This window comes from Harpegnathos saltator, unplaced genomic scaffold (assembly GCF_003227715.2).
Source record: "Harpegnathos saltator strain DR-91 unplaced genomic scaffold, Hsal_v8.6 scaffold649, whole genome shotgun sequence".
Classification (NCBI taxonomy): domain Eukaryota; kingdom Metazoa; phylum Arthropoda; class Insecta; order Hymenoptera; family Formicidae; genus Harpegnathos; species Harpegnathos saltator.
In genome coordinates, this window is record NW_020230481.1 from 1 (window position 1) to 116,392 (window position 116,392).

At 37.4% G+C, this 116,392-nt stretch overlaps 8 protein-coding genes and 2 long non-coding RNA genes across 26 annotated transcripts; 3 read left to right on the top strand and 7 right to left on the bottom strand.

The window, feature by feature from the left end:
- Positions 1–10,010: 10,010 nt before the first annotated feature.
- On the bottom strand, positions 10,011–10,799 carry LOC112589888 (uncharacterized). The gene is made up of 2 exons (XM_025304771.1): positions 10,655–10,799; positions 10,011–10,449 (listed from the first exon to the last, which is right to left on the bottom strand). Exons 1-2 carry the CDS (start codon positions 10,768–10,770, stop codon positions 10,062–10,064), a joined length of 504 nt encoding a protein of 167 aa, XP_025160556.1. The 5' UTR covers positions 10,771–10,799; the 3' UTR covers positions 10,011–10,061.
- Positions 10,800–11,409: 610 nt separating this feature from the next.
- Positions 11,410–12,857, bottom strand: LOC112589889 (uncharacterized). Its single transcript, XM_025304772.1, has 2 exons — positions 12,137–12,857; positions 11,410–11,977 (listed from the first exon to the last, which is right to left on the bottom strand). Exons 1-2 carry the CDS (start codon positions 12,441–12,443, stop codon positions 11,943–11,945), a joined length of 342 nt encoding a protein of 113 aa, XP_025160557.1. The 5' UTR covers positions 12,444–12,857; the 3' UTR covers positions 11,410–11,942.
- Positions 12,858–16,059: 3,202 nt separating this feature from the next.
- LOC112589890 (uncharacterized) lies at positions 16,060–18,607 on the bottom strand. Of its 3 annotated transcripts, none has more exons than XR_003113839.1 (3): positions 17,227–17,386; positions 16,710–17,136; positions 16,060–16,200 (listed from the first exon to the last, which is right to left on the bottom strand). XR_003113839.1 is itself a non-coding variant. In XM_025304774.1 (3 exons), the coding sequence occupies exons 2-3, from the start codon at positions 17,353–17,355 to the stop codon at positions 16,954–16,956; spliced, it is 312 nt and encodes a 103-aa protein (XP_025160559.1). In that variant the 5' UTR covers positions 17,356–17,361; positions 18,420–18,607; the 3' UTR covers positions 16,622–16,953. The 3 variants fall into 3 exon arrangements, 2 of the variants coding, with proteins under 2 accessions (XP_025160559.1, XP_025160558.1); XM_025304774.1 differs by lacking the exon at positions 16,060–16,200 and adding an exon at positions 18,420–18,607 and having other exon boundaries at positions 16,622–17,136; positions 17,227–17,361; XM_025304773.1 differs by lacking the exon at positions 16,060–16,200 and adding an exon at positions 18,420–18,606 and having other exon boundaries at positions 16,623–17,136; positions 17,227–17,388.
- A 1,555-nt stretch (positions 18,608–20,162) lies between these two features.
- Positions 20,163–61,945, top strand: Rexo5 (RNA exonuclease 5). 5 transcript variants are annotated; one of them, XM_025304762.1, is made up of 10 exons: positions 20,163–20,313; positions 21,721–21,882; positions 21,973–22,151; positions 32,434–32,677; positions 32,774–32,972; positions 33,077–33,299; positions 40,180–40,324; positions 40,401–40,651; positions 42,009–42,408; positions 61,310–61,945. In XM_025304762.1, exons 2-10 carry the CDS (start codon positions 21,754–21,756, stop codon positions 61,595–61,597), a joined length of 2,058 nt encoding a protein of 685 aa, XP_025160547.1. In that variant the 5' UTR covers positions 20,163–20,313; positions 21,721–21,753; the 3' UTR covers positions 61,598–61,945. The 5 variants fall into 5 exon arrangements, with proteins under 5 accessions (XP_025160547.1, XP_025160551.1, XP_025160550.1 ...); XM_025304765.1 differs by having other exon boundaries at positions 20,166–20,313; positions 21,748–21,882; XM_025304764.1 differs by lacking the exon at positions 20,163–20,313 and adding an exon at positions 20,343–20,424.
- A 367-nt stretch (positions 61,946–62,312) lies between these two features.
- LOC105190694 (protein PFC0760c) lies at positions 62,313–71,079 on the bottom strand. 6 transcript variants are annotated; one of them, XM_025304760.1, is made up of 7 exons: positions 71,020–71,079; positions 68,541–68,886; positions 68,122–68,384; positions 67,926–68,030; positions 67,685–67,792; positions 66,431–67,490; positions 62,313–66,352 (listed from the first exon to the last, which is right to left on the bottom strand). In XM_025304760.1, the coding sequence occupies exons 2-7, from the start codon at positions 68,852–68,854 to the stop codon at positions 62,566–62,568; spliced, it is 5,637 nt and encodes a 1,878-aa protein (XP_025160545.1). In that variant the 5' UTR covers positions 68,855–68,886; positions 71,020–71,079; the 3' UTR covers positions 62,313–62,565. The 6 variants fall into 6 exon arrangements, with proteins under 6 accessions (XP_025160545.1, XP_025160546.1, XP_025160542.1 ...); XM_025304761.1 differs by lacking the exon at positions 71,020–71,079 and adding an exon at positions 69,467–69,772 and having other exon boundaries at positions 68,541–68,784; XM_025304757.1 differs by lacking the exon at positions 71,020–71,079 and adding an exon at positions 69,467–69,772.
- A 47-nt stretch (positions 71,080–71,126) lies between these two features.
- LOC112589885 (uncharacterized) lies at positions 71,127–76,009 on the top strand. 5 transcript variants are annotated; one of them, XR_003113836.1, is made up of 9 exons: positions 71,151–71,215; positions 71,460–71,542; positions 71,788–71,920; positions 72,117–72,275; positions 72,774–72,984; positions 73,169–73,321; positions 73,443–73,623; positions 74,946–75,277; positions 75,764–76,009. XR_003113836.1 is itself a non-coding variant. In XM_025304769.1 (8 exons), the coding sequence occupies exons 4-8, from the start codon at positions 72,122–72,124 to the stop codon at positions 75,069–75,071; spliced, it is 825 nt and encodes a 274-aa protein (XP_025160554.1). In that variant the 5' UTR covers positions 71,127–71,192; positions 71,460–71,542; positions 71,788–71,920; positions 72,117–72,121; the 3' UTR covers positions 75,072–75,625. The 5 variants fall into 5 exon arrangements, 4 of the variants coding, with proteins under 4 accessions (XP_025160554.1, XP_025160555.1, XP_025160553.1 ...); XM_025304769.1 differs by lacking the exon at positions 75,764–76,009 and having other exon boundaries at positions 71,127–71,192; positions 74,946–75,625; XM_025304770.1 differs by lacking the exon at positions 75,764–76,009 and having other exon boundaries at positions 71,788–71,933; positions 74,946–75,625.
- LOC112589886 (uncharacterized) lies at positions 71,520–71,752 on the bottom strand. The gene is made up of 2 exons (XR_003113837.1): positions 71,705–71,752; positions 71,520–71,614 (listed from the first exon to the last, which is right to left on the bottom strand). It is a non-coding gene; the product is annotated as an uncharacterized LOC112589886 (long non-coding RNA).
- A 2,156-nt stretch (positions 76,010–78,165) lies between the features above and the next one.
- Positions 78,166–81,485, bottom strand: LOC105181420 (poly(ADP-ribose) glycohydrolase ARH3). 2 transcript variants are annotated; one of them, XM_011138173.3, is made up of 7 exons: positions 81,373–81,485; positions 80,111–80,347; positions 79,748–79,905; positions 79,282–79,500; positions 79,076–79,194; positions 78,774–78,999; positions 78,166–78,653 (listed from the first exon to the last, which is right to left on the bottom strand). In XM_011138173.3, exons 2-7 carry the CDS (start codon positions 80,280–80,282, stop codon positions 78,486–78,488), a joined length of 1,062 nt encoding a protein of 353 aa, XP_011136475.1. In that variant the 5' UTR covers positions 80,283–80,347; positions 81,373–81,485; the 3' UTR covers positions 78,166–78,485. The 2 variants fall into 2 exon arrangements, with proteins under 2 accessions (XP_011136475.1, XP_019696127.1); XM_019840568.2 differs by lacking the exon at positions 81,373–81,485 and having other exon boundaries at positions 80,095–80,290.
- A 2,331-nt stretch (positions 81,486–83,816) lies between these two features.
- On the top strand, positions 83,817–86,398 carry LOC112589887 (uncharacterized). Its single transcript, XR_003113838.1, has 2 exons — positions 83,817–84,304; positions 85,963–86,398. It is a non-coding gene; the product is annotated as an uncharacterized LOC112589887 (long non-coding RNA).
- A 3,473-nt stretch (positions 86,399–89,871) lies between these two features.
- LOC105181421 (heparan sulfate 2-O-sulfotransferase pipe) lies at positions 89,872–105,636 on the bottom strand. Its single transcript, XM_025304756.1, has 5 exons — positions 105,418–105,636; positions 103,427–103,506; positions 103,067–103,348; positions 102,060–102,214; positions 89,872–92,223 (listed from the first exon to the last, which is right to left on the bottom strand). Exons 1-5 carry the CDS (start codon positions 105,634–105,636, stop codon positions 92,027–92,029), a joined length of 933 nt encoding a protein of 310 aa, XP_025160541.1. The 3' UTR covers positions 89,872–92,026.
- Positions 105,637–116,392: the final 10,756 nt, after the last annotated feature.

Sequence of the window (116,392 nt, forward strand, 5' to 3'; positions counted from 1 at the left end):
GGGCCGAGGACTCTCGACGGAGAAGGCGTACGCACCTTCCCTTTTCCTTACGCGGAGGAAAGCGACCAAGTGCTGCAGACACTCAGCGGAGACGGCGGACGCACCGTCCTGGGTCCTTGGTAGCTAGACGGATCGCCCAGAGGCTGAGTACGCTCAGCGGAGTTCGCCGACGGACGAACCCCTGACTCAGGGCGGCGGTTAAAGGCTAGAGATTGTCGAGTACGCTCGACTGAACACGCGCACGCACGAGCCCAGGAAGACGGGAGACGGCCAAGTATCGAGCACGCTCGAGACTGCGGACGCACAATCCCGTTTGCTTAGTCACCGGTCGGATAGTCGGAAAGCGGAAGGCAGAGCGAAACGGTCCGAAGGTTCTTTCCTTCAGCATACAGCGTCTGGATCGAACGGCGGTACGGATTGGTCTGGTCCTCAGGAGCTCGATCTCCCCCCGTTTATAGTCGTCTTCGTTACGCTTGATACGGCGGCGATCGAGCGGCGCGCCTATCAGCGCGAGGTACGGCGACGGCGCGTAATCGCGGCCGCGCGCGCTAGCGGCGGCGCGAGATAACGGCGGCGCGCGATATTTCGCTCGATTAAGGTGGCGCAAAGCGTCGTTCTTCGACCAACAGGTGGTCGGTCGGGCCGGTAGTAACGAGATGCATTTGCGCCTCGTTACAATGTCCTAGAAATAAAATATAAGGTATTAACTATTTCACAAAAAAGTTTATATGAGTATCATGCATATAATTTTGTCAATAAGTATTACATATATATTTTTTGTAATAAAGTATATATATTGAAATAAAATATATTTTTGAAACAACATTTCCTTTTCTCTATCCATTGTAGTTCTTAAATATGTACTAATATAACAAATGTTGCTTATAAATGTAATAACTTTATATTACAAATAATCAAGTCTTTCTTTGTAGTTCTTAAATTTGTACTAATAATAAATGTTATAAATATGATAACATCATAAATAGTTAAGTCTTTTTATTTCTTCTTTTTATGTAAACATTCTCTTAAAATAAATACTATATAAGATGATTTTTTTTTGATCACGCAGGGGAAATCCTCATGGATACCCCGCCCTTTTGGGGAGGGCGGGGGTTATGCCGGACTCTTATCGGCTAAAACTCTGCGGAGTGCCTACCGCTCGGACCGAAGTGGGGGCAGTCAGGGGAACTACGCCTATATTCCCTCTCCGATACCCCGGCCCCAGGGCTCTAATGGAGCCCCCAAGTACCGCGCCCCTCCCTTTGGAGTAATGGGCCGGGTGCCCCGGCCGGTTACCCGACCGGGTTGGCTTTCCGGTTTAATATAGGAGGAGCGGCCACCCGCCCCCACCTCTCCCCATCTTGCCCCTACCCTGGTATGTAGGGGGAAGGGCAGGGGAGTGAGGCCTGGCCCCAACCTAGTCTCACTCCCCTTCTCCCTTTCTCCTCCGACGCGCCCAGTGCAGTGGAGGTGGGCGAGAGGATTACCCCCTCTCACCCACTTCCACTGCCCCATCGAAGGCGGGCCCGAGGCGTCCGAGGAGGAGGCCTCCCGGCGAGCCGGTGGCCTCATCTCCTCCTCGGCCGGCGCCACATCGGGCCCGCTTTCCCCTCCTGAGGAACGCCACCTCCTCCGTTGCTCCCTGCGACGGGGTGGGCGGCGCTCCCACTCAGCAACCTCCATGTCCTTCCGGGATATGACGATCCGACAGAAGAAGGCCGCTGCTCCCATACCTCCTCGCTCCCGCAAATTGCCTTGAGCAAGTGCGGGAACGAGAGGGGTTACCCCTGGCATCCCACTGCCCGGGCGAGGACACGGCGTTGTTCAGCACACGCCTGGCACTCAGCCAGGTGTGCTCCACCGTTTCCTCTCGCACCAGGCAGTGGTGACACCTCACGGTGGGCTCCCTTCTAATTCGGTGCAGGTACCGACCGAGCAACCGTGCCCGGTCAGCACCTGCATCATAGGGAAGGTTAGCCCGCGTCCCCGTCTGCTCGCCACTTCTGGCAGGCAAGGGCGGACGACCTCGGCCGTTCGAGGCCCGAATTCCCGGGGGTCGGCCAATATGGCAGACCACCACTCCAGGACTCGGGCCTCGGCCTGGAATTTCAGGGCCCTTAAGTTCCTGACCGTTAAACCCTCCCCCGCCGCGCGGAGCTCCTTCACCCTCCAGTAGAGGATATACCGCTGTTCGGCGAGGAGCTCTACGGGGGGGGAGAGCCGGCCAGGGCCGTCGCCGCCCTGTACGAATCGCCTTTGTGATCACCGAGCGCATTGCCTGGGCGCAAAAAGCGCCTTGCTGCGCTCGGAGGCCACTAGTCGGGTGCCCATATGGGCAACCCGTAGAGGGCGATCGAGAGCACCACCCCGACGTACAGACGGCGAGCGTGCCATCCGGGACCCCCCTAGGTCTTCATAAGGCCGGCCAACGCCAGGCCTGCTTTCGGATACGGGGGGGCTAGGCCTGTGGCGGAAGAGCGGCTCCCGCCATCTGCCGCAGGGAGCACGGACCCGCTGTTTGCCGAGGAGGCAGCGGAAGCAGTCGCTCGTGCCGCGGGAATGTTTCAGTGCGAGTGTGTCGTGTCCCCCGAGCGGCCGAGAGTTTTGAATCCGGTGAGATGTTTTCTTCTGCAAGAGACGCGTGCGTGTGACGGACCTTCGCGGGCTTCTCGTCGGTCGGAACGAGCCGCTGGTCAGTTTTGCGAGCTATAGCGTCTGAGTGCGGTGCGCCTTGCCTTCCATTCGCAGCGCGAGTTCGGTCCCCGCGCGCCGCGTCCAGTGTCACGCGTCGCGGTCGCGCGCGGACACCTCTCGTGTCGAAAAGCCGTCCGCTCCGGTGATTTCGAGCGCGCCTTCGGGCAAGCGGCCCTTGCGATCTCGCGGTCGCCCTCGCGCGGCCCAGTCGTCGGCTTTTGCGTCTGTCGCGATCACGTGTTCGGCCGTGGGTTCCACGTGTGCTGCCGCGTTTGTGCGTGTTGCTTTCAGCGCGACCGCTGCGAGGTCGCGCAGCAGTGCGTGCGTCACATGCGTTCCGCGTGCTACACAGTGGCCGTTGTTGGCGTGTTCTTTTGTTTCCGTCGCTCTTTCATTTTCCAAACACGTGGAACCTCGGCGCAACCGCTGCGAGCTCCCGCCGTTGGTGAGTATCACGTGCGTTCCGCGTGCCTGCGTGGTACGCTGGCGAGCGTGCGTGCGTTCCTTTTTCGATGTCTTCAGTCTATTGTTCGCGAGCGTGTGCGCCCCGCGCGAGGGGCCGAGTGTAAGAAATAAAAGGTTTTTTTCTTTCTGTACTATCCTTCGAGTCGGTTCACTGGGGGCCCTTGAGGTCTGTCCTCAAGCGCCGCGAGGGAACACTTCAACCAGGGTATGGGTGCCGTACCCCTGCAATTTGTACATCTATTCCGCTGACCTTTGCTGTGCGGGGTTGATTCTGGTCGAGTCGAGCGGGAGTCCACTCGACCCCCACAGCATATCAAAATAGATAGCTGGTGACCCCGTCAAGCCTCGTTTTCGAAGTGCGCCGTCTCGATTGTGAAGTGCTTTTCATTCGCGAGTTGTCTGTGCGATTTCGAGTGAGTGTTGCGACCTTGTGTGCGCCGCGTAACCAAGTTTTTATACAGTTTTTCGGCGACAATGTTGCATTCGCCGCTAGCGTCGCATCGCGACGAAGATCCTCAGGAGCCGCAACAGCGCGCAGCGGCGCGACCCATGGGCGAGCCTCTGCTTACTCTCGACGCACCAACTTCAGGCAACCATCCAGGATGTGGCGAGTCGGTCGACGCGGTGCAAAGCTGTCGCCTTCCGCCTTTCTGGAAATCCAACCCCGAGCTGTGGTTTCTCCAGGTCGAAGCGGTGTTTCAAGCGTTGCGAGTACGCAACGACGAAACCAAGTACAGCCTCGCCGTATCCTTGCTCGACCCGAAATCGTTGCAGGAGCTTTCAGACATCATTCGGTTACCGCCGCCAGACAGGAAGTACGAGCTGCTGAAAGCCACCATCCTGAGCCGTTTTTCGGATTCGGCGGACCGACAATTGCTGCGTCTCCTCACTCAGCTTGAGCTGGGGACCGCAAACCTTCGCAGCTGCTGCGCCAGATGCGCACGCTAGCTGGAACCAGAGTTCCGGAGGACGTCATCCGGGTTCGTTGGCTGGACCTGCTACCTATCAGCATCCAGCAAATCCTCAAGGTGCTCAAAACTCACAACCTGGAGGAGCTAGCCGCAGCTGCCGACGAGCTGTTGGGAAGCGGGCAAGGCTACCCGGTAGCCGCCGTCCAGCCACCTGCAAGTACCTGCGCCGTGTGCGCGGCTTCGGGCGGTCAGCTGACATCCCGCCAACCTGACCTTGCCGCGGTGCTGACTGACATCAGAGCTTCGCTACTGCGGATGGAGGCCTCCCAGCGGGACATACTCTCTTTCCTGCGCCGCCAACCTCCTGGTGAGAGTCGTCGCTCCTCTTCGCAGCCGCGCGCCAGGTCGCGCGCGAGGTTGCCCGCGGACATCCGAGACAACTGGTGCCACTACCATCGACGCTGGGAAGCGGACGCGCGGAGGTGCCTAACGCCGTGCGCGTTCCCCGGGGCATCTTCTGCAGCGGCACCGGGAAACTAATCGTGCCCGCGCCGGTGCAGTCGCCGGCCGCGGGAACATTTATTCCAGAAAACCGGCTGCACGTCTTTGAACGCAGAACCGGCTTAAAATTTTTAGTAGACTCCGGTCCGTCATCTCGTTGCTGCCCAGGTCGCAAACGCGAGACAAGCTTCCAACGCAGAGGCTCACGCTCCTCGCTGCCAACGCCTCACCTATAGCAACGTACGGAATGCGCACGCTGGTTCTCAATCTGGCGCTCCGGAGGGACTTCGAATGGCGTTTCATTGTGGCGGACGTGCAGACTGCCATCCTAGGAGCCGACTTTCTCGCACATTTCGGACTCCTGGTGGACGTCGCTGGCCGTCGTCTCCTCGACTCGCTCACCTCTCTACAGGTACAAGGCGTCATGTGCCGAGCCAGTGTACACAGCATAGCAGTGAGGCAGGAGGCCAACGTTCCGGAAGGCCAGCTGGGCGTATGTTATACTCGAGTCTTGGCGGATTTCGCCAGCGGGGCTAAGGACAATCGTGCCTCTTCAGGCCCGAGCAGCACAGGAGTGCGCCATCATATTCTGACTACTGGGCCACCATGTTTCGAGCGTCCTCGAAGACTGTCCGGGGAGAGGCTCGCAGCGGCTAAAGCAGAATTCGACTCGCTGCGAGCCCAAAACATTGTACGCCCTTCCTCGAGTCAATGGGCCAGTCCTATTCATCTGGTCAAGAAGAAGACAGGAGGATGGCGAGCCACTGGCGATTACCGCCGGCTTAATGCCAGCACCGTTCCTGATTGGTATCCCCTACCGAATATTGAAGACCTCCTCCAGGACTGCCACGGATGCACGGTATTCTCCGTCGTCGATCTCGAACGGGCGTACTACCAGTTGCCCGTCGCGGAGGAGGACGTGCTCAAGACAGCCGTGACGACTCCTTTCGATTTGTTTGAATTTGTTGGCATGCCTCTAGGACTCCGCAACGCCTCTCAAACATTCCAACGACACATGGATTTGGTGCTGCGCAATCTTCGATTCGTGAGGTGCTACCTGAACGATCTGCTGGTGCTCTCCAAATCGCACGAGCAGCACATCGAGCACCTCCAGCTATTGTTTGCCGCTTTAAGCCAAGCTCAGCTCTCCATCAACCTGGATAAATGTGTGTTCGGGCGAAATCAGGTGACTTATCTAGGCTTCTTAGTATCGCAACAAGGCTACCAGCCGCCCCCGCAGCACGTGCAAGCAATACGAGACTTTCCGCTGCCGAAGACAGTAGCCGATCTCCGAAGGTTCCTCGGCATGCTAAACTTTTATCGTCGCTGCATTCCGAAGGCGGCTGAACTACAAGCGCCTCTACACAACTTCCTCAAAGGGGCCAAGAAGAGAGACCGTTCCGAGGTACAGTGAACAGACGAGACCAGGAAGGCTTTCAAGGCGTGTCGAGAGAGCATCGCTTCAGCCATCGCGCCTGCGTATCTCCACCATTCAGCGCCACTCGCGCTCACCACCGATGCCTCAAGCACTGCCATCGGCGCCGCTCTGAAGCAGTTCGAAGATGGTTCTTGGCGACCGATCGGATTCTTCTCACGCAAACTCAGCGACGCAGAGCAACGCTATAGCACATACGATCGCGAGCTGTTGGCCATTTTCGCAAGCATTAAGTACTTTCAGAGGATCCTGGAAGGACGTCAGTTCCGGGTACGTACCGACCACTGGCCCATCATCTTCGCGCCACACCAGCGAGCGGACAAAGCTTCACCGCGCCAGCAACGGCAACTGGACTTCATCCTGTAATTCCAGCTCACTTTGGAGCACGTAAAAGGGCAGGACAATGTCGTGGCGGATACGCTTTCGAGAGCCTGCGCTATCGACATGCCGACCATCTTGGACGCTGCTACAATCGCTAATGCACAGGATGACGACGACGAGCTTCCGCATCTGCGAGACAATGCTGCAACGCCTCTACAGCGCCTTACTATCGAGGGCTACGACGTCTACTGCAGCATCGCCGGAATTCGGGTGAGGCCCTACCTGCCAGTTTCGCTCCGGCGACGAGCCTTTGACGTCGTGCACGGACTCGCACACCCGAGCGGTCGGGCTTCAGTAAGAGAAGCCACGCAGCGGTTCTTTTGGCCGGGCATTAAGAAGGACGTCGCGCGCTGGGCCCGAGAGTGTCAACCCTGTCAACGGGCAAAGGTCCACCGGCATAACCACTCAGCCCTCGGTCGATTCAACATACCCGACAACCGTTTTGACCACGTCCACGTGGATATAGTCAAGCTGCCGCTAGTTGCAGGGCGGCAATACTGTCTGATAGCCATCGACAGATTCTCCAGGTGGCCGATCGCCGTGCCGCTGCAGGATATGCAAGCAGGGACTATAGCAGCAGCCTTCTTCGAGCATTGGATCTGCCACTATGGGACCCCATTAACGATCACCTCCGACCAGGGAGCGCAGTTCGAATCAGCACTGTTCACGGCGCTGGCGCAGCTCATCGGGGCCAAGCGGATACGGACAGCACCGTATCACCCGCAATCCAACGGTATAATCCAGCGATTTCATAGGTCGCTCAAGGCAGCGCTGATGTGCAACCCTCAAACGCCTTGGATGGACCTTTTGCCAGCGGTGATACTGGGCCTTCGCACCTGTTTCAAGCAGGACCTACAAGCCTCTGCGGCAGAGATGCTGTACGGCACGGCGTTAAGGATTCCGGGTGAGTTCTTCGTTACGCAGAATCAACCGGCTTGCCCACAGGTCTTTCTGTCAAAATTTCGAAGCCTCATCAGAGACATCAAGCCGGTACCGACTTCACATCACATCTCACCCAGGACTTTCCGCCTCAAAAACATTGACTGCTCTCACGTATACAAAAGACTGAGTTTATCAGGAAGCCGTTGGAACCACCTTATACAGGGCGGCATGAGGTGATCAAGCGGCTAAACGAACTTCTTTCATCATTCAAATCAACGGCGTGGAGAAGACGGTTTCAGCCGACAGCCTCAAACCGGCATTCGTGGAAGCGGCGGACGAGCGGGTAGAGCCCGCGGCGGCTGCCGCCCCTGAACCAGGACCGTCCAGACCCTGACGAATTTCGTTCCTTGCTCCCCCGCAAGGAACTAAGGAGGGAGTAGTTGTGGCGGAAGAGCGGCTCCCGCCATCTGCCGCAGGGAGCGCGGACCCGCTGCCGCCGAGGAGGCAGCGGAAGCAGTCGCTCGTGCCGCGGGAGTGTTTCAGTGCGAGTGTGTCGTGTCCCCCGAGCGGTCGAGAGTTTTGAATCCGGTGAGACGTTTTCCTCTGGCAAGAGGCGCGTGCGTGTGACGGGCCTTCGCGGGCTTCTCGTCGGTCGAAACGAGCCGCCGGTCGGTGTTGTGAGCTATCGCGTCTGAGTGCAGTGTGCCTTGCCTTCCATTCGCAGCGCGAATTCGGTCCCCGCGCGCCGCGTCCAGTGTCACGCGTCGCGGTTGCGCGCGGACGCCTCTCGTGTCGAAGAGCCGTCCGCTCCGGTGATTTCGAGCGCGCCTTCGGGCAAGCGGCCCTTGCGATCTCGCGGTCGCCCTCGCGCGGCCCAGTCGTCGGCTTTTGCGTCTGTCGCGATCACGTGTTCGGCCGTGGGTTCCACGTGTGCTGCCGCGTGTTGTGCGTGTTGCCTTCAGCGCGACCGCTGCGAGGTCGCGTAGCGGAGCGTGCGTCACGTGCGTTCCGCGTGGCTACACGGTGGCCGTTGTTGGCGTGTTCTTTTGTTTCCGTCGCTCTTTCATTTTCCAAACACGTGGAACCTCGGCGCGACCGCTGCGAGCTCCCGCCGTTGGTGAGTATCACATGCGTTCCGCGTGCCTGCGTGGTACGCCGGCGAGCATGCGTGCGTTCCTTTTTCACTGTCTTCAGTCTCTTGTTCACGAGCGTGTGCGCCCCGTGCGAGGGGCCGAGTGTAAGAAATAAAAGGTTTTTTTCTTTCTGTACTATCCTTCGAGTCGGTTCACTGGGGGCCCTTGAGGTCTGTCCTCAAGCGCCGCGAGGGAACACTTCAACCAGGGTACGGGTGCCGTGCCCCTGCAATTTGTACATCTATTCCGCTGACCTTTGCTGTGCGGGGTTGATTCTGGTCGAGTCGAGCGGGAGTCCACTCGAACCCCACAGGCCCTTGAAATGAGCCCCGAAATCCTACCGGCCGTCCAACGTCAGGCCTTGATCGTGGGCCCGACGCGGACGCGGACTCCATCCACCCGGATCTGGGTCTTCGGCGGTGCCCCACGGCAGCCGTCATGAAAATAGACGGCCTCCGTTTTCCGGGGCGCAACATTGAATCCCATATCCATGATGGTGACCACCACGTAGTGCAATGCTGCCTCTGCTCGGAGGTGGGCTTCCCCCCAGTTCCTCCCTCCGGCTACCACTAACATGTCAGCCGCGTAGCAGATGACGTGGCAGCCAGGGGAAGGGGAGAGCGCAGTACCCGGTCAAACGTGATTTCCCATAGCAGGGGGCCGAAGACCGACCCCTGCGGGACACCACGCCATGGCGCGCCGACCTTGGACCTCGCCTCTCCCCGAGTAAGTGATCTCCCAATCTTCGGCCAGGGCAGTGTGTTGAAGGCATTGGTGATGTCGAGCGATACCGCCAACAACAACTCGCCCTCCCTCTCCACGAGCACTCTGGCCAGGTCCCGGCGACGCTGGCATCGCATCCAGCGTGGATCTTCCGGGCTTAGACCCGTATTGGTGATCGTGAAGGTTCTGTCCCTCCAGGGATAGATGCCGGACGAGGCGGTCGGCAATGATACGTTCCAGCATCTTGCTCGCCTCGTCCAGCAGGCATATCGGCCTGAAGATCGGCGCGCTACCGGGCACCTTGCTATCCTTCGGGAGGAGGACCAGTTTGGCCCTCCTCCACTCTGGGAGATATATGAGATGATTTAATTTTTAAATGTAATCACTATTTTGAAGAAATGAACTATTACTTTTTTTGATCTACTTATATAAAAATAAAAGCTTATATATAAAATAAAATAAAAATATAAAAATAAAAAAAAAATTTATATATAAAAACAGAAATCTGTTATCAAATCTATATCCAGACAGCACACAGATGTCCATTGGACGTCTGTTATATGTCCATATTTTTTACAAAGGACGTCCATAGGATGTACGTTTGTCACAACTTCGGACATAGGATGTCCGATGGACGTACATCGGATGTCCTACAGGTCCGATGTCCAATAAGGAAATCCTTGTTACGTCCAATTTATGTCCACAGACGCAAATCGGTCATACGGATATAAATTGGACGTGAAACGTACATCCATTGGATGTCCGGTGCTGTCTGGGTATAAAAACAAACTCATTAAATTGTTAAAATATGAACATAATAATACTTCATCATATTATGTATAAACGAAAAAAACATTAAAATTACGAATGACTAAGAAACATAAAATATTTACATACAACACAACGCAGTTTTAGAATGCAGAGTAATTTTGTATATTACCAATTACTCAGTAAAAGTAACACATTATAACCTTCATACTTTGTTTCGTAATTGGTCTCTTTTTTTTCAAAAGTTAATTGTAATAATTTTAATGCATAAGAAAATCCTTCGTTATTTGGAAATTCGCGTAATAGATTTCCTATTACGGTAATTATATTAGTTTTATTATCTTCTGATTGTATATGTTCAGGTATTGTACGTACTATTTCTTCTGTTTGTAACGATGATGTTTCTATTTTTATTGGTTCCCTCATAATACTTGATGACGTCTCTAACATGTCGCTATTATTCGATCTCTTTTGTCGCTTTTGCATGGAAACTTCGTCAAGTTCTGATATTTTACTTGATGCACAGTCGCTCTTACTCGGAATGTTAGTAGTAGTACTGAAACATAAAACAAAATTTATATACAAAAATATAATAATTCATTATGTATATTACTAATTTATTATATACCGTTCCGTCTCATAAGAAAGTAATTAATAAAAATTAATATAAGAAAACAAAAAAACTTTCGGTAAATCATATTTTACATTATTTTTAAAATAATGCCAATAACATATTTCAAATAATATTTGAATATACTAACTTATGAGAATCCTGTATATCATGTAGAAATCTCATATATTCATACCACTTCCATTTTACAGGTTTATTTGCGGTTGAACCACTCCTTTTCCTTAATATATCATTACGGATGCGCATATACAGGGTTCTCAAAAAGTCTTCGAACGATAAAATATCTCGAAAACAATCAGTTTTTGGAAAAAATGTTTCAGACAAAAGTTGTAAGGCTTAAAATGATCTATTTACTGATCTTATCAGTTTGACCTTGGCTAGCGCAACAAGGTCAGGGCAAAGTCATCTTGAACTTTCCAAACGGAACGCCCTACTCTTTTTGGCATATTCTTATAACGTATTTCAAGAGCTTTCCAAAATGCTACAGCAAAGTATTTTTTTGTTAAGTACATCTCGAGTTATGAAGCTTCAAAGTTACAGTCGGCATTAGCATTACCCAAGGTGTACCGCGTAGAGGTTGCACGATCGGATTTACACCTCTTGTGTGTGTGTGTGTATGTGTGCGTGCATGTGCCTGTGCGTGCGCGTGTGCGTGTGTGTGTGTGTATGTGTGTGTGTGTGTGTGTGTGTGTGTGTGTACGCGTGTATGTGTGCATGTATTTGTGTGTGCGTCTGCGTATTATGTAACAGAAACAAGGACCCCACGGTTCGTCACTCCCGTAGTATTTTGACTCCAAACCCTTTGTGTTGTGTAAAGTGACTTTATCTCATCTTTTAAGATCTGCAACATTTTTCAATTAATTAAATGTTCAAATTGTCTTCCTTCTACCATTTCACAATGAGCTAAATGTTCATAGAAATGACTGAACACATCGTTTATTTGTTCTAAAATGATGAGAGATGCTTCCCGCATTATTCGATTGCTAAGGTCTTCCAAATTACGTGGTTTTGTCGCATAAACCTTGTTTTTGAGATATCTCCAAAGAAAAAAATTTAGAGGAGACAAATCAGGTGATCTAGCAGGTCACTCAATAGCACCCCTCCTACCTATCCATCGACCAAGAAAAGAACGATTCAGAAATTCTCGACTTCTTATTGCGTAATGAGGCGGTGCTCTATCTTGCTGGAACCAAACATGTTGCATGTCTGCGTCAAATTTATTTCGTATGTCGGCTATAATATGATCTCGTAATAAATTTTCATACTTTTCCGCATTCAAATTACCGTCTGTCAAAAATGGACGAATAATACCGCGACTGCAAATTCCTGCCCAGACATTCAATTTTTGTGGATACTGTGTGCGAAGATCACTCATTCAATGTGGATTTTCATCACTCCAGTATCTGCAATTGTGACGATTAACAGAACCGTTTATTTGGGAACATAGCTTCATCTGAAAAAACAATAAAATTCAAAAAGTTATCATCAATTCGATTCATCATTTCTTCACAAAATTGAATTCTTCTATCAAAATCATCTTCCATAAGTTCTTGAGTGATAACAATTTTGTAAGGATGATATTTATGCTTTTCTAAAATGTTAAGAATGCTACCTTGACTGATATCATGGGCTTGCGCTGTTCTTGGCACAGATGTATGAGGATTTTCTTGAAATGACAGCAAAACATCCAAACTCATATCATCATTTTTTGCGGATTTTGGTCTTCCGCTACGAGGTCGGTCTTGAACTATTCCAGTTTCCAAAAAACATGTCACTGTGTACTGAACAGTAGACTTAGAAATAGGGTTGCGATCAGGATGTGTAGCATTGAAGAGATCAGCTACTTCCTGATATGATCTAACACGGTCTCCAAACCCTCGATACATAAGCAGCAAAATCCTTTCTTTTTCGATCAACATTTTTCAGATAGAAATTTGAAGTTGTAGAACGAAAAAAGAACAAAATAGATAAAGATCGAGACGCAAGCGAATACGATTAGTTTGTAGAATACACGGAGCAAGAAGCGTTTTCGAAAACCACCAGTATGCACGAGTTTTAGCTGTAAGTCCTCGTGGTGTCCGATGTTCACTAATGATCGCCTTTGATGTTAGTAGATCAATTTGCCAAAGTAACCTCCTTGTAAACTAAATTCTTAATAAGCTTTGTAGTTTACTCCTAGGTCGTTAAAGTAGATTTTCTTAAGAGTTCCCTTAAGAAAATAAAATATTAAGAATTACTGAAAAATTTACAGTGATTAATCACTGGCCAAATTATTACTGAAATACTGCTATCCCTATGAACGTTTAGCTCATTGTTAAATGGTAGAAGGAAGACAATTTGAATATTTAATTAATTGAAAAATGTTGCACATCTTAAAAGAGGAATTAAAGTTTACACAACAGAAAGGGTTTGGAGTCATGAAATACTATGGGAGTGACGAATCGTGGGGTCCTTGTTTCTGTTACATAACACGCAGACGCACACACACACACACACGCACACACAAACGTGCGCGCGCACGCGCACACACACACACACGCACGCACACGCACGTACACGCACACACACACACACAAGAGGTGTAAATCCGATCGTGCAACCTCTACGCGGTACACCTTAGGTAATGCTAATGCCGACGGTACTGTAACTTTGAAGCTTCATAACTCGGGATGTACTTAACAAAAAAATACTTTGTTGTAGTGTTTTGGAAAGCTCTTGAAATACGTTATAAGAATATGTCAAAGAAAGTAGGGCATTTTATTTGAAAAGTTCAAGGTGACTTTGCCCTGACCTTGTTGACGCTAGCCAAGGTCAAACCGATAAGATCATTAAATATATCATTTTAAACCTTATAACTTTTGCCTAAAACATTTTTTCCAAAAACTGATTGTTTTCGAGATATTTTATCGTTCGAAGTCTTTTTGAGAACCCTGTATGAATCTTTAAGGTATCGCCATTTTTTGCAAGCAGCATCAGGCGTTACAATTCCTATGGCCAGGAAGAGGCTTGGGGCCAGGGACAAAGCGCTCGGCCCCGACGGCATTCCTGGTCGCGCCTGGGCTTTCGCCCTCGGCGAGAGGAACCTGTCCGCAGCCACGCGGGACATGCTGAATAGGTGCCTCAAGAAGGGGTATGCCCCCCAGAGTGGAGGAGGGCCAAACTGGTCCTCTTCCCGTAGGATAGCAAGGTGCCTGGTAGCACGCCGACCTTCAGGCCGATATGCCTGCTGGACGAGGCGAGCAAGATGTTGGAACGTATCATTGCCGACCGCCTCGTCCAGCATCTGTCCTTGGAGGGGCTGAATCTCCACGATCACCAATACGGGTTCAGGCCCAGAAGATCCACGCTGGATGCGATCCAGCGTTTCCGGAACCTGGCCCGGGTAGTCGTGGAGAGGGAGGGCGGGTTGTTGTTGGCGGTATCGCTCGACATCACCAATGCCTTCAACACTCTGCCCTAGCCGGAGATTGGGTGGGCGCTCGAATATCAGTGGGCGCCCGCCTATCTCCGGCGCATCTTGTCGGCCTACTTCGGAGGCAAGGACCTCGCCTACTTGGGGAGAGGTGAAGTCCAAGGTCGGCGCGCCATGGATCGTGGTGTCCCGCAGGGGTCGGTCCTTGGCCCCCTGCTATGAGACATCACGTTTGACCGGGTACTGCGCTTTCCCTTTCCCCCTGGCTGCTACGTCATCTGCTACGTGGATGACACGTTAGTGGTAGCCGGGGAAAGGAACTGGGGCGAAACCCACCTCCGAGCAGAGGCTGCATTGCACTCCGTGGTGGGCACCATCACGGATCTGGGACTCAAGGTAGCGCCCCGGAAAACGGAGGCCATCTATTTTCACGATGGCCACCGTGGGGCGCCGCCGAAGACCCAGATCCGGGTGGATGAAGTCCGCGTCCACGTCGGGCCCACGATCAAGTATCTGGGCCTGACGTTGGACGGCCGGTGGGATTTCAGAGCCCATTTCAAGGGCCTGGCCCCCCGGGTCCGAAAGACGGGTCTGACGTTGGCCGGCCTTAATGAAGACCCAGGGCAGCCCCGGATGGCACGCTCGCCGCCTGTACGTCGGGGTGGTGCTCTCGATCGCCCTCTACGGGGCGCTCATATGGGCGCCCAGACTAATGGCCTCCGAGCGCAGCAAGGCGCTTTTGCGCCAGGCAATGCGCTCGATGGTCATGAAGGCGATTCGGGAGTACCGCACCGTATCGTACAGGGCGGCGATGGCCTTGGCCGGCTCTCCCCCCCCCGTAAAGCTCCTCGCCGAACAGCGGTATACCCTCTACTGGAGGGTGAAGGAGCTCCACGCGGCGGGGGAGGGTTTAACGGTCAGGGACTTGAGGGTCCTGAAATCCCAGGCCGAGGCCCGAGTCCTGGAGCGGTGGTCTGCCATATTGGCCGACCCCCGGGGATTCGGGCATCGAACGGCCAAGGCCGTCCGCCCTTGCTCGCCAAAAATGGCGGGCAGGCGGGGACGCAGGCTAACCTTCCATATGGTGCAGGTGCTGACCGGGCACAGTTACTCCGGTCGGTACCTGCACCGAATTAGAAGGGAGCCCACCGCGGGGTGTCACCACTGCCCGATGCGAGAGGACACGGTAGAGCACATCCTGGTGTGCTTCAGCACACCTGGTGGTTCAGCACACGCTGAGTGCCAGGCGTGTTCTGAACAACGCCGTGTCCTCGCCCGGGCAGTGGGATGCCAGGGGTAAGACCTTTCGATCCCGCACTTGCTCAAGGCAATGTGCGGGAGCGAAGAGGTATGGGGAACAGCGGCCTCCTTCTGTCGGGACGTCATGTCCCGGAAGGAGGTTGTCGAGTGGGAGAGCCACCCACCCCATCGCAGGGGGTGACGGAGGAGGTGGCGCTCCCCAGGGGGGGAAGCAGGCCCGAGGTGGCGCTGGCCGAGGAGGAGGTGAGGCCACCGGCTTGGCGGAAGCCTCCTCCTCGGCCGCCTCGGGCCCGCCTTCGACAGGGCAGCGGAGGTGGGTGAGAGGTGGTAATACTCTCGTCCACAGGGCACGTCGGAGAAGAAGGGGAGAAGGGGAGTGAGGCTAGGTTGGAGCCAGGCCTCACTCTCCTGCCCTTCCCCTTACATACCCAGTAGGGTAGGGGGAAGATGGGGTGAGGAGAGGGGCAGGTGGCCGCCCCTCCTATATTAAACCGGTAGGCCAACCCGGTTGGGTAACCGGCCGGAGCACCGCGGCCATGACTCCCAAAGGGAGGGGCGCGGTACTTGGGCGTGGGGCTCCATGAGAGTCCTGGGGCCGAGGTGTCGGGGTGGGAATACAGGCGTAGTTCCCCTGACTCCTCCCACTTCGGTCCGAGCAGTAGGCACCCCGCAGTGGTTTTAGCCGGTAAGAGTCCGGCATAATCCCCGCCCTCCCGAAAAGGGCGGGGTATCCATGAGAATTTCCCCTGCGTGACCAAAGAAAAGAGGCGTTACAATTCCTAAAGTTAAATTTCTTAAGTTAAAATTACATTTTGACAAAAGAAATGAATAATAATTAAAAGATAATACGTAGCTATTTGTATTAAACTTAACATTTAATTCTTTTGAAATTTCTTGCCAGTGAGTTGCTATTATATCACGAGATCTGTTCGCAAGTGGCAATGTATGATCCCATAATTCTCTTCTTTTTTTCACGTTTGTTATTAGAAGTTCCTCAATGTCTTCTGCAACACAGATATTTCTATAACTCTAACCAATGGCAGGATTATGTCCAAAAACGTGTTAATGACATATTATTGACATTAGATGTTAAAATGTTATTCCGTTATATCAAATGCTACAATTATTAAAATATATTATCATTGTTATATTTTACATGTATTGTACAATATCAAATAATAAATAAGAATAAAATAAATTAAAAATTGCAAATCTTAATTGCATATATTTATAGTATACTATAATTTATTATAGATACTGTTATAGATACAAATTATTTCATGAATTTATAAAAAAATTATACCTGCGTATATACCAGGTATGTAGATATGAAACCGGAATTTTTGTATAGAAAATACACGTTTATTCTGTGAAAATGATAAAAAATATTTTATTCGAAGTATTGCCCATCGCTAGCTATACATTTTTCCCACTTGTCTGACAATTTGTGGATGCCACGCCAAAAAAACTGTAGCTGTTTTGAGGCAAACCAGTCATCGAGTCATTTTCATACATTTTCGTAAGAAGTGAAGCATTGCTCAGCAAGTGTGTGTTCCATCGATGCAAATAAGTAGAAATCAGATGGAGCCAAGTCTGGTGAGTAAGCCACATGCGTAAGTATTTTCCAACTAAACGTCTCAATCGTTTCCTTGACCAATTTTGCTGTGTGTGATGGTGCATTATCATGAAGCAAAATCACTTTGTGTTGCCTTTTTTGATATTCTGGTCGTCTTTCACGCTTGATTCAAATCGATCATTTATTGTCGGTAGCGTTCAGTATGAATGGTTTCGCCAGGTTTTAGCAGCCTTAATGTAATTTCCTTAATGTAATCCAACCTGTTTATATCATCTGTATCCATGTCACGGGATCGTTTATTAGAATCTTCTCCAGTCATATCAATATTATTCTGTTTACTTAATATATCATCAACAATTGATGTCTGAAACAATTTTATAATGGTAATCTTACAATGATAAGTAATGGTTCAAATCTTATTTTAAGTTTTTTAATTTTTTTAATTTTTATCAACCTCTTCTTGAGACTGCAATTTTATTTCTTTATCTCTGTCATTGAGTTTCGCAATTTCTAAAAATGCTGCCACTTTTTTCTTCTTTTTTTCCAACCTTTGTAATTGTTTTGTTGTGTATCCGTTCATCATCTATTACTTCACATATATGAGATAATTTACAACTTGTTAACATTATATTAAATCTAAAATTTATATTATACATATTATACTTCTGAACATAATATAAAATAGTTATATATAATTATACGTAGTAACTTTTTTATTTCAACAAACAACATTTAGTTGAAACAGTTCTTCATTGACATAATATATATCTTTCCCTCAGTTGAAGAGATTTTGTAATCTCAAGGTTTCATAAAAAAAGTAAAATTTATGAACTATTATTGTATGTTTCACAAAATCATAATTTTATTACTTTCTTCTTAGCTACTTGATTATTGTCCATTAAAATATTGTGCCATTTTCTATTCAGATAGTCATATATTTTATTCATAAAATCGTAATGAGGGTGACTAATAATTTAGTTACTCTTATCATATTGGTTTGTTTTTGTGTATTATATATCATTAAACAGAAATCTTGCTAGCAATTTTCCACGCGCAACGAGGACGAGGAGGGTACGGGAGGGGGCCGAAGGCCCCCTTTACACCCCCGCGTGTGTATGTGTGTATACATATGTTTGGTAGTGTATGTATACATATGTTTGAGACATTTTCATATATTAAACATATGAATTTTTAGTTCATGTATCAGTGGTTATTTTTGTTATATAATAACCACTGATACATGAGCTAAAAATTCATATGTTTAATATATGAAAATGCTTTGGGGAGAGGGCTTCGCCCCTCCCCAACATGTACTATTTTACATTTTTCGACTGAAAAGAACAGACCATAAGTCTCTGTATTACCGACATGACAGATTTCCTAACCTCGCATGTGTCACTTTTTAACTATTTATTTCTCGCAAACTAAAGCCATGCGACGATTTTTATTTGCAGATTCGGCTTCTACACGTCAAAATATACAAGATAGGTGAGTTTGAGCGAAATCCAAGGTGAGGCTTGTCTTCTAAATAATTACCCAAAATATAACTACAGACACCAAACACATAATAAATATTGTAACACATAATTACACAACTACATTCAAATAATATAAACCAGTATATTCAGATTGCGTTTCGATACTTACTGCCAGTATTATGGAGGATTCACATTAAGCAAAACACCATGGACATAGTTTATATAGACTCTGCGTCTTTGACTATATAACTCAAAGTTCGGCAAAATGTGCACGCGACGGCAGTAATGCCAGTTTCAGGACCCAAACAGCACAGCTACAGTGCGTGCAGCGGCGCGCACACAAGCAAACTACCGTGTACACTCGTGAATTAAAAGGTATGTGCACCGATTTTTTGTTGACTTCGGAACGCGCTCCAACTTGAGGAGAAAGACAACCACTGCTTCATACGTCAGCGTTGTCACTTATTACGAGAGCAGAAGGATGGCATATACGAGTGTCAAATAAGTAGTGATTGTGGCGTAGACACAAATGTCTTGGAGACTTTGAGTTATAATTGAAGAAATGAAGAAAACAAATAGTGATTGTGAAGAAAAGTGGCAAAAGGCTTCATAAAATTTGTAAAACAGCATATTAAAGGAGAGTATTAATTGTCTAATAATATTTCAAGCGAAAAATATTTTTAAATCTGAGTGTAAGTTAAAAAAGTTATAAACCATAATTTCTTTAATGTTAATAAATTTGTCATCGACATTGAATGAATATATATATAATGCTATAATATATATATAATGAATGAATATATATATAATGCTATTATTATATAGGTGAGGAATTATATTATTGTGTTCAGTAGAAGTAAGCAGCAGACCAAATTGAGTGATATGAGCATCTTGTTAAAAAAATATCACTCGACTTGGTCTGCTGCTAATTTTTTATGAGCGCAATAACATAATTTTCCACCTATATAAATGATAGCATTACATACATATTCATTTAACGTCGATGGCAAATTTATAGCTATAAAATTATTAACATTAAAGAAATTATGGTTTATAACTTTTTTAACTTATACTTAAATTTAAAAATATTTTTCACTTAAAATATTATTAGACAATTAATACTCTCCTTTAATATGGTTTTACAAATTTTATGAAGCCTTTTGCCACTTTTCTTCACAATCACTATTTGTTTTCTTCATTTCTTCAATTATAACTCAAAGTCTCCAAGACATTTGTGTCTATGCCACGTGTGCCTGCCCGTCACGAACTATAGCACTCGGCGTTTCGGCTAAAGCCAGCGGCACACGGTGCTTGTTTTCGTGTTGGATTGCTTGCTGGATGAAAATACTGCGTTCTGATTGGTGTATCCATCCATCTTCGGAAATATACGAATCACAACGCAATATTTTCATCCAGCAAGCAATCCAGCACGAAAACAAGCACCGTGTGCCGCTGGCTTTAGTTCGAGCGGTGGAAGAGTGCAGACGACGCTGCTCTCTTTCTCTCACGATCTATTAGCTATAGCTAACGCGCTAGCCGTGAAAATGATGCCTAGGCGTCTTTAATGTATTTCGCCGGTCGCGTGTCCTTTCTCGCGCGTGCGTTCTCTTCCTACCCAATTAATTGTCCTAATTAATTGTCGCATTAAATAGAAAGTTTTTTACATATAAAGGATATAAAAAATGAAGAAATGGAAAACAGAAAGAATGTAAAAAATAAAGAATAGAAATCCACTCTTGGCCAATATGTACGCATTTTCCTTAAAAAAGCATGGTTATTAATTTGTATGAAGCAGTGGTTGTCTTTCTCTTTAAGTTGGAGCGCGTTCCGAAGTCAACAAAAAATCGGTGCACATACCTTTTAATTCACGAGTGTACACGGTAGTTTGCTTGTGTGCGCGCCGCTGCATGCACTGTAGCTGTGCTGTTTGGGTCCTGAAACTGGCATTACTGCCGTCGCGTGCACATTTTGCCGAACTTTGAGTTATATAGTCAAAGACGCAGAGTCTATATAAACTATGTCCATGGTGTTTTGCTTAATGTGAATCCTCCATAATACTGGCAGTAAGTATCGAAACGCAATCTGAATATACTGGTTTATATTATTTGAATGTAGTTGTGTAATTATGTGTTACAATATTTATTATGTGTTTGGTGTCTGTAGTTATATTTTGGGTAATTATTTAGAAGACAAGCCTAACCTTGGATTTCGCTCAAACTCACCTATCTTGTGTATTTTGACGTGTAGAAGCCGAATCTGCAAATAAAAATCGTCGCATGGCTTTAGTTTGCGAGAAATAAATTGTTAAAAAATTATACATGCGAGGTTAGGAAATCTTGCTAGCAATTTTCCACGCGCAACGAGGACGAGGAGGGTACGGGAGGGGGCCGAAGGCCCCCCTTACACCCCCGCGTGTGTGTGTGTGTATACATATGTTTGGTAGTGTATGTATACATATGTTTGAGACATTTTCATATATTAAACATATGAATTTTTAGTTCATGTATCAGTGGTTATTTTTGTTATATAATAACCACTGATACATGAGCTAAAAATTCATATGTTTAATATATGAAAATGCTTTGGGGAGAGGGCTTCGCCCCTCCCCAACATGTACTATTTTACATTTTTCGACTGAAAAGAACAGACCATAAGTCTCTGTATTACCGACATGACAGATTTCCTAACCTCGCATGTGTCACTTTTTAACTATTTATTTCTCGCAAACTAGAGCCGAGCGACCATTTTTACTTGCAGATTCGGCTTCTACACGTCAAAATACATAAGATAGGTGAGTTTGAGCGAAATCCAAGGTGAGATCCGTCTTCTAAATAATTACCCAGAAAACAGATGTTGCAAGTAATGTAATTAGAGAAATTCATATTGTGTATGGGAAACGTAACCTCCTTATATACATTGGTGATATCACGTGGATATGTTGCTTTTTCATGTTTGCTATATAACGATAATATAATATTGTATTTGTCAAAATTCAATGGACAATTTGCTGTAGTTTTAATGAATATATATTTTTTATTTGCTATTCTGGTATATAATTCTGTTTAATGATATATAATACACAAAAACAAACCAATATGATAAGAGTAACTAAATTATTAGTCACCCTCATTACGATTTTATGAATAAAATATATGACTATCTGAATAGAAAATGGCACAATATTTTAATGGACAATAATCAAGTAGCTAAGAAGAAAGTAATAAAATTATGATTTTGTGAAACATACAGTAATAGTTCATAAATTTTACTTTTTTTATGAAACCTTGAGATTACAAAATCTCTTCAACTGAGGGAAAGATATATATTATGTCAATGAAGAACTGTTTCAACTAAATGTTGTTTGTTGAAATAAAAAAGTTACTACGTATAATTATATATAACTATTTTATATTATGTTCAGAAGTATAATATGTATAATATAAATTTTAGATTTAATATAATGTTAACAGGTTGTAAATTATCTCATATATGTGAAGTAATAGATGATGAACGGATACACAACAAAACAATTACAAAGGTTGGAAAAAAAGAAGAAAAAAGTGGCAGCATTTTTAGAAATTGCGAAACTCAATGACAGAGATAAAGAAATAAAATTGCAGTCTCAAGAAGAGGTTGATAAAAATTAAAAAAATTAAAAAACTTAAAATAAGATTTGAACCATTACTTATCATTGTAAGATTACCATTATAAAATTGTTTCAGACATCAATTGTTGATGATATATTAAGTAAACAGAATAATATTGATATGACTGGAGAAGATTCTAATAAACGATCCCGTGACATGGATACAGATGATATAAACAGGTTGGATTACATTAAGGACAAAGGAAATTCTAATGCAACAGATGAAATAGAATTACAGGCAAATAAAAAACCTAGGTAATTTTCATTTATTCATATAGAGCTTACTTTTGTGTTACAAACATAATAATTTGTGTTACAAAACATAATAAACTAGTATATACGTAATACATAATATAATGTAAATTAATCATATAATATAGTAATTGTGAAGAATACGGGCCTCACCAATTTTGCTGAAACTTTGCACATTTATATATTTTGATGCATAGAACATAATTTTGAAAGAAAAGAGTGTTGCTCTCAAATGGATCGAAAGTTATAAAATGATAAAAATGACATACAAAGTTAGGAAATCTGTCATGCCGATAATGCAGAGACTGATGGTCTGTTCTTTTTAGTCGCACAATTGAACTCAGTTCAATAGTGCAGCTGAAAGGGACAAACAGAGAAGCATGCGCAGTGTGTCAAAGTGTAAAATTAATTTGAATGAAGTTATTATTTTGTAAATAATATTTCATGAAGCATAGTATTGTTAGAGACACGTACTGTTAATAAATAAAGCAAATGTTTATTGGCAAGTTATAAACAAAAAAAGTTTTATGAGTACAATGCTTTAATGTTTTTCTATAATACATATATTCTTAAATATTATATCCTTAAATATTAGAAATAACATGAAATAATGTGAAAGCGAATAGTTCAAAATATAAATGATTCAATAGATATATAAAGCTCATTAACTGAAAAGAAACATGAATGCGTTGATCATATTATTGGTTTCTTGAAATTGATAAATCTACCATATATTAAAATTATAGATTCTGAAAAGATTAGCAAAGGCTCCAACGTAAGGTCTGGCAATTCAATTTTTCACCTTACAAAATTAATGAGTCTACGATATACTAAAACAACAGATTCTGAAAAGATTAACAAAGGCCCCTATGCAAGGTTTGGCAATTAAATCTTTTGTCTTACTAAATCAGTCGAGTTTACGATATACTAAACAGATTCTGAAAAGATTAGCAAAGGCCTCTACGCAAAGTTTGGTAATTAAATCTTTCTCCTTACTATATTAATGAGTCTATGATATATTAAAATTACATTCTGCAAAGATTAATAAAGGCTTCTATATAAGCGTATTTATCGACTGTTTTAGTTGTTTTAGTATATCGTAGACTCATTAATTTAGTAAGGCAAAAGATTTAATTGCCAGGCCTTGCGTTAGAGCCTTTGCTAATTTTTCAGAATCTATAATTTTAATATATGGTAGATTATCAATTCCAAGAAACGAGTAATACGATCAATGCATTCATGTTTCTTTTCAGCTAATGAGCTTTATGTATCCATTGGATCATTTATATTTTAAACTATTTGCTTTCACATTATTTCATGTTATTTCTAATATCTAAGAATATACGTATTATAGAAAAACGTTAAAGCATTGTACTTATAAAACTTCTTTTGTTTATAACTTGCCAATAAATATTTGCTTTGTTTATTAACAGTACGTATCTCTAACAATGCTATGCTTCTTCATAAAATATTATTTACAAAATAACAGCTTCATTCAAATTAATTTTACACTTTGACGCACCGCGCATGCTTCTCCGTCGTCTGTCCCTTTCAGTTTCAATGCACTATTGAACTGACAAGGAGGGACATGTCACAACTGTCCGGAACCGATTTGATTCTCCTTCAAATATGTTGTTAAATACACAAATCTAAAAGACACGTATTTTTTTATATGTGCGAATATTGAGTTTTAAAGGGTGAAACACCCCTTTAAAGAAAAACAGTATTTTTTTTTAGAATCGAATCTGCTAAACTATAAGCGATAGAAAAAAAAATGTAATGAAAATTTAATCGCTTGAAGAATACTTTAAAGTTATATGAACAAAAATTTTTTTATTTTTATTTTTTTTAAGAACCCCCACCACTTAATTTTTTTGCAAAAAAAATTTTTTTTTTTTTTTTTAATAAAATGTTTATTACAATCTCAAACAGTAGCTCAAATAAGTAATAATTTTTACAAATGTTGATTTAACATGTATTGAGTCTTAGATCATTATCCAAGCTCTTAAATATCTACATTGCAGTCCGTATATACCGATACAATATGCACGGCCATATTTCCCCCTCTTTTTCATTTCACCAGATCCATTGGCTTTCTACGCTTTAGCCGTCTTATATCCCCCTCAGTATCTAGGAGTTGGAGAGCTTCTACGTTAATATGTTCATGCAGTCTTCTTTCATGCCTTAAAACGTGTTCCTTAATTATTTCATTTACATTTTTCAGGTTCAGATCCTTATGAAGATCTTCATTTTTTTGAAACCATCTCGCATTAGTAATTTGTCATATGATTATATTCTGTGAACGTTGTATAATCATTCGGTTGGTATCCGGTGCACATCCCCAGATTTGGATGCCATATTGATGTCACATATGTCCATATTGATCTTATGATCATTACGTACAATAATCTTTTTTGATACAGGTCCAACTTAGACTTTCTTCCAATTAACCAATACATTTGTCGAATTTTAAATCGTATTTGTTCTGCTTTTTTTCTTAAATGATGCTTCCAAGTCAAGCGTGTGTCCAATGAATACCCAAATACTTGTGTCACTGCATGGTATTTTTTGGCCTTCAATGTACACAGAGTGTTTCGTCTCAGTTCGTCTCAGAGTGAACGTAATATGAGTCGATTTTTGCTGATTGAGTTTGATCTTCCAATCCTGCATCCATTTTGCTATTTTATCTATAGCATTTTGAAGATTATTCGTTGCTTCTTCTTGCGAGTTTTTAACCGTCATGACCACTGTGTCATCAGCATAAGTGGCAAGTGTAGTATTACTGACTGTAGATATATCCGCGGTGTATAACAAATACAGGGTAGGTCCGAGGACACTACCCTGTGGCACACCTGCCTTTATTTGATAGAATTCCGATAGCACCATAGAATTTCCTTAGCACCATTTTGTAACACTCTAAATCTGCGTTCAGATAAGTACGATTCCAGTAGTCTACACAAATTTCTTGGTAATGATTTGCTTAACTTACATACAAGTCCCTCGTGCCAAACCTTGTCAAAGGCCTGCGCTACGTCCAAGAATACAGCAGAGCAGTATTTCTTTTCCTCATGCACCTTCTCAATGACAGAGGTTACTCTATGTATTTGATCGACTGTAGAATGTTTATTACGAAAGCCAAATTGATGATTAGGTATGTTCAACATAGGTTTTAGACGTTTAATGATTATTTTTTCAAGCAATTTGGATATCACAGGTAACAGAGATATTGGTCTATAGAATGCTGTTTCTTCTTCAGGCTTATCTGGTTTTTTGATCATGATGATCTGAGCTATTTTTAAACATTCTGGTACATACTCGAGTCGTATGCACGCATTAAACAAGTATGTTAACATAACTATCCCCTTTCTTGATAGTTCTTTAAGTATATTTGGTGTGATTTCATCAATGCCTGGTGTTTTTCTTGGATTTATGTTATTATCTATTACCTGGGCAATCTCTTTAGGTGTAACATATTCAATTTAAATATCATCATTGTACGTTTTGGTAAGCACAATTTTGGACTGTATGTCATTAGTTTTGAATACTTTAGATAGGTGACGTGCAAACATCTCTGCTTTTTCCTCATCTCTACGAGTCCACTTGCCATTTTCATCTTTAATTGGAGAGATTCTGGTTATAGGTCTCTTGAATCTTCTAATAGCTCTCCACAAAGAGTAATCAGAATCTTTGTCCGCAAAAAGGTTTCCCAAGTATCTTTCAAAATTTTTATTGTTTAAGTCTTTTATTAATCTATTTAGTTGATTACTGGTACGGTTGAACACATTCTTGTGCCCCGGATTTCTTGACTGTTGCCAAATTCTTCTTGCTCTTCTTTTTTTAATCAGTTCTCTTATCTCAGTTGGGTAGCATAAATCTTGGACCAGGGTGTTTTTAGGAGTCAGAGTCGATCTTTGCGCCGCTATGCGTATTGCTTCCACAAAGTTTTTCGTCTGTAGATTCAGGTCTTGAATTCAGGTTTTTAAGCCTCATTTTTAGATTAATAGTCTTGTCCACCTCCTCTCTAAATTTTTCCCAGTCAGTATGCTTGTTGGTAAGTGTATACTTCTTTTCTCTACGTATAACCATGCTACTTATTGTCATTAATACAGGTACATGATCAGATGAGAGATCTTCTATATTACCTACCTTCAAATAGTTATTTGAAATTCCTTTGGTAATATAGAAGTCTAAAAGATCAGGTGTCTTTTCTACATCTGTTGGCCAATATGTTGGTTTACCCGATGAGATGTAGTCACATTTGCAAGCATTTGTTGCTTTGAGTAGCTCTCTACCTTTCGATGTAGTTAGTCGCGATCCCCATTCTTTGTGTTTTGAGTTAAAGTCACCTCCGATTATGAATCGCGACCCTAGTTTAAGAAGAATTTTCTCGAACTGGTCTTTTTTAATGTTATGCCGAGGAGGACAATATGCGGCTGCTATATTAAGTTTTCTATTGTTCTGCTTGATAGTAATTATTGTCGCCTGTATGTAGTCTCTTCTGGTTTCCTCTTGTTGAAAGTGTTCTATATTATTTTTGATAATAATCGCTGTTCCCACGTGTGCTCGTCTACTGGGATGTATAGTATAATATACCGTGTAACCATAGATCTTCAGATAACTTTTGTCGGTAAAATGCGTTTCGGATATTAATGCTATATCTAAATTACTCATTCTAAGAAACACATCAAGTTCTCTACCGCGTTGCGCCAATCCATTTACGTTCCACGCTATGATACGAAGTGATGTATCCGTCATTTTTCCTTCTTTTTTTTTCTTCTTATTAGCGGTGTTGTAAGACTTGTGCATTATGGTTTCCTCCAGAAGATCGAGCCTACTTCTAGTGTCCATGATCATTTGTTGTACATTATTAAATAGATTCCATATGTCTTGTGTAGTAGGCTCTTTAACTTCAGCTGGCAATATAATTTGCTCAGCTGATGATTGCTCTAAATTTCTTTTGGCTGCTTCGATATATGTTTTAGGTGTAGTGGGAAATTCCGTCTTACTATGAGTCCCAATTTTTTGTTGAATGCGTTTCGTAGCCGTTGTTCTTGTCTTTTGTATTGCCGTCGCTTTGGTTTTATAAACTTCACACCCTTTCCAATTGGCTGTATGGGGTCCTCTACAATTGGCACATTTGCATGCTTCATTCCTTGGTTTCTTACATTCCAACGAATAATGACTTCCTCCGCATTTTACACATTTGGCTTGCCTCTGACAATAGTTTTGAGTATGTCCAAAACCTTGGCATCTTTTGCATTGCGGTATGTCTTTCTTTATCCTAGGCGGTTCTATTTTAATTTTGCAATAAAGCATATCAGTTAAATTATAGACTTCTTTGTTGTTTATTTTTGTAGTCAGGTCAACGTAGAATAGGGGTAGAGCGACCTTACTTTGCTCACCATTAGTTTTCTTTTTGATAACAATATTAGTTACTCGTATAACTTCGTGTCCAAGTTTTGTTAGTTCTTCCTCTATATCACTTGTTTTAGTTGTTGGATGTAGTCTTCTTATAACTATTTTATATGGTTTAGCTTGCTTGCACTGGTATGTATGGTAGTCCATGTTATGTAGGCTATGATCTTTTTGCATCTTTATTGTTTTTAGTAGATTTATAATGGCTCTATAATTATCACTATCTCCTACATTAACTTTGACTTCTCCATTTGCAAGCATTTTGAAGCTTGTACCGGTCTCTGCTTTTTGCAAAATTGCTTCTTTAAGTATATCAAAATTATTAACACCGCTAATAAATATTGGCGGAGGCAGATTTCCATTCTCATTACTGCTCCTGCTCTTCGCTTGCATTTGTTGTAGTTTATATTGTTCTGGCGATACTTCCGGTGACGAGTTTGCTTTTCGTTTTTTTTTTCCCTTTAACTTCTCTCCAAGAATCGCCTCCTGTTTCCCTGTCTAGCTCCTCCTCATCAGTTTCATATACTACTTTTTTTTTTATTTTTTCATCTTGTTGCATTAATTGTATCTTTTTTCCAGTTTACTAATTTCTTCTTCTGCTAGTTTCCATGCATTCCATAGGAATGTTTCATTTTGCGTTTGTGGTTTATATTCGTAAACCTTAGTATTTGGTCCATGCAGTAAATGGCCCTCTCCAGAATCCTTAGGGCCAGCCTCAATTGAGGGTGGATTGTCCAGCTTTTTGCCTGGTATACCACCTGGGGTAATATTTCCATTTGTTTTGTTCATTGCATTTTCCTTCTTGTTGGTCCACGGGAGGTATTTTATTTCCCTTCTACCCTTCGGCCTACGCCAACGAACATTCCTCAATCCGCCACCTGGGGACGCGCCCGATGGGGGTTTCAAGTTTCCCACATGGGTTTTGCAAAATAAAAAAAATTTTTTTTACCTAATTTGAAGCTTATTTTTTTCCAAATTCAACCATATATGATAAAGTTATGTTACGAGATATCATTCTCGAAAATTAATTATAAACGCTTCCATATATACGCTTATCCGTACTATGTGTGTAAGTCATTATCGCCGAAACAATAAGATATATGAAAAATGTTTATGTAAAATTTTTACCTATGTTTTCTATGTATTTATAACTGCATATTGTGTATATTTAGAATTGTAAAAAAATTTTTAAATAATTTAAAAAATTTAAATTAATAAGAATTTTTTAAATATATCCCCAGCTCTCTTATTATTTCTTTAACATTTAATTTCTTCTATAAAAATTAAAAATTTTATTCTAAAATTATCTATTTACTATAATACTTATAATAAAATTATTTTACAATTGAATCTTGAAAATATATATGTCGCAATAGTTGGCATAAACAATTTATATCTTACGTTAAAAAATTAAGATAAGATTATGTGTACGTGTTCCAGATATGTTAACAGTATAAATTTTTTCATGTAGCGATCTAATACTCAGTCAGCACACACTGTCTTTTCGTTATATAATCAAATCTGTTATTCATCTTTACACATTATATTTTTGAATAACGTTTTATAATTTTTTCTCTTACAATTATTTTTGTTCTTACATCTTACATTTTGTTTATTTGTTATTTACACAATGAATTTATTTACATTTTATATTATTTACTCATTATACACATTACAATAATGATATTCGACAAAAAAATGTTTTAAGCATAATGATTTCTTGCACCAAGAACATCTTACTACAGCTATATTATTGCAACCTTCAATATCACATTTTGTTGATGTTTCGTCAAAACTAAATTTTACTGGATTTTCAAATTCTTCTGGTCTTTCGTATAACCACTTTTAAACCACGAATATTTAATAAATTAAATAAGTTTTGATATCGTGGGGATGATAATTGATTATGTATCAAAGATTGCAATTTTATTATATTATTTCGTTCATGTAAATTTATATTACTTTCCAATAATAAAACCGTATCTGAAAATCTTTTAGCAAAATTTTTCCAAATTCTGAATCCATAAACATCTAATGATTGTATTTTCCCTGTAGTTCCTTTCGGTATTATCATAGTAGTAATATGTGTTCCTGGAGGGGTTAAATCCGAAATAGTATTGGGGCAATGTCCAGTCCATGAATCGATAAGAAGAACGCTATTAGGACCAATATTTGCAAAATAAGCTTCTTCTAACCACATTTTAAAATAATCTGTAAAAAATATAAACGATATAATAGTTTTTAAAACTCTTATTAAATTATAAAGTGAAATAAGTTTATTAAAGAAAATAGTTAGAAAAGAAAATACTTGATGTCATTTTACCAGATTTCGATGCTTTTACAATGACATTTTCTGGTTTAAATAAATTTTCTTCTACTCTTGGTCCAAATTTACCTACACTAGCTTCTTTTAATACAATAAATAAAGGTATATAAACAACAAATTGCCATTACAGAATATTATTGGTTGTATCGTATATGAATGGGTTGTTGATGATATAGATTGCATGACACGTTCTACTTTCTTTTTTCCTGGTTAGACAATGATCTTCTAGAATGAATTTCCAATTGGAAACCACTTTGATCTGAATTGTAAATATTTTCAGATCCAAATTGTTCAATAAGAGGTTTTACTGTTTCCAGAAAATCATCAGCTGATTTTTGCAAATCAACAGAATCTTCTAATGTTCTTCTAGTGATAAACTTCGTAACTTTTCTTGAAACAATTCGGTGAGACTTCTTGAATCTTGCTATCCAACTGTGAAATGCTTTAAATATAGGATTTAAATTTCCTATTTCTTCTTGAGCTTGTAAAGCCCATCTTTTTAGCTTAATATCATGAACCATGAATCCTGATTTAACAGCTACAGTAAATTTATCGTGTGTAAATTTGGATATGTAAGATAATTTTTCTATACGACTTCCACCTGAATTTATTTGTTCTTCCCATCGCCTTAACTGACGTTCTGAACTCTCTGACTGAGATGAAACTCTTCTAAATTTACTTTGCACTACTTTTAAAGGACGATTTCTTTTTTGTCATTACTGTTTTTATTAATATCTCGATGTCGCCAAAACTCAACAGCTCGTCTTTTATAAAAACTGTCAAAATTTGTATCATCATTTGAACAATGAGGATGAGAATTTAAATTATCTTCATTCCATGCTTCTTCATCTTCAGTTATTTTAGAACTATGTAATTTATAATGTTCTTCATAATCGAGATATATTTCTTCCGTTACTTCCATAATGAAAAACACCATCCAGCAATAATTTTTGTATCTTTTCCTTTAATTCCTTTTCTGCTTCAGTTACTGGCGTTTCTGTTAGATATATTGAATTTATTGACATCAATAAAAGTCTAACAACGTTAAGCAGATTGATAATCATTTCCAAAGATGTTAAATTTTGCTTTCTGTTGCAATATAAAAACAGTTTACATAGATATGATTACAATGAGAAGACTACACTGACTGTGGGAATTATGCTGCTATTGTACATGAAACAATATATATTATCAACTTATCTAGAACACATACACATAATCTTATCTTTTAAAGTAAGATATAAATTGTTTACGCCAAATATTGCGATATGTATTTTTTCGCAAAGATTTAATTGTAAAATAATTTAATTAGAACTTATTTGGAACATGTACACATAATCTTATCTTAATTTTTTAACGTAAGATATAAATTGTTTATGCCAATTATTGCGACATGTATATTTTCAAGATTCAATTGTAAAATAATTTTATTATAAGTAGGTAATTTTAGAATAAAGTTTTTAATTTTTATAGAAAAAATTAAATGTTAAAGAAATAATAAGAGAGCTGGGGATATATTTAAAAAATTCTTATTAATTTAAATTTTTTAAAATTATTAAAAAATCTTTTTACAATTCTAAATATACACAATATGTAGTTATAAATACATAGAAAACAGATAAAAATTTTACATAAACATTTTTCATATATCTTATTGTTCCGGCGATGATGACTTACATACATAGTACGGATAAGTGTATATATGGAAGCGTTTATAATTAATTTTCGAGAATGATATCTCGTAACATAACTTTATCATATATGGTTGAATTTGGAAAAAAATAAGCTTTAAATTAGGTAAAAAAATTTTTTTTTATTTTGCAAAAAAAATTAAGTGGTGGGGGTTCTTAAAAAAATAAAAATAAAAAATTTTTGTTCATATAACTTTAAAGTATTCTTCAAGCGATTAAATTTTCATTACATGTTTTTTTTTCTATCACTTATAGTTTAGCAGATATTCGATTCTAAAGAAAAATACCGTTTTTCTTTAAAGGGGTGTTTCACCCTTTAAAACTCAATATTCGCACATATAAAAAAATACGTGTCTTTTAGATTTGTGTATTTAACAACATATTTGAAGGAGAATCAAATCGGTTCCGGACAGTTGTGACATGTCCCTTGTGAGTTCAGTATCAGTTGTGCGACTAATGCCCGTTTCTACCATCTGTGGTGAACTTAACCAGCTGGTTATTCCATTGCAATTAACCAATCGTACTTGTTAAATCCTGACACAACGACAGATGTAATTGGTCAGTCCCGCTATAACAACCAATCGATCAAGTTAATCAAGGTTGGTAGAAACTGGCATATAAAGAACAGATCAGTCTGCATTACTGGCATGACAGATTTCCTAACCTCGTATGTGTTATTTTTTATCACTTTATAACTTTCGATCCGTTTGAGAGCGACACTTTTTTCTTTCAAATTCGCGTTCTACGCACCAAAATACACAATTGTACAAAGTTTCAGCGAAACTGGTGAGGAGGCCCGTATTCTTCACAATTACCTATAATATAAATCAATTATAATGTTAATGTTACCCAGATTAAATGGTGAAGAATATGCAATCTTGAAACAAGAACTGAGAGAACGTAAAAAGAGGCTTACAACAATTCCAAGGCTTACTCTTAAAGCAGGTGGTGAAAATGCTACTTTAGAAGCAAGTAAAGTGGGAAAGAGGATACCTATATTTCTCAGTGATGTGCAACATCTTCTGCTATACTCATTACTCGGGAATTATTCTCCCTATCTACCATCACGATGGTGTCAATTGGAGAAACACAATAAAGTAACAATATCTATCATACTATTGTGTGATTCTAGATATTCTTTTAGAGAACATTTAAATTATGTTTGATAAATCGTAGTACCTTTCTTCTCACAGGTATCCCACACTGTAGTTTTTGTGATTGAAGGATTATCTTTGTATCATTTTGTGGCGCACGAGAGCATGTTTCCACACATAACAAACAACTTAAAATACCAGTTGGAGGTAGTAACACCTGCTATCTACGGAGCATCTATAATAGAAGAACTTGCAGCTGTTCCTTTAACAGGAACACAGAGTTCTAAATTAATCAAACGTTCGTATATATCTGCTCCTATCATTGCATTTATGTATGCATAACACTGTGTATACGTATATGTGCATGCATGTGTGTACTCCTGACATTTCTATAATTTTCAGAATATGGTTCTTTGGAAACTGCTTTACAAACTACTGGAAATGTTATAAGATTATTAAAAACTATATTCCCAGTATGTCCTATAAATGATAATAAAATGGAAATGGAAGCTTGCAAAAATTTACCACAATCCGACAAATTCTGCAGAACAAAACTGCTCTTGTCACTGTGGCAAATGGTGGAAGAAAATTACCCTGTACCTTTGAAAGGAATTTTAGCAGAAAAGTAAGTACATAGATTACATTATCAAGAGGCACGGTAGTGCCTTGCGCCAAGTTCAAGCACAACGAATTTGCACCCGAACGGCGCGAGGCACACCGTGCCTATATTACGCGAAACTGCGAGTTGAAACGAGGTGAGATATTCATATCTTACCAATGGCTGAACCGATCGAGGGTTTTTAGTCTCAATCGATTCGGCCTTAAAAAATAGGAAGAAAAGTGTTCTTATGCTTTTTGTGTACGTTATCTCTAAGTAGAGGCATTTTAAGATAAAGACTGAATTACGGAAAATTTCGATTCAGTAAGAAAGAAACGTCGGACGCAGAGGAATGGGGATATGCGTGCACATTGCTTTCCCGACACTAGGGGCGCTACGAGAGCGCTGAAGAAGCAGACAGCAGAGAATGCGAGCGAATAAGCGAGAAATATGTTAGAATATAGTATAAGAGAAAACGTGCGAGAGAGAGAGAGAGAGAGAGAGAGAGAGAGAGAGAGAGGAGTGAGAGAAAGTGAGAGGGAGAGAAAAAGAAGTGAGAGAAATAAGAGTGATAGAGCAAGGAGTAGCAGAGAGAGAGAGAGAGAGAGAGAGGGGGAAGTGAGGGAGAGAGGAGAGAGAGAGAGGAATCAGAGAAAGGAGTGAGAGAGAGGAGGGAGAGGGAAGGATGAGGGAGAGAGAAAGAGGGGGAGGGAGAGAGGGAGAAAGAGACAGAGTGGGAGGGAAGGGAGAAAGGGCAGAAGGTGAGGGAGGAGAGTGAGAGAGGGAATGTTTAAAAATAATAATGTGAAAATTATTAAGCACGGTATGTTTGTCGCCCGTCATGTTTGATTGCCGGTCAGCTGATGCTGAGCAAACGATATGATGGACCGTGCTGTCAAAAAATCAATAAAAAAGATATCTTTTTAAAGGTTACTATTATTCAAGAAAAACTTAATAACAAAAAATGTACGTAACATAAGTTTTTACATGTAAAATTTATAAAACTTACGTTTTTAAACAAAAAGGTAAAAAAAGACGCCAAGTACAAGCGTAACACATATTGTGTTATTTTTAGAAATTTCAAATTCAAATTATTTTTTTAAGGTATATATGTGTACATAACATAAGTTTTTACAAGTAAAACTTATAATAAAACTATAATAAAACTCTACAACACTATTCTATTGTACAAAAGAAGTGATATATTAAAATAATATCGCCAACTGAGAAACCGAACATATATACAGGGTGTCTTATAACAAATCTGGCAGAGCTCGTGAAGACATAGAGCGGGTTAAGACAAATATAAAAGTCCCATACCGTTTTGTGAAATTCGCAATAATTATCAAGTTATTAATGACAAAAATCTGAGGAATGAGCGCGCACCGAGACGTTATGGGAGGAGCATTTAGCCGCTCAGGCTAGAGAGCGTTGTCTAGTCGACAAAGGAACTGTTGCCGGCGCGCGGCGAGACGAAGGACAACGCACCAATGTTCATGTCCTTACCTCGCCGCTCCTACATCCCGCCGCACCGCGTCTAAGCTCGCGCCGATATGGCCGCCGAATATTCGCGTTTACAATTACGAGATTATTTTATGAGGTACCACAGATAGCTCATATTGAATTGTAAATTGTAAAGTTTAAGGTTCAAAAGTTCTTTGATCAAGGAAAACATCGAAAAGAAAAAAGCGATAGAGAGCGATGAGATCTACAGAGATTCTCATTGTTTTCTATCGCAATCTATCATTTTGCTGCATCGGATCCGAAAGAAATGATATCGCGTAAAAATAAAGTACGATGAACACTTTTCATCGTATTCTATTGTACTCTATCGTTAGGAGAATATTTAATTGTCAGAGTATGATAGAATTCGCGTAAAGACTCATCGTGTCCTATTGTACCTAGGAATCAATATTATGCCGAGTATCGTTGGTACACCATTGACAACGATGGTCCTCTTTTCGCAATTGTACGATATAGAACTTTCAGTTTCTTCTGTCGTTAATATACCACTGATAAGAATTACGATATAAGACAACAATTTATGCGTGATACATGGTAAAAATGTTTGGTCCATATGATACAACTTGCAAATGAAATATGAACGATACAGAGAAATATTAACTGAAAATATTAACACTCAATCTAATTTATCAAGGTTTATGGTTAACTTAAACAAAATTGTGCTATTCTCAATCAAAATTTCTTAATCGTTCTCTCTTTCTCTCTCTCATTTCGTCAGAAAATTGGTTCATTCAACCAAACATATTTTCCATGTAGACTTGAATAAAACGATAGGACACGATGAGTCTCTACGCGAATTCTATCATACTCTGACAATTAAATATTCTCCTAACGATAGAGTACAATAGAATACGATGAAAAGTGTTCATCGTACTTTATTTTTACGCGATATCATTTCTTTCGGATCCGATGCAGCAAAATGATAGATTGCGATAGAAAACAATGAGAATCTCTGTAGATCTCATCGCTCTCTATCGCTTTTTTCTTTTCGATGTTTTCCTTGATCAAAGAACTTTTGAACCTTAAACTTTACAATTTACAATTCAATATGAGCTATCTGTGGTACCTCATAAAATAATCTCGTAATTGTAAACGCGAATATTCGGCGGCCATATCGGCGCGAGCTTAGACGCGGTGCGGCGGGATGTAGGAGCGGCGAGGTAAGGACATGAACATTGGTGCGTTGTCCTTCGTCTCGCCGCGCGCCGGCAACAGTTCCTTTGTCGACTGGGCCAGCTGAGGTCCCTAATATGCATCACTGCTGGGCAGTGCTCTCTAACCTGAGCGGCTAGATGCTCCTCCCATAACGTTTTGGCGCACGCTCATCCCTCAGATTTCTGTCATTAATAACTCGATAATTATTGCGAATCTCACAAAACGGTATGGGACTTTTATATTCGTCTTAACCCGCTCTATGTCTCCACGAGCTCTGCCAAATTTGTTATAAGACACCCTGTATATGATTATTGTATACTTAATATTTTTAGAAATCTCAAATTCAAATTATTTTCTTTTTTTAAGATATATATTATGTACATAACATAAGTTTTTACAAGTAAAACTTATCAAATTATTTTTCTTTTAAAACATATATGTACATAACATAAGTTTTTACAAGTAAAAATTATATCGTTACAAGTAAAAATTATATCGTGTTATAAAAATTTAACACGTTTATTAATAGTTTATTAATAGTGACAATATTAAAAAGAAATATTAGGTGCGCAACTAAATTTCCGGGTTTTTTTGATCAATGAAAAATGGAAAATTTCAAGAGAAATACAAAAAATAGTTTGTTCAAAATATTGTCCCTCGCTAGCTACACATTTTTGCCATCTCTCTGGCAATACATGAATACCGCGACGATAAAACGACGCGTCTTTGGACCGAAACCATTCATCCAACCAATTTTGCATTTCTTCGAAATTGGCCAAGTGTTGTCCAGCCAAGCCATGCGCCATCGACCGGAACAAATGATAATCGGAAGGGGCCAAGTCTGGCGAATATGGCGGGTGCGGTAGCAGATCCCATTTCAGCGTTTTGATAGTGTCCTGGATCATGGAAGTGCGATGGCACGGAGCGTTGTCATGCTGCAATATCACTCGTTCGTGTCTCGTGTCCCATTCTGGCCGTCTTTCGAGCAATGCATGGTTCAAATTGATCAGTTGTTGTCGGTAGCAATGCCCATTGACAGTTTTGCCCGGTTTCAGCAGCTCATAGTACACGATTCCTTTCTGGTCCCACCAAACGCAGAGCATTGTCTTCTTTCCGAAGCGATTTGGCCGTGCCGTCGATGTTAATGCTTCGCCAGGTGAAAGCCACGATTTTTTGCGTTTGGGATTCTCGAAATATATCCACTTCTCATCGCCAGTAACAATTCGATGCAGGAAACTCTTTCTTTCATGCCGCAAAAGCAAAATTTCGGAAGTGGCTCTTCGATTTTCCATCTGTCTCTCAGTCAACTCATGCGGCACCCATTTTCCTTCCTTTTGAATTTTTCCCATGGCATGTAAACGTTTGGAAATACCTTAGCGAGTCATGTTTAATGCCTCCGCAAGTTGATCTTGTGTTTGCGTATCATCTTCATCCAATAACGCTTGCAGATCGGCGTTCTCAATTCGCAGATCCTGTTTTTGATCTTCCGGAGCGCTCCTTGTCCTCAGTGTCGAAATCGCCACTTCTGAAGCGTTTAAACCAATCTTCGCAGGTAGTTTTCGATGGTGCATGTTCGCCGTAGGCCTCCTCAAGCAAACGACGTGCTTCAGCTGCACTTTTTTTCAAGTTAAAGCAGAAAAGCAAAGCTTCCCGCAAATGCTGTTTATTTGGCACAAAACTCGACATCTTCGTTGTTAGAAAAAATATTTTTGCGTTGCGATATGTGTTGGTATTACGACTGGTTATTGTTAAAAGATGTCCAAGCTATAAAAAAACACAACTTCAGACATGTATGTCGACTACGATGTGTCGTTAGCGCCATCCATGTGTGAAACCCGGAAACTTAGTTGCGCACCTAATATCTATTTAAGGGTTATTATTATTCAAGGACCTAATTACAAAAGATGTCCATAACGTAAATTTTTACATATAAAATTTATAATTATTTATTAGAACACTGAGTTATATGGTTATTTTACTTGTTATTATAACAAATTATTTATTATAACAATGCAATAAAAAATATTTAATACAAAAAATCTTAGCGCGGCTGCACCAAAAACTGTATCGAACTAAAACTTGTTTAATACGTATATGACAGCATTTTTATTAGAATAAAATGTACTTGTAAATTCTCTCTATACATTTACGGTGTAATGTTTTATTTAAGTTTATATAGAATAATTATGTAATTTGACTTTTATGTACATACATCTTCGATATAGTTTTTGGTGCAGCCGTGCCAAGATTTTTTGTATTAAATATTATTTATTGCATTGTTATAATAAATAATTTGTTATAATAACAAGTAAAATAATAAATAATGATAAATTTTACATGTAAAATTTATGTTATGGACATTTTTTGTAGTTAGATTCTTGAATAATAATAACCTTTAAATAGATACTTTTTTTTAAATATTGGCACTATTAATAAACTATTAATAAACGTGTTAAATTTTTATAACACGATATAATTTTTACTTGTAAAAACTTATGTACATATATATTTTAAAAGAAAAATAATTTGATAAGTTTTACTTGTAAAAACTTGTTATGTATTGGGTGAGTGCAAAAGTTCTGCGGAGTTTGTGAGTAAAAGTCACACAGTGATTAGGCAAACAAAAATCTTTATTCAATCAATGATATATTCCCCATCGTTTTCTATAATCTTTTCCCAACGTTCTGGCAGCATACGGATGCCTCGATCATAAAAACTGCGCGGTTTAGATTCGAAGAACGAAGAGACGCCGCTTTTTAAGGCCTCCAAAGAGTCAAAGTTTTTTCCATTTAAATAATTTTGCAATGACCGGAACAAGTGATAGTCAGATGGTGCGATATCAGGAGAATACGGTGGATGTGTTAAGACATCCCATTTCAGGCTCTTCAGTTTACGCAGCGTCTTTTTCGAAACGTGTGGTCTGGCGTTGTCGTGATGAAAGACGACTCCCTTGCGATTTGACAAAATCGGACGTTTCTCTTTTATTTCTCGATTCAGATTGGTTAATTGGCGACAGTACTTGTCCGAATCAATCGTTTCGCCAGCGGGGAGAAGCTCGAAATAAATTATGCCCTTGCAATCCCACCAAACAGAGAGCATCACCTTCATCGGGTGCAAACTGGCCTTTGGCATTGCGTCACCATGCTCACCTGATTGTTTTCATGTCCGTTTGCGCTGAACATTGTTGTAGAGGACCCATTTCTCATCGCCCGTCACTAGTCGATCCAAAAACGACTCGTTATTGAGCCGCCCGAGTAAAGAAACGGCTGCAGAAATTCGCTTGATTTTGTTCTTCTCGGTCAGCAAATGGGGCACTCATATATCGAGCTTCAAATCGAATCCCATCTTTTTTAAACGCCGAAAAGCGGTTGATCGGTCAACGTAGTGCTGTAGCAACTTCTTCTGTTGAAATTCGCGGATTATTGAGCACTAAAGTACGCAAAACATCGTCATCAATGTCAGAAGGTCGACCAGAGCGTGGCTCGTCTTCAAGGTTAAATTCTCCGCGCCGAAATTTAGCAAACCATTTTTCCACACTTCGTTTAGCTGGTGCTTCATCCTGATAAACATCCTGAATGTTTTTTACGGCTGCGGCAACGTTTATTCCCTTCCGAAACTCGTAAAGCATAACATACCGTAAATGCACCTTATCGATACTCATTTTTAAAGTGATATTTCTCGAAGCAGTTTGTATGAAAACAAATGATTTTTTTTTTAATAACAGCTGAAGACGTCACCTTTCCAACGTTATATAATATGTAGATGGAAGTATTAATGACAACACTTTACGACGCTTATAACTCCATCTATTGAAACTCCGCACGAACTTTTGCACTCACCCAATACATAATATATATCTTAAAAAAAGGAAATAATTTCAATTTGAGATTTCTAAAAATATCAAGTATACAATAATCATATATATATGTTCGGTTCTTCAGTTGGCGCTACTGTTTTAATATATCACTTCTTTTGTACAATAGAATAGTGTTGTAGAGTTTTATTATAGTTTTATTATAAGTTTTACTTATAAAAACTTATGTTATGTACACATATATACCTTAAAAAAATAATTTGAATTTGAAATTTCTAAAAATAACACAATACGTGTTACGCTTGTACTTGGCGCCTTTTTTTAAAAAGGCGCCTTTTTTGTTTAAAAAGGTAAGTTTTATAAATATGAATTACATCGTCATAGTATAAACTCGTAATTATGTATGTATTCCAGATACAATTCATATGTATTGACAAAGGACCATTACAAAGAAGCTATAGCAACGTCTCCGATGTTCGCTTTAGATTGCGAAATGTGCAGGACAACCATAGGTGATCTGGAACTTACGAGAATTAGTATTGTGGATGAGAAACTAAATGTAAGTATAACATTTTAGGTATTTGCGCGTTGTGAAAAAATTTATACACATAAATATGTTTTAACTTTTATCATAGATTATTTATGACAGCCTAGTGAAACCAGATAATGAGATAACGAATTATCTGACTTGCTACAGCGGTATTACCAAAGAAATGTTGGAAGACGTTACGGTTAGATTAAGTGACGTTCAGTCTGTATTAAGAACTATACTTCCTCCGGATGCGATTCTCGTGGGACAAAGTTTGAACTCTGATCTCCACACATTGCAAATGATGCATCCTTATATCATTGACACTTCAGTGATATTCAACGTAACTGGTGATAGGTAATATCACAAACTATAAATATTACATATACCATTATGCATAATATATAATACAAAACAATTATGATTTGAGTAGATTCATAAACAGCTTTCATTTCTCTTCAGTTTTTTATATAATATTAATTTATATAATAATTTCTTATGCAATATTTTTTACAACAAAACAATATATATTCTGATATTTTAGATTTTAACAGTTTAGACATGTTTGACTTAGTTTCTGAGTTTGTATTGCGTCTATTGTGGATTTGTTTATAATATTTCGTAGATATTTCAATTCATTTCAGGGAGGGGAACAACCTGAAATTGTTGATCTTCCTGTGGGCTTCTCTTTTATATGTGTATGTTTGAGAATATGTATGTTTATATATGTGATGTTTGAGAATTTTCATATTTTCTTTTTAAGATTTTATCAATTATTTTTGTAACTTTTTATATGTGTGAAGAGAAGAAAGTTGTTCTCATTTAGACATTCTAACAAAACCAATACATAGCAAAATAGACAATTCAAAAATACCAACCATCATTCTTCCATACATACAAGGAGTCAGACAAGATCAGCAGAATCTTAAAAAACATAACATAAGCTATGTACAAACTTCCAATAAAAATCGAACAATTTCTCAATAACCTAAAGAACAAAATATTATTAAATGTATTAGAAATTAATAAAATTCCTTGCACATGGTAAAATTTGCATAGAAGGAAAAGTGAGATGGTTAATACACGTAAAGGATCAGCAATCTGCAGTCAGGCTGAAATATTTAACACAACTTGCATTATCAGAATATCGTGTAATAACATATGATACAATCTTATTTGATCAATTTTCAATTTTAACTAACAATTAAAACTAATGTCTACTTCTCTCGCAAATACAGGGAATTTATAAACAACCCGGTAACCTAAACAAAGAGCCACCTAAAATCAGTCTAGTGTGTGACTCCAGATTTTTAAAGAATCCATTACCATTCTGTTTTCTTACCTTTCCTCTCTCTTTAATAAACTAGTCCTTTTCTATCAACTAATCAATCAATATGTATTTAATTATTCTCAAAAATGCTCATATAAGAGAAAATCAACAATTTAACAGTTTCAAATTGTTCTTGAAAAAATGAATCGGGGTATTCATGAAACATCGAAAGAAATGGATGGCGGTATATATCCGGAAAACAAATCAAACTTAATATATATTTATCGATATTATAATTATTTATTTAAACGGTAACTTATTGATTTTTTTTCTACACGTGTTCAGAGAAAGAAATATTTGACGTTTTACTTAAGTAGAATATAATTTTAAATTTATAATAGTTTCTTATAATATCTTATAATAGTTTCACTGACATTTAACTAGGTATAGGAAAACAAAGCTGCGAATTTTGGCGCAGGAATTTCTCGGGGAAAGTATTCAAATGAATCCAACAGGACACTGTTCAGCAGAGGATTCAAAGGCTTCTATGAAATTGGTCCAGTTAAAATTAGCAAATAGCGTAAATTATGGGGATGCAGTATTGCTCGGTGATTGCAACATGGAAGTGTTAAAAATGAAAGTCAATACAGAGACGATATCACAAAGAATGTTGCAGAAGTTGGAAGCTAAAAAATATGCTATGTCGATATTTAGTCATTTAACAAAGGACAAAACCACTGCCGCCATCGTGGGCAAGGAGGAAGTATTATCGGAATATGCCAAATATTTAGAGAGTTCCTCCTTGAATGTTATGAATGATGAAAATTTTACTAAAGACGATAAAGTAAGTATGCACTTCTGAACACAATAAATATTGCTTTTGACGGATTAACAAGATATTAACACATGTTAAGATTATTAGCTTGAACATTCGAAAAATTTTAGCCATTGCATATTGTTATTAAAAAATTATTAACGAACGCAGACTGAAAAACGTAATAATTAACTTTATTTATTTATAATATAAATAGTAATATAATCTGTTCTAATTGCATGACTCTATATATTGTTTTTACCTACAGGAAATTCCGCTAATGCATTCTTATTACTTAAACATAGTGGTATCGAAAATTTCTAACCAGACATATTATGTCTGAATATTCCTGCTTCATGACTGTTCAGTAAATCGGCAACAATGCTCTAAACTGCTTGTCACCATTTGACGACTTTACATCTAATGTTTGTACAACGCAAAGTTGCAGACAATGTTGATACTTAAAATGTTTATTAGATATTTTTAATAAGAGAAAATATACGTAGAATAATAATCTGCCGGGAATTTAAAAAGTCATGTAAAAATAAATTTAATATAAAAATAGATTAAGATGGATATAAGTAATGACAGGCTAATATAAAATTAAACTTTAAAATGAAGACATAGATATATCGATTATTAACTTGCCATTATTTATCTTTTAACCTTCTTATTTTACATTAAATTTATTTTTACATGGCAATTTTCAGATAGATAGATCGTTTGATAGATTGTTCTGAGTATTGCTTCTTTTTATTGGAAATATGTAATACATATTTGAAGCAATTTATCGACAACACCTGTATCTTTCATATTATACAAGTTAAACATAAAGCCATTAAACTAATACATGTGATAACAGATTGGCAGCTTTGGAACACCGATTTACATTGCCAATTTATCGAGTATAATTATAAAGCATGAATATTTAAATATGATACCCGTGATTTGGTTGGAAATTTTTGATATCATATATCTATATCATATATCATATCTATATTCAGGTGAAAAAAAATATATATGTATATATATATATATATCTCAAGAGACACGGTAGTGTCTCGCGCCAAGTGCTCGCGAGAGCGAAGCGATACGCACGGGCCGTGAGACCGGCCGTGTCTCTACGCGAAGCACTTAGTTGATCCGAGGTAAGATTATCGTACCGCTCAAATGACTAATCTGATCGAGTTCTAAGTGAGCTCAATCGATTCCTTAGGGTCGATTTACATAATAAAACTGTCTTTATTTTTTTCCTACGTGCACTATAAGTCGAGAATTTTTAATATTAAAGTCAGAATCGCTAACTTTTCACGATTAAGAAACGTCGTCCAAAAAATGTCCAGTCGCATACCTTTCTCTATTAAATGGCGCTACAGGCAGTGATGCCAGACAGATAGCAATGCGGCTTTGCAAGCAGCTGTTTATATGATAAATGATGACATATACAGGTTAAGTTCCCCTTGGACGCTTTCGTATTGATTCGTATTGACAAAATATTTGTCTATCATTATTATTTATTCAAGAGACACGATAGTGTCCCAAGTGCACACAGGAGCGAAGCGGTTTTATATGTGAGATACTCAGATCCATTTTTTGACTTAGATACGCATTAATTAATACTTATCATCTGAAACTTGTCTCATTATAAAATACTGAGATGATTATTTAAAATTTGATTTAAATAAATGTAAATATCACATTATGGCTGCGTTCCGATATTCACTGTCAGCACTAAAAATCTATAGTATACGTGACGCAAACTATGTATTTTCAGTACTGGCAGTGAATATCGGAACGCAGCCTATGTATCATTTAACTGAAACATTTGAATCAAACTTTGAATAATCATCTGAATATTTTATAATGAGACAAGTTTCAGATGACAAATATTAATTAATGCATACCTAAGTCAAATGAGATCTAAGTATCTTACACTTGATGTAGGTAACAAATATAACTGAATTCTTTATGTTAAACTTAAGAATATATGTAGAATATATGTGCATGAGATACGTATCATCCAACTGACAAGAAAAAGATCTTTAAAACTTGATGAAAATGTTAGCAATTCAGTACTTTTTATAATAATTAATTACTGCTTTAATTACCAGAGTGGTATCAAATAGTTTTTGAGTACTGTTCAGTTACTGTTACAGTTGCACTTAAAGTGATTAATATCCATAGTAAATATTTGCTGAAAAAAGAAAGCTTTTATCCTTCTAATGTAACAGTACTACGCAGTGTGTATTCATTGTTTATTGAAAAACTTGCTATCACTATTATTAATTCTACAAAAACTTCTACAAAAAAAATTCTACAAAAAAATAGTATAATATAATTAAAACTTTTATAGTTATAAATGCATGTAGAATACAAATATTTGAGGTAAGCGATATCAACCTGTCAAGAATAAGATCTTCAAAACTTGCTATCACCACTCACCACTATTAATTCTGCAAGAACTACTTGTCACCACTCTGATAATTTGAGGAGTATTATAGGAAGTATTGATATCGATGAGATTTTTATCAAGTTTTGAAGATCCTATTCTTGATAGGTTAATGTCGCTTACTTTGTACATGTGTATTCTATGTGCATTTACAAGGTAATCATAAGTTTTAATTATATTATACTATTAATAAAAAATGTGGTTTACTTGTAAAACATGTAGAATACATGTGCAAGAGGTAAGCGACATTGAATTATCAAGAAAAGGATCTTCAAAACTTGGGTTAAACGTTACCAACTCAGTACTATTTTAATAATTTAAATAATGTAAAAACCACATGTTACCACTCTGGTAATTTAAGCAATAATGAATCTACAGGAGGTTGTCAATTAATGTCGCAAAAAAATTGTTATGGTCAAAACAAAAAAGGAAAGAAAGCACAACTTAACATAGGGGATCTGTAACATAGGGGATTAAAATAACGCTGTAACATAGACAACTAAAATTTATTGCAGTCTTATATCGTCTCTTAAATGCAATATCACAAGACAGAGTGTCTACAGGAAGTTGTCAACGCCGCAAAAAAAATTTATATTATTCGATTGATTAAATCCTATTTTAAATACCATCGAAAGTATGATTACCACCTAAGCAAAATACAATTTTTTTTCTTTCATGTTCCGTTTTCTGTCGAAGCTTAATAATCATTGTATTTTCGATGGTGTTTAAAGTAAGATCTATATATACAATAGGAAACCTATACATACAACAGAAAACGGAACATAAAAGAAAAAAAATTATATTTTTTTAAGTGGTAATCATATTTTCGATCAGTGTTCCGATATACAGGGTGCACGATTTATCTGAGGACATTGAAATATCTCGAGAACTATGCATTGGATAAAAAAAAGTGGTTAATGAAAGTTGTTAGTCTCGAAGGGGGACATCCAATGATACCAAACTCGACCTCCCACCCCACCTCCTGGGGGTAGGGGTTGGGGGCAACTTTGAAATCTTAAATGGAAACCCCCATTTTTTATTGCAGATACGGATTCTACGCCACAAAATACGTAAATTTTGTCCGAAACTTTTTTTTTATTCGTGATAGATGGCGCTGTAATCGCAAAAAATTATATTTTCCGCAATTCTCCAGAAATGATCATTGAATTGAGAAATAAAAAATACCTGTTCAATATTTTTAAAGAACAAAAGTTATTCCCCCCCCATCCTCTCGGGGTAGGGTGGGTGATAACGTTCAAATCTCAAATGGGGACCCACATTTTTCATTGCAGAATTAGATTGTACGTGAAATTTTTATTAAAACAATTTTTTTCATTCGTGATAGCGTTGAATTTTTCCGAGAAACTACTTTTAGCGTTACACAGGAACAACGACGAGGACGTAGTAGTTTTATGTTCCCTTCGGGTTCTTTTTTAATGTGAGTCCCCTTGCCTCTCACAGATCGGGGTGCTTTTTTAATGTGAGTCCCCTTGCCTCTCACTGTTCAATTAATTAGAGTAAGTGTTCGAAATTTTTACCTTCAACTTCAATACACTTATTGATCCTTTTTTCAAATGACTGTACACAGGATAGAAGCATATCGTATGGTAGAACGTATATCAGCGCAAGCGTTTCTTATGCGTTCTACCATGTTTTCACGAGTTGTTGGCACTTGTTGATAAATTTTATCTTTTGGGTAACCCCACAGAAAGAAATCCGGCGTTCTTTAAAATGTTCTTTAAAAATGTTCTTTATGTATGTTCTTTAAAAATATTGAACATCTCTATGTTCTTTAAAAATATTGAACAGGTATTTTTTATTTCTCAATCCAATGATCATTTCTGGAGAATTGCGGAAAATATAATTTTTTGCGATTACAGCGCCATCTATCACGAATAAAAAAAAAGTTTCGGACAAAATTTACGTATTTTGTGGCGTAGAATCCGTATCTGCAATAAAAAATGGGGGTTTCCATTTAAGATTTCAAAGTTGCCCCCAACCCCCACCCCCAGGGGGTGGAGTGGGAGGTCGAATTTGGTATCATTGAATGTCCCCCTTCGAGACTAACAACTTTCATTAACCACTTTTTTTTATCCAATGCATAGTTCTCGAGATATTTCAATGTCTTTAGATAAATCGTGCACCTTGTATTAGTAGAAAGGCTGCACGCGTATGCGCGATAAATCTCTATTCGAAAGAGAGAGACAGAGAGTCTCTGTCTCTTTCTTTCGAATAGAGATTGTCGCGCATGCGCGTGCAGCCTCTCCAACATCGGAACACTGTTTTCAATGGCTGCGTTCAGCAGAACAAAGTGATCAGTGAGCGCTTAGTAATTCTCGCTCCTGATTGATAAATACTTCTGGGTCTATGAAGAATCTAAAAGAATGTTCCAATCACAGACAATAATCACTAAGCGCTCACTGATCATTTTGTTCTACTGAACGCAGCCAATGATTAATTGACAACCTCATGTAGACATTTTGACTTGTGATGTTTGAAATTGAATATTTGAATTCACTTGTTTATACTTTCTTGTTATATATGTGAGTCCTATTCTAAACACCATCTAAAGTATAATGATTATTGAGTCTTGACAGTTTGTCTGTCATCAATTACAATTACAAAAAAACACGCGCTAAATACATATGAGAGCGAAACGATTTTATATGTGAGATACTTAGATCCATTTTTTTTACTTAGGTACGCATCAGTTAATATTTGTCAACTGAAACGTGTCCAATTATTTATAAAATACTCAGATAATTATTTAAAGTTTGATTTAAATGTTTGAGTTAAATGATACATATGTGACATCCATATATTTGTAACAGCGCTTTGATTGAAGAACCGAGTTAACCAATCAAATCGTTCCACTGGGACAAGTGCGTTGTGCATTGTGCGTTGTGTCGTCCCAATGGACTATATTCATAGCCCGGTCTTATATTTAAGGTCGTCTTAAGTTCACGTTCATTCATTACTCAAAAACTACTTGTTACCACTCTGGTAATTTAAGTAATAATGAATTATTATAAAAAGTACTGAATTGGTAACGTTTTCATCAAGTTTTGAAGATTCTTTTCTTGACAGTTCGATGATGCGTATTTCATGCATATGTATTCTTAAGTTCAACACAAAAGGTTCAGTTATATTTATTATTATTATTATCCAAGAAATATAACTCTGTTATTGTTATCGTTGTATTAAAGTGATTAATATCTGTATTAAAAAATTACAGACAAAAATTACTTTTAACCTTCTTGTATGTATTGAATGTATTGAATATAACAGCGCTACAAAATGGTCACTCATTGTTTATTGAAAAACTTGCTATCGCCATTACTAATTCTATAAAAACTACTCGTTATCACTCGTTATCACTCGTTATCATGATAATTTAAAGAATAATGAATTATTATAGAAAATACTGAGTTGGTATTGTTTTTATCAAGTTTTGAAGATCATTATCTTGACAGATCCATGTCAACTCAGTGTTTTCTATAATAATTCATTACTCTTTAAATTGTCAAAGTCATAACGAGTAGTTTTTGTAAAATTAGTAATGGTGATAGCAAATTTTTCAATGAACAATGAGTGACCACTGCGTAGTTAGTGCTGTTTATGTTAGAAGATAAATAATTTTTTGTCTGTAATTTTTTAGTACAGATGTTAATCACTTTAAATGCAACGATAACAGTAACAGAGTTATATTTCTTGATTAAAAGTAACAAATATAACTGAACCTTTTGTGTTGAACTTGAGAACTCTATTATATACTCTAATATATAGAATACATGTGCATAAGATAAGTGACATTGAACTGTCAAGAAAAGGATCTTCAATATTTGATGAAAATGTTACCAATTCAGTACTATTTATAATAATTCAAATGTGTGTAAAAAAAGATGTAAAATCCAAGCAAAATTACTTTAAAAAAAAAAAGAAAAAAAGCGCCAAGTACACGCGTTCCAGCGTTTGTTACGCAAATATAGATTTTAAAAAATGTTATAAAAAAATAAGGACCAAGAAAATAATATGGGATGTTATATTTTAACTTCCCAAAAATTATTTCATTGCATGGAAAAAAATATTCAGGAGAAATTATTAATGCAAGTTTGTACGAAAATGTTACTTTTTAATCTTTTAAAAAAAAAAGTAATGAAATCATAAAGTTACGCCAACTGATAATGCGAAAATATGTTGTACAAGACATGAAAAACGAAACAACGAAAGCAAATGAAACAATAAAACAAAATAATAAAACAATGAAAAATAAAATTAAGATTTAGACAAAAACACTTGGTGTACCCAGGATGCATTAAAACAAAAGTTGTAATAGATTATACATTTCAATCTTCTAATAATTGCGTTGGTACATTTTATAATTATATAAGATAATTGTAATTTTATAATTATAAGATAATAATTTTTATTATATCATCTTTTTCTACCAATTAATTTGAACAACTTTTGTATGAAACCTTTTTTATTTGCCTAATATTTTTGGAAATATTTAAGGAAATCTTGGTGACTTTTTCAACATTTAATTTATATCTTGCTGTTTGTCGAAAGAAAAAGTGATATTAGACATTTTTATTCTATTTGGTCTCAAGAATATATTACATATATATATGATTATTGTATACTTAATTAATACATAACATAAGTTTTTACAAGTAAAATTTATATAAAACTTACCTCTTTAAACAAAAAGGTAAAAAATGGTGCCAAGTACAAGCGCAACATATATTGTGTTATTTTTATAAATTTCAAACTCAAATTATTTTTTTAAGATATATATGTACATAACATAAGTTTTTACAAGTAAAACTTATAACTATAATAAAACTCTACAACACTATTCTACTGTACAAAAGAAGTGATATGTTAGAACAATAGCACCAACTGAAAAACCTAACATATACAGGGTGGGGAGTTATAAGTTTACAACCCGAAATGTGAAAGTAAATTGGGTTAAGATAAACATAAAAGTCCCATATCGTTTTGCGAGATTCGCAATAATTATCGAGTTATTAATGACAGAAATCTGAGGAATGGGAGCGCGCCGATAAAGATGATTGGAGAAGCGTTGCAGCTATTCAGGCTACAGCGCGGCCCACTCGACCTAGCAACTGTTGGCGGCGTGCGGCGAGACGTAGGTCCGGCAAGATAAAACAACGAATAGCAGCGCATTGTCTTTCCCCTCGCCGCGCACCGGCAACAGTTGTTGGATCAACTGGGCCGCGCTGCGGCCTAAGCAGCTGCAATGCTTCTCCAATCATCTATGCCAGCGCGCTCCCACTCCTCAGATTTCTATCATTAATAACTCGATAATTATTGCGAATCTCGCAAAACGGTATGGAACTTTTATGTTTGTCTTAATCCAATCTACCTTCACACTTCTGGTTGTAATCTTATAACCCTTCACCCTGTATATATGATTACTGTATACTTAATATTTTTAGAAATCTGAAATTCAAATTATTTCCTTCTTTAAGATATAAATTATGTACATAACATAAGTTTTTACAAGTAAAACTTATCAAATTATTTTTCTTTTAAGATATATATGTACATAATCTTTTAAAAGTAAAAATTATATCGTGTTATAAAAATTTAACACGTTTATTAATAGTGTCCAATATTTAAAAAAAAATTTTTAAAGGTTATTATTCAAGAAAAACCTAGCTACAAAAAATGTCCATAACATAAATTTTTACAAGTAAAATTTATCATTATTATTTATCATTATTTTATTATTATTATTATTTATCATTATTAGAACACTGAGTTATATGGTTATTTTACTTGCTATTATAACAAATTAATTAACATAATGCAATAAAAAATATTTAATACAAAAAATCTTGGCGCGGCTGCACCAAAAACTATATTGAATTAAAACTTGTTTAATGCATACATGACAACATTTTTATTATAATAAAATGTACTTGTAAATTCTCTCTATACATATACGGTGTAATGTTTTATTTAAGTTTATATAGTATTATAATAAATTATAAACCTTCACTATAGATTATACATATCGAATGTGTATATATTCTACATATTTTGATACTTTTTTATTCAAAGATGTTATTCTTATTATAATTGACGAAATGTTAATGATATCTAATTTGACTTTTATGTACATATATCTTCGATATAGTTTTTGGTGCAGCTGCGCCAAGATTTTTTGTATTAAATATTTTTTATTGCATTGTTATGTTAATTAATTTGTTATAATAACTAGTAAAATAACCATATAACTCAGTGTTCTAATAAATAATGATAAATTTTACTTGTAAAAATTTATGTTATGGACATTTTTTTGTAGCTAGGTTTTTCTTGAATAACAATAACCTTTAAAAAGATATTTTTTTTAAATATTGGACATTATTAATAAACGTGTTAAACTTTTATAACACGATATAATTTTTACTTTTAAAAGATTATGTACATATATATCTTAAAAGAAAAATAATTTGATAAGTTTTACTTGTAAAAACTTATGTTATGTACATAATATATATCTTAAAGAAGGAAATAATTTGAATTTCAGGTTTCTAAAAATATTAAATATACAATAATCATATATATGTTAGGTTTCTCAGTTGGTGCTACTGTTCTAATATATCACTTCTTTTGTACAGTATTTCTTTTGTACAGTAGAATAGTGTTGTAGAGTTTTATTATAGTTATAAGTTTTTTTTGTAAAAACTTATGTTATGTACACGTATATACCTTAAAAAAATAATTTGAGTTTGAAATTTATAAAAATAACAATATATGTTGCGCTTGTACTTGGCGCCTTTTTTTTACCTTTTTGTTTAAAGAGATAAGTTTTATATAAATTTTACTTGTAAAAACTTTTGTATTAATTAAGTATACAATAATCATATATATATGTTCGGTTTCTCAGTTGGCGCTATTGTTTTAATATATCACTTTTGTACAATAGAATAGTATTGTAGAGTTTTATTATAGTTTTATTATAAGTTTTACTTGTAAAAACTTCTGTTATGTACACATATATACCTTAAAAAAATAATTTGAATTTGAAATTTATAAAAATGACACAATACGTGTTGCGCTTGTACTTGGCACCTTTTTTTACCTTTTTGTTTAAAAAGGTAAGTTTTACATAAATTTTACTTATAAAAACTTATGTTATAAGTTTTACTTGTAAAAACTTATGTACACATATATACCTTAAAAAAATAATTTGAATTTCAAATTTCTAAAAATAACATAATACGTATTGCGCTGATACTTGGCGCCTTTTTTTACCTTTTTGTTTAAAAAGCTAAGTTTTGAAAAATTTTATATGTAAAACTTATGTTACGTACATTTTTTGTCGTTAGGTTTTTCTTGAATAATAATAACGTTTAAAAAGATATCTTTTTATTGATTTTTCGATGTCGCGGCCCATCATATGGTCTGCTCAGCATCAGCTGACCGGCAATCAAATGACGGGCGACATAATATACATACCGTGCTTAACAATATTCTCACATTATTATCTTTAGACATTCCCTCTCTTACTTTCCCCCGTCACTCTCTCATCTTCTCCTCTCTCTCTCTCTGTCTCTCTTCCCTCCTAATAATAACCTTTACAAAGATATTTTTTTAAATATTGGATACTATTAATAAACATGTTAAATTTTTGCCATGAAAAGAATACAAACATTTGTAGCACCTGTGGGCCAGTGTTTTTTTTACTTATTCGCATATCATCAGTTTCAACCCAATCAGATTTACCTTCTCTATATATACTTGTGTAATGACCGCTTACAATGCACGATCCATGATGAAATATGGCATTCATTACTTTATACAATTGTCCTGCTACTGATACTTTAGTTGTTGGGACAGCACGCAGAGTAAATTTATTTATTTTCATAACTTTACCATATTCTGGTGAAAATAATGGGAAATGAATGATAAGTATTTGTCTTGCCATTGTTACTTCACTTTTAAATAACATGTCGTTTCCTGTTTTTTATATGATTCCTTATACAAGTCACACCAGTGCAGAAAATTAATCTTTAATAAATCGTTAAGATCATAACTCTTTTTTTGTAAATTAACGATAGGAATTGATATAAAAATATTACTCGATGTAACTATATTTGTATCACAACTTTTGCATCTTGTAGTGGAAGTTACTTGATGCTCGACTAAACTCTTTATATATTCACATTTGTCACACAGAGCTTGAAGAAATTCCGATGCATCATATTTTACAGTATTCAAAAAGTTCTGTCCTATATATTGTCGTATTCCATACGTATTTAAGTCATGCATTCCATTTTCATATCGATATAGTAATACAGTTAAAACATTAATTTTATCACAATTAAATATTTTTTTTCTACAGATACTGAAATGCAAAAGACATTGCTATACTGAATTTGCGTAGGATGAAACTTTATCTGTATTTTGGAAACCTCGTATAACCCAAGCGATATTTTTACGAACATTTACATGAGATTCTTGCATGAAAGCAATTACTTTTGATAACGTCCATGGGCTATCATTTACTTTACGAATTTTTTGTTTTGAAACAGAAATCATTTCAGCCTCGGGCTTATATATTTGTTTTAACCTGTTATATTCAATAATAGCTTTTTCACTAGCTTTTACACGTGAAGGATCGTAATTAATTAAATGCAGTCCTTTTAATGATGTTAGTCGTGACAGTGCGACGTAAATTTGACCAGGACTAAATACAGAATTACCTATATCCATAATAGCATTTTGCAAACTTAATCCCTGGCTTTTATGATTGGTGATTCCATAACTCAAACATAATGGAAATTGTTTCCTAACAACATACACTTTTTCCATTGCGTGAAATTTGACACTAACTTTCTCAATTAAAAATTCTTTATCTGACGGCAAAAGGTTTATTTTTTCTGTTTGCTCTGTTGATATATTCTTAACAACGGAAATCACTAGCTATTGTACCGTTTACGAGACCTAAGCTAGCATCAATATTACGTCTTATCATAACTTTCGCCCCAATATTAATAATAATTTTTTTCGAGAGTTCTAGAATTATCGTCTTCATGTTTTGATAGTATGTTAACAATGTTTCTTTTCTACAAAATGACTACAATCCATTTTATCCTCTACAACTAATATTATTTCTTTGGCAATCAAGTCGTTTTAGCATTGCCGCATTAAGAATATCATACATGTGACAAGTAGGCAGTAGACATACGGTATCCGATGGCAAATCAGTAATAAAATTGCATTCGTTCAATCTAGGTTTCATAGTAATATTTTCAAACTTTATTTTTTTCCTTTCAAGCATTTCACAATCAGATTGAATTACTAGATCAATACGAATTCTTGATAATATCTCACGATATAAGTTATCTTCTTGCTGTCGCATATTAATTGTCAATTCATAATCAAACAATATCCATAAGTTAGTAGCTTCTAAAGAACCAAGATATTTATTAACTTTTTCTTTTGATAATTGCATAAAAGTAGGATTATCGTTTAGTAGGAGGTAATTGTAGCAAATCTCCAAATAGAAGAATACACAGTCTGTCCCAGATCCAATGAGACTGGTCTAAAAAAAAAATACAAAGCGTTTATTATTTTGATTTTTTATTCTTGTTTATTCAAAATAGTCTCCTTCTGAGTCAATACAGCGCTGGAAACGTTCAACAAATTTTTCGAAACATTTTTTATACTCATCGGCTGGAATGGCCTTTAGTATGGCGGTCGAAGTCTTTTAGATGACCGGGATGGTATCGAAACAATTTCCTTTCATCGCCAATTTCAGTTTGGGAAATAGCCAGAAGTCGCACGGAGCCAAACCAGGTGAATACGGTGGATGATCGATAACAATGATGCCTTTTTTTGGTCAAGAATTCACGTACCATGATGGTTTTGTGCAATGGTGCATTATCGTGCAACCTTCCGTTTGCCCAAATCTTCAGTCAAAATTCGATAGACTGTGCTTTTCGGTATCCCAGTTTCCTCTTCGATGAGTCTCGCAGACACACAGCGGTCGCTTCGAAGAATTTCTTTGACTTTCTCGATGTTTTCTTCATTGCGAGTGGTTTTTGGCGGCGGTGCTCGGTCATCGTCTACAAGGTCCTCACGACCATCACGGAATCGGCTAAATCAACGGAAAACCTGTGCACGGGACATGCATTCATCCCCGTACACATTTTTTAGCGTTTCGTACGTTTCTGCACCACTTTTACCCAATTTAAAAGTTGGTTTTTCGACCGACGTACACAAAGTGACTTTACATAAAATGTCAAACCACAGTGAAATATCAACCGAATTCGCTCAAATTTTGAGATTAAGTAGATGAAGGGTAGAACATTCACCTACCATCATTCACTCATAGATGTCGCTGCGCTAAGAACTTTGATGGAACCAGTCTCATCGTATCTGGGACAGACTGTGTATGTTTTTGACCAAACCAACCGTCATTAGAATCAAGAGTGTCAAATATTTGAGACAATCGAAGACGCATGTACATAAAAATCAAATTAGATATCATTGACACTTCGTCAATTATAATAAGAAGAACATCTTTGAGTTCTGTTCGTAAAACTTGTATAATGGGATCAGATAGTGGTTTATATTTTGGAGTAAATCCATGTTCAACGAGCAATTGAAGTAGTCTATGAACTGTTAAACCGTCTATATTAAACACTGCAATACCAGTAGAAGCTGCTATAGCTGTATCTTTGTTGAAATTTTTCTTTATCCAGCATTTAATAGTTCTTGTTAAGAAACTTTTTCCAGTACCTCTTTCTTCGCTAACATACAATCGTAATGTAGATTCATCTGATCTTATAGTGTTAATGATTTTATCTAATACTCTTTTTTGATCTATATTTAATTTTGCTATCATATCAGACACATCGAGATCTTTACCTATTTCACTAAGATATTTAAAATCTTGCATTACTTCACCAGCTTCTATGTTTTGAATACCTATTAGATTTTCTGGATCATCTTGAGATATATCTTGTTTTCGTAATTCATCGTCCAAATATTTCAGAACTAATTGTTCTGCAGCTTCAAACGCTTTTTGCAATTCTTCTGTTTTATCATGATATTTTAATGCTTCTACGAGATGCAATTTTACTTTGTGGAAGGATGCTGCATAAGTATCACATCCATTTCTAAGTTCATCTAAGTTTCTCCATGGCTTAAACATGAGTAATAATGCAAAGAAATAATTTTCCGGTTGTATATTTATGATATCTGTAATGATTAATGAGATGCGCACGTTGACGCCGTTTCAAATAACCACTAGCTATTCTGTAATATTCGACAAACTTATTTTTTGGTTTAATCTTTGATTTCATACCACCGTGCAAACTCGTAAAGAGACACATTTTCTAATTCTTTCGGTCTAGATGGATAATGATTATCTATCAATGACGGATAAAACATGTCCGTAGATTCCTTTCCCAATTGTTCAATCTCTTTGCGACTTTTTAATTTTCTATCGTATTTGATTACAGTCTAACCATCTAATAGTCGTATTTCGGTCAGTTCCATATAGAGGAATACCTAATAATGTATCAGCAGCTTCGAGAGCTCCACATTCCCTATTATGCATAAATCGCAAGCCAATATTCCAAAGATAACTTGTCAATGATTGGTTTTTATTATTCTTGCTATCGATAGATTCAGATAATTCACATTTTCCAGCTTTATTTATATTAATAATGTACCACTTAATAATGTACCACGTAAGCAATATTGATTTATCACCAATAAATTGTATATCCATATTTCCTTGCCAAGCAGTAAGAAAAACAGGATTATAATCATTTATATTAACTTCATTTTCTCTCCGAGGAAGATCATACACTACTACTATGTTTTAATTGTTTTCTTCCTGCTATCGAATTTACGATATCTCTTATGGTCAATGCTTCAGTGACAGAACGAGGAAATCCAAAACGACATCTATGAACTTTTACGTCCTACCTTCTTAGACCGGAGACAATAGTCATTATGTTTGTGTGCCTGATGCGTATTGACGCGTCTATACCAGTGCTGGGAATTAAGTGAGCAGCGCGGGCCGATTTCAGAGGCAACGCATGCATTTTTCCCACTACCTCTCGAAGCGCAGCGGCCGAACCGCCGATCGCGCGTGAGACGCTCTGCCTCATGAACGATCTTATATACGATATAAGATGGGATCGCACCCTCCGTCAAACCAAAAATAAAATATTTATTTATCCTTAAAAAATAATTCTTACTCTCATTAATGATGAAATATTATGCTTTTATTTCTAATATAATAAATTCCTTTTAATAATAATATAGTGATAACAATAATTAAGAATATAATTATTAAAGTTTTGTTAATAGATTTCCACATCACTCAAGGTATTATTGTTGATGCGTTTTTTTTTTAATGGTTTCGCCAGTAGGCCTACTTCACTAAAAATTAATGAAGATGAAATACATGGCTCAGCAGGAAAGCGAAATGTTACATTGTGAGGAATATAAAAACGAAAGAGGAAAAATAAGTACAGAGCGCAAAATGGCCAATTTTTATAGAAATATTAATTGGATTTTCTTGCTCGTTTATATGTCGATTTTACTAGGGATGATATATCCACAGATTTTGGAAGAGGTAGTACGCATCAACGAAGATAGTGATGCATCTCTGAAAGATGAATGTTTGTCTGTTTTTATGATTTTCATTTTGGAAAAAGAACATTTGCATAAATATGTGGACCCAAGCATAGAAAAAATTCGAACATTGAAATTTCTAAGATGTGGATAACATGATGCGTCTAAAATTTTAAAAAATCCGATACCCTTTTCCTGCCGTGTTTTTAGCGAAAAATCATATTGCAAATTGCACAATTCTGCCTGAAGATGTAAACTTTGTTCCTCGATTTGCACAGTGAGAGGATTCTCAAAGAGTATTAAATCTTTTCTTAACACGTTGACTGCCACGGAATTTTTCACGATTCCGGTCTAAAAAGTCAATTTGATTTAAGCATGTTATATTATTAAAAACTTTAATAATAGTACATAGTAATAATCAAAAAGCTTAAAAATGTTTTTTTTTAAACATTTTTTATTCTCTTTCCTGAGGCCATCTATTCATATTTACACTGTTATGCTACGAGTTTCCTCGTAGCTGTACAAATATGGCAAGTAATAAAGGGACGAGATAACTCGTAGTTAGGCGTCCTGGGCAAGTAAACAACCTACGAGATATCTCGTAGTTGGCAGTCAACGTGTTAAAATTTCGAAATCACTGAAACGCATATCAAACTGATTTATTAAAGAGTCAATAACATTACATTGTTTAACGAAATTACAATTTGTATTGTATTTTTCAAAGAGAATCTGGCAAGAAGGAAAAAAGTTAAGAACATTATTTGGTAACTGATTTTTAAAAAGTACTAGTTTCCTGTGAAAGGAATTGACATGACTAACTACCTGCGAAATAGTTTGGTTGATCTTTTGCAGCTTTAAATTTAAAATATTTAAATAGTTTCTCTGTTTGGGTCCACATATTTATGCGAATGTTCTTTTTCCAAAATGAAAATCATAAAAACAGGCAAACGTTCATCTTTGAGAGATGCATCACTATCTTCGTTGATGCGTACTACTTCTTCCAAAATCTCTGTGGATATATCATCCCTATTAGAACCGACGATATATATGTATATATTTTATGTGAAACGAAAATAGTTTCTAATATATTGGCTGCCCCGGTCCTCTACGTCCGCGACGATGAACCCATGTAGCCCTGCTGTGGCCGGCACTTGCGCCCCTTGTGCGTACTTTATCATCTGTAATATAATAATAAATAAATAATATATTTATAATATATACATACATATACAGAGTGTCTCAGAACTTTGGGATACGGGCTCCGTAGGGATATAAAGCTAAGTGAGAGGAACAAAAAAGTCCTGTGCCATAATGTAAAAATCGTAATAGTTTTTTAATTATAACAGCGTAAAGTTTGACATTTTTCACGCCCAGCGCGGCCTATAGACGCTCCGCGGCAAGCTGTGTGCGTAGGAGTTGAGCGATAACACGGCTCGCGCTGACCGTCGCGCGGCGTCAAAGTACCAAGACGTCATCGCGACAGTCAGCGCGAGACGCGTTATCGCTCAGCCCCTATGCACACAGCTTGCCGCGGAGCGTCTATAGGCCGCGTGGAAAACGCGTAGAAAACGCCAAACTTTACGCGGTTATTACTAAAAAACTATTACGATTTTCACATTATGGTACAGGACTTTCTTGTTCTTCTCACTTAGCTCTATGTCCTTACGGAGCTCGTGTCCCAAAGTTCTGAGATACTCTGTATATATATACATTCATACATATGTATATATGTATATACGTACAAACGTACATACATAATATATTAAATATAATCGAAACTTAATGTATAAATTAATTAATTAGTACGACTACTCATTTGAAGAATCATCTGTTTTCTCCATCAACAGCTTTACTTGCTGCTCCATCTTTTCTAATTTTTCTTTCAATTCCCTTGTTCTCATTTTTTAATTGACATATTTCTGTGCCCACCACAATTTCCTCCAACTCCTCCTCATCCTGCACCATTATACTATCATTCTTTGCCATTGCTGAAATTATATATAATATACATTATATTATATTGTCTTATATTATGTAACATTATTATTTTATATATACGTCACGTACATACTCCATATCACATACATACACCATTAATGTGTAAATGTCATTAATTTTTATACTTATAAATTATTTTCACCTAATTCGCCTATTACCTGCACCACTTGCGTTATAAATTGTATGAAGCGGTCCTTATAATTGAAGGGCGATCACCCTGGACGACGAGTCAATAAACACCGGTATTGATTTTTCGATGGCATAGCTCATCACATCGTCTGCTCAGCATCAGCTGACCGGTAATCAAATGACGTACGTCATAACATACCATGACGTATACCAACAGTATTCTCACCTTTTTATGCCTCTCTCTTTCTCCTCTCTCGCCCGTTCTCTCTCTCGCCTGTTCCCTCTCTCTCTCTCTCTCTCCCTCTCCCCCCCTCTCTCTCCCGTTCTCTCTCTCTCTCTCTCTCTCTCTCTCTCTCTCTCTCTCTCTCTCTCTCTCTCTCTCTCTCTCCTCTCTCTCTCTCTCTCTCTCCTCTCTCTCGCACATTTTCTCCTATACTATATTCTAGCATATCTCTTACTTACTCACTCGCATTCGCTGCTGTCTGTTTCTTCAGCGCTCTCGTAGCGCCCCTGGTGTCGGAAAAACGAGATGCATTCATATCCCCACTCCTATGCGTCCGACGTTTCTTACTTACTTTCTTACTGAATCGAAATTTTCTGTAATTCGGACTTTATCTTAACACATTGAGCGCCGGCCCCGCGAAAATGCGGGATTCCGAGTCTGTCGCTTGAGCGCCAGCCCCGCGAAAACGCGGGATTCTGAGTCTATCGCTTGTACTTGTTCCTACATCTCGCACACCAAAATTTGATCACCCTCAGAGACTTTGGGGTAATATGAAAAAACAAAGTTACCAGAATTGTTGGATCAGGGAAAACAAACCGATATGTACGACGTCCGTGTAAAGTTTGCTTTGCTAGTAAAAAAAAAGCGAGAGTAGCTTTATGTGTGCTGAATGCTTAGTACCCTTACATCTTGGACAATGTTTCGAGAAATACCATACTTGCCTTAAATATTAATATTTTTGTTTTCTGTTTGTGTTATATATATGTAATAATCTACCATGAAATAAAAAACTATTTTTTTCTATAATTATAAATATAAAATTAATTATAAATATAAATTAAAAATTTCGATTTTGTTTCTATTTTTCATTTCCGTTAAATTGTATATGACGAATATGCAATTAAAATATACTATTTTACGAAAATGTATATTTTAAATATTTTTTTTTGGCTATTCATTGATCAGAAACAGCGAATGAGGCCGGCGTTTGGGCTTTAAGTGGCCGATACGTTGCCGGCGTTCAGGCTTTAAATGTCTCTTAGGTCGCCGGCGCTCAATGTGTTAAAATACTTTCACTTAGAGACAACGTATACAAAAATCATGAACATTTTGCTTCCTATTTTTTAAGGCCGAATCGATTGGGACTAAAAAAACCTCGATCGGTTAAGCCATCGCTGAGATATGAGTATCTCACCTCCTTTGAACTCGCAGTTTCGCGTAATATAGGCACGGTATGCCTTGCGCCGTTCGGGCGCAACTTCGTTGCGCTTGAACTTGGCGCAAGGCACTACCGTGCCTCTTGATTTAATAGCATCCTGATTTTTGTTAATTTGATTTTCAAATTTTCAAAGGTCGATAAATTAACAGAAGTTGAAAAAGGGACATACAATAAATAAAAATATTATATTTTCAGCGATTATTTGAAATACATCATACTTAAAGATTAATAATGAAATAAAGATTAATAATGAAATAATGTCGACTTTTTACATTGATTGCAGGTACGTCTCGTAATAGCGGAAAACAATAAACACGCGGTAACTAGGACCTCCGAAATAACAATGGAGCACGGTTTTACAATATGCCACCTAAGGATTAAAGAAGGGGAATTAGTAGATGAGCGAGTAGAAAAAACATTTCGTACTGTGAACAAATGGGTGGATAAAATTTGGCAGAGTATCGCAGTAAACGGCCTTGCATGTGTGTTATTCACTGGACAAAATAACGCTGGAAACGGTGCTTGTTTTTTAAATATCAAGAAGGAAACGTCGCCTGTTACTTGTGCTTAGAAAATATTGCAATATATTAACATCAGTCTTGAATAAAATTGAAATTCAACAAAAAATTCTAGCTCGATGACATATAATCTGAAAGAAATTCTTTATCAAATTAATCAAAAATTCTTGATTTTTAAATAAAACTTAATTTTGTTTACACTGATTGTCTAATATGTATTTAATCAACTAATAATTTTATATTAAATTATTTTAATGTGCATATATAACATATTTCTTCTGTAATTCATGTTAATTTCTGGTACACTGTAGTTTATATGTATCCTCGAAATTAAGATAATTCGATCAAGTTACTATTTGATATAGGTATCAAACAATATAAACAAGCATTTTTACTACTTTTTTATTCTTTTATTCTATACAAATTGTTCATTAATTAAATAATCGTCTTAATAATAATTGGGAGCATTCACATCTCAACTGTAAAAAGTGATAAATTTATTGTTGAAAAAGGCAGAAAATTGGATTAAACTTTTTAACAAATTCAATAATCTACCTGCTGCTTTGTACAGAGATATGCTAAGAATTGTACAAATAATTATATCGCTAATAAATACTTTTATAATTTTTATTTATCATGTGTTCTACTTACATATCTGAGAAGATTAGATTATTAAGACGTAACTTGTTACATATATGATTTGTTTAACCAGTGTTTTAAAAAAATGTTTCCTTTTTTACTTATCCAAAAATAAAAAACCTTAAATATAGCTTTCATGAAATACATAATATACTACATTATATGACACTGAAAAATACGTAAACTGCTTTTAATATTATTTCTGAATAACATTAAGCTAAAATTACAAATGTCTAGACCGTGTAATAACATAAAAAGATGTAGGTTAATTTTATCATTATTTTTTAGTCTTGTTATTATAAGGGAATCATCTATTATAATGTTTAGGACTTAACAAATGAGATATTAATATAAATCTAACAAAATTGAAATAATATGAACTTTAGAATGCTTTATCAGAAAATCCATCTTTTGACGCTGAACGCTGTTTTTGTAGATACATCAGGTAAGAAGAAATAGGTTCTCGTTTGTTCCTATTCAGCATCTGTTGTCTATACGACATTACTTTAGAGACCGTATCCGACGGTTCTTTTCTGGTCTTCGACAGATTTACTATAGTAAACTGTGTAGTACTGCCGTTGGAACTCAATGGAATCAAATTTTTACCCTGCATTTTCGATTCAAGGAATTCGCTGTTTTTTACTGACAATGATTTTACTTGTTCCCTATTTTGCGAAAGCTTTCGTCTTTTCGTTCGTGTTGGCATATCCGAAAGTTTCTCGATCACATTATCTGGAAGTCGTTTCAAACTGCCCGCAGATGACATTACATTTTTCTGTTTTTCTTCTTCAAAATGTTCCTTTGTTTTCTTCTTTTTAATAGGAATATTTATATCTCGTTCCTGAGTCAAACTCATAGTATTTTCTCTCTTCTTCTTTAATTCTTTATTGAGCTCAATGCGTTCTGCAGCAGACTTGATAGCTTCCAACGCTTCGCTTCGTGCTTTATTAAAGGCAATATTTTTGGATTCAACCGTTTCTGACGAGACATTTTGCACTGGTGGTTTTCCCGATCCCGTTTTTTTACTCAACTTCGATTTGGATGTCGAAGCTTCAGCTTGAGGTAATGGAATCTTTCCTTCCACTTTTATTTCTTTCTGTTTCTTTTCCTTTGCTCTGTTCTTCTTTTGTAGTGATTTTTTTGACAAAGACTCTTTATTGTCCTTTGTCTTTTGCCGTTTAATATTTTTCTTTGCAATCATACTTTCTACAGGTTCAATATTGTCACGTTCTACATTAACTACCATTTTGTCCTTTTTCTTTTTCTTCTTACTATGTTCTGCTTCATCGTGTGCTATAGATAACTTTTCTTTTTCTTTCTTAGAAGTATCATTTTGCTGTATATCATCTTTCATTGTATTTTCATCTATTTTAGTTACATTAATTTTCTTTTTCTTCTTTTTTTCATTAAGCTGGTACATATCTTGGCGATCTTCTACGGTTTCTTCTACAGTTAATATTTGACTAAGCTTGTCATTATTTTTTTTCTTCTTCTTTTGCTGCTGAAAAATTTCTAAATTTATTGTATCTTGAGATGGAACATTTTCTGCGTTTTCATTCAATGTTTCTTCCGCTTGCTTCTTGCGTTTCCACTGTTTTTTAGATTGACTAGATTCTTGTGCTTCTTGTACCTCATCGTGAAATAGTGCTACAAGATTAGACATTTCGTCAATATCATCGTCCGTTTTGTCTGTTTCCTTTAGTGCAAGATTATTTTCCTCTTTAGATGACCGTCTCTTTTGCAGCTGACTAGTTTCTTTTAATTTCAATTCTGGAGCGCTTTCATTCAACTTTTCTTTTCTCAAGCTTCTTATTGTAGGCGTTTCGGAGTGAGTAATGTTCACCGTTTTATTTAGCGCAATCGTTTTGGACCTCGGCTTCATTTTTGCTACTCTTTCCAGTAAATCAGATGGCAAGCTAGTGTGTAGTATTTCCTCTTCATCTATATGTTTAGATTCTTTGGAGCTGACGTTTGTTTTTGGTATGGAATCTTTCCTTGATCTTTTCTTACGTTGCATTGTTTCATTCATATCTGCAGCTTCCAACGCTATCGTAGCTGATTCAATATCATTTACGAATTCTTGTTTAGAAGAATTAGCCTTTGGTGTACTACATTCCATCGATGTATGCATTACTCTTGGCAACTTTTTTCTGTTTATTTCTGATTCATTTAACTGCTTCAACAAGCTCTGCTCTATTTCATTTATGTGCGATTTCTTTTTTTTCTTAATTGAAGATTTCAAGTCAGATGTAGTCGAAATAATAGTTTCTTTAAGTTTCTTCATATCGGATTTTTTTGTTTTAGTATCTTTCATTTTTAATTGACAAGGTGCAGTATATTCAGTAGATATCCTCTTCTTATTTTTGCCGATATTATCAGAAGCATTATTCTTACTAATATTTGTCTCTAATGTTTTGACAAATTTCTCATTTTCATCTTCCTCTGCATTCTCCACTTGTTCATCGTCTACATCTTTATCTTCTACTTCCTCTTGTTCTTCTTCCTCTTGAATTTCATTCTCCTCTCCTTGTTCATCATCTTCGCTGTTATCTCCTTCATTTTTTCCATCATCTTCTATCGCATCATCAGCGACTATAAAATCAGCAAGATCTGAACCGTCATCAGAATCTGAAGATTCCGATTCCGAAGTTCTACATTCATCGTAGGGAACATTATCATCTGAATGTTCTTGCTCAGCTGCATCCAGGTTATATTCTTTCTTGATATCGGAATCTATACTGCCTATACCATCATCATCATCATCGCCATTACTATCGTCACCATCGGTACCGTTATTCTTCTCGAATAAGGAACGTACACATTCATAATGTTTAATCGAATCGTCACTCGTATTGTCGCTCGATTTAGTTGAGTTATTTGAACCTGCGATCGCTATTGTAGAATAATTCACACCTATCTTACGTCTTAAGCCTTTAATCTGCGAAACTTCATCATTTTCATCTAAATCCTCTAAATTTATAAGTGCATCTTCCTTTTGCTCGCTCTCTTCGTCCAACGAATTCTTGCTTTCAGATTCGACTTCTTCAGATTCATCAATATCTGCGTCTTCAATACGTACTTTCAATTTTTTTAAACACCGCTTTTTTTTCTTTAAACTTTTTTCCGTACATGTTCTTATATTGTCTATTTCTTCCTCTGAATCATCCGCTTGAGATTTACTTAAAGATTTCTTTTTCACACCTTGAGCACTCTGCCTTAAAGACATATCTTTTGAAAATTTACTCGACGATTCTCTTCTTTCAGTTGATTTTCGCAAAGTATTTCTACGCGCTTGTGAGCTCCTATTTAATCTGTTTTTGTTATCTTTAATTTCGTCATCCAATTCACCTAGTATTTTGACAGACTGATCTGCTACCTGTCCTGATTTATTTAATCCAGAGGCAGATCGATTAGTACTTCGATTTAAACCTTTCTTCGACGTGTTTAAAAGTTCGATAGAACTCGAACTATCTTCATTTATACATATAGTTGAAGAATCATTTTTTTCTGATGCAGATTTTTCTTTAATCAATGATTTCCGTGTTTTAATTGATTTAGCTATTTCTTTTTCTTCTTGTTTTTGCTTTTCTTCATTATCATTATCATTATCGTTATCATCATCATCATCATCATCATCACCGACATTTATTAGTAATGATTCATCTATGGTAGACAATCGTTTTTTATGACTAGCTTGTGTAGTGCTCTTCATCAATACAGTATCATCGGAATCATAATCAAAAACTTCTTTATCCCTTATTGCTTTCATACTTTCAGCAGCTAACCATGCTTGTTTATCTACTAAAACTAGATCACATTCAGCTTCGCTTTCATTTTCTATTGTAAGAGGATTGGAGTCTTTTCTAATAGTATTGTTTTCATCTTCTTTCGGAATATCTTTAAACAAGCTAATAAGGTCTGCATTATACTCGTCATCATCTTCTATATTTTCTGAAACTTCTTGATCTTGTTTCAACTGCGAACTCTTTTTTCCTATGTCTGATGTACCTGATGTGTTTTCATTCTTCTGCTGTGTTGAGGTTGCAGCAGTTTTCAACAAAGTATTCATAGATTCTATCTTTTCATGTGTATTTGCTACGATTTTCTCGGAAACCTCCATAGTATTACGAGATGGCGAATTTTGAATAGTGTCATCTGCTTTTATATTGCTGGAAGAAAAATGAGTCGTTTCTAAGATAGTGCTGGAAGATTTTGATTTTAAATCCGTTGAATCATTAGATAAATACCTCTTTATTTGTTCTACAGAGTCCAATAAATTGTCTTTTGCATCATCGTGAGCTGTAGAGGTCGGTTTATCGACTGCGATAGATTTGTCGCTACAATTTTCAACATCTATTGATTCATTTGAACAATCAACATTGAGTTCTGTTATGGTTTTCATCGATTCATTCAGTGACTTGTTTTTATTTTGGGCTTCATTTGACTTTTCCAATTCTAATTTCATCTCATTATTATTATTAACAATCGAAAAGCACGAACTTTCTTGACTTGTATCAATAACTTCACTACAAATTTTAGCATCATTTTTGTCTAATTTATTAACTACTTCTGTTATATTTTTATTAGGTTTATTTACTATTTCAACGAATATCTGATCATCAGTAACATCCTCAACCAATTTTACATTGTTAACCACTGACAAAACTGATTCAACTGTATCACTTGTATTTGATTTTTTGTCTACATCGTGCACCAAGCTTTGATTCTCGGTTGTATCATCTGTCAAAGGACTACCTATATTCTTCTTACTATGGCTTATGAGATTTGAAGAGTCTTTAAAAGAATCTAGCATTTTATCAATGTTAGCAATACTTTCTTTCAACAGGGCAGCAGGTTTCATTTCAATTTCTATAGATTCTCTCGACCGACGACGTTTACTTAATTCGTTACACGCAATTTTATTTTCTTTTTCAATTAATGGTTTATTTGCAAGGACTGTAGTCAGAGATTTGGTGCTTAATGATGTTATATTAGTAATAACAGGCCCCGTGCTCTTTTCAGATGATATATCACTAATGATGTTTAGCGTTTGATTTTCCTTATTGCCAGGACTTCTCTTTTGTCCTCCAAGAGTAGTATTAAGTACATCTTCAAGCCTTATTGTTAATTCCTTTATAGGTGATTTTTTTTGTGCGTTTATTAGCGAATTCTCAATTTCTTCGTTCTCAATTTTTCTGGATTTATTTTCTTCCTTATCTTTCGGAGAATTTATATCGTCGATGAGAATTTCATCACTTATATCAACATTAGATGATGAATTTTCTATACAGCTGCTTTTTACCATATCTATAGAAAAAAAATATAAATTATAAACTTATATAACTTTATAATTTTTGTCACCTTATTTCAATTTATATAAACTTAATTATGATAAAAGAAAAGCAATTCTTCCAATTCATTTCTTAAAAAATCAAGAACATGTGATCTTTTTTTGAGTATTAAAATAGTAAAAAATTTTCTTGCTACTAAAAATTATTTACCAAGATTCTTCTCATCTGATATTGTTACAACTGTATGTTTGCTATGCATTTCATTATCTTCCAATTGTTGGAACGTTTTATCTGATGCTGAAGTTGATACCATTTCATCTAAAAATTTTAAACATATCTCAAAATATCTCAAAAATTTTAAACATATCTCAAAAGTAACTATTTTGAAAGATACTCCATATATTTTTCTTTTTATTATGTTTTCTTTATTGTACTTTATAATTTAGCTTACCATAGCTATCATCCTTCTGAATTTTATTCTTATTTGTATCATCTATTTCTTCAATCTCTTGGCTGTTTTCTGAATATGTTGCTTTTTCTAAGGAGGAATTCTTTCCTATATTTATATTATAGAGTAATTCTAATATTTGTAACTTAAATTATACATATCCGAAGTACAACCAATAATAGATGCTATAAAGTATTACCTGAACTTATAAGTTCTTTAACTTCATCTAATATAGTATCTATCTTTGTACCAGGTTCTTGTTGCTTTTCTTCCATTTCTTCCTTAACTGGAGATTGCGATGGTAACACAGATGCTCGTCTACGTGACTTGGATGATATATTTATTAAACTTTTAGTTTGATCAGACATGCTTTCTGGATCAACAGAGCTAGCTCTTGTTCTACGTGTAGTTCTAGTTGATGGTGATGATTTTGTCTCAGATCCAGCACGTATGAGGCGCTTACTATCAATTATATCAAATCATATATATAGTACATAGTAGCAAATATACTATTTATATATCATGTTACTTATACATCACAAATATAATATATAATTTGTTTCTATTATATAACAAAAACAAAGCAAAGAAAAACACATACTGATACATTAATGATACCTGGCTATTCGAGCACTGACTTTAGTAGGTGTACTAGGTGCTGTATTGGCTAAACTTCTCCTTGTAAGTCTTTTGGATGGAGTTTCTATATCAATATCTATTACTTCACTAGTTTCTGAAGAAATGGAAGGTTTTCTCAAACGTCCTCTTAATGTCTCTGTGGTGATAGAATCCATAGTAGCTGTTCGTTGTCTAGTAGTTCTAATTGCTTGACTACTGCTAACACTGGTATCACTTTCGTAATCTGGCGAAGATTTTTGCAACTTGATAGACTGTTTTATTCTGCTGCTACGGCGTATTGGAGAATCTATCATGGATGATGTAGTAAGCAGTCGTGTTCTACGGCCTATAGCAACACAATATAAAATAGAATATAAAATTAAATAAACTAGATCGACAAACAAAACTAAAAAATATTAAAGCAAAATATGTGATAATAAAGTGAACAATAATGATATAACAGCGCAATGTTTAGTTTATATGAGATTTATAACAATCTGGATTTCATATTTTTCTTTATATGTATCTCAAGTTATATCAATGACTAAAAGGAAACAAATAGAAGCAAAATGGTTATACAAACTATATATTCCTTACTTTACAAATGACATGCAATGTAAATATTAATTAAATCAATAATAAACATATAACCGTCAGGTCATCGAAAAAAACTGGGCGTTCAATCCCCCAGAAGCGTTGAACATTAAAATAGTTTAGTAACGACGATTTCAGAAGAGTGACGGAAATATTTATGAGAAATTAAAGAACGAGCAGAGATAGAATCATCTTACGATGTTCTCAAGGAATAGATAATCCGCTGTCAGCGAACGATAGACTTTCCGACGGCGAATCGACCGTTGCAATGGTCGCTCTTGATATGCGTCTCATGCGCATAACAGCAGAATTGCGAATATTGCAATACGCACCTATCTTTGGTTCTATTTCCTCATCCGAATCTCTCGTTGAGCGTGGCATTTTAATGGTTGTTTATAAAAATATGTATTAAATGTGAGATAATTAAAAATCCTAAATGAAGGACTTCATACGCAAGCAAATTGTTCTATTGATATCAAACACGTGCTTCCGCGATACAACTTTCAATTCAACAGTTACCCGACTACTAACGAAGGTTGCCGATAAGTGCCGATTAACACCGATTTTCACAGGTCTGGTGATGCCCAGCAAAGAGAATCTTGAAAGGCCGTGTTCCAAAATTCACTGCCAGCGCTCAAAAGTTATAGTTTGCGTGACACAAACTATATATTTTCAGTACTGGCAGTGAATTTTGGAACATGGCCAAAGTAGTCATAATAACGATTCTCCTGTTAAGCGTGATCTACAATGGCCGTTCCAATTTTAGTATATGTACTGCCGAAGCAAGTACATGGCCGTAAGCAGTAAGAAGAAAGCGTGAACAGTAAAGCGTGGTCTACAATGGCCACAAGCAGTAAAAAGAAAGCGTGAACAGTAAAGTGTGGTCTACAATGACAGTAAGCAGTAAGAAGAAAGCATGAACAGTAAGAAATGGACCAGCCACAGTTGATTATTTTTGTCATAATCGACTGTGATTGGTTATTTCTTACCGCTTACGCTTACTTCTTACTGCTTACTGCCATTGTAGACGACGCTTAAGAAATGGACTAACTACAGTTGATTATTTTTGTCATAATCGACTGTGATTGGTTTATTTCTTACTGCTACGCGTACTCTGAAGGTCATTCTACAATACATGTCGTAAGTTGTAAGCCGTAAGAATTGGCGAATCACAGTCGATTATTACAAAAATAATCGGCTATAATTGGTCAGTTCTTACGGCTTACAACTTACGACACGTATTGTAGAATGACCTTTACTGCTTACTGCCATTGTAGACCAAGCTTTAGGCTGCAATTCCATGGACCGATATTTCCCATGTAACACATATCGCTTAACTAATCAGAGACGTTCAGCGTTTTCTGTTATGCCTCTGATTGGTTACGCGATACGCGTTACGCAGAAAGTATCGGTCTATGGGATCGCAGCCTAAAGGACCATCTACAATAGCTGCAACAATAAGGCCCGATTTACAACAGATGAAGTAAGGAGTAGGAGTAAAAGTAACGATTTTGGTGTAAAGATGCTTACGCTAGTTCTGTCTACAATACGATGCAATAGAAAAGATAAGCCAATCAGAACGCAGGAGGAAAATTGTATCGACTGTGCGGGTGGTCCGATTGGACACATCACGATTGTGTACAGGACAGAGTAATGATTGGTTGGATCTAAAATTCATCAGATAAAGCTTTGCACCGGTTGATTGTGTCCAATCGTGTAGGCAATCGAGGTCCTCTCGAATGTGCGAGAGTCGATTAATTTTGCGGGAGTGTGAACTACGTTCATTTAGTTTATAAAGTATAACACATCGATTAATAAGTCCCGAGACTAATCAACAAATGGCGCCTCTAATAACAAATGCATACCATTCTCAGTTAGTACCAACCTTTAGAAGTTACGTGTCAAATTTTCATGACATTCCGACATTTGCTGGATTCACTATTGCTGGATTTGCTGGATTCACACTGCATCCGAGGTGCGTCGTCCGTTATCCGATGGTACGAAGCCGTGCGAAATGCTGTTCATACTGCATACGTTAACTAATACGATTTAAAGTCTGTAAGTGGCGTAAATGGTTAATGGTGACTACAGTTCCTCTAACGCCAGCGGCACACGGTGCTTGTTTTTATGCTGGATTGCTTGCTGGATGAAAATACTGCGTTCTGATTGGTGCATTTCCATCCATCTTCGGAAATGCACCAATCAGAACGCAGTATTTTCATCCAACAAGCAATCCAGCATGAAAACAAGCACCGTGTGCCGCTGGTTTAATAGTAATATGCGCATAACCTAAAAAGTTAGAATTGATATTTATTTATTCCATAGCATATATAATAGACTGCGTAAGCGACAAAAGGCGATCGCGCGCAACGAGGAGCGAGCGGAAAATTGCTTTCCGGAAAACCATGGTATGATATGTTCAACATAACCTTCAATACGGACTACTTTCCTCAGGCTGCCACGTATTGCTACATTCTTTTCTATATTTATTAGGCGTTGCATTAATTCTTCGTCATCTTCATTATCACTATCACAAACTATTTCGATAATACTATTTAAGAAATATCTACTTGCAGCAAATGCACTGAATGTTATTATGCGTCTTCTATTTACTTTTGCTGCCATAATTGTATATAATTTATTCTTTTTATAGCTGTATCAGTTCAGTAGTGTAGCTACCATGGTGTAAGAATATAAGGTGAACCATTCCCGTGGATGCGTAGTAGCCACCAATCAGAAATTTGCCCTAAACTTTAAAACACCAATATGGCGACACATTGAAACAAGTGAGGTATTTTAGTTGAGTGTATTTTTTTCGGTGTTTTTTATTGTTTGCACGCAAGATCAGTGTATATATATAATTATAAGGATAATTATAAGTTGGATATTACCGAACTGAACAAATAAAGCAAATGTTTAAAATAAAACAATTGTAAATGCTATGTCAACAGTAATCTATTGCATATTTGGTTATGTTTACAGATACAATGCCATCGTGTTGTATAAAGAATTGCAAAAGTCGTACATTTTACACCGACAAAAAAAATATAACATTCTTTAGATTTTCAAAGGAAAAAGTGATATTAGAGAAATGGATAAATGCTTGTGGAAAGAGTGAAGACAACATAAAAATTAATTCTGGTGAGTTGATATCAATGATACTTTCTATATAATATAACATAGCTAATTGATCTGTAAGGCAATATTCAATCAGTTTTTTGTCTCTTTTCTTTAACTGAACTGGCTGCACTAATGCATAAAATATACATACACATTGAAGCAAATAAAGTATACATACAAGATTTTTATATCTAAGTTTGCATAAATTTCTTGTACTAGTACAACTAATTCAGCTAACAAGAGAATAAACCACTTGAGGTTTATCCATGTTTGAGGATGTTTTAAATATAAGATCACAAACTATAAATACCAGTCATATTATATATGTCTTCTATTTAATAAATGTAATTGTGTATCAATGATTTAGCAACTTTCATTAACTAGACACAAATTGTGATAGAGTAAGAAAATGCAAAGCAACCAATAACTGCAAATAAAACTTACTTTTTGTGATATGATTTTATCATAGGTATATTATAGGACTATATAGAGTATAATAAGAATATTATATAATTATAGGAAGGATATGCAGTCTTCATTTTGAAGATAACTGTTTTGTAATGCGATGGACACAGCCAAAATCTACTAAAACATGTATGAAACAAATGAAACGACTCAAGGAGGGTTCTATTCCCACAAAAATGTTACTATTGGATAAAAGCAGGAAAAGAAGAAACAAAAAAGGAACAATGTCAGATAGTGATCATGTTTCTGTAATGACAGGAAAAATGTATGTATTTTGCCATTGTTAACAGTAGTATGTACAGTCTTTCTTTATGTCATTGTGTTATATGCATTATATACCACTTTAAGTGCTATTTATAATTTCTGAAATATTAAGATCAAATTATGAATATTGCTAAATGTAATACTTTTATTATTGTTAATTATTTAACAATGTAATTATTTGTCAGGTTAAACACCGAAACATCTAAACAGCAAATGAGCGAATTATCCACTTGTCTACAGATTGAACAATGTATCCAGGAAAATATATATAGTGAAGAAGATAATTTTGATAAACAGAACTCTCTTATATCATTGAACGACGTGCTAAGAGAAAATGAGTACGTACTTGTATTTTAAACTTGCACAATAGAATTAGTGCGTATGCTGAGTTTAGTTGTAATACTAAAGTATTATTTTGTAAAATAATGCGTGAAAATAATATATTTTTGCGTTTTGTAGAAACCAAAAAAGTGGAAACTATGATGTATCTGAGACGTTATTGCAAAAGTTACGATGTTTTGAAAATGAAAATAAGAAACTTTTACAAGAGAACAAACAACTCAAAAAGAAAAATGAGCAATTAAACACACAAGTAGAACAACTGCAGACAAGTGTTATGCAAAATGCTTCTATGATACAGGTAATGGAAATAGATAAAAGGAAAGAAGCAAATAAAATAGTCGTTAATACGTTGCGAAAGGTATTAATACCAGGATAGGTAAAAAGTATTATGTCACCGAATAATACTCGTAAAAAATGGTTATCCGAGGATATCATATCTGCAATTGCTCTAAGATCATTGAGTCCAAAAGCGTACAGATATTTAAGGAATATTAAAAAAATGCCATTGCCGTGTGAATCAACATTACAAAATTGGGTGGCATCGTTCAGTATTTCACCTGGCATTTTAAAAGACGTGTTAAGAATCATGCATGATAAAGGACATAATCTCTCTACGGTGGAAAAATTAACCATTTTGAGCTTCGACGAATTGTATGTATCTAATAAATTGGATCTAGAAAGAAAAGAACAAAAAGTGTATGGGCCTCACAAAACTTGTCAGTTTGTTATGGCTCGAGGATTATTTAACACTTGGAAACAACCCATTTATTACAATTTTGATGAACCTATGTCTCGCAACATTTTATTTACTTTAACGCAAGATCTGTATTTGGCTAGTTATGTTGTTGTAGCTATTGTATATGATATGGGACCGACGAATTTAAAATTATGGAGAGAATTTAATATTGGAATCAATACTAATAATCATCCCAACGACATAAGCAGTGAAAAGCAATATTTCGTTATACATCCCGTAGACAAGTCATCAAAAATATTCTTTTATGCTGACGTCCCTCATTTACTAAAATCAGCAAGGAACAACCTATTTAATTCTGGGTTTTGATGGAAAGATAATCTCGTGGATGCAAGGTGTTTAGAAGAATTATTAAAACTTAATACAGGCGATTTAAAAATTGTCCATAAATTAAGTAGAACACACCTTGATGCTAAAGGGACACAACGTCAAAAAGTAAAACTAGCAGTTCAAGTATTCTCCAATACAAATGCATTGGCTATTTGATGGTGTAAAGCAAATGGTCTTTTGCATTCTGATAACTGGGAACAAACCGCTTATGTATTAAAATTATTTAACGACTGGTTCGATGTATTTAATAGCACATTACAATATGGTCATCACAGTGGCTTGCACGCTTATGGTATAAATATTGAGGAACAAAATAAAATAATTAATGAAATGGATATATTTATAAAAGAAATGCGAGTTAGAAAAAAACGAGCTTTATTGCAATTCCAAAAAGGAACTGTAATATGCAATACATCCTTACGAGAAATGTTTATACATATTCAAAATAAGTATTCGTCCGAAGAGTTTGAAATCAAATATATACTCACTAGACGATTAAATCAAGACGTTCTTGAAAATTTTTTCGCATATCTGAGATCCATGGGTGCAGCATACGATCATCCGACGCCAGTCGAAATACAACATCGTTTAAAGTGGTATATCTTAGGGAAGCATTCTGGACATCTCATTTCATCATAGGAAAATACGGAAAGGGATTCTAACTCTTCAATGCTTATTGATATGGAAGACTTACATTCGTCGGATAATTATGATGCAAATTCTCTACAGCTTATGTTAGAAAATTAAAGTATGATGGAAAATGATGTATTAATAGGTTCAACATTAACATACATGACACAAAATATGAACACTAATGAACAAAGAGAAGAAAGAGAAGAAAATTCTATGGAAACAGAAAGTGGAGAAGGTATGAAATATTGAACGGTTTCCGTAATTATAATTATTATGTGTACAACTTTATTTTTAATCATGATATCGTTAGTATTCTTGAGAAATATTATTTCTTTACTGTTTATTGCAGCAACATAGCAGTCCCAGATAGCACAAAATCTTCAGAGAATATTCTTAGAATGTTCTTAGGATGTATGAATGTGCTTAGAACGTTCTTAGAACGTCCTTTGAAGATTTGTGCTGCTGGGGTACAATATATAATATGATCAACATAGAAATATTTTAATTTTTCGTGTTTCTAGTGTGTAATTTAAGTACGTATGAGCCTAACAAAGATGAAGCTAATTTATTGTATGACCTCGAACGAATAGATGCTGAAGACATGATTGAACGAAATGCCCTATTATATATTGCCGGCTATGTTGCACATAGATATAGAAATAAATTTACAGAGTTAGGGTGTTCTACAAAAACTTTTCCAAATGCACAATCCAATTTTTAGGTTTCCTTTATATCCAGGGAAAATTGTATTTATCCTTCAGAAGATTTTCAAGAAGCCTCTAATATTATGGAATGAGAATTTAAATTATTTCATAGCGATACTTTTAATAAAGAAGCATTTATTTTTGACAGATTAACGGACATTGTATGTAACAAAACCAATAACAATTTTGCAAGAGAAGTTGTTGCTTGTTTAGTGCGTACTAGGACATATATTCGTTTATGCAAAATAAATAAAGAAATTACAAACAAAAATATTCTAAGAAAAAATAGAAAATTATATAAAATATGTAATAAACAATAAATAAATGACATATTTATTAATAAAAAAAACTCGATATATATTGTAATTTTGTAATGTCTTTATACACCTTACACATCTTATCTTTCCCTACATAACTTCTCTTATGGTATTCCAATTATTACTAACAGCTACAATTTTTATATAACATGTAAAAATGCTTCTTCCTGTAACATAAAATATAATATAGTACATTTATCTTATATGTTTAAAATATATTTTGCATTTTACAACATAGCGTAATATCTATTATTATATCAATATTACTCAATATAGATAATCACTTATCATTATTTTATACTTATATTACAAGTTTCCATTAGTTATTACGTTTTTATATTATAATTTTATTACATATGTATATATAATTACATACATATATATAATTTTATATATTTCCATTTATCTATAATACTATTCAACATTTCATCAAAACTGTGTTTAAACTCAGCGCTACTTTTGGGGCAAATTTCTGATTGGTTCTTGCTACATTCAGCCGCCATTATGCGCAATGGTTCACCTTATATTCTTACACCATGGTAGCTACATACTCGTTCCAAAATAACTTCTACGGTAGAAGTACCTCAAGTAACCTATACTCCTACCACTCCTTTAACCTCCGAAGTTAACCAAGGTTGATTTTGGAACGTACCTCTGCTGGTATAAATCGGAGCCAGATATAGAACCAACCAATCAACCAATTTCTGGAATTGTGATTTTCCGGGACATTTAAATCACATCATTAAATACTTCAATACTTCAGTCATTTTTGAGAAAATATTATAAATAAATTAAAATATTTTCATAAATTAGAAACATAATACTTCAATCTCAATACTTCGAATCTCAGATATTCAAATTTTTTCCAACAAAATCAAATTTGTATACTTAGATTAATGGATATATTATTAATTTATTATCTTTCACATTGAAATTGTTAATTGTGACTTAATTACTAATTGGAATTTACCTTATCTTACTATTTGCATTTTTATACTTTTTGGGATTATGCATATTATCTTTCATGCATATTCACCAAAAAATCACGTAAAATTTATGTCAATTTATAAACATATATGTTATCATAGTATTTTCGTTATGTTCATAATTGCTGGTCAGAGTATATGACATTTATATTGTTTGTAATAATAAGTAGTACATAAAATTTTATGGTTAGTCTGTGTGAAAATGCATAAAAAAGACATTTAGAAGTATAAAATAAAGCCCTAAACACAATGTCAGGCAACAGGCAATAAGAATAAAAATAGACCAATCACAATCGACTATTACAAGAATAATCTATTGTGATTGGTCTATTTTTATTCTTACTGCCTGTTGCCTGACATTGTGTTTAGGGCTTTATACTACATTATGAGAAAAGGATCAAGAGGTGCCAAACCTTTGTCTATTTTGGTATCTTCACACAAATTTATGAAGAAATATATATTTATATAGTAGAATGTCGGATCCTTCCAATGCCTTTTTGGCTCATCAGATTTATATGATTAACATATCTGTAAACTTTGTTTATCGCAAGTCCTCACGTTTTTTAATATTAAGATATCTATTTATCTGAATAAATAAGGACATGAAACTTTAAATATATTAAACCGGAACAAAGTTTCAAAAAATATTGTTAAATATATGCTAAAAATATAAAATTCTTAAAAAGAACAATTGTTTTATTTTAACAAACTTTATGTACATTTTTATATAACTTTATGTAAAATATTACTTTATGATACGCATATCATTGTTATTTACGATCAACGTCTTGTTAGTCATCATTATAGTATACATAATGAATTTTGTACTTTTAGCTTACGCTTTATTTATAATAAAGTTATAGATTGATTATGTGACCATGCTTATATTTAAAACTTCTGTGATCGCGAGTTAAAGATAAAGAATAAAAATCGACTAGAATTCAAACGATTTCAACTGCATTTCTATTTACATTCTTGACTATGTAAGTTACATATGTTGATATTATTTTATAACTTGTATCATGAGCTTATAATAGCCATATAAGTAAATTAATGTCGATTCAAGACTTATATAGAAAATGAATGGTAGAAAAATTGTTACCACTAGTTATAGACTTGTTTCTAAACAGCTCAGAGAGTTACCACTTTTAATTCATTATTAATTATAAAAATATACTTGGCACCACATTCAGGAAATATAAAGTATATATCGTGAAAAGCAGATAATCTCCCGTGTCATAGTTATAATTTAATATTTAATTATAAATGTGTCGCTTAAATAGAAAATTGTTGTCCATAGTTCAAGTGATGTAAATAAAGTGCATACAAATAACTATACAGTATAGTTATCTATATCAAAAAAATTATCATACATTAATGAAATGCTAACATTATGTATATCTCACAGTAATTACAAATACGACGAATTTAAACAATTATTCCTGTGTAGCTACGTCCAGTAATTTGTCGGCCAATTCACGGAACTGTTCCGACACTTCACAGTGTTCCAATAATAATGGGCTGAACTTCTCTTCGCCGTAGAAAGCACCCGCTATCGCACCAGTCATACTAGCAATTGTGTCTGTATCACCACCTAGAGTAATCTATAAAATAGATAAACAATATATATTAAACAATATCAATAGCACTTTTGTTTCTTTTCATGCAAGATTTATAATTTATGTGATATTGTGGTAGAGTTTCCAATTGAACTTATAACTTACAGCATATTGAATAGCTCTTCTGAGAGGATTGTCTGTTTTTATACCCTTGATAGGTCTTTGTGCCCTTAGGAAACAAAAGATTGCGGTAGGAACAGAGTACAAAGCATTGAGACCAACTCCCAAGGTCTGAACTACTTTTTCGTCATGGGGACGATCACCATTCTCAGAAATCAATTCCTTTATTGTGCACAATTGATCCTTATAGAGTCCCTCGTCTAATTCTAAACTGTTGAAAAGAAACATTTATATATTGCTGCTGATATATTCATTCAAATTTAATAATATCAGAATGTCACACGTACTAATCTTCTGTTTGATCAGCTTCAATTTTATCCATTTTGTCAATGAGATTGTCAACAAAACTAGAAACATTTAATTCTTCACTGGGATTTAAGTTTATACTTTGTTGAACTGCTAAAGCCTGTGAAATCAACAGATTTATGAGATAAACATCTAGTCATGAGAGATACAAATATTCTTTTATTAATGAATATCAATTTGCAATTACTTGTAAAATAGCACCGTTTATTCCCCACTTGTGCGTATGTGTAATTTCAGTTTCCTTCTTAACATAATCTATGAGTTTATTGTGGTCATTGTAACAAAATAAAGACAGTGGAGCAACTCTCATTGCTCCACCATTACCAAATGAACCTAAACCATTATATTGATCTTTTGCTGGACTAATTATATCTGTTAATTTGTTAGCCCGTAATTTCTGAAATACCTACGTGACCAGAAAATTACCATTTTTTGTTATTATGAGTTATAACTATTAGACAAATTATAGTTACAACAGTAGAGTGAATCTCACAATATATATACATGTTTTGCATTTGTAAAAAAGTTTGTATTTAATAATATGCTGAGAAAAAATTTAAATATATATAGTAATATATACTTATGGTTTAGCTATATTGTATTATTTCTTTACAGTACACAACTGAATTAAAACGATTATGTAGAATACTAACAGTTACAATACTGGCACCGTAACCACGAGTGGGTTCTTGATAATAACTTTTCACAAATCGTCTTGCTACATCAACAATATCCAAAGATTTTCTTTCAACTAACGACTCAGCTAAAGATCGTGTCATTGCTGAGTCATCTGTAAACTGCATGACAGGCGCTATATAGTTAAAAAAGTTGTCCATGTCAGAAATAAGATTTATTGAACGAACAAAGATGCAAGACACATATGTAGAGACTTCTATACACTCATAATAAGACACTGTAAACTGTAACCGCGAATAATATTCAAATTTGTTATTTAAGATTCGTGAAATTGCGTGCAAAAGAAAAAAAAACAGAAGCAAACCTGTTAACCTCCAAACCTTTAAATTCCGTTCTCTCCAATTTGTCAAAAGACTGTTGTAGAACAGTTTTCATGCCGGGTGTCAAAGTCTCCTCGCCTTCGTACGGACTTCCAATGCAATCGCCGACCAAAACACCCAGCATTGAGCCGCGAAATTTACTTCTCAATAAAGCCAACTCCATTTTTATCATTCTCGTATGAAGATCTAACCTATAAATGTTTTGCAGGCACCGTCCTCGGTTTCGTCTGTTTGGAACTGAAAATAAATCACAACGCTTATTGCCGCACGTTTCTACCACAGTATAGTGTTATTAAGTAAGTAGATATATACTGCACGTTCAATTGACAGCCACCGATCTTACATGGACGAAATAATTTCGTGCTCGATGAGATATATCTCACGTGATCCTACGACTTCTGTTATGTTCCGACATTACGTTCGAAACGATTATAATGATTATAATAATTTCTTTGTGAATAGGGGAGAGACACTTTTTATAGAGAGACGAGTTTATTCGAATATATGTATTTAAATATATTCTACGAGAGGAATATGCTACGAGAGGAACGGGAGGTGTTCCTTATGGGAAGGAAGACAACTGGAGACTGACGAACGGTTTCGTGAGAAGTTTAGAGGGAAACTATTATCAAAAAAAGGGATGGGGTCATAAAAGTAGGTATGGTCATAAAGCAACATTTGAAAAGGGATAGGAATGTTCGAGACATAGGTAAACAGATTAGGGCTGGAAAGATACGGAGATTAGGAACGTAACACTTTGCACACGGTTTCAGGTTGTGTTTGACGGGAATCTTGAAAGACCAGCTTCTTTGATAAAGACATAGGCTATAATTAAATCAGTAATGACCTCTCTTACGCTAAATTTAAGTGTCTTTATTTGCTAAATAATTTTGACATTGATGACCCAGATAGCACACGGATGTCCACTGAACGTCCATTATATGTCCATTTTTTTTACAAAAGACGTCCATAGGACGTACGTTTGTCATAACTTCGGACATAGGACGTCCGATGGACGTACATCGGACGTTCTACAGATCCGATGTCCAATAAGGACATCCTTGTTACGTCCAATTTATGTCCACGGACATAAATCGGACGTACGGACATAAATTGGACGTGAAACATACATCCATTGGATGTCCGGTGCTATCTGGGCATGTATTACTAAAGATCGATCATTCTACGGAAATTTGAAACATGATTGCTAATATTTGCGAAGTTATTTTGCAATGTAGATTGTAACTTTTTTGTTTGCTCACTGGGAACGTGCCTTCAGCTCTCCCGGAAGAATATGCAGCTATGCAGCACAAAACTCTGCTCTTATCCCAGGTAGAACATAGAAGTCATAACCCAGATAGCACACGGATGTCCATTGGACGTCCATTATACAGGGTTCTCAAAAAGTCTTCGAACGATAAAATATCTCGAAAACAATCAGTTTTTGGAAAAAATGTTTCAGGCAAAAGTTGTAAGGTTTAAAATGATCTATTTACTGATCTCACCAGTTTGACCTTGGCTAGCGTCAACAAGGTCAGGGCAAAGACCTTTCACCTTGAACTTTTCAAATAGAACGTCCTACTTTTTTTTGGCATATTCTTATAACGTATTTCAAGAGCTTTCCAAAACACTACAACAAAGTATTTTTTTTAAGTATATCCCGAGTTATGAAACTTCAAAGTTACAGTACCGTCGGTATTAGCATTGCCCAAGATGTACCGAGTGGAGGTTACACGATCGGATTTACACCTCTTGTGTGTGTGTGTGTATGTGTGTATGTGTGTGTGCGCGCGTGTATGTGTGTGTGCGTGTGTGTGTGTGTGTGTGTGCGTCTGCGTGTTATGTAACAGAAACAAGGATCCTATGGTTCGTCACTCCCATAGTATTTCATGACTCCAAACCCTTTCTGTTGTGTAAAGTGACTTTATCTCATCTTTTAAGATGCGCAACATTCTTCAAATAATTAAATGTTCAAAATTGTCTTCCTTCTACCATTTGACAATGAGCTAAACGTTCATAGAAATGACTGAGCAAATTGTTTATTTCTTCTAAAGTGATGAGAGATGCTTCCCACGTAAAACGACAAAACCACGTAATTTGGAAGACCTTAGCAATCGAATAAAGCGTGACGCACGCACGTACGCACAAGAGGAGTAAATCCGATCGTGTAACCTCCACACGTTACACCTTGGGCAATGCTAATGCCGACGGTACTGTAACTTTGAATATGTAACTTCATAACTCGGGATGTATTTAACAAAAAAATGCTTTGTTGTAGTGTTTTGGAAAGCTCTTGAAATACGTTATAAAAATATGCCAAAAGAAGTAGGGCGTTTCATTTGAAAAGTTCAAGGTGACTTTGCCCTGACCTTGTTGACGCTAGCCAAGGTCAAAGTGATAAGATCAGTAAATAGATCATTTTAAACCTTACAACTTTTGCCGGAAACATTTTTTTCAAAAACTGATTGCTTTCGAGATATTTTATCGTTCGAAGACTTTTTAAGAACCCTGTATGTGTGTATGTGAGTGTGTCTATACAGGGTGTCTCATAATTGTAACACACTATCTCCATAGGAGCGTAGAGCTAAGCGAGAGGAGCGAAAAAGTCCTGTTCTATTTAGCGGTATCTCATATAGTTTTTTAGTAATATCTGCGTAAAGTTTGGCGTTGGTCACGCCATCGCGGCCTACAGACGCTCCGCGGTGAGCTGTGTGTCGAAGTTGAGCGATAACACTAACGTCGCGCGGCATCAACGTGCCAAGACGTAATCTCAGAGTGTCTGTAGGACGCGATGGGCCTGACAAACATCAAATTTTACGCGGTTATTACTAAAAAATATACGAGATATCGCTAAATAGAGGGGAGACATTTTTGTTCCTCTCGCTTAGCTCTACGCCCCTATGGAGATGGTATATTACAATAATGGGACTTTCTGTATATATAGGGTGTTCGGTAATTAGCTGCCAATCCAAAGTGTGAAGATAAATTAAGTTAAGACAAACATAAAAGTCTCATACCGTTTTGCGAAATTTGCAATAATTATCGAATTATTAATTATAGAAATCTGACGAATGAGCGCGCGCTGAGATGGATGATTGGAGAAGCGTCGTATTCTCTCGGGTTACAGCGTGGTCCAGTCGACTCAGCAATTGTTATGGCGTGCGGCGTGAGACGTAAGTGAGGCGAAATAAAACAACGAATAGCGGCGCGTTGTTCTTCCCCTCGCCGCGCACTGGCAACAGTTTATGGATCGACTGGGCCGCGCTGTGGCCTAAGCAGTTGCAACGCTTCTTCAATCATCTATATCGGCGCGCTCCCATTCCTCAGATTTCTGTCATTAATAACTCGATAATTATTGCGAATTTCGCAAAACAGTATCAGACTTTTATGTTTGTCTTAACCTAATCTACTTTAACATTTCGGGTTGGTAGCTAATTACCGGACACCCTATACAGGGTGTTTGATAGCTGATCATGCAGACGAAAGTTGGAAATCGATTGGGTGTAGCCAAGAAGAAAAGTCATGTACCATAATGTCAAATTGCCAATAGTTCGAGTTATTAATTAAAACATGTGAGCCAACGAGCGCGTAGAGAGCGGAGGGCGGCCGCAGTAAGCACGTAGACATTTGATACAGGCTGAGTCTGCGAGTGGCAGTGGGCGAGCGCGCGCGGCGAGGGGCAACGTAAACAACAAGAGGCGAACGCGCGCGACGAGGAGTGAACGAGCGCGAACGACGAGGAGCGAGCGAGCGCAAGCGACAAAAGGCGAGCGAACGCGACGAAGAGCGAGCGAACACGAATGACGAGGAGCGAGCGAGCTATAAGGAAAAAGCTATAAAGAAAAAGCTCGCATACATACATGTTTACACATTATTATATGTCATTGGTACTGAAGCATATGACGAAAGTAGACGGATAAGTCTTGCATAACTTGTTTGATTATATGCAGAGTTGTATTAAACGGGAATGCAAGGAGTGCGCTGTACCTAGACAATCAAAGGCCGTCAGTAATGTATTAGTATAAAAAAAATATTTATAAGTCGAATGACGGAAATATTTGAAAAGTCTTGGGTGGTCATTCTACAAAAAAGGTCATCCAAAATTCCGCAAGATTGTTTGCAGAAAAATGTCATCAAAAATTTTGCCTCAGGGCAGCGATGAATAATTTCACACCCGGACAAAAGCAGCCCTTGGTACGACTCTAATTAAGAAAGACTTAACAACGTTGTATTCTTTAAGCTGTTCTAATATTAGATATCAGATTGTCGATACGTCGGACATCGAATGCAGTGTGAATCCTCTATAAAATTATTTTTACGTTTAATTTAAGCTCCAAGGAGCTTAAAAATTATTTTATTACACACTATTTTTGCGATGGATTATAAGTGGAATTATAAGTTTATTTATTTATAGTTTATTGTATTACAAAGATTATATTGCAAAGATTTATGTTCAGTTAGTAACTTGATATTATTTATAACAAATATATATATATCAGAGAAATATATACAGGGTGTCCCAAAAATAACGGGCCACCCTAATAACTCTTCAGTATTGAAGTTTCAAGGAAGATGATTTCAATAAAAGTTGTAGGGATTTAAGTGAGCTACCTTATGATGATCTTGATTTTGACCTTGACCTCAATTTTCAAGGTCATTTGAAGGGCAACTTGCGTTTTTAAATGGGGGCCCTTATTTTTTATTACACTGTTTTTTTCTACTAGTTAATTTGAACAACTTTCGTCTAAAACATTTTTTAATTTGTCTAATAGTTTTTGAGATATTTGAGGAAAACTTGATAACTTTTTCAATATTTAACTTATGATATCTCGCTAACTATTTGTTGGAAGAAAAAGTGGTACTAGACTTTTTTGCTTTATTTAATCTCAAGAATATATTGTTACAATAGCGCCCTGATTTTTGTTAATTTGATGGTTTTGAAATTTCCAAAAGTCACGTCTTCCTGAAATATCTAAAAAAATATTAGACAAATAGAAAAATGTTTTAAACAAAAGTTGTTCAAATTAACTAGCAGAAAAAATAATGTAATAAAAAAATAAGGGATGCCATTAAAAAAACGCAAGTTGACCTTAAAATGACCTTGAAAATAGAGGTCAAGGTCAAAGTCAAGGTCATCATAAGGTAGGCCACTTAAATCCCTATAACTTTTATTCAGATTTCCTTGAAACTTCAATATTATAGGGTTATTAGGGTGGTCCGTTACTTTTGAGACACTCTGTATATAGCTCATTTATAATCGGAATTGATGAAATTTCTATATACGCACACACACGTACACAAGTATGACTGTACTAGACGTCCTATGGCTCTCTCGACAATCTCTTTGCGTTGTCCTGAATTTGTCCTGAAGATATCTTAAAAGCGTTCCGAAAACATTCTTGTTCTCTCCTGAGTATGACCTGTGAATGTTATAAAGGTGTCCTGTAAATCCGATCCACAGAACGTCTCCAGGATGCCCTTAGCACCTCATATTGAACACTTTTATACTCTTCTGAATATTCGTCCTGTGGCTGTTCCGAGGACATCCTCGTGCTTTCCTGAACATGTCCTGAGAATGTACCAAAAGCGTCCTGAATGGGACGTCCTTTGGGCATCCTCAGGGTGACGCATGGATATAAGAATGTCCCCACCTGGTCCCAGGACGTCCTAGGACATATTCAAGATAATCCTAAGGACGTCATATGCTATATTATATATATATATATATTTATTTATAAAACACGTAAACATATTTATTTTAAAGTGATTATTAAACGAGGAAACAATTTTAATGATATATCGCATATATCGAATATGTCGCAAGGGTACGTCTCAGCCGATTTCTTATACAGCGACGGGCCTGAACGCATCACGATCGTCGCCCTAGCCACTGAGCGCGGAGCAGTGCGAGGGGGACGGTAGACGTCACCTACTGAATTTCGCCCGAAATGTGCAGATTGTGGCCAGCTCTGGTGTATGAGAAGATTTTTATATAATAATTACAATGGAAATAGGAATAAAAATATTGTTATGAAATATATAGAAGTGCTATTAAACTAGTATGAGATAATTTTTCGTAATCTTATATCGTATATATAAAACATTTGTTTCTGTTACAACTCTCTATGTTGTGTTGAAGCTCTTTATCTCTTCTGGCAATCCCCCTCCAAAAACTTCCTTTGTGTCATTCTAAACGACCGTTAGAAATGACGAAATTATTCGAGGGTCAGAACAATCGTCAATAGAGCAAGCAGCAGTGTGCGTTTACTAGTGATACAGAGCAGTTCGGTGATCATATTTAAATTAAATACATATATCATAACAATGTCAGAGAATTCTTCAACAAGCAAAATAGTTGATGTAGAATCGCTAGAAGATCTTTTGAAAATGAAGATTTTCAAAAGGTGAAGTCACTAATGCTCTCGTATATACGAATTCTATTTAAGAGAGTAATGAATTATTAAAAATCCTCCAGCGAAAATATATTTTTACTCCTATTTCCATTGCAATTATTATATAAAAATTTTCTCATACACTATATATTTTATAGATAAGATTTACGGTTTTTTTACAATATAAATCATTAACAATATATTTAACAAACACTAATATATTTAAGGAACGCAGTTTTATTATTTGTTAATGTTTTTTGTTTCACTTTTATGCTTACAGAATTAAAAAAAAAACCATACAGCAGAGATCGAACCTGAGCCGTCAACTCGGTAGTCTATTACCTTCGCTGTTCCGCTACGCCGCTTCGTTAAATACCCTTCTTACTAACTCGTACAATTTGTTAGCTCTTTTCTTTAGACCATTTTTTTTCGAAAATGAAGAGGTACTGCATTGTATGCTATTGCCATGAGTTATTAGTAGTCAAATACTATTAACTCCGTAAGTTTTGTTCCAAACTGTTTCCCGATCGATGCTTCCTCCCCTTGTTAGATCTTGCCTTCAGTGGCTGGATCATTACGATCTTGCCTCCAATGGCTGGATCATTACAATCTTGCCTTCAGTGGCTGGATCATTACGATTTTGCCTTCAGTGGCTGGATCATTATGATCTTGCCTTCAATGGCTGGATCACATGGGATCTGAAAATCCAGCCTGCTACGCAGGCAATGGTTACCTAATATTTTATTCAATCAAGTGAACATTGGCAACATATTCCGTTACGGTACACTGTGCTCTCAAGGTCAAATCATTATTTGTTCTTTGAATGACCCTCAACGTTTGCCTTGACTCCTACAACAATCTGAATACTCAATAACCTGAACGCGCTCTTCAGAATCCGGGGTTAAAAATAGGTGTTCCTATTTAAAAAACACAAGTTGACCTTTGAATGAACTTGAAAATGGTGATCAAGGTCAAAGTCAAGGCCACCAGCTTATGACCCTCTTTGATCCCAACAACTTCTATTCGGGGCATATTTCATAAAAACGACGATCTACCAGCTATTTCGTTCCAATAACATGTTTGACCTTCAAATGACCTCTACAGTTCATTTCGACCCTCCATAAAAATACATATCTGAACGTATCTGAACGTAACTGTAAGATTTTGCGCTCTTTCAGAATTCGAAGTAAAAAATAGGGGTTTCCATTTGAAAAACACAAGTTGACCTTTAAATGACCTTAAAAATAGAGATCAAGGTCAAAGTCAAGATCATCATAAAGTAGTTCACTTAACTCCCTACAACTTTTATTCAGATCATTTGCCTTGAAACTTGAATACTGAAGAATTATTAAAGTGGTCCGTTACTTTTCGGACACCCTGTATATCCAGATAGTCAAATGTGTGTAAATAGGTTCCGAACAGTGCTACACATTTTTGGTGCTAAAGAAGCAATAAATCCAACGCAAGATCTATTGTCCTAAATTATGTTACCAACTGTCGTTAGAAATATGGGGTTTGGGAAAAAGTTCGTGGCATTTTTTTAGTAAAATTCAACTGCTTTTATTATAGTGTGAAAATGAATTTATTTAAACCAAATATGCTCCATTATTATCGATAATGTTTCGCCATTTTTCGGGTAGAGTCATAATGCCATCGGTGAAGAACTTCTGTGGTTTTTGGTTGAAAAACTGAATCAAGTGGTTTTCACAGGCTTCTTTTGAAACCAGCTTAATTCTATTGAGAGAGTTCTGCAGAGATCGGAACAAGTGATAGTCTGAGGGTGCTATGTCTGGACTATATGGTAGATGCATCAAAACTTCCCAACCAAGCTCTCGTAATTTTTGACGGGTCATCAAAGAAGTGTGTGGTCGGGCGTTGTCATGATGGAAGACAACACCTTTCCTATTATTCAATTCGGGCCGTTTTCTTTCAATTGCATGGCGTAATCTCTCTAGTTGTCCACAGTAGAGTTGAGAATCAATCGTCTGACCAACTGGAAGTAGCTCATGGTGGACGATTCCCTTCCAGTCCCATCACACACACAGCATCTCCTTTTCCAGCGTCAATCCTGGCTTCGCGAACGCTTGTGACGGCCCACCATCCCTCGTCTATGATCTTTGACGCTTCCGATTGTCGTATGTGATCCATTTTTCATCACCGGTTATGACACGTTTCAGAAATGGCTCGATTTCATTGCGTTTCAGCAGCGCAGATGTTAATTCGGTCTATCATGTTTTTCGCGCTTAACTCATGAGGAACCCATACATCGAGCTTCTTTTTGTAGCCAGCTTTGTGTAACTGGTTCAAAACAGTTTTGTGGTCAATGCCTAGCTCTATACCAATATCGACACTGCTGATATGCTTATCTTTTTGGACTTTTTCAAGAATTTCATCAGCTTTTTCAGTGATTGGACGACCAGAGCGTGATTCATCTTTCACATCAAAATTACCAGAACGAAAGCGAGCGAACCATTTCCGCGCAGCAGATTTTGATAAAGTACCTTCACCGTACACAGCACAAATTTTTTCACAAGCCTGCGCAGCGTTCTTCCCTTTGTCGTAATAATATTGCAAAATATAGCGCAATTTTTCATTACTTTTCTCCATTTTCAAACACAAACAACTTTTCAACCACTGCACCAATTTCGATGTTTATACACTCAAAGTAACGCTCGAAGTGTCACCTTTCCGACGAGCGTTTAGTGGTGTCGCTGCGATCTGTGTTTCCTGAGTTATTTGCAATTGACGCCATCTATCGGAAAAAACGCCACGAACTTTTTTCCAAACCCAATATAATAGAACCTACTAACAGATAATGCGAATAGATTTGTGGCGGAAACCGCACAGAGCGGTTTGAGCAGCAAATTGGTAATAGAAACCGAACAGACCTTGCTGCATTCAGTTTAATGGAAAGAACTGTTCGGTTTTTGCCACCAATCTGCGATAAAATTCTGTTAGCAGGTTCTATCATCGAAATATGAGCTGAATGCAGACACATATAACTATAGTTTTGGTACAGAATTTGATCAAATTTATTGCCAATCTAGGCACAGTTTGCATTCACTTTGCTTACTGGGATAGGAGTGATTGTCCTTTGAAGAAAAATATTTAGTTGAGTGACTCAATTTTTTATAATAATATGAATAATTTCGATCAAAAGTACTAGAATTTTGTTTAAATTAACTAGAAATCTTAATATAATAATAGTTTATATTGAAATCTAGTAACTTCAACTAGAGGTATTAAGTTATTCATATTTCATAAAAAATTATTTTATTCGACCAAATATTTTTTTCGTGTTCAATTGATTAATCAATTCATATGATGGTGGAATATGTCAAACAAAATTTTTTTTATTTTCTTGAAAGTATTCACTCGACGATTCAGAATGGAAAATTTACTATATGCATGTGAAAAATTACTCGAATTACATGGATTCAGCTTTTATTCTTAAGTAAAATTTTACTCCAAAAATGTAGAATATTAGGTCATTCATTAAGTTCTGCGGTTTTTCCAATAGATGACGTTTGTCTGTTGAAAAAGATAGCTTGCGTTGCTTGAACCGCAGGTTGTCGCATACTCCTTTTATATTAGACAGGTTAGACAACGCTTAATATTTCGCCAGAAACTTTGTTGTGTTTGGATGTATTTTGTGTGCGCGCTATTCATTGAAAACGGAGGATTAAAAGATGCATTTTCGACACATTTTGCTGTTTTTTTTTCAAGAAAGGAGTAAAAGCGATGTGGACGTATAACATGAGATATGTGGCGTGTACGGGGACTCGACCATAAGCGCTGACATTTACCAGAGTTGATTTGCACGCTTTCGTTCTAAAGATGTGAACCTCACCGATGTTGTCCATTCCGGTCGTCTATTTACTACTGACGACGACCAAATTTTGGCCGCAATTAAGGTTGACCAGCATCTGACGACGCGGAAGATCGCGGAGCGCTTAGACATCGTATCGCCCATACAACTGTTACGCAGCGATTAAAACAGCTTGGGACAACGAAGAAGACGGATGTTTAGGTCCCTCACGAACTCACCGAGAAAACATTTTGGATCGTGTCATTATCTGTGATTCTCTGCTGAAATGGACTCGCTGGAGGCCTTTCTCAAACGGATGGTTACGGGAGACGAAAAATGGGTGATGTACAACAACATCTGACGTCAGCTGACGTCAGCAGTCGTGGTACGGTTCGAATGAGTCGTCATCATCTGTCGGCAAAGTAGATTTGTATCTGAAGGAATTGATACTGAGTATGTAGTGGGATTGGCGAGGCGTCTTGTATTTCGAGCTGCTTTCGCGTGGTCAGACCATCGACGCTAAGAAGTACTGCACTCAGCTGGATAAATTGAAGCAGACAGTACAGCGGCCGAAATTAGCGAACAGTAAGGGCGTCGAATTCTACTACGTCAACGCCAAATCACACACTGTTTTGGTGACCAAGCAGAAATTGAAGTGCTTTGGCTGAGAAGCACCCACTATACTCTTCAGACCTTACGCTCTCGGATTACCATCTATTCCACTCCAATGCGAGCTTCTAGGGGCAATGCTTTGATTCAGTGAACGATATCCAAATATATTTGGAAAACTTTTTCACGCAGAAGTCGCGCGACTTCTACAAACGCGGCATTATGTCCCTTCCAGAACGTTGGCAGAAGGTAGTCGATCAAGATAGATAATACATTTTCGATTTAATAAATGTTAAGTACAATAAATTTGTATTTCAATTTAGGACAAAGAAATTGCAGAACTTAATGAACGACCTAATACATATAACGATTTACATAATATGAAGTAATAAACGGCGACCGCTATACTATCATTTATTATGCGAATTTAACAACACAGGATGATATTTTGCCATTCAATATTAAGTTCGGTAAGAAAAATTAATTAAACGAATAAGTATAAAAAAAAGGAGGTCACTTGTTCTCTAAAATGGCAGCACTTTATTTTAAATGATTGTGAATCGATGAAAGTACAAACATGTTTTATGATTCCTTTACAAAACGATGCTCTACAGTTACTCTGTATTGTCGTCTGCGTGATTGTAAGTACTTCATGGTGAAAAGTGTCGCGGTTTTACAGTCTTTACGGTATTTTTGCCGTCGCCGACGAAATACAGAAATTATCGCAAATATTGTCAATCATCGCAAGATATTCTTATAACGATAAATGCACCTATAACTTGCACGTTTATTCAAATGTTCGTTCAAAAAGTAGTGACGTGAAACGGCGTTTGCTCGCAGAAACTTTGCTCAGCACTCATTGAGAGCGTCTCTATTTTTGAATTGCACGATGCATCCACCTCACAATAACTTGGATACAAAACAGCAAATCTCTTCATGTTCTCATCAACACTTGCTTCTTCATCGTAGCTTCACAAACGTTTCGCTGAATGAATAAGTTACATTCAGGCGATTAATTGTCTTTGCTGTCACGATATTGTTACATTAATCACGAAAATACTTCTTATAAAAGTTCTTGCACAATAATAGACCAAAGATGCCTTCTCTTTAGAGATGGTTGTTCACAGATGGAAGATTGGTAGAAGCTAACTTGAGAGCTCTGTATTGCCTGTAGAGACGTTGCTTACAAAACTGATAAAATTCGACCTCGCGAGTGAAATTGTTGCGTACTAGGTTCTTCACTTCTTCACTGACTGGCGGTTTGAAGAAATTTCGATTGATTCTCATGAAAGAGTTCACCTGATCTGAAAAAATAAGATAACAATAATAACAACAATAACATAAAATATGTTCTAAGGTAATAATAATAACAATAACAACATAAAAGATGTTTCTCCGAATAAACCACCTCTCCGATTGTAATTAAACTTACTAGGTGAACTCAAAAAATCATGTTAAAGTTAATTGTCAAAGTGTCAAATGCGAGTCTTGAATAGTTTACAAGATAATATTGTAGAATTGAATAGTTTAAAAATATTTTCACTTTTACTTACTCCTCATCAATGACTTTGATTTCGATAATATAAAGGTCATAGTTCTGAGTATTTTCTAACAGTTTTTGTTGTTGCTTATTATTTGTTAAAAAGTTATTAATAAAAAGTTTAAAGATTATATCAATTATATTTCAAAATAAATTATTTACTAGAATAACAATTTGACATATATTGCACGGTCAATGTCTTAAGGAAGCTTCAGAAAATTTTAGTTAGTGTTTAATAAAAAGTTATTAACAAAAAATATAATAAATAGAATATAATTTTCTGACACCCTATGTAGATTATATGCTTTTGTGTGAACAACATATGTATAGTTTAAATCTTTCACTTTATTAAATTGATGAAGCTATTACTCAGCAAACAAAAAACATTAAATCTACTTTTTTAAATGTTGATATTATATGTAATATTTATCATTTTTGCATAATATTTTACAAATATTACATAAATATTATATAATAAAATAGTTTTCAAAATTTTTAGAGTATTTTAAAAACATAAAACAAATTGTTTGTAATATTATCGCGATACATTTATTAAAAGTACAGGGAGTGGAGAAAATAATGTGAACAACATGCTGAATATTATACATTTATTTGTATTGGCAATCCTGGCAAGGTATGAACAGTGCGACGCGTATATATTGTGCAGTTTACGTACTAACTTTTCTAGTTTATATTTCAATGTACTACACACTTTGTTTTACGACGGTCTCAACAATCGGACGGTGAAATGAGCAAACTATCAGACTTCAAAAAGAGGCAAATCGTAGGTGCTCGGTTAGTGGAAGTGTCTGTAACGAAAACGGTTGAACTGTTTAACATTTCACGAGCGGCAGTATCCACGGTGATGATAGTCTAAGTAAAATATGGGAAAACGATACCTGCAAAGAGAAAAAGTGGACGCAAATCAACAGACAGGGACAGACAGAGACCATCGAATATTAAAAAGAATCGTGGCCAAACAGCATAAAACTACCACAGCAAAGATGACAGCAGAACTCAACAGTAATTTGAGCAATCTTGTTTCGACAAGAACAGTACGGCGGGAGCTCCACGAAAGTAACATTTATGGCAGGGCTGTAATTCCGAAACTCCTTACAACGGAAGCTAACGCGAAGCCGCGAAAGAAGTGATGCCACATCATGAAATTTGGACGATTGATGATTGGAAGAATTTGGTATAGTCCGACGAATCATCGTTTACTTTGTTCCCTATAAACGGCCGAGTTTATGTATAAAGAACACCCAAAGAAGCCTACGATCCGGACTCCTTACTACTCACAGTCAAACATTGGGGCAGCTTTATGAAGATTTGGGCAGTTATATTATGGTATTCCGTTGGTCCGATTATTACTATCAATGGCCGTATTACTGCGAATATCTCAATCCTCAACGATGAAGTTCTTACTATGACCAGCACATTGTTGCCAAACATTGCCATATTCCAAGATGATAATGCGATAATGATAATACACACAGCTAAACAAATTCAGTCTTGTTTCGAGGAACATCAGAATATCAAATAATCAAACATTTTCTCTAGCCAGTACAATCGCTAAAACTCAATTATCATTAAATCGCTATGGAGCAGATTTCCACCTCCATCATCGTTCAAGCAATTGGCGGAAGTGTTGGTACAAGAATGGGACAATATTCCGTTGGAAACTATTCATAAACTTTACAAATCTATTACGCGACGAATTGCAGCTGTCTTAAAGGCAAATGGTGGCTCTACAACTTATTAATAAATATTGCGTATTTGTCAGGTGTTCACATTATTTTATCTACATTATTTTATCCTTGTAAATGTCAGAGAATATTTGTACACATAGAGAAATAAATTAATTATATGTATCTAATTTTACCATAAACAACGTATAATATAGGATTTTTTTACATCAGATACGTTGTTGGTTTACAAATTTGTTATCTACAATAATTCATCTACGTAATAAATTCGTCAAAAATGTATATTCTATTATCGAACTCATAAAACTATCAAGATAATATATTCGCTCCTATAACATTGAGTCTCAATCCAATATATGCAAATTCAATATGGCCATTTCATGATATTGATAAAAATTGAAGGATTATAAGACAGATTTGTTTTAATTTTTCAAACTTTTTATAAAATAATATAGAAATAGTAAGAAAATTAATATTAGGTGTACAAATGAATAATCCAATTTTTTCAGCTACATTCAAGGTTTATTTTAAAAGAAAGTAAATTAAATTGTTCAATCAAAGTATTCGCCGTTGCTTTCTATAACTTTAAGCCATTTTTCAGGCAGCTGATGAATTCCATCTCGGAAAAATGTTACGTCTTTGGACACAATAAAGTCATCAAGCCATTTTCGAATCTCATCCACTGATTGGAAGTGCATATCGGACAAGGCGTGTTGCATCGACCGGAACAAGTGATAATCGGATGGAGCAATGTCTGGTGAATACGCCGGGTGCTGCAAGACGTCCCAGCCAAGACTCATTATGGTGTCTTTTGTATTGGAAGCAATATGTGACCTGGCGTTGTCATGCAACAATTTCACTGGACGTTCTCCTTTTCCAGTATCCGGGCGTTTTCGTTCTAATTCTTGACGCAAGCAGATTAATTGACGTTGGTAGCAGTCCGCAGTAACTGCCGGGTTTCACCCGGTTCCAACAACTCATAATAAAGCACGCCCTTGATATCCCACCAAATGCAGAGAAGAACCTTCTTTCCGAAGCGATTGGGTTTTGCGACCGATTTTGATGATTCGTCGGGATTTACCTATGACTTTCTGCGTTTCGGATTGTCATAAAGTATCCATTTCTCATCGCCCGTAATGATTTTCCACAAGAAAGACTTTCGACGCTGCTTATTGAGAAGAGAAAGACACGCTGCCACTCGTTGATTTTTGTTGGTTTCAGTGAGTTCATGCAGAACCCATTTTCCTTCTTTCTGGATCTTTCCCATCTCATGTAGGCGTTTGGAAATCGTTTGCTGCGTTACTCCCAACTGTTCTGCAAGCTCTTTTTGTGTTTGTGCCGAATTCTCAGCGAGCAGTTGTTCCAAATCATCGTTATCGCACTTCCGAGGGCCTCCAGGGCGTTGTTTGTCAATTAGACTGAAATTACCGCTTTTAAACCTCTTAAACCAAAATGCGTACACATTGTACGATACAACACCTTCGCCGAGAAAGGAACAAATCGATATCGATTCGCACGCTCTTGCAGCATTTTTTCCTTATTGGAATTCGTAAAGAATGCAGTGTCGGATATGCACCTTATCTGTTGCCATTTTCGACTGTACTGAACTGAATACTTTTGAAGATTATGTTGGGTCTTTCGCCAAACTATATGTTCTTTTTAATAGCTATATGTCAACATTGCATAATCACAAAAGAGCGGGAAAATCTATTCAATTTAAAATTGATTTCATAACTGCTTAAAATAATTTGGATTATTCATTAGTACACTTAATATATCGGGTAAGTCAGTTAAAAAATTATAGACTTATATTTCGGGAACGAAGCATTTTAGAGAAAAATGTATCAAACAAAAGTTGTACAGTTTCAAGAGGGATATAAAATAACAATATCAGTTTGTTTACAAATGGCGTCATATTCGAGATATTCACTGATCATTATTTTTCTTAAGTGGAAATCCCAATTTTTTATTATATCATCTTTTTCTATCAATTAATTTTAACAACTTTCGTCTGAAACATTTTTTAATTTGCCTAACATTTTTTTAGATATTTCGATAAGTTAACAAAGTCAGGGCACTATTGTAACAATATATTTTTGAGACTAAATAGGGTAAAAAAGGCTAGTACCAATTAACTAATTTTTCTTCCGACAAATAGTTAACGAGATATGGTAAATTAAATACTGAAAACCAAGTTACCAAGTTTTCCTTAAATATCTCAAAAAATTTTAGGCAAATGTTTGAGACAAAAGTTGTTCAAATTAATTGATAGAAAAAGATGACATAACAAAAAATTGGAGTTTCCATTTAAGAAAAGTAATGATCAGTAAATATTTCGAAAGTGACGCCATCTATAAATAAACTGATATAAGTTGTTTTATATCCCCCTTAAAACCATACAATTTCTGTCTGATATATTCTTCTCTAAAATGTTTCGTTTCCGAGATATAAGTTTCTAACTCTTTAACTGACTCACCCGTATATATGTGTTAATCTATATGAAATTAGTTCAATAAATATACGTATAACGAGCAACGAAAACCAATAAACTCAATAAACTATCACCGGAAATATATAATTCAATAAATTCAATAAATTCAATAAACTTTTACTAAAAATAATTCATAAACTAAATTATCCCGACCCAAACTTCTTCTTAATGAAAACAGCTGCGCGAAAATGAAAAGCCTGGACTAGGCAATTTTTTCTTTTTTTTATAATGGTCGCCTATGTTTCCATTAATTTCTAATCTATACTATAAACCTGCTTTGATATCGTGATGGTTATCATTAACTAGTTCTCGGATAAATGAGAGTTTTTAGTAGTCTCTCGAGTTATCGAGACTACTAAAAAAGTAAAAAAATCGAAACCTTCCTTTATCTTTATCGACTTTGGAGATGTTTTCTCGCTGCAGCTACATTCGTAAAGATTATCACTGACAAGGGGAGGACGCATCGACCGGGAAACGATTCGGAACGAAAGTTATGAAGTTAATAGTACTTGACTACTAATAACTCATGGTAATAGCATACGATGCACTACTTCTTCGTTTCTGAGAAAAACGGTCTAAAGAAAAGAGCCAACAAAGTATATGAGTTAGTAAGAAGGGTGTACAACGAAGCGGCGTAGCGGAGCAGCGAAGGTAACGGACTATCGAGCTGACGGTCCAGGTTCAATCCTTGCTATGTTTTTTTTATTCTGTAAGCATAAAAATGAAACAGAAAACATTAATAAATAATAAAACTGTGTTTCTTAAATATATTAATGTTTGTTAAATATATTATTAATGATTTAAATTGCAAAAAACCGTAAATCTTATCTGTAAAATATATAGTGTATGAGAACATTTTTATATAATAATTACAATGGAAATAGGAATAAAAATATTGTTATGAAATATATAGGAGTGCTATTAAACTAATATGAGATAATTTTTCGTAATCTTATATCGTATATATAAAATATTTGTTTCTGTACAACTCTCTATGTTGTGTTGAAGCTCTTTATCTGGCAATCCTCTTCCAAAAACATCCTTTGTGTCATTCTAAACGACCGTTAGAAATGACGAAATGATTCGAGGATCGGAACAGTCTTCAATAGAGCAAGCAGCAGTGTGCTTTTGTAGTTTACTAGTGATACAGAGCAGTTCGGTGATTATATTTAAATTACATATATCATAATAATGTCAGAGAATCCTTCAACAAGTAAAATAGTTGATTTAGAATCGCTAGAAGAAAGATCTTTTGAAAATGAAAATTGTAAAGGTGAAGCCACTAATGTTCTCATATATACGAATTCTATTTAAGAGAGTAATGAATTATTATCAAAAAATGCTCCAGTGAAAATATATTTTTACTCCTATTTCCATTGTAATTATTATATAAAAATTTTCTCATACACTATATATTTTATAGATAAAATTTACAGTTTTTTTGCAATTTAAATCATTAATAATATATTTAACAAACACTAATATATTTAAGAAACGCAGTTTTATTATTTATTAATGTTTTTTGTTTCACTTTTATGCTTACAGAATAAAAAAAAGCCATACAGCAGGAATCGAACCTGGGCCGTCAATTCGGTAATTTATTACCTTCGTTGCTCCGTTACGCCGCTTCGTTGAATACCCTTCTTACTAACTCGTACAATTTGTTGGCTCTTTTTTTTAGACCATTTTTTCTCGAAAACGAAGAAGTAGTGCATTGTATGCTGTTACCATGAGTTATTAGTAGTCAAGTACTATTAACTCCGTAAGTTTCGTTCCAAACCGTTTCCCAGTCGATACGTCTTCCCCTTGTGAGATTTAATCATGTGAGTGTCTATTCCGGTTTTAATTCACAAAATGATCTTGATGGTTGATATTCAGATAATTATAGCCATGACCTTTGAGGCTATCAGTTTGGTAGTATGCTGTCAATAAGTATCCTAACAGTTTGAATAAATTGTTGTATCGGGGCCATATGGTTATTTATCAAAGAAAACAGAGTTTCGCTTATACGACAATTCTTGGGACAAATTTCTAAGCAGAGCTCTCTAGTGACTATCTAACAGAATTATAATTTTTATAATACATGTCAATATCAAAGTCATTAATGGGAGTAAGTAAAGGTTGAAGCATTTTAAAGCTATTTAATTTTATAATATTATTTTTTAAATAATTCAAGGCCCACGCTTGGGAATTTAATAGTTAACTTTAATATGATTCTTTGAATTTAGCTAACAAGTTTCATCTCAATTGAAGGGATGGTCCATTTGAAAATACAGCTTAACATGAATATGAACAATAATAACAACATTATATAGAGTGAGGAAGAAGTCCCGTACCGGTAAAATATCTCGAAAACGTAAGTTTATATTTGAGAGTATTTGAGAAAAAAATGTTTCAGACAAAAGTTGTATGATTGTAAGAGAAACATAAAACAACTATATCATTTTGTTTACAGATGGCACCATTTTCGAGATATTCATTGACCATTACTTTAATTAAATAGAAGCCCCAATTTTTTATTACATCGTTTTTTTCTACCAATTAATTTGAACAATTTTTGTCTAAAACATTTTTTTATTTGCTTAATATTTTTTGAGATATTTAAAGAAAACGATAACTTTTTCAATATTTAACTAACAACACCTCACTATTTGCGGAACTATTTATCGGAAGAGAAAGTGGTAGACTTTTTTGCTCTATTTGGTCTCAAGAATATATTGTTATAATAGCGCCTTGACTTTTGTTAATTTGATGATTTTGAAATTTCTAAAGGTCGATAAGTTAACAAAAGTAAGGGTATTATTATAACAATATATTCTTGAGATGAAATAGAGCAAAAAAGTCTAGTACCACTTTTTCTTCCGACAAATAATTAGCGAGATGTTGTAAATTAAATATTGACAAAGTTATCAAGTTTTCTTTATATATCTTCAAAAATATTAGGTAAATAAAAAAATGTTTCAGACAAAAGTTGTTTAAATTAATTGGTAAAAAATGATGGTGTAATAAAAAATTGAAGTTTCGTTTTAAGAAAAGTAATGATCAGTGAATATCTCGAAAGTGGTACCATTTATAAACAAAACAATATAGTTGTTTTATGTCTTCTTTGAAATCATACAACTTTTGTTAAAAATATTTTTCTCTAAAATGTTTGGCTTTCGAGATATCAGGTGTAGTAAAAAGAAATCCATTATTTTTGCATGAAATTGAAGGCTTTAATTACCATAGTTAGAATGATCCGATTTAGGTCAAATATGCGCCGTTTTGTTCGATAACTTGTTGCCATTTTGAAGGTAATTTCATTATGCCTCTCTCATAGAAGCCCTCGTCCCTATTGGCAAAAAATTGAGACAGTCGATTTTCACAAGCCTCTCTTGAAGCGAATTTTTCACCAGCAAAATTGTTCGCCATGGACAGGAACAGATGGTAATCACTTGGTGCCAGGTCCGGACTATAAGGTGGATGCATAAGAACCTCCCAACCAAGCTCCCGGAGCTTCTGGCGAGTCACTATCGATGTGTGTGGCCTGGCGTTGTCCTGATGGAACACAATTCCTCTCCTATTGACCAAAGCTGGCCGCTTCTGGGCGATTGCTTCCTTCAGACGGTCCAATTGTTGACAGTACAGTTCCGAGTTAAGAGTTTTGCCGTAGGGGAGCAGCTCATAGTAGATAATTCCCTGCTAATCCCACCAAACACACAGCAAAACCTTCCTGGCCGTCAATCCTGGCTTGGCCACCATTTCCGCCGGCTCACCGCGATTCGACCACGACCGTTTTCGCTTGATGTTGTCGTAAGTGATCCACTTTTCATCATCAGTGACCAACCGCTTCAGAAATGGGTCGATTTTGTTGCGATTCAGCAGCGATTCGCAGATGGAAATTCGGTCCATGAGGTTTTTTTTCGTTAACTCGTGTGGCACCAATGCATCGAGCTTCTTTTTGTATCCAGCCTTATTCAAATGGTTCCAAACGGTTTGCTGTGCAATCTTTAGCTCTTGGGCAATCGAAACAGTGCTTACATGACGGTCGGACTCGACAATGTCCATGATTTTATCGATATTTTCGACAATTGGCCTTCCAGTGCGTGATGCATCTTTGACATCGAAATTACCGGAACGGAATCGACGAAACCAAAATTGCGCGTGATTGGCTGTTACAGTATCAGGACCATAAACACTATTCACATTTTCAGCCGCCTGGCTTGCGTTTTCGTCTTTATCGAAGAAAAACTGTAAAATATAGCGTATTTTCTCTTTGCTAGTGTCCATCTTTGACGCGCGCTCAAACAAAACTGAGTCAACTAATCACAAAATTGTCAGAAAAGTTTTTTTAGTACGAAATCTCATCTTTCTAACGCCATCTAGTGGAACCCGATCGGACTTATACAACGCGAGATACAGATAACTAAAGCCATCTATTGGAAAAATAATGGATTTCTTTTTACTACACCTGATATTTTACCAGTCCGTGACTTTTTCTTCACTCTATACATACAGGGTTTGCCAAAAGTTCCGGAATAGCTAATTATTTTAAAAAATAATGATTGTTTAAAACAATGTTTGAGACAAAAGTTGTAGAGCTTAAAAAAAGCTATCAGATGTTGATAACTGTTTGACCTTGGAATGACCTTGATAAACGTTATCAAGGTCGACCTAAAAATTTTAAATAGAAATTCGAATTTTTTATGACACCATCTTTTTTCATCAATTAATTTGAACAACTTTTGTTTAAAATATTTTTTTATTTGCCTAACATTTTTTGAGATATTTAAGGATAACTTGGTAACTTTTTCAATATTTAACATATGATATCTCGCTAACTATTCGTCGGGATAAAAAATGGTACTAGACTATTCTATTTGATCTCAAGAATATATTGGTACAATAATGCTTTATTTTTTGTTAATTTATCGATCTTTCGAAATTTCAAAATTATCAAATTAACAAAAGTCAGGGCGCTATTGTAACAATATATTCTTGAGATCAAATAGTATAGAAAACTCTAGTACCATTTTTTTATACCGACAAACAGTTAACGAGATATCGTAAGTTAAATATTAAAAAAGTTACCAAGTTATCCTTAAATATCTCAAAAAATATTCGGCAAATAAAAAAATGTTTCAGACAAAAGTTGTTCAAATTAATTGGTGGAAAAAGACGGTGTAAAAAATTGGACTTTCCATGAAAGGTTTTTATGTCGACTTTGATAACGTTTCTCAAGGTCATTCCAAGGTCAAACAATTATCAATATCTGATAGCTTTTTTAAGCCCTACAACTTTTGTTTCAAATATTGTTTTAAAAATCATTATTTTTTGAAATAATTAGCCGTTCCAGAACTTTTGGCAGATCCTGTATAATAATAACTTAAAAATTTTTTAATTAAACAAAAATTAATCGTTTACCATAATAAACGTCAGTAGCTCCTTGAAAAAATCGTGGTATGTAGTTCTCCAATACTGTGAGGGTCGTATTCATATCTTCCAGGACACCAACTACCGCATAATGTTTCTCCACTGCCAACTTCGCACGTTCCAGAGCACCAACGGTATTAAAGGGACTTTGAAAAGAGATATATATATATATTAATAAAATATCACGCATTTTATGTATTTCGCAATTATATTATTATTATTATTTTATATATTATATATTATATATTATATATTATATATATATTAATAAAATATCATGTTTTTTATGTATTTCGCAATTATATTATCCAGATACAAAAATGTGACACGTAAAAAATTATAGAATATTAAGGAAGTATTCAGTCGATTTGAATATGAAAAATTAAATTTTAATGTCCACATTTTCTGCTAGTATAAATCAGAAACATGTTGAAAATATGTTTGCAATATATTATGATAAAATTTTGGTAAAGTTATAGAAAAAGTAAAGACTACACTATGTAGAAGAAAATGTAATCTGAATTTCGAGTTCTTTTCTTAACGGTTCTTTGGTATATTTTTGGTAACCCTATATTGTATATGTAAAATGTAGCAGAATGACCGTATCAGGCATTTTTCGAAAAAATGTCGCATTTTGAAAATTAGCATGGGTTGTAAAGACAATCGAATAGGTTAAAACTAATTTTATGGTTTTTACTTCAGATGAGCTCAATCGTGATAACCAATGAGACAAATGTTTCTTGATATGCTCTGCGTTTTATTTTATACATAACCTTTTTCATTAGATATTCTTTTCACATAAAAATTAAGGACATTTTTTTTAAATATCAATAAATAAATAAGCAAAACTATGCCCTTTTGTTTTATAATCTTTATGAAAGAAATTTTTAAATATTGTGAATTTTTCTGCTTGCTTCAAAAGACTACTATCTTAATACTCGTCACTGATGACTGCGGAAGTTTTTAGTGAAGAATTCGCGACGAAAGTGTGTTCTTACGTGCATTTTTCGCTGTGTCCACAAAAGAAGAGTGTTTGTCTGCGATGATCGCCGATGCCTTCGTGGATTTCACCTTGCAAGTATCTGCACTCACGATCGCCTTTGAGAACGCATATTTCGAAATCCTTTTTGAGCCAATTTGGATCGGGCAGCGGTAAATCTGGAAAGATTTGCTTCCTCTCCACATAATACCACGGTGCCCTTACGTAATAATACCAGGATATAACCCTTTCCACAGGATCACGGACTATGTTGATGTAAATCGGCTCTGGCAAATGGAATCTGATGACGAAGACAGAGGAAAGTAGAAAATGACATAGCAATCATCCAAATTGCAAGGGCTAATCTCGTGGTACTCACTCTGTGAAGTTAGTGAAGCAGACGTGCTTCACGTAGACAGATGGTTCCGAGTAACTGCTGACCATCCGGGCGAGCTGGAGCTGCGAATACAGAGGAAGCCAAACTAAAGTTAAATCCTACGGACCGTACGAATGAAACTATTTAAGAAGAAAGAAATCCTAAAGAAATCATTTAAGATAAAGGGATCAGTATCTTAACATGTTCCTAACTCCGATTTTCATCGTTTTAATCTTTATATAAGGATAATCGAATTCTCCCCTCCTTCAATATAGAGCACAATTCTTTCTACATTTTGTAGTTTTCATTACATTATCCAAATATTCATCTCTATGAATTTGTATATTTTGTAAGATAAATCATTGCTTAGTATATCTGTGTAATAGCTTCAGCATTTGTTAATTATGTTGATGCTCTCAATAAAAAATAGCAAATTGTTCATAATTTATTATTTATTAATCTTTTTAGAGATGTTGACATAATCTATATATTTACATATGTTCAGTTGTTTTATTAATTCAAACATTGTCAACAAAATAAAACATTTCTTTAAATAAACATTCATTAGAAAATTTTATAAAAAAAGACCTTGTCAATGATTTATAGATGTCATATTTGTCCTTTCAAAATTAAATTATTTTCATCTGAGTTTAATTAATTGATCTTTAAGCAGTTAGTTAGGTTCTTTTTATAAAATGAACATTTTTTTCACTTCGAAATGTAAAATAGTAACAAAACGAAATATAAACTAGTTAGATAGTAAGAATATGAAATAGTAATATAAAGTGGTATAAATGAAACTTGTTGACTTTATTATAAAGTAAATCATGTAAAACAAGTATTTAAATATCGGCATATTTGTTTTATATAGATATTATATAATAAAATTTGTCTATTGTAATCTTCCTTATTAACTTCCGATGCAACAGTCCTGATAGGTTCAATAGAAATGTTTTATATATATAAGTATATATTATATTATTATTATATATATTATATATTATATTAATATTAATATTAAATATTATATATTATATTAGTATATTAGTAGATATTATATAATTATATGTGTGTATATATATATATATAAAAGTATATATGGTGTATATATATATATATATATATATCTCCTAATGAAATAATTATAATAATTTAAAGTTTGATAACAAGATGAAATGATATATGTTAATTTCACTACTATTGATTCACACTCATAAATATTACGTAAATATTGCAATATTTACCGACCATCGACTAAATCGATGATCAGAACAATGAATACTTATTATGTGCAAAATCTATTTAATTAATTTATTTTTATATTAAAAAATAGTCTAATTTTTAATTTATGTGTTGATTTTACAAGAATATATAATACAAGAATATTATTTTACAAGAATATATTTACAAGAATATATACAAGAATATAATATCTTGTAAAATCAATCTATATATATTATAAGTTCTATGTAATATTTTCTTATGTCTTTAATTCTACAGAAATTAGCATACATTTACATTCTTTATCTATTGTTAATTTTGATCATTACGAACTAAACGCTTAGATCGAGAAAGTGAAATATTTAGCAGAAGTGAGCCGATATTAAGTTGAGTTCTCGTGTTCGAATTTCAAGGATCTCAAAAGCGAGATGCATTCTTTTTCTTCTGATCGTTCTTCTCCCGTTTTCTCGCTCGATCATTATCCTACGTAACCGGTTTTTACCGTAGCTTAATGTTACCCATGTTTCCTCCCCCGTTTTACTGACGAGACATGAAGGAGCCGTACACGCGGAAGTGCCGAAGATGGAGACGGAAGAGATAGAAACCGTTAGCGTGCGAGTCACCTGATCAACCGTATCGTCATACTTTTTTATCACCTTGTAGGGCTCGAGCGGCGGGATTGTAAATTAAGCTTGGTTGATTGCTAAGTAAGCATCTGCCATCACTGCGATTGATGATAATTGATTGGGCCCTCTTGCCAGAGGTCGACGTACCTGTTCGATCGGTGCGAGACGTATCGTCTCGACTCGCTGGACACGATCTCTATTGAACGAGAACAAGTTCCTTATCGACAACCTCCTCAAGAGCTCCATGAACGTCTGGGAGCCGACTTTCGGCACGCGATTAAAGAACAGCACTTCTCGGTCAGCCCGTTTGGTGTTGTTCAGTGTGTCGATGTCGAGGATTTCGGGTTCCACATACTGAAAAGTCATAATAACTGGATGAAACATCTAGTGGACGAAATTCTGCCAGTTTTTGGCACTCTTGCACATATTTTATCAGGTATTAAGATATATTTATATAAACGGTTTTGTTTTATACTACATATTTATTTTATTATATAAAGTATATTTATGTAAAAGGAATTCATAAATTCATAAATTATTTATCAAAAACATATTAATATTAGGTGCGCAACTAAGTTCCTGCTGTTTTTCAAGAGATGGCTCCAGTAGTAAGTGCTGGTCGATTGTGACATAACCAAAACGTCATGAACCAAACTTAGACATATGGTAAACAAACCGCTTTGACACATTAGTGATTTTGTTTTTGCGTCATATACTTTTGGTTGTGTGAAAATGTCTTATTTTGTGCCAAATAATCGTCATTTGCGGGAAGTGTTGCTTTTCTTCTTTCATTCGAAGAAAACGGCGGCTGAAGCGCATCGAGAACTTCAAAAAGTTTACGGAGATGCTGCTCTAAGTGAAACAACGTGCCGTGATTGGTTCCGTCGCTTCAAAGACGGTAATTTCGATGTTGACGACCGTTCGCGTGAAGGAAGGCCAAAAACCTTCGAAGACGCTGAATTGGAGGCATTGCTCGATGAGGATCCGTGCCAAACGCAAAAAGAGCTTGCTTCAGCATTAGGAGTTACCCGCCAAGCCATTTCCAAGCGATTGCATGCGTTGGGAATGATTCAAAAACAAGGAACTTGGGTTCCTTATGATTTGAAACCAAGAGACATTGAGCGTTTTTTCGCCTGTGAACAACTGCTCCAGCGGCAAAAAAGGAAGGGTTTTCTTCATCGCATCGTTACGGGTGATAAAAAATGGATTCATTACAGCAACCCAAAGAGAACAAAATCATGGGAATTGCCCGGTCATGCTTCTACGTCGTCGGCTCGGCCGAATATTCACGCTGAGAAGGTTTTGCTGTGTATTTGGTGGGACCAGGGCGGTGTTATTTATTATGAGCTGTTGAAACCGAACGAAACCATCACTGGGGAACGGTATCGAACTTAATTGATGCGATTGAGCCGAGCACTGCGCGAAAAGCGACCACAATACGAGCAGAGGCACGAAAAAGTGATTCTACAGCATGACAACGCTCGGCTTCACGTTGCCAAACCCGTTAAAACCTATTTAGAAACGCTCAAATGGGAAGTCCTACCCCACCCGCCATATTCCCCAGATATTGCGCCGTCCGATTATTACTTGTTCCGTTCGATGGCACATGGTCTGGCTAATCAGCAGTTCCGCTCATATGAAGACATCTCAAAATGACTTGATTCGTGGATAGCCTCAAAAGACGAACACTTCTACCGTGACGGTATTCGAGCTCTGCCAGAAAGATGGGAAAAAGTTGTCGCTAGCGATGGGCAATATTTTGAATGATTCATTTGTAACCATTTTTTCACAATAAAGTTGCATTTTCATAAAAAAAACAGCGAGAACTTAGTTGCGCACCTAATAACTTATTAATTATTATTTCTTACAAGGAAACACATGGAAGTGTCCCTCTACGATTTTGATGAGCTTAAAATATGTTGTAATCTAGACCAAAATAAGGGATATAAATTTTTTTATACATGCCCAATCCTTTAATCTTTAAGTTTTATCCCAAAGGGATAAAACATCTCTTTGAAAAAAATTGGTATTTTTCTTTCAGCGAGTGTACCATAAAAAATATAAGGAAAAAATTTTTTCAATAAAAATTTAATAATTTGGAGAAACTTTACTTGAATGGTTTACTTTACTAGGTACGTGATTAAGTTTCCGGGTTTTTTTGATCAATGAAAAATGGAAAATTCCAAGAGAAATACAAAAAATGGTTTATTCAAAGTATCGTCCCTCGCTAGCTACACATTTTTGCCATCTCTCTGGCAATACATGAATACCGCGACGATAAAACGACGCGTCTTTGGACTGAAACCATTCATTCAACCAATTTTGTTTCTTCGAAATTGGCCAAGTGTTGCCCAGCCAAGCCATGCGCCATCGACTGGAACAAGTGATAATCGGAAGGGGCTAGGTCTGGCGAATACGGTGGGTGCGGTAGCAGATCCCATTTTAGCGTTTTGATGGTGTCCTGGACGATGGAAGTTGCGATGGCACGGAGCGTTGTCGTGCTGCAATATCACTCGTTCGTGTCTCGTGTCCTATTGTGGCCGTTTTTCGAGCAATGCATGATTCAAATTGATCAGTTGTTGTCGGTAGCGATGCCCATTGACAGTTTCGCCTGGTTTCAGCAGCTCATAGTACACGATTCCTTTCTGGTCCCACCAAACGCAGAGCATTGTCTTCTTTTCGAGCGATTTGGCCGTGCCGTCGATGTTGCTGCTTCGCCAGGTGAAAGCCACGATTTTTTGCGTTTGAGATTCTCGAAATATATCTACTTTTCATCGCCAGTAACAGTTTGATGCAGGAAACTCTTTCTTTCATGCCGCAAAAGCAAAATTTCGGAAGTGGCTCTTCGATTTTCCATCTGTCTCTCAGTCAACTCATGTGGCACCCATTTTCCTTCCTTTTGAATTTTTCCCATGGCATGTAAACGTTTGGAAATACCTTGGCGAGTCAAGTTTAATGCCTCCGCAAGTTGATCTTGTGTTTGCGTATCATCTTCATCCAATAACGCTTGCAGATCGGCATTCTTAATTGTTTTTGGTCTTCCGGAGCGCTCCTTGTCCTCAGTGTCGAAATCGCCACTTCTGAAGCGTTTAAACCAATCTTCGCAGGTAGTTTTTGATGGTGCATGTGTCGCCGTAGGCCTCCTCAAGCAAACGACGCGCTTCAGCTGCACTTTTCTTTCAAGTTAAAGCAGAAAAGAAAAGCAAATGCTGTTTATTTGGCACAAAACCCGACATCTTCGTTATTAGAAAAAATATTTTTGCGTTGCGATATGTGTTGGTATTATGACTGGTTATTGTTAACAGACGTCCAAGCTATAAAAAAAAACACAACTTCAGACATGTATGTCGACTACATGTGTCGTTAGCGCCATCCATGTGTGAAACCCGGAAACTTAGTTGCGCACCTAGTATAATAGCGTCTTCATTTTCTTTTAATCTTAAAATTTTAAACCCCCATACGCCCATTATTTAGTTTTTAATATATATCAAGTTTTTAATATAATCCAAAAATTTTGTTTCTATTAAATTAAAGAATATTTTATGTCAAATCCAACCATATACAGGGTGTCTCAGAACTTTGGGACACGGACTCCGTAGAGACATAGAGCTAAGTGAGAGGAACAAAAAAGTCCTGTACCATAATGTGAAAATCGTAATAGTTTTTTAGTAATAATCACGTAAAGTTTGGCGTTTTTCACGCCCATCGCGGCCTATAGACGTTCCGCGGCAAGCGGTGTGTGTAGGGGCTGAGCGATAACGCGTCTCGCGCTGATTGTCGCGATGGCGTCTTGACGCTTTGACACCGCGCGACGGTCAGCGCGAGCCGCGTTATCGCTTAGCCCCTACGCACACTGCTTGCCGCTGAGCGTCTATAGGCCGCGCTGGGCGTGGAAAACGCCTAATTTTGCGCTGTTATAATTAAAAAACTATTACGATTTTCATATTATGGCAGAGGACTTTTCTGTTCCTCTCACTTAGCTCTATATCCCTTCGGAGCCCGTGTGCCAAAGTTCTGAGACACCCTGTATAATAATGCTTTCCGGCATGTGGACTTTTCGAAAAATAGATAGGAACACTTCCACAGAGTGTCTGGTAATTATCTGCTAACGCGAAGTGTGAAGGTAGATTGGGTTAAGACAAACATAAAAGTCCCATATCGTATTACGGGATTTGCAATAATTATCGAGTTAACAATGACAGAAATCTAAGGAATGGACACGCGCTAATAAAGATGATTGGTGAAGCATTGTGCCGCTCGGGCCATAGCGCGACCCAATTGATCCAGCAACCGTTGCCGGTGCACGGCAAGGGAAAGGACAACACGCCGCTATTGGTGTTTTATCTCGCCACACTTACATCTCGCCGCTTGCCGCTAACAGTTGCTAGGTCGATTGAGCCGCGCTGTAACCCGAGAGGCTGCGACGCTTCTCCAATCATCCATCTCAGCGCGTGCTCATTCGTCAGATTTCTGTTATTAGTAACTCAGTAATTATTGCGAATCTTGCAAAACAATATGGGACTTTTATATTTGTCTTCATCCAATCTACCTTCACACTTCGGGTTGACAACTAATTACCGGACATCCTGTATACAGGGTGTTTCTGGATTAAATAGCTAAACTTAAAATATGAATTTAGGACCTCTAAACAAACAGATATTTTATCTGGAAGTCTGCTCGTAAACGCTTCATTGAAGAGATATTGGCCCATATTCAGAACGCGCTAACAAAGATATCAGGTGTAGTAAAAAGAAATCCATTATTTTTGCATGAAATTGGAGGCTTTAATTACCATAGTTAGAATAATCCGATTTAGGTCAAATATGCGCCGTTTTGTTCGATAACTTGTTGTCATTTTGAAGATAATTTCATTATGCCTCTCTCATAGAAGCCCTCGTCCCTATTGGCAAAAAATTGAGACAGTCGATTTTCACAAGCCTCTCTTGAAGCGAATTTTTCACCAGCAAAATTGTTCGCCATGGACAGGAACAGATGGTAATCACTTGGTGCCAGGTCCGGACTATAAGGTGGATGCATAAGAACCTCCCAACCAAGCTCCCGGAGCTTCTGGCGAGTCACTATCGATGTGTGTGGCCTGGCGTTGTCCTGATGGAACACAATTCCTCTCCTATTGGCCAAAGCTGGCCGCTTCTGGGCGATTGCTTCCTTCAGACGGTCCAATTGTTGACAGTACAGTTCCGAGTTAAGAGTTTTGCCGTAGGGGAACAGCTCATAGTAGATAATTCCCTGCCAATCCCACCAAACACACAGCAAAACCTTCCTGGCCGTCAATCCTGGCTTGGCCACCATTTCCGCCGGCTCACCGCGATTCGACCACGACCGTTTTCGCTTGACGTTGTCGTAAGTGATCCACTTTTCATCATCAGTGACCAACCGCTTCAGAAATGGGTCGATTTTGTTGCGATTCAGCAGCGATTCGCAGATGGAAATTCGGTCCATGAGGTTTTTTTTCGTTAACTCGTGTGGCACCTATGCATCGAGCTTCTTTTTGTATCCAGCCTTATTCAAATGGTTCCAAACGGTTTGCTGTGCAATCTTTAGCTCTTGGGCAATCGAAACAGTGCTTACATGACGGTCGGACTCGACAATGTCCATGATTTTATCGATATTTTCGACAATTGGCCTTCCAGTGCGTGGTGCATCTTTGACATCGAAATTACCGGAACGGAATCGACGAAACTAAAATTGCGCGTGATTGGCTGTTACAGTATCAAGACTATAAACACTATTCACATTTTCAGCCGTCTGGTTTGCGTTTTCGCCTTTATCGAAGAAAAACTGTAAAATATAGCGTATTTTCTCTTTGCTAGTGTCCATCTTTGACGTACGCTCAAACAAAACTGAGTCAACTAATCACACACAAAACTGTCAGAAAAGTTTTTTTAGTACGAAATCTCATCTTTCTAACGCCATCTAGTGGAATCCGATCGGACTTATACAACGCGAGATACAGATAACTAAAGCCATCTATTGGAAAAATAATTGATTTCTTTTTACTACACCTGATATTAGCGCGCTAGCAAGTCGAGATGTTAGCGCTCTTATTAGTGCGCATATTTTCAACGCGATGACACCCCCAACAGCAGTAGAAAGAGGGGAGTCGGTGGGAGCGCTGCCCCCGACTCCCCAACAGGATGGCTCCTCCTCGTACCCTTCAGAGGAGGAGACCACGCAGGTAGGGACCCCCCATATCTCCGCGCAGACACCCGCTTTGGAGGCCACCACGGCCGAAACCCCCTCCGGGGAGAACGAGACGGCAGAGCTGTCGGAAGTCTCCCACGAGGAAGGGGTTGGAGGAAGGGGTAGGCAGCCCGGAGGAGGCGTGAAAGGCTTAGCCTTCACGCTATTCCGGGCCCTACAGGCCAACCTCGGCCGCGGCGCCCGGGCTCAGGATCTCTGCTTGCAGAGAATGGCTGAGCTGGGCGCCGGGCTGGGGGTGGTCGCCGAGCCGTAGTGGGTGCCGGTACCAGGTCCGAACTGGTTCGGCAGCCCGGACGGCTCGGTGGCCATGGTGGCGAATCCTGCGGCGGGGACCCCTTCCTGTACTTTTAGGGAGAACGGGTCCTCATACGTGGCGGCCGATTGGGGGCCCATCACTGTGGTGGGGGTATATCTTCCCTACCGCAGGAATAAGGCCGGTCTCGGGGAGCTCGCCCCAGTGAAGAGGGTCTTCGACAGGATCGGGGAATTGGTACGTAGGTGCCATCTCCGACCTGTCGTGATTGCCGGGGACTTCAACACCCACTCGGAAGGGTGGGGTTGCAGTCCCCGGCAAAGGGACCCTCGGGGCGAGTCCGTGATCGGCTGGGCAGCGGGGCTGTGCCTCCTGTTAATGAACAGGGGCTCAACCAGCACCTGTGTGCGGCCGAGGGGGAATTCGGTCATAGATTTGACCTGGGCCACCCCCTCGGCCGCCGGGATGTTCTACGAATGGAGGGTGGAGGCGGAGGGCGAATCGCTGTCTGATCATAGACATATAGCGTGGGCCCTCCGCCTCCCCAAACCCGCACAGGTGCTGGCCCGCTGCCCAGGGGAGGGGAACTTTCCCCTCCCCAAAAGATGGGCTTCTAATCGACTAGATTCGGACAGGTTTCGGGCGGCCGTCCTTGCGGCCACCTGGAACCTAGACGTGGGACCAGGTGAGTGGGACCCCAGCCCCGCGGATGGGGCTGGTTAAATAGTGGGCATTGTGGCGTCGGCATGCGACGTCGCGATGCCCCAATCCCACCTCCGCCGGCGCCGGGCCATGTACTGGTGGACGGAGGCGCTGGAGGCCCTCCGAGACTCCTCCGTCCACGCCAGACGTGAGTACTATCAGGCCCGGCGACGAGGCGGGGACGCCGCAGGGGCAAGGGAGGGTTACCTGAGAGCTAGAAAAGCTCTCAAGGTCGCCATCGTCGAGGCCAAGCGAGCGGCCTGGCAGCAGATGGTGAGCTCCCTGGACGACGATCCGTGGGGGCGCCCATACAAAAAGGTCATGGAGAAGATCCGCCCATGGGCGCCCCCACCAACGGAGACGTTAGACCCCCAGGCCCTCGAGGGGTTCCTGGATGCCCTCTTTCCGAGGGCAGAAGGGGGCCCCCCATAATCCCGAGCCCCCCGTTGGGGGAGGGTGATTGGGACGAGGGTCTGGCGGTGAGTCCAGAGGAGCTCACTGCGGCCAGGAAAAGGCTCGGGGCCAAGGGGAAAGCCCCTTGCCCCGACGGAATTCCTGGCCGGGCCTGAGCCCTCGCCCTCGGCGAGGGAAACCTGTCCGAAGCCACACGCAGGGTTTTCAGCGGGTGTCTGAAGGAGGGGGTATTCCCCCCAGAGTGGAGGAGGGCCAGACTGGTCCTTCTCCCCAAGGAAGGCAAAGCACCCGGGAGTGCGTCGGCCTACAGGCCGATATGCCTGCTGGACGAGACGGGCAAGATGCTGGAGCGCATCGTTGCCGACCGCCTCGTCCAGCACCTGTCCTCGAAGGGGCCGGACCTCCACGACCGCCAATACGGGTTCAGGCCCGGAAGGTCAACACTGGATGCTATCCAGTGCTTCCGGGACCTGACCCGGGTCGTGGAGGAGGAGGGCGGGGTGTTGTTGGCAGTGTCGTTAGATATAACGGACGCCTTCAACACCCTGCCCTGGCCGGAGATTGGACGGGCCCTCGAACACCACGGGGTGCCCGTCTATCTCCGGCGGATCCTATCGGCCTACTTCGGGAGCAGGGACCTCGCCTTCCCGGTGGAGGGTGGGGTCCAAGGCCGGCGCGCTATGGAGCGCGGTGTCCCGCAGGGGTCGGTTCTTGGCCTCCTGCTATGGAACATCGCGTTCGACCGGGTGCTGCGCACTCCGCTTCCCCCCGGTTGCCACGTCGTCTGCTACGCAGACGACATGTTAGTGGTAGCCGGGGGGGAGAGCTGGGGGGAAGCCCGCCTCCGCGCGGAGAAGGCATTGGTGTCAGTGGTGAGTATCATCAGCAAAATAATAGACATGTATTTTTTTATCTACGGAGAAGCGATTTTAAGGGGAGAAACAATCATCTGTATATATGGGGTGATTTTCACGTTATAAATACATTCTTGACGATATTTTTGAAAACTTTGAGGTATTATGGGGTTTTCGGGGTAGCAGAATTCGAATCTATTATTATAATTTAAAAATACAAAATGGCTGATTAACCGGTTCACTGATAAAATCACATATATGTGACGAAAAAAAGTACCACTCCTGGTAAGATCGCATATATGTGATCTGGCGTATATCTTCGCCAATTTTAAACGTATTTGTATGAAAATTGGTATATCCATATTTTTTGGGTTGCTGAATACGAATTTGAGGTCAAAATGTGAAAATTCAAAATGGCTGACTCAATATGGCGACCACAAAAATAAATCTAGCCGCCATATTCAATATGGCAACTAGTAAGTAATGACAATTAATCGAAAGCTGCGATGTGTAATTAAATATATATGATTAAATTGATATGATTAAATATATATGATTAAATGTCATAACAAAATATTTTAATTTAGTAATGTTTATTCACTATCTGATTGACTGACTGACTGGCCTGACTGACTGACTGAGTGACTGACTAACTGACTGACTGACTGACTGACTGACTGACTGACTGACTGTATGGGCGCCATATTTGATCAGCCATTTTGTATTTCTAATTATAATAACAGATTTGAATTCTGCGACCCCGAAAACCCTATAATACCTCAAAGTTTTCAAAAATATCGTCAAGAATATATTTATAACGTGAAAATCACTCCATACATACAAGAGGTTGCTTCCGTCCTTAAAATCGCTTCTTCGCAGATAAAAAAAAGTATGTGTCTTTTATTTTGCATAGTTTTACAAGTGTACAAAGTTTCATTAAAATCCGTTAGTGACAGTTGGGTACCTTCTCTTGTTAGTGTTGGATGAGCAGTTTCATTAAATCCTAACGAGATATTACGAAGATTTTATACCGTACATGATACTTCACTTAAAAATTACACATATATTAAGGAACCTTTTTTTTGGTCACGCAGGGGAAATCCATCATGGATACCCCCTCCCCTTGGGGGAGGGGGTTATGTCGGACTCTTACCGACTAAAACCCTTGCGGGATGTCTACCTGTCGGACCGTCAGGAGAAGAGTCGGGGGAACTACTCCCGTATTCCCTCCCCAACCCCCCGGCCCCAGGGCTCCCTTCCGGGAACCCCTCGCCACCTGTGTACCGCGCCCTGTTCCACGACGGGAATCCAGGGCACGGTCCCCGACGAGGGTTATCCTCCGCCGGTTGGCCTTCTGGTGTCTCCTGTCAAGGAGGGAGGGGACATCCACTCCCCCTCCTTATCCCCCCTCCCTGCTAGTCAGAGAGGGGAGGATTTGTAGGGGTGCGGGCCCGGCCCCAACCGGGGCACCGCTCCCCCCTGTCCCTACTTGTTCGGTCGCTCGGGGGGGAAGGCAGGGAAGGCGTCTCGCCGCCCTTGCGACCGGTGGCGGGCCCGGGGTGGCCGAAGGGATTCCCGACCCTCGCGGGTCTGTGAGCCCCCCTCGGCCGGCGCTGCCCCGGGCCCGCTGTCGCGTCCCTCATCCCCCTGGGGGCGTTGTCCGCCCGGGAGCTGCTCCCCGCAGCTCCGGTACGGTCTTCGCCCCCACTCGGCGGTCTCCTTCTGGGACATTACTGTCTCGCAGAAGGAGACCGCCGCTGTCCACGCCTCCTCGCTCCCGCACATGGCTTTGACCATGTGCGGGAGCGAGAGCTCCCCCTCTCGGCATCCCACCGCTCCGCAGAGGACACGGCGCTCCCCGGCCCATGCTGGGCACGCGACCAGGGTGTGTGGCGCCGTGTCCTCTGGCGCGGGGCAGTGGTGGCATCGAGTGGTGAGCTCCTTCCTTATCCGGCGCAGGTACCGACCGAAGCACCCGTGCCCGGTCAGCACCTGCGCCAGACGGAAGGATAGTCCGCGTCCCCTCCTGCCTGTCAACTCGGACAGGCAGGGGCGGACAGCCGCGGCCGTCGCTGGGACCCCGGGGGTCGGACAATAGGTCCGCCCACCTCTCCCGGATCCGGGCCTCGGCCTGGAGCCTCAGACCCCTCAGGGCCCTGACCGACACTGTTCCCTCCCTGCGGAGCTCCTTCACTCCCCAATATAGGAGGTGACGCTCCTCTGCGAGGAGCTCCACAGGGGAGACGCCGACCAGGGTGGTCGTCGCCATGTACGACACGGTCCGGTACCCCCGAATGGCCCTGATTAGCACGGGCCGCAGGGCCTGCCGCAGTGCGCGCTTGCCGCCGTGGCAGGCCCCTAGCTGTGGCGCCCACAGGGCGATCGAGAGTACCGCCGTGACGTACACGTGGCGAGCTCTCCATCCTAAGCCCCCTTGGGTGCGCGTCAGACTGGCCACCGCCAGTCCTGCCTTGAGCACCCTGGGGGCCAGTTCCCCAAAGTGGGGTCCGAAGCTCCACCGGCTGTCCAGCGTCAGGCCGAGATATCTCATCGTCGGCCCGACGCGGACGTGAACTCCATCTACGAGCACCTGGGTCCCCAGCGGCGCCCTTCGACCCCTGCCGTGAAAATACACGGCCTGGGTTTTATTGGGCCACCTTGAGATCCAGGTCTCTGA

What these genes read in the sequence shown, in the direction of transcription:
- LOC112589888 (XM_025304771.1), bottom strand. Translation starts at nt 10,770, where the DNA reads ATGCGCATCCGTAATGATATATTAAGGAAAAGGAGTGGTTCAACCGCA. An exon ending in GATATACAGGATTCTCATAA is followed by an intron (nt 10,450 to 10,654) that starts GTTAGTATATTC and finishes TTTATGTTTCAG; the next exon opens with TACTACTACTAACATTCCGA.
- LOC112589889 (XM_025304772.1), bottom strand. Translation starts at nt 12,443, where the DNA reads ATGTTGATCGAAAAAGAAAGGATTTTGCTGCTTATGTATCGAGGGTTT. An exon ending in AGCCCATGATATCAGTCAAG is followed by an intron (nt 11,978 to 12,136) that starts GTAGCATTCTTA and finishes TTGTTTTTTCAG; the next exon opens with ATGAAGCTATGTTCCCAAAT.
- LOC112589890 (XM_025304774.1), bottom strand. Translation starts at nt 17,355, where the DNA reads ATGATGAACGGATACACAACAAAACAATTACAAAGGTTGGAAAAAAAG. An exon ending in AATTGCAGTCTCAAGAAGAG is followed by an intron (nt 17,137 to 17,226) that starts GTTGATAAAAAT and finishes AAATTGTTTCAG; the next exon opens with ACATCAATTGTTGATGATAT.
- Rexo5 (XM_025304762.1), top strand. Translation starts at nt 21,754, where the DNA reads ATGATGAACGGATACACAACAAAACAATTACAAAGGTTGGAAAAAAAG. An exon ending in AATTGCAGTCTCAAGAAGAG is followed by an intron (nt 21,883 to 21,972) that starts GTTGATAAAAAT and finishes AAATTGTTTCAG; the next exon opens with ACATCAATTGTTGATGATAT. An exon ending in AAAGGAATTTTAGCAGAAAA is followed by an intron (nt 33,300 to 40,179) that starts GTAAGTACATAG and finishes TATGTATTCCAG; the next exon opens with ATACAATTCATATGTATTGA.
- LOC105190694 (XM_025304757.1), bottom strand. Translation starts at nt 69,515, where the DNA reads ATGCCACGCTCAACGAGAGATTCGGATGAGGAAATAGAACCAAAGATA. An exon ending in GTCAGTGCTCGAATAGCCAG is followed by an intron (nt 68,385 to 68,540) that starts GTATCATTAATG and finishes TATAATTGATAG; the next exon opens with TAAGCGCCTCATACGTGCTG. An exon ending in TCTGTAGAACAAATAAAGAG is followed by an intron (nt 66,353 to 66,430) that starts GTATTTATCTAA and finishes TTTTTCTTCCAG; the next exon opens with CAATATAAAAGCAGATGACA.
- LOC112589885 (XM_025304769.1), top strand. Translation starts at nt 72,122, where the DNA reads ATGCCATCGTGTTGTATAAAGAATTGCAAAAGTCGTACATTTTACACC. An exon ending in CAACATAAAAATTAATTCTG is followed by an intron (nt 72,276 to 72,773) that starts GTGAGTTGATAT and finishes ATATAATTATAG; the next exon opens with GAAGGATATGCAGTCTTCAT. An exon ending in TCTGTAATGACAGGAAAAAT is followed by an intron (nt 72,985 to 73,168) that starts GTATGTATTTTG and finishes ATTATTTGTCAG; the next exon opens with GTTAAACACCGAAACATCTA.
- LOC105181420 (XM_011138173.3), bottom strand. Translation starts at nt 80,282, where the DNA reads ATGATAAAAATGGAGTTGGCTTTATTGAGAAGTAAATTTCGCGGCTCA. An exon ending in ACGGTGCCAGTATTGTAACT is followed by an intron (nt 79,501 to 79,747) that starts GTTAGTATTCTA and finishes CTGGTCACGTAG; the next exon opens with GTATTTCAGAAATTACGGGC. An exon ending in GAAGAGCTATTCAATATGCT is followed by an intron (nt 78,654 to 78,773) that starts GTAAGTTATAAG and finishes TCTATTTTATAG; the next exon opens with ATTACTCTAGGTGGTGATAC.
- LOC105181421 (XM_025304756.1), bottom strand. Translation starts at nt 105,636, where the DNA reads ATGACTTTTCAGTATGTGGAACCCGAAATCCTCGACATCGACACACTG. An exon ending in GTCTCGCACCGATCGAACAG is followed by an intron (nt 103,507 to 105,417) that starts GTACGTCGACCT and finishes CTGTATTCGCAG; the next exon opens with CTCCAGCTCGCCCGGATGGT. An exon ending in AGCTACTGACGTTTATTATG is followed by an intron (nt 92,224 to 102,059) that starts GTAAACGATTAA and finishes TTATTTTTTCAG; the next exon opens with ATCAGGTGAACTCTTTCATG.